The sequence below is a fragment of the Thamnophis sirtalis genome, unplaced genomic scaffold, assembly GCF_051295495.1.
Source record: "Thamnophis sirtalis isolate CommonGarterSnake01/CBP01778 unplaced genomic scaffold, rThaSir2_p1.2 scaffold_10, whole genome shotgun sequence".
Taxonomy (NCBI): Eukaryota; Metazoa; Chordata; class Lepidosauria; order Squamata; family Natricidae; genus Thamnophis; species Thamnophis sirtalis.
Genome location: NW_028261390.1, coordinates 69,124,752 through 69,268,930, shown reverse-complemented (window position 1 = coordinate 69,268,930; position 144,179 = coordinate 69,124,752). Strand labels below are relative to the sequence as shown.

At 43.1% G+C, this 144,179-nt stretch overlaps 5 protein-coding genes across 7 annotated transcripts in view; 1 reads left to right on the top strand and 4 right to left on the bottom strand.

Moving 5' to 3' along the window:
• Positions 1-6,988, bottom strand: part of WDR19 (WD repeat domain 19) — a 44,856-nt gene extending 37,868 nt beyond the window's left edge. The window contains exons 1-5 of the mRNA XM_087724814.1: positions 6,914-6,988; positions 3,514-3,605; positions 3,282-3,347; positions 2,906-3,031; positions 1,477-1,592 (exon numbers count right to left, since the gene is read on the bottom strand). Of these exons, the coding sequence (XP_087580940.1) occupies positions 1,477-1,592; positions 2,906-3,031; positions 3,282-3,347; positions 3,514-3,605; positions 6,914-6,919 (406 nt within the window). The 5' untranslated portion in view covers positions 6,920-6,988. The remainder of the gene's footprint in view (positions 1-1,476; positions 1,593-2,905; positions 3,032-3,281; positions 3,348-3,513; positions 3,606-6,913) is intronic.
• Positions 6,989-9,972: 2,984 nt separating this feature from the next.
• Positions 9,973-44,823, bottom strand: KLHL5 (kelch like family member 5). 3 transcript variants are annotated; one of them, XM_087724812.1, is made up of 12 exons: positions 44,726-44,823; positions 43,038-43,150; positions 33,090-33,272; positions 31,267-31,403; positions 29,565-29,761; positions 25,253-25,465; positions 19,986-20,172; positions 18,197-18,421; positions 16,568-16,730; positions 14,672-14,884; positions 13,401-13,572; positions 9,973-11,207 (listed from the first exon to the last, which is right to left on the bottom strand). In XM_087724812.1, the coding sequence occupies exons 3-12, from the start codon at positions 33,230-33,232 to the stop codon at positions 11,151-11,153; spliced, it is 1,707 nt and encodes a 568-aa protein (XP_087580938.1). In that variant the 5' UTR covers positions 33,233-33,272; positions 43,038-43,150; positions 44,726-44,823; the 3' UTR covers positions 9,973-11,150. The 3 variants fall into 3 exon arrangements, with proteins under 3 accessions (XP_087580938.1, XP_087580936.1, XP_087580937.1); XM_087724810.1 differs by lacking the exons at positions 43,038-43,150; positions 44,726-44,823 and adding an exon at positions 36,519-37,079; XM_087724811.1 differs by lacking the exons at positions 13,401-13,572; positions 43,038-43,150; positions 44,726-44,823 and adding an exon at positions 36,519-37,086.
• Positions 44,824-49,842: 5,019 nt separating this feature from the next.
• FAM114A1 (family with sequence similarity 114 member A1) lies at positions 49,843-70,285 on the bottom strand. Its single transcript, XM_087724809.1, has 13 exons — positions 69,958-70,285; positions 67,115-67,195; positions 64,959-65,070; positions 64,729-64,838; positions 62,636-62,770; positions 60,130-60,282; positions 58,564-58,687; positions 57,666-57,748; positions 55,883-56,068; positions 55,528-55,667; positions 53,618-53,690; positions 52,685-52,738; positions 49,843-50,936 (listed from the first exon to the last, which is right to left on the bottom strand). Exons 1-13 carry the CDS (start codon positions 70,276-70,278, stop codon positions 50,835-50,837), a joined length of 1,674 nt encoding a protein of 557 aa, XP_087580935.1. The 5' UTR covers positions 70,279-70,285; the 3' UTR covers positions 49,843-50,834.
• A 6,267-nt stretch (positions 70,286-76,552) lies between these two features.
• On the top strand, positions 76,553-82,259 carry LOC106549111 (toll-like receptor 6). Its single transcript, XM_087724808.1, has 2 exons — positions 76,553-76,762; positions 79,580-82,259. The coding sequence occupies exon 2, from the start codon at positions 79,622-79,624 to the stop codon at positions 81,977-81,979; it is 2,358 nt and encodes a 785-aa protein (XP_087580934.1). The 5' UTR covers positions 76,553-76,762; positions 79,580-79,621; the 3' UTR covers positions 81,980-82,259.
• A 14,659-nt stretch (positions 82,260-96,918) lies between these two features.
• Positions 96,919-132,677, bottom strand: KLF3 (KLF transcription factor 3). Its single transcript, XM_087724807.1, has 6 exons — positions 132,417-132,677; positions 106,559-106,642; positions 104,757-105,246; positions 103,367-103,511; positions 101,314-101,474; positions 96,919-98,709 (listed from the first exon to the last, which is right to left on the bottom strand). Exons 2-6 carry the CDS (start codon positions 106,613-106,615, stop codon positions 98,528-98,530), a joined length of 1,035 nt encoding a protein of 344 aa, XP_087580933.1. The 5' UTR covers positions 106,616-106,642; positions 132,417-132,677; the 3' UTR covers positions 96,919-98,527.
• Between the last annotated feature and the right edge of the window lie 11,502 nt (positions 132,678-144,179).

The window sequence follows — 144,179 nt, the reverse complement described above, 5'->3', positions numbered from 1 at the left end:
GTCAGGAAATTTTTCCTCAGTTCTAAGTTGCTTCTCTCCTTGATTAGTTTCCACCCATTGCTTCTTGTTCTGCCCTCAGGTGCTTTGGAGAATAGTTTGACTCCCTCTTCTTTGTGGCAGCCCCTGAGATATTGGAAGACTGCTATCATGTCTCACTTTTTGCTTCTTAATAACTCTTTAATATGGCCCAAGCTTTCAACAGCTTTAGAATGAGAAGACATGCAGAAAAGACGAATAAACCACAAGATCTCATTTACAACAGAAGCAGAAAAATCAGTAAAAATATCCCAACGGAGCCAGCAAACGCAAGGGCCAAATTGGGCTGTTTCTAAAGGTGAGAACAGAGTATTTATTCATGAAAGGAGAAAAACATAACTAGTATTTCAGATAATGCCCAGGAAGATGAGGCAATTTTTTAAAATATTATAAAATATTATATAAAATTATATAACAAGTATTTCAGATATTGCCCTGGGAGATGAATGAAATACATTATGAAATATAATGTAAAATTAATTATATAATTATTTAGATAGTAATTAACTTTGTGGGTAAAATTCTGCTTTTTTCCCCATGCTTAAAATTCTGTTCTCAAGGAAAATACTGGAGAAACCTGTCTTGTCTCCAAAATATGGACTGAGTATGTTCTTGACTTGTAAAAGCAAAAGACCTGTGATAAATGCCAAGTTGATTACAAAAACGAAGATCTGAACCAGCCTAAAAATGATTATCAAGATATTCGTCCTTTTAATTCAAAAGCTTGGAATAGCTTTCAACAGAATTAACTAATAAAACTTAAACAAAGGAATGAGAGAGAGATTCCAAAATGATTGGGGGGGAAACACTAAGCCAAAGACATAACCTGAAAAAGATAACTATCTTAATATTGCTAGCCTCTGCCAATTTGTTGTAGGATGGTAAAAATAAATTCCCAACTTGGCTTTAGAAAAGGAAATGCCCCCACTTTTATTGACTCCATCGAGATATTCCAGTGGCCAAATGCTGGAAGGGAAAAAATGCAATTTATATATCAGCCTGAACATTCCACAACATTCTGGGTGAAAGAAATGCTGAAATAACTTGGGAATAAATTATTTCTGTTTTTGTTTCTGAACCGATTGTGAACAGTTTTAAAGCACAACTTTTATGTGCAGCCGCCCTCTTGAGCTGTTTACCTATTGGATATAAATTACTTCTCCCTTGCACACATTTGTTTTTGTGCTGATTTTGGCTTTTTACTCACAGACGTTTCATTTCCAAAATAGGTAACCTCATCAGTGCGTCTGGTAGCAAACCCCACATTTGATATGAAATATCTGCAAAAAACTCACCCAGGTCAGAGAACACCAAGAACTCCACAGTTCAATCCTGAGCCTCTCCTATCGGTAACACATTTGCTTTTTTCTGACTTAAACTTGTTACATTTTAAATCCCCCTCTTCAGAAAATACCCCTCTACAGTTTTCAAACTACTGACCAAGGATAGGAATCTTGCGGGAAGTCTGGCGATTATATATTAGTACATTTCCTTTAGCTGTTCCAGCAACTAGTAAGGCTTCAGTTTTTGACCAACACAAGAAAGACATTGGCTCCCTGAAATATAAAAAGAAAAGAAAAATAAGCTCTGCTGAATTAAACAATATTTAGCTGATTACAACTTTATTTTTGAGGAATAAACAGTACAACAAGCAAAATCAGAGCGTGTAACTAGCATGATTCAATTATAAATAAAGTAATAGAAAATGCAGCATAAACTATGCGCACAATATTTATCCACAGTTCTTGGTATGAACTACTCATAAAATTAAGAGAAAATAGAACAATAAAAGACTCTCATGTCAAACCCCATACCTTTAAATTACCAAATTCAAACAACATTTGCATTTGGATAAATTCTTTAAAAATACAGTTATTACCCTTGCTTAAAATTGGTCTTCTAAGAGAGAAGGAAGAAGTGAAATAAGATGGAAGAAACGATAATAATCCCAGGAGACGACTTTGGAGAAATTATCCATAACCATGAAGACAACAAAAGACTAGGGTGAAGGGAAAGTATTTTAAAAACAGGCTGAACTCCAACTCCTTGAGGTACAAGAGGAAGTCTACGCAGGTAGACTTGCATGAATGTTATGTTGGGTTGTATTATAGCTATTTGCAGGATAAACTCTTTTGAAGCACTTCTTCGTTAGCAACATGGACCAAACAGCAAATCTTTAGGATTCAAGGAAGACATCTTTGTTGGAAGATCTCTTTGGTTAAGTTTTTTGTAATTCCTCATGCAAATTACATAACATAGTGGCACACAGAAGATGCCAACTTGCAGATAATCTACTCCGTATGGAGAATAATCAAATTCCCAAGATGGCAGTGAGATGGACACACACATCAAATGAGGACACCCTTGAAATACATGGCATTACATTACCTTTAAAAATAATGTTCTTAAAAATGTGTGATTAAGATATTATAGCTGTTAATCAGATTGATGTCACTTAAATACATAATTTACCTGATATATTTATATAATTCTAGCGCTGTGGTGGCACAGTGGTTAGAATGCAGTACTGCAGGCTACTTCTGCTGACTGCTGGCTGCCTGCAATTTGACAGTTCGAATCTCACCAGGTTCAAGGTTGACTCAGCCTTCCATCCTTCCGAGGTCGGTAAAATGAGGACCCAAATTGTTGGGGGCAAGAGGCTGACTCTGTAAACTGCTTAGAAAAGGCCGTAAAGCACTATGAAGCGGTATATAAGTCTAAGTGCTATTGCTAAGTTGTGGTGGCGCAATGGTTAGAATGCAGCATTTCAGACTAATTCTGCCAACTACCAGCAGTTCAATCCTGACTGTCTCAAGGTGCTATTGCTATTATATCACATTACATTACATTAATTTGATAAATAAATTACCTCATGCTAGTATCCATCAAACTGGTTTTATTTGTATTGGCATCCCACAGATAAATAGCACTGGATTTATCAGCAATAATTGCTAGAGTATCTCCATCTTGATCCCAATCCATAGCGATGCAGTTCCTATCAAAGGACAAAAATATCCAGATGCTCTTTAATAAACACTACTGCCTTACACTTATTTTATAACCTGTTCCCAAACTACACATGAAGATATTGGCACGCTAGCTGGAGAAAATCTATTTGGATAGATACCTTATTTTCAAAACCTGTTTTAGATCATCCACAAGTGAGATTTTTACATTTAGATCATCAACTGAATTTAGACCATCAATCATCATACTAAGGTCATCAACTGAGATTTAAAACTTACCCCGGTAAAATAATTTCATTCTTCTTTTGACCATGGCGATCAAAGACTTTGACAGTATGACTGTACCTTTAAACACATAAAGAAAAGTTCATAAAAATGACAGTAACCTTTTTTCACGCGCATCTAAAATCAGTGACAAATTTTTTGCAACTCTTGGGAAGCAACTTTCATTTCTGCAATGTCAAATCCGGACACCTGGGATCTTTAATCCATTTCTCTTTTTTTATCTTACCCTGTAACCGCAATGTAGTTTCCTAAGGTTTTTTGCCAGGCAAATTGCACAGGGGCACTGGGCGCATCCTTCTCTGACAGGGTGAATACACGCTGTGGAGGGAAATTGACAATTATACATTTGTAAGTCTACAGCAGTGTTTGGCAACTTGAAGATGTCCAGCAACTTGAAGATGTCCGGACTTCAACTCCCAGAATTCCCCAGCCAGCGAATGCTGGCTGGGGAATTCTGGGAGTTGAAGTCCGGACATCTTCAAGTTGTCAAGGTTGAGAAACACTGGTCTACAGAGGTTCTTGGTCCTCCAGGTCAAAAGGGGTGTTTTTTTCCCAGGAGGCTGCTGGACTTTCTGGTTTTTCCTTTTGAAGATGTTTCGTTTCTCATCCAAGAAGCCTCTTCAGCTCTGACTGGATGGTGGGGACTAGAAGGATTTTTATTCCATGGCCTGGATGACTAAGAATCTCTACCGACTTTGAGCTATACAATTTTGGATGAACAGCCTTTGAACGGTGTGCGAGTAGGAATGGATTTCCAGAGGAGGGGGAATTGCAGACTACAGGAACCAAGAGCACCACTCAGGCGGCCCTGAGGACACAGCTAAACCTCAAAGGGTTTCAACGACCTTCTAAAAAGACACAAATGACCAGCTGTCTGCAAGAAATAGAAATCCTTCCATTCCTCCTGTCAGAGCTGAAGAAGCTTCTGGGATGAGAAGTGAAGTGTCTTCAAAAGAAAATAAAAAAACAAGAAAGTCCAGTTGTTTCCTAAAAAAGAAACACCTTTGGGATATACTTGTGTAAGGTGTTTTTTTTAAAGGCTTTATTTCAATCTGCAGAACAGACCCCTCATATCCTGGACATAAATTGTTTCAACTTCTACCCTCAAAATGATGCTGTAGGGCCGGGATGGTGAACCTATGGCACGCGTGCCACACGTGGCACGCGGAGCCATTTGTCAGGGAACGCGAAGTGACTTCCGGTTTGCTCGTAGAGTCATTTTTTTGCCCTCTGGAGGCTCCAGGGAAGCTTCCTGAAGCTTCCGGAGGGCCTCCGAAAGGGCAGGGGAGGTTGTGTGCGACCTCCCCAAGCTCCTATAAAGCCTCTGGAGCCTGGGGAGGGCAAACAAAGCATGCAAAAAATGGGTGCCTCTCATGCGCGCATGCGCACTGGGGGGGCGTTGCATTTTGGGTGCAGCACGCCCACACATGATCCCCCTTTGCTCCCCCCACTTATGGCACGCGAGCCAAAAAAGGTTCACCATCACTGCTATAGGGCACACTGCACATTGCACACCAAGACAACTAGACACAAGGACAGTTTTTTTCCTGACCGCCCTCACTCTGCTAAACAAATAATTCCCTCACCACTGTCAAACTATTTACTAAGGCTGCATTACTATTCTTCTCTTCCTTCCTATTACCTATCTCCTCCCACTTATGACTATTGTATCTTTCAATTTATATTGTTTTTTGTTTCCTAGTACAATTTGATAGCTTATTAGTAACCTTGACGACCACTAAGGGTTGTTTCTTATGATTCTTGATCAATGTATTCTATTTTATTTTTATTTATGTACATCGAGAGCATATGTACCAAAGGCAAATTCCTTGTGTGTCCAATCACACTTGGCCAATAAAGAATTCTAATAAAGGCCAGTTCGCAGCAGTCTCTCCTGTTGGCAAGATGATGATGATGGTTGTTAGGAATATAATCTAACGGTTGGGTTGGCAATGTATAAATCATGTAACAATGCTATACCTGTTTCTTTAAACCATACTGTAAAATGTGATTGGTTGCTGTTTTCCTCAATCGGCCATAAGAGGGAGCCAGAGTGACTGTTAGCTCTCTGTTTGTTAGATGCTGGGCTGATCTGATCTGAGTGCCTTGAGCTACTGTAAGTTTTGCAACTGTTAGCAAACTTTGAATGCCAAACTGTTTGTATGATACTGGACTATGTTATTTGGATTATCCCTTAACTGAAAGGCATTGATGACTGACTGTCTTATCCGTGTATGACTTGGACTGTTTGATGGGCTCTGATGCCTCTATTTCCACAAAATCAAAAGCCTATTTAAACTGCGGTGTCTCTGTATGCTGGTTTGGGTGTTCTCCAACACAACTCTCCCAACGCTTCTCCCAACAGGGAGCTTACCTAACAATGGTTATTATTATTTACTTTATTCATTAAACCTGAAATTTAGTTAACTGAACATTCAAAAATGCATCACAAATACCATTGACTGGTGCTAATGGTTGACAGGGGTTGCTGCCAGCGTCCTAGGTATCAATCAAGTACCTTCTTAAAATGTATTATTGTTATTATTGTTATTGTTATTATTATTATTGTACAATTGTATCACAGCGGCCAGTTGTTTCGCCGGATTTGGCATTGGTTACTAGTCGGGCCCCACCCAGGGGCCTAGGACGTCGTAACGTGCAGATCCCAGCAGTGCGGCTTTTTGCATTTGACTGATGGTGATTTTGTCAATTTTTAACTGTTTTAAATGTAATTCCAGTGCTTTTGGAATAGCACCCAGTGTGCCGATTACCACTGGAATTACCACTGCTGGTTTGTGCCATAATCGTTGAATTTCGATTTTTAAGTCCTGGTATCTTGCGATTTTTCATATTCCTTCTCGTCGACCCTGCTATCACCTGGTATTGCAATGTCTATGATTGTAACCTTATTTTTCTCAACCAGTGTGATGTCTGGTGTATTATGCGCCAGTATTTTGTCCATTTGTATACGGAAATCCCACAAGATCTTGACCATCTGATTTTCAGTGACTTTTTCAGGCTGATGTTCCCCCCAGTTTGTTGCTGTTTTAATATTATTAAATAATTATTATTAATTATTATTATTATTACTGTTATTATTACTGTCATTATTATTATTACTATTATTATTACTATTATTATTACTATTATTATATCTAACGACTGAGGAGAGAGGACTCCTTGGAGGAATGTCTTGGGAAAGATGGAAGGCCAAAGGGAGAAAGAGGAATGGCCGAGATGGCTCGAATAGAATTAACAGAGCTGGAAGGGGTCTGCGAGGTCATCCAGCCCACCCCGATACATCGTTCCAGGCAAAGGGCCGTCCAGGCTTTTCAGCGACGGAGGCTCCTTCTCCCCCAGCTGCCTCTGAGCAGGCAGGCAAGCGTTCCACAGGTTTCTTTCCCCCCCCCCACCCTCCGTTCTTCCAGGAGGAAGCAAACCCCACCGGTTGAACAGCCGCCTGTCCTAACCAACTGGGAAAGCCACGGGCGCCCGAGAGGGGAAGGAAAAGCGCCGAGTCCGTTCCTGGCAGAGGAAACCGGGCCACGGCTGGCCGGAGGGAGCCCCTCAACCGCCCGCATCCCGCTTCAGAACAAAGCCGCCGCCGCCGCCGCCTCGGCCTTTACCTGCATCTTTTTTTCCCCTCAGAGGCCGAGCGGCGGTAAAAGGGGAGTGCGCATGCGCGTTCAGGCGCCTGGCCTGCACTCGCGTCGGCGTCACCCGGGAGACGGCGGCCCCTAGAGATAATCAAAAGGAGTAAAGGGAAGAGGCGACCGTCCTTCGGAGTGGTGTTTCTTCAAGAGTTATGAGAATGGAAAAGTCACATTAGCGCAGTGTTTCTCAACCTTGGCCACTTGAAGATGTCCGGACTTCAACTCCCAGAATTCCCCAGCCAGCATTCGCTGGCTGGGGAATTCTGGAAGTTGAAGTCCGGACATCTTCAAGTGGCCAAGATTGAGAAACACTGCATTAGCGTATGAGAAGTCAATGAATTCTCATCCCAGGGATAAAGTATAAATGCAACCATCTAGTAAATTACGCTATCAAGTGTACATGCAAAGCTCTAGCGTTCTTGGGAAATCTACAGGGCCCAGGCAGGCAGGGTGGAAGGAAGGAAAAAGGCAGCCAGCTGCAAGATGAATGGGCTCTCAAGGAACACCAGCCATGGAGAAAAGCTATGCCTCGAGTTATTTATTTAGAAAATAATAATAAAGGTGGGATGAGGAATAAATAAATAAACCAACCTGGAGAAAATCCAAACGTCAACGTGGACTTGACAGCCCACAATCAAAAGTCCTTTCTATTTTGTTTTTAAATGGCAAACTATTTAAAAAGATTGTCAGGGAGGAAAGTGATTCCTTAAATCCATAGAGAAATAATAAAGGGACAAATTGTAGGAAGCTAGCACCCACCCCCTTCTCCTAGAAAAATGAAATATCCTGGGAAATATTGAAAAGACAGATTATTCTATTTCCCTGGATCAGAAATGGAGAAACACGACTGAGAATCTGCATAGACATTTCAATTCTGCCTTCTCTGTTTCATTTTATGCTAATCGTGCCTGAAATCCCATCACAATAAAATCAAGGTTTAGTGAGTGGGATGGCATGGAGAATGTCTGGCGGCTGCAGGACGATTGAATTAGAAAGTTAGAAAACACATTCTTAGATAAAAGGCAAAGGTAACATATGCGCTAGTCATTCCCGATTCTAGGGGGCGGTGCTCATGTGTTTCAAAGCCGAAGAGCCAGCGCTGTCCGAAGACGTCTCCGTGGTCATGTGGCCACTGAGGTGTTGACAACACCTTACTTTGGCTGCTATGATTTTAAAATTCAAAGCTATTATTATTTTGATGCTGTCAGAGGTTGATGCAAGTAAAAAAAGCAGAAAGTCTCAATCATCCATTCCCTTTCCTTCGTTATTTGTTTTTCTGAACATAGGTAAAGGTTCACCTCGCACATATGTGCTAGTTGTTCCTGACTCTAGGGGGCAATGCTCTTCTCTGTTTCAAAGCTGAAGAGCCAGCGCTGTCCAAAGACGTCTCCGTGGTCATGTGGCCGCCAAAGATGTACAGAACGCTGTTAACTTCCCACCAAAGGTGGTTCCTATTTGTCTACTTGCATTTTTTACGTGCTTTCGAACTGCTAGGTTGGCAGAAGCTGGGACAAGTCACGGGAGCTCACTCCATTATGGGATTCGAACCACAGTACTGCCAACCTTTCTGATTGATAAGCTCAGCGTCTTAGCCACTGAGTCCCTATTTTTTTCTGAACGTACAGAGGCCTAAAATGGTTTCTGCAAATGCAAACTGAGATTTGATCCGTGTTATTATTCTCCACCAGTGAATCTGGACAGCTAATGAGTGCTGCTTTCTTTCATTTTTGTCTTACCTCTGACCAGATGCGTGGGAGGGGGTAGATATCCAAAGATAGTTGTGGAATTCTGGGAGTTGAAGCCCACAAGTCTTAAAAGTTGCCAAAGTTTTAACCCTCTGCTCTAGGCCAAATCCGGCACACCAAGAATATATTAACCGTGCTGCCATTCGTTTTGCTGACTGAGTAAAGCTCCATGACCACCATCCATTTCTTTTGTGCACGATCAAAGCCCCTGTATTCCTAGGCAGTTATTTTGGAGTTGACCTGGACGTGTTCTCGGAGCTCAACAATCTACTGTAAAATGATGTATCATTATCACGTTCCAATTTTTTTTTGCAGGATCTTCCTTGACTGTGTGCTTCAGGGCACCCAAACAACCAGCTGTTCTGACCCAGGTTTCTCCAGCAGCATGAAGTCGAGTCCTTGTCCTGATAAACCCCTTTTATTTAATTGACAGTGAATTCCTCTCCAGCAAAGAAAATATAAAAAGCGAAGGGCAGGTTGGAACATCCAAATATTTCATAATCATGTAACCTATCAACCTTAAGAAAATTCCACAGGGGAATCGCTAAACACTATGAAATAATTGAGCTACAGAAATTTGATCTTAAGGAAATCGATCAGTCTTTGATTTGGAATGTAACTGAACATCTGAAATGAACCAAACGCGATTATTATTATTTTGTTATTATAACACTCTGTCGATGCCTATATAAAACCAGTGGCAATGTCTCATTTAGGGCCAGCTGAAGTTAGCCACAATCATGGTATGTTTTGGAATAATAATAATAATCTGAGCCACTTTGAGTCAACCTCATCAACTCTTCTTTTACTGCAATGTCTTGGAAGTGGCGATCCATAAAGTGACAATACAATCCCAGTTCGGAAAGATATGCAGGATTATTTCTAGGCTATGTAAAACCTCCTAACAAGACCCGGGGGTACTCAGGGATGGAAAGCTCTTGAAAAATGTCCTCCGTACCTATTCCCAAGTGTAAGACAAGAATTAAAATAAGGCTTCAGTTTAAAGAGAAAATAGCAGTTAGCAGTTAGACTTATATACCGCTTCATAGGGCTTTCAGCTCTCTCTAAGCGGTTTACAGAGTCAGCATATTGCCCCCACAAACTGGGTCCTCATTTCACCCACCTCGGAAGGATGGAAGGCTGAGTCAACCCTGAGCCGGTGAGATTTGAACCGCTGAACTGATGATCTAGCAGTCAGCTGAAGTGGCCTGCAGTACTGCACTCTACCCACCCCGCCACCTCGGCTCAAGAGTGCAGCAGCTCTCTGAAAAAAACTACAGGCTGTCATTGACTTACAACAGTTCATTTAATGACCGCTGAGAGTTACAACGGCACTGAAAAATGGACTTACGGCCACTTTTCACACTTATGACTGTCCAGCATCGCCACGGTCATGTGATCAAAATTTAGACACCTGGAGATACTTCCGGTGACATCGCTGCCAGGTCGACGCAGGGGAACGGGGCTCCGCACCCCCGTGCCTCATCTTTGTCGTCAGAGGGCCCACCCAGGGGCTAAAGTCACACTGTAGGGGTGACTAATAAGAAGGGACTCCATGTGGGTCACGCGGCACTCCAGCTGAATCCAGGGTTTTTTACCTCTATACCGAAGACGAGGCAGCCATCATGGCACCGTGAAGCAGGGGCTGCCAACAAAATTTAGACACTTGGCAACTGGTTCATGTTTATGACGGTTGCAGGGTCCCCGGGGTCCTTTGGTTCCCTTTTGTGACCTTCTGACAAGGAAGGTCAATTCCCTTAACAACTGTGTTACCCACTTGACAACTGCAGATTCACTTCACAATTGCGGCAAAAAGAGTTGTCAAATGGAGCGTAACTCACTGAACAAATGCCCCACTTGGCAACAGAAATGTTGTGCTCAATGTCGTAAGTCAAGGGCTACCAACATAGGCAATCAGAGGTGCCGCATTTGTCAAATCAGAAGTACACTTGATATTTCCTTTGCTTGTGGTTTGTTGTAGCATGTCAAGGAGGAGGAGAAGGAGATGGAGAAGGAGGAGGAGGAGAATGAGAAGAAGCAAATAATAAAAGAAGCATTTGGAACAAAGGAAGATTACAAGCATCTTGCAAAAGGACATAAAATAAATTGTAAATCTGTGGCTACAGGACAAATAACAACAAAAGTTCCTTTCCTGCCTCCAGAACAATCAAAATGAGTGCCTTTTTCCCCCTTCTGATTTCTGTACTTCAAACATGCTATATTATCCGTAATGTATTTCCATTACCAAGACATATAGACGTGTACATAAACTGCATTACTGATGTGTGTGTGTGTTTTAAAAGTGCACAATATTGGTCCTTTAAAAAAAAGAAATCCTTTATACAAATAGATTTGAGATCAGTCTCTTTGCCTTGCGGAGATACACAGTACCTGGCGTGTTTTACGCTTTAATAATTTGATGTGAAATCACCAAAGAGTCTACAGAAGAGGCCATTGTTTTGCTACTAGAGTTTGACAGTCACCACACAAGCCCCAGCTCTTCCGAGGCACAACGGTGCGACCTGAAATAGGAAAAGAGTAAAAAGAAAAAGAAAAAAAAAGAATCAAGGACAACATTATCAATACGACTCACAAATACTTTGTAAAAGAGGAGAAGTCAGCTTTTCGGTGGAACAGAAATTGCCTCCCAAAATCATGGACACTCCATCGCTAGAGGCTCTTAAGAAGAATCTAGACAGTCACTTGCCTAAAATAGTATAGGTGCTCCTGCTTGAGTTAGGGGCTGGACTACAAGACCTCCAAGGTCCCTTCCAGCTTTATTCTATTCTATTCCTTATTCTATTCTATTCTATTCCTTATTCCATTCCTTATTCTATTCAACTCTACTCTAATTCTCTATTTTATTCTATTTTATTCTATTCCTTATTCTATTCAACTCTACTCTAATTCTCTATTTTATTCTATTCCTTATTCTATTCTATTCTATTTTATTCTATTCCTTATTCTATTCAACTCTACTCTAATTCTCTATTCTATTCTATTCTATTCCGTATTCTATTCAACTGTACTCTAATTCTCTATTTTATTCTATTTTATTCTATTCAACTACTCTAATTCTCTATTCTATTCTATTCTCCATCCTTGTTCAAATGAAAGTCCAATTACAATCAAGAACTCACATACTAGGCCAGTGATGGCGAACCTTTTTTGGCTCCCGGGCCAAAAGTGGGGGCAGGACAGAGGAGGGGGGCTGTGCAGGCATGCCACACCCATAATGCTATGCACATACACACACATGCACATGCATGGGCGTGCGACCAGTCCCCCCCTTTTTGGCGAGGTTTTTTCACCCTCCCCAGGCTCCAGCGGCTTTCTGAGAGACTGGGGAGGGCGAAAACAGCCCCCTGGAGGCCCTCCAGAGGCTTCAGGAGCTTCCATGAAGCCTCTGGAGGTTGAAAAATGGCCCTACGGACAAACCGGAAGTCTGTTCCTGAATTTCCAAGTTTCCCGTAGGGCCGGTTTTCCTTGAAGCCTCCGGAGGGCGAAAAACGGCTTCAAAAGAAGGCCGAAGTCAGCTGACCAGTGCGTGCATGCACGCTGGACCTGGCAGGGCAACGCCTCGCGTGCCCTAACAAATGGTTCCGCGTGCCATCAGGGTGCTAGGCTCAACCTTGGAATCTTTTACCTGGCATCAAAACCTCAACAGTTTCCAAAATTGTTAAATCGGATCATGACACGATCACCATCATCTACTGAATTTATACGCTTCTCAACCTTACAGCGACTCTCCAGAAATGTTTTTCTTAATACAGCATTTATCCTTCTGCTATGGGTTTCTCCCCCTTATTAAACCAATCCTGCGAGGCTAAATTAAAATCCTTGATGAGTTTTATTCGATTTCTGAGTCAGATTAACACAGTCCAGAATTTACACTGTTGGAATAATAAAAGGAAATATTTCAAATGTAAATTATGGTTGGATTTCTCACATGACTCTTGTGTGGACATTTTTTGCCTCTTATTAAATACCATGTCCTTTCTCATATATTTGAAAAAAATAAGTTTTCTGGAAACTTTCATTCCACAGTTAAAGAAAATATTTATGATCAAAGACCCCCCCCCCAAAAAAAACCAACCCACCTAGAACCAGGTACAATAACAGAATACAAGAAGTCCTCGACTTACAACAGTTCATTTAGTGACCGTTCAAAGTTACAACAGCACTGAAAAAGTGCTTTATGACTGTTTTTCACCCTTACGACCATTGCTTCGTCCCCATGGTCACATGATTCTCATTTGGATGCTTGGCAACTGACCCATATTAATGACGGTCACAGTGTCCTTGGGGGAGGGTGTCACGTGATCCTCTCTTGCGACCTTCTTCTAACACGCAAAGTCAAGAGGGAAGCCGGATTCGCTTAACAACTGCCACGACTTGCTTAACAAACGGGGCAAGAAAAGTCGTAAAATGGGGCAAAACTCACTTAACAACTTTCTCACTTAGAGACATACATTTTGGGCTCAATTGTGGTCGTAAGAGGAGGACTACTTATAGTACAAAATTTCAAAAGAAGCAAAAATAATTTAAAAAATAAGATTCTTAAATGAAAAGAAAAAAAATAGGCGAAGTTCGAACTCTACCCATTCCCTCCCAACACTGATGACGTTACCTAGTTTGGTAATGAAATGCCTGCAAGCTCGGACAGGACCCCAGACCCCACATGTGCTGGTCATCTTTCTTAACCTCCACATTACCTGTGTCCACTCATTTATCTGAGGGTCATATGATTCTACTGTATTAAGGTAGGCTTGTCCATCGTATCCTCCCACGGCATACAGCTTATCTCCAAGAAGGCAGACTCCCACCGCATCCCTGCTGATGCTCATTGATGCCACTGCGGTCCACACATCTGTTTTGGGATCGTATCTGGTTAAACAAACAAACAAAAAAAAACCCAACAGGTTTCCATTTCATTGGAGAACTGTCAGGAAAATATCTGCATGGGTTTGTACATTACTCCCCTGAAATCCGTTTCCATTTTTGGGATATAATGACCCAACGAAAGGTGAGGCCTTGAAACCCCCTCTGGTTTCCCCAGGAATTGTTTACAGGTAGTCCTCAACCTATGACCTCAATTGAGCCCCAAATTTAGGTTGCTAAGGGGAGAAATGTGTTAAGGGAGTTTTGCCCCGTTTTACGGCTTTTCCTGCCACGTCTCTTAAGTGAATCACTGCAGTAGTTAAACTAGCGACATGGTTGTTAAGTGAATCCGGCTTCCCTTTGACTTTGCTTGTCAGTGTTGTGGACCGCCAGCAGCCAGCGGAGCTGGCAGCAGATTTGGACAGTGAGGAGGTTGGGGAGGAACCTGGGCCAGTCCTGGAGTCTGGGGAAGGCTCTAAAGAGGGCTCTGTGTTGGAGGCAGAGAGGGGGCCATAGCCGTATGCCAGTTATCAGCTGCCTTCGGAGTCAGAAATCAGTGAGGCAGACGAACAGCTGGAGCCTATTCCCAGTGTGCGCGTGCACAGAGTTGCCAGGCGAAGGGAACAGCTAAAGAACAGGGGTTGACTTGGGAGTAAGGCCACAGTGGGACAATGAATGGCCTCTCCCAGAGGAAATAAAGAAGAGCGAAAGGAGAGTGGAGTTTGCAGGAGACCATTAGTTATCTTAATTGGTTCATGACTCTTCGAGACTCCTTGCCAAGTTTTACAGATCTTGGCCTGGCAGCTCTCCAAGCCAGATGAGGTCTGTGACTGTAAATCCTCTCTTGAAAGACTTTGCTGGATGTGAATGAGCAGAATTCACGGCAAATTAATAAAAGGGTTTTTTGTTGGGACAAGGAATATGCTCTTGGGAAGCCTCGGTCAGAACACTGTTGTAAGTGGAAGACTGTCCTTACAAGTGGACAAGTAACCAGTGAGTGACACGACTCAATGGTTAAAACAACAACACCTGTTAAGTTCACCCACACCACGATTGTGTCAAGCCTTTGAGCTTAAGCGAAGTTAACCATTTATTGGGATCGTACCTTTCTACACAATCGGACAGCCTTGATGTCAAGTTAGAAGCTGGCGCATCGTGACCCCCGATAGCATACAGGAAGCCGTTCCAGGTCGTCACTCCCACGCCCCCTCTTCGTTTGGACATTTGCGCGCAGGGTGTCCACTTGTTCGTGTGCGGGTCAAAGCATTCGACGGACTTCAAGCAAGAACTTCCATCTCGGCCGCCTATCGCATAGAGCCTGTGAACGTACGCAGAAACATTAAGAGCGGTTAACATTAGCTACCCGTTTCCATTGCACAACAGAATGAGGCAAAGTCAGGGGTGGGATTCAGCCGGTTCGCACCAGTTCGGGTAAACCGGTAGTTTGAAGGATGCGTTGGCCCCGTCCACCCTGGCCCGCCCCTTCCAGGTGTCTCCACACGGCCCGTTTTGGATGCCAGGTAAGGGCAGGAGTTGGGGGGGGGGGGGGCAAAAACCAGGCCTTTCAGAAATCCGGAAACAGGCTTGTTTCCGGCTTCCAGAGGGGCCGTTTTTGCCCTCCTGGAGCTCGGGGAAGTACTAAATGCAAACACCTGGTGTCAGTCTCAACTGAGGCTTATTTTTGGGGTAGGGCTTATATTGCGAGCATCATGCTGCGGCTTATTTTCTGGCTGGATCTTATTTTCAGGGAAACAGGGTATATCTAGTGCAGTGTTTCTCAACCTTGGCAACTTGAAGATGTCCGGACTTCAACTCCCAGAACTCCCCAGCCAACGAATGCTGGCTGGGGAATTCTGGAAGTTGAAGTCCGGACATCTTCAAGTTGCCAAGGTTGAGAAACAGTGATCTAGTGTTTTAGTAAGAAGTTCTGACAACAGCAATAAGAATACAGGTAGTCCTCAATTTACAGCCATTCATTTAGTGACCATTCAAAGTTGCAACACTGAAAAGGTGACTTACGACAATTTTTCACACTTAAGACTGTTGCAGCAGCCCCCTGGTCATGTGATCAAAATTTGGAGGTTTGGCAACTGGTCCATATTTACGACGGTTGCAGTGTTCCAGGGGTCTTTTGTGAGCTTCTGACAAACAAAGTCAAAGGGGAAGCCAGATTCATTTAAAGACCGTGTTACTAATTTAACAACTGCCATGATTTACTTAACAACTGTGCCAAGAAATGTCACAAAATGGGGCAAAACTAGCTTAGCAACAGAAAATTTTGGGTTCAATTCCGGTCGTAAGTCAAGGATTACCTGTACCAGAAAGTCTTAACCTTTGGTTGTCTGTGTTCTTTTTTTTCCAATCATATTTTAATTTTTTATATTCTTTATACATAACAATACATTCTGACCGAGGCTTCCCAAGAGCATGAAGCAAATTCCTTGTGCCGGCAAAAAATCCTTTTATTAATTGACTGTGAATTCTGCTCATTCACATCCAGCAAAGTCTTTCGAGGGAGGATTTACAGTCACAGACCTTAACTGGCTTGGAGAGCTGCCAGGCCGATATCTGCAAAACTTGGCAAGGAGTCTCGAAGAGTCACGAACCAATTAAGCGAACTCATTGTCTCCTGCAAACTCCACTCCCCTTTCGCTCCTCTTTTATTTCCTCTGGGAGGGGCCATTCATCGTCCACCTGTGGCCTTACTCCCAAGTCAACCCTTGTTCTTTAGCTGTTCCCTTCCTCTGGCAACTCTGCGCATGCGCACACTGGGAACAGGCTCCAGCTCTTCTTCTGCCTCACTAATGTCCGACTCCGAAGGCAGCTGATAACTGGCATTCGGCTCTGCCCCCCTCTCTGCCTCCAACACAGAGCCCTCCTCAGAGCCTTCCCCAGACTCCAGGACTGGCCCATCTTCCTCCCCAACTTCCTCACTGTCCGAATCTGCTGCCAGATCTGCAGGCTGCTGGCGGGCCACAACATTTTGGTTGTCTGTACTTACTTTCCACTTAGTACTGCTACACCCACTGTACTCCTTGGAGTTGACATACTGGCCACAAAGTTCCACTGCCGGGCCTGTGGATCCCACCTTTCTACTGTGTTGAGGTAGCTCCAACCATCGTGTCCTCCCACAGCATACATCGGACCTTCCAATACTGCTACTCCTTCAAAGAAAGCAAACATCACAAATTGCTCACTACTAGATCAGAGGTATCTCCGACTCTTGAAGTGAAAACCAGACCTCTATATTTTCATAAACGTTTTCAGGGAACATAAAATCTCTCCAGGGAGATGCACATGCCTGCAAGGAATATCATGTCCACAACTTTAGTTCTCAGGTAAGATATAAATAACATGAGAAATCAAGTTAATATATATAATGTTGGTTATTACTTGAAATGCTTATTAGCAATAGCGCTTAGACTTATACCATCTTCTTTTAATGACTCCATAATCCTTTGCAGGGTGGAGTCTGGGCAACTGAATGGAGCTGAGTGTTTACTGGCCGGATGCCTTCTTGTCACCAATGAGGAGTTTTGTTCAGCAGGTATATTCTCATTGTGTCCGGAGAGAGAAATATTTAACTCTACCTAGGATTGAACTCACAGCCTCCTGATTGTGAGGCTCCACCCCTAGGCCACCGCACCACTCAGCACTTAGATTTATATACCGCTTCATAATGCTACACAGTACCCCAACAATCTGGTTCCTCATTTTACCGACTCAACCTTTGCACTCCGTCGGAATCAAACTCTAGTCTGTGGGCATAGTTAGCCTGCAATACTGCTTCCTGCGCCACCAGGGCTTCCATTAAAGTTAATAATGTAAGATATTTGAAAGAAAAGGAATTTAGCCAGAGATAGTTAAATGGGAGCAGATTCTTCCTTTGGGAAGCCAGACTCTGCCTGTCACAAGCCAGGGCAAAGGGTGAGTGGTGGAGGAGTAACACCTCCTTAAAAAACCTTGGTCCAGCTGGCCCAGCTGGGAGCACCTCGTAAGGGCCCCTTTCCAGGGTTACCGGAGAAGATGGTCAACCATTTTGAAGGCGGCAGAGAGCTTTACGCCCAACGGCAGATAAAGGGGCAGAACCATCTTCTAGGAGAAGGGAAACTCTTGATTACAAACCTCCACTACCTTGTGGCTACATCTGGAAAAGGCTTCGGGAGTCAACCTCGAGGCAAAATCCGGAGCCGGAGTCCCGGAAGCAGTTCGTGACTGGGTACAACCACATTCTGGTAACTCCTGCGACGCAGCTGGAACCAATTTTATCAGCTCTGCCTTTCCATTGGATTATTTCAGCGATCTGCTGCTTGGGTAACCATCTATCCTCCATATTAATCTACCCTGGAGAGGACACTCCAGCTTTACCTCTTTCCAGAGCATGATAACCGTAGTCTTTTGAGACTGATAGATGCCAAGGTAACTAGTACAAATTTATGGCTCTAAATTGAGAACCACTAATATAGCTAACATTATTTAACAGTTTTAAAGTTAATCCTCCCCCCCCCCTCAACAACAACGAACCCATAAATAAAACATTGGAATCGCTTATTTGAGTTAATCTGGTAACAGCTCAACTCATAACACTTTTTTTAAAAAAAGCAAAAAAATTGCAAATATGTATACGTACCAAGCCCGTGCCTGTGAGTTGACATGGGTGGCATCACACTCCAAGCTTTTGTCTTGGGGTTATAACACTCCACAGTATTCAGTGTTTTTAGTCCGTCTCTACCTCCGACGACGTACAATTTATCATCTAACACGGCCACTCCAAACTGTAACCTTCTCCCATTCATGTTTGCAACAGGAGTCCACATATTGGTACGGAGATCGTATTTCTCAATGCTGGTTGCTCCTTAAGTAATAGTATAACATATGGTTGTTGTTTTTTTTAAAAAAGAATACTTGGAACAATAATTGCAGTTCTATGAAAATGAAACAGATAGGACACCATGCAGAAGGTTAGGAATAGTCTTACTAATTAAATAGGCCACATCCAAACTGAGGGTACTATTTATACTTGAACTGTAGAGGTGATTAAACCAATTAGTTGTGCTGTGGCCTGCCAGCAGATTCAGACAGTGAGGAGGTTGGGGAGGAACATGGGCCAGTCCTGGAGTCTGGGGAAAGCTCAGATGAGGGCTCTGTGTCGGAGGCAGAGAGGGGGCCAGGACTGTCCAACAGTTATCAGCTGCCTTCAGAGTCAAACATCAGTGAGGCAGAAAAACAGCTGGAGCCTATTCCCAGTGTGTGCGTGCACAGAGTTGCCAGGCGAAGGGAACAGCTAAAGAACAGGGGTCGACTTGGGAGTAAGGCCACAGATGGACGGTGAATGGCCCCTCCCAGAGGAAATAGAAGAGGAGCAAAAGGGGAGTGGAGTTTGCAGGAGACCATTAGTTCGTTTAATTGGTTCGTGACCCTACGAGACTCCTTGCCAAGTTTTGCAGATCTCAGCCTGGCAGCTCTCCAAGCCAGATAAGGTCTGTGACCGTAAATCCTCCCTTGAAAGACTTGGCTGGCTGTGAATGAGCAGAATTCAAAGTGAATTAATAAAAGGGGTTTTTGTCGGGACAAGGAGTTTGTTTCATCCTCTTGGGAAGCCTCGGTCAGAACAAGATGCTCATGGAACTCTCAAGTGCAGGTAGCCTCAACGTACGGCCATAACTGAGCCCAAAATCCGTGTTGTTAAGTGAGACATTTTTAAAGTGAGTTTTACCCTTTTTTATGACCTTTATTGCCACATTTCATAAATGAATCCTTGGAGTTGTTACGTTAGTGCAAGGGTGTCCAATTACTGAGGGCCACATCAGGGTTGTGTTTTTGACCTCGGGGCCCCAGCTCAAGGTCACTGTTGGGGGCACCTGTGGGGACCTGAGCACCCTGCCACCAAATACGGGCTCCCAACAGTGACCTTGACCTTGTGTTTTCAGCTGTGACGGCCTCCTGCAACCCTCTGCCATCAAAAACGAAGCTCGGGAGGACCACACGCTCCATTTTCACTGGCAGAGGCACCACAGGCTGATTCTTCCCTGTTTCCAATATGGCTCCATGGGCCAGATCTAAACACCCCACGGGCCAGATTCGGCCCCCGGGGCCTTGAGTTGGACACCCCTACGTTAGTGACACGGTTGTTAAGTGAATATGGTTTACCCATTGAGTTTGCTCGTCGGAAGGTCACAAAAAGTGCGACTTCATGACCCCGAGGACACTACAACCGTCATAAATACGAGTTGCCAAGCATCCAAATTTTGATCACATGGCCATGAGGATGCTGCAATGGTCATGAAGTGTGAAAAATGGTCGCAAGCCATTTTTTTCAGTGCTGTTGTAACTTTGACCAGTCCCCAAAGGAACTGTTGTACGTTGAGGACTCCCCGTATGATGGATTACTTTTTAATCTTTATTATAAACCAATATACCTTTAGTGGCATCCATGCCCCCCACTGCAAACAGGACGCCCACAGTCGATTTTCTAGGCTTCGTGCGAGGGCTTTGCAACATGGGCCTTCTCTCTGGCAACAAATGGTACTTCATTGCTTCCATGATGAGTTTTTGACATTCGATGTCATCTCTGAAGAGTACGTTGTTCTCCATGTCGGCCAGAAACTAGGCAAAAGGAGAAATGGATCTGCTGAATTGTTAAACCATAACAGTGGATCAGGAATAAGCCAGCATGAAATGCAAATTAATTTGGCACTGTGGATGTCATCTATTCTAACCTATCCTCAGTATGTACGCTTAATAAATGATTTGCAATAATCTTCTTTCTACTATATAGATAAAAACATGGGTGGGTGTGGGTGGGTGGGTGGGTGAGTGTGTTCCAGCATAACTCTGGAACACCTCAAACAATTTCAACCAAACTTGGTACAGATGACTTACTCTCTGGAAACAAATACTGTGGGATTAAGACACCCCTAAGCCGAGGTGGTGCAGTGGTTAGGGTGCAGTACTGCAGGCCACTTCAGCTGACTGCTATCTGCAGTTCAGCAGTTCAAATCTCACCGGCTCAAGGTTGACTCAGCCTTCCATCCTTCCGAGGTGGGTAAAATGAGGAACTGGATTGTTGTTGGGGGCAATACGCTGACTCTGTAAACCGCTTAGAGAGGGCTGAAAGCCCTATGAAGCGGTATATAAGTCTAACTGCTATTGCTATTGCTAACACGCCTCGGGGAGGGGGATTGTTCTGTTAAGATACAGACTGTTGGACCTTAAAATGGCTTCTACTGTACAGCACAGTGGAGTGCCATGGTAACAGCTTCACAGTACTCTACAAGGGGGCTCTCTCTAGTAAGGGGGAAAACCCAACATTAGAAATTACGTTTCGTCTGGACATTTTCCCCCTATAAATAAATACCCGAGCAATGCCAGGTTATCGGCTAGTCAGTAAAGTGGTAAAAAGAACAAGCACTAGTGTTAAAGATTTCTGTAGATCAAAGCAGGCTTCAACTATCTTCTCTACAATAAATATCCATTTACCGGAAGTGGTAATTGCTCTGTTAAGATGAAACTTTCACACAAAGGATTTGTGCTGCAGCCGGGTTAACTAACACTGCAATAAACATGGAGAATATAGAAATTATATTACACACTATTGCTCTCTAGTTCTGCGCTTTATGTGCTTGCAACTGCTGCAAATTTCATTAGTATCGTAAGCTTCGGCGAATGTCAGCTTCAAGAGATTCTGTATAATTCCTAACAAACGGCGCAGCATAACACACATTCATAGGCATCAAAACCATGTTTTACCGTGTTAATCCTCACAATAGAGCAACATGCTTGCCCTAAATTAACTAGATTTGCTGCGTCCTATCCAAATCAACGTAGGTTACTCTTTAAAATGTTGCAACTCTAATAACTGGTTTAACTGATCTAGTAAAATAACGTCATCAACAAATATTGATCTACAATTTAGCAAAGCTTATATTAATATAATGTAAGAAATTAAAATTTCTGGCGTACTAATCCAAAGCACTGTGAAGCGGTATATAAGTCTAAATGCTATTGCTATTTTATTTAAGACAATGTTTATGGCGCTTTTCAGTCATCCAGGTCATGGTTGTCCCAAAAGTGTTTTTTCAGGAGGCAACTGGACTTCCTTGTTTTTCTTTGAAGACGTTTTGCTTCTCATCCAAGAAGCTTCTTCAGCTCTGACTGGATGGTGGGGAATGAAAGGATTGATACTCCTTGCAGACAGCTGGTCATTTGCATCCTTTTAGAGGACACGGATTAAACCTCTAAAAGGATGCAAATGACCAGCTGTCAGGACATTCTTTTACCCTATTTTATCATCATACTCGTTCTGCAAGGTATGTTAGATAAGAAACTGATTTATTAATTGATTTATTACATTTATATGTTGCCCTTTTCCCCGAAGGGGACTCAGAAACAGAACCGTCGTCAGCCGGTAAGGGTCATTGGAGGTTTGGAAGTTTTTCCTTCCTAATTCAAATTCTAACTGCATCACCATGCAGAACCTCTTCCGAATTTTAAAATTCAATTTTTGATTTCAGCTCAAAAGCACGAGCGTTACATTTGGTTCAAACCGAGCAAGACAAAAACCATTCAGTTAACCGGATCTGACAGATTAATAACGAATCCATAGGTCTTTTTGAGCTTTTCTGAGTGCCCCACGGTAAACCACTGTTTTGCAACTGATCGCCATGCGCACAAGATGGCAGTTGGCTTGTCATTAATTTTAAGGCTGACATAGAAAAGAGCCACTGATTTTAGTTACTTGGACTATCACGCTCTAGATCAGCAGTCACCAACTGGTGCTTCGCAGAAAAATAATTTGCATCTTTTATATTGCACTAAATCCAGGGTCCTCAAACTACGCCCGCTGGGATGGATACATGTAATGAACGCTTGTGTTGCTGCAGAGAGTCTCCCCCTTCGGGGTCATTTTGTGCGGGTCGGAGGGGGGCAGAAATTCCGACTTGGGGTCTGCTTTAGCCTCCTGGTGGGGGGCTTTGGGTGAAGGCTGGAGGGAAGAGCTGCTGGTGGCGAAGAGCCGGAGGGCCTCGTTCCACTGGGACTGCATCCTGGCCTGGAACTGGCTGAACATCTCAGGTCGCTGAGCCTCCAGGCGCCGGTACCTGGCCTTGCACTCCCGCAGGTCTTCCCTCTACTTGGAAAGCCTATGCTGGTAGTCCTCAGTGAGGTGCTTCAGCTGAGTCTCCTTCTCCGTCAGATCCAATTTGAACTGAGCTGTTTTGCCAACTCTTTCTCCCGGTGGCTGCTTAGCTCCAGCAACTGCTTCCTGTTGGGGCCCTAAAGAGCCCGGCGGGCAGGCAAGGAGTGGTTGACAGAGGAGAACCGAGTAGAGGCTGGCAAGGCACCCCTTGACGTGAGTGACATCGAGTTGCCCATGCCCACCCATGTGACCACCTAGCCACACCCAGCAGCCAGTCATTAGGCAGATCATATTAGTGGTCTGTGAGATTTAAAATTATGAATTTAGTGGTCCCTAGGGTCCAAAAGGTTAGGGACCCCTGCTCCAAAGTGAATACACATGATAGTGAAACAAACAATGGTGCAGACTTTGGAGTATGCGACTGTGTGAGGCAGGAAGAATTGGGGCGGCACATTAACTTCCAGCTAGGATGATCCATTGCTGAAGCTTATACAGAAGAATCTAATCAACTAACAGTCAGAATTAAATTGGTACTTGGTAAGAGTCAACAGAATTTAAGAGGTGTTGGGCTTGGATAGTTTGTGGGAACGTAATGATTCCAGGCTGGTTCCTCTCTTGACTCCACCCTAGGGTCTGCTTGCTCTCCTCTGGTAGTATACAGTAGTGGCCAAAATTGTGGAAACCTTTTGGGAAAAGTGAATTTTCTAAAACTAGCTAATAACACCACTTTTTTTTTTGGGGGGGGGGAGTAGTACCGTAACATTATATATCAATGGAAAGATCATTTAATCAAGAATGTAACACAATAACTTTTATGCAGGATTTGCTATTAGAATAGCAGTTATAAAGAAGAAAAGTGAAACGCGATAATACAATAATTATCACCATGTCAGTTAATACTTAGTTGGGTAAACTTTAGCATGAATTACGGCCATACAACGTCTTTTAATTCTGCAGCTTTTATAATGTGAAACCAAGATTGAATGATTGCTTCTATGAACTGGGTTTTATTGCTGGGTCGCTTGTGACTAACAAGTTTCTTTTGTCGGCTCCACAGATTTTCAATTGGGTTAAGGTCTGGGCTATTCCCAGGCCATTCCAGCAGTGGATTATGATTATCTTGAAACTCCCCCCCCCAAAAAAAAGTGGTGTTATGAGCCATCAAATCTCAAAAATACCAAAAGGTTTCCACAATTTTGACCACTACTGTTATACAAAACCTTCATGTCGGTAGGATTTGATAATATTTCCCATTAATCACAGTCACTGCCATAGTTTGGCATTTTAAGATTCTACAGCCTGGAACAATTTATATAAAAATTATAAATATCAGTAACTGGCTCTTTGGAAGTCTGTTTCAATCTACGGGGCCACAGAATAAATCTGCATGATGATGGCTTACTTGAAACCAATTCAGCTCTCATCTCCCCAGGTGACTAAACGCAGCCATATTTATGCATAATTGGAACAGACTACAAAATACTCATTTCCATATCGCCTGATGTTTTAGTGCTTTGAAGCTTCCGTTAACCAAGGGTATACCCACCCTTCACTGAGATCCATTTGCAAGTGTTTAATTAAGGCATCATGAATTTACGTTCCCGTTGAACACCGGACAGATTCTCCCTGAGGAATTTGCATCGCTGATGGAATTCCCAATAAACCTTTAACTGGTTTTGCACGCTTCCCACAACTACGATAAAACAATTTGTTTCAGTCCAAGAAATCAGTTCCATGCAGCGACCAAGATAAAACCTTGCCCTGATAGAATTTTTAGAATGGATCAGCAAAGCTGTCTCTCTTTTAATGGGTTTACATTTCTGGGATCTTAGTCTCTGTTTCATCCAGCAATCTAATTTTTAATCTTTGTAATGATGCTAAAAATTTAATCACGCCCTCATGTGAACTGGCCTTCTCTCTGTTAATCATTCAAAACACATGTTTCTAAATTCAGAAAAGACATGCATGGTTAGAAGATCTTAGAACAATTTGTTTCTTTTTTTTAAAAAAAGTAAATTCTCCATGTAACAGACCATATTAAGTGGCAATACCTTAAGTCAGTGCTGGCGAACCTTTTCAGCGCGCACATGCGCAAGCCGTCGCCCATTGCTATTCCGGGTCCCAGCATGCCGGCCAGTTGGTCTTCACACACGCGGGAGTGCCGGAAACCAGAAGAGCACATGTGCACATCAGGTGGCTGGTCTTCCGGTTTCGCCACCTGGTCTTCTGGCGCATGTATTCGCACCAGCCACCTGGTCTTCGCACACATGCGCACCAAAAAACAAAAGACCAGGTGGCCAGCGCATTGGAAACAGAAGACCAGCCGCCCGGCATGCATGTGCACACCAGGTAGCTGCTCTTCCAATTTCCAGTGCTCCCGCGCATGTGAATACCAGCTGCCTGGCGCACCGGAACCTGGAAGAGCAACGGGCAACAGTTCGCGTGCCTGCTGAGATGGTTCTTTGTGCCATTTCTGTTCGTCAGCACGACCTTAAGTTACTGAGAGATCTGAAGACAGATGATTGGCTGTAGGGAATGTCATTTACTCACCTGTGGTGCCAGTAAAGGGAGTCTGATGTATGCTAAGAGTTTGCTGAGATCTTTCTTTCGTTGTTCCAAATCGTGTTGCACCCAAGTTAGCAATGCATTAAGGATAGTCTCTTCGCTAGGAATGTTCATATCATCACTAGCTAAAAGCTTTGCAATTTCAGTGGCCGGTAGCAGGAGGAATTCTTGGTTTCTAATTACTTCCATGAAGTGCTCCTAAAAATGATAAGAAGTATAAATAAAACCACGTCTATATGAAACAAAGGGAAAACCAAGATACAAATCCGTATCTTATCCATTTGATTTTTCAGTCTTCTTTCTCGCTCACTGGTATGACACAGGAAATTCCAATCAGCACTCAGTTGCCCAGTGGGAGGGGGGGGAAATTCACAGGGGAAAAAAAATTGATCTGCAAAAAGTTTTACCAAGCCTAAATAATTCATCCAGAAAAGATCATACGAACCGTACAGCCTTCAAAATATTTATATACATTTACATTTGTATTTAAAGTGATCTGCAAAAAGTTTTGCCAAGCCTAAATATTTCATCCGGAAAAGATTGTAGCAACTGTACAGCCTTCAAAATTTATCGGCAGGAGAGAATGCAACTATATAGAGCCGAGGTGGCGCAGTGGTTAGAGTGCAGCACTGCAGGCTACTTCAACTGACTGCAGTTCTGCACTTCGGCTGTTCAAATCTCACCGGCTCAGGGTTGACTCAGCCTTCCATCCTTCCAAGGTGGGTAAAATGAGGACCCGGATTGTTGTTGGGGGCAATATGCTGACTCTGTAAACCGCTTAGAGCAGTGTTTCTCAACCTTGGCAACTTGAAGATGTCTGGACTTCAACTCCCAGAATTCCCCAGCCAGCATTCGCTGGCTGGGGAATTCTGAGAGTTGAAGTCCGGACATCTTCAAGTTGCCAAGGTTGAGAAACACTGGCTTAGAGAGGGCTGAAAGCCCTATGAAGCAGTATATAAGTCTAACTGCTATTGCAATTGCAATTGCAATGCAATGCATTCTCTCCTGTAAATAAATATTTTGATGGCTGCACGGATGGTGCGATCTTTTCCGGATAAAATATTTAGGCTCGGTTTAAAAAAAAAATCAACTTAAGGAAGAAATCTAGAAGGCCAGAAGTTCTGGCGACAGCAATAAGAAGACAGTCCTCGACTTACAACCTGAATTGACCCCAAAATTTCTGTTGCTAAGCGAGACAGTTGCTAAGTGAATTTTGCCCCATTTGATGACCTTTCTTGCCAAGTTGCCAAGAGAAACACTGCAGTTGTTTATTAACACGGTTGTTAACTCTTCCCCATTGAGTTTGCTTATCAGAAGGTCCCAAAAGGTGAATCACATGACTTCAGGGACTTTGTAACTGTTATAAATATGTACCAGTTGCCAAGCACCGGAATTTTTATTATGTTTCATTATTATTTTATTGTATTGATCCTGTAAGGAGGGGTTCTACCTGTATTCATTCATTTCCATTTTGGACCATAAATGTTAAGTATTTTGAAATTTCAATAGATTCAAATGCTCCCCACCCATACCTTTTCTGCAATTAACTTCCGTTTGAAGTGCAATCCATAATTCCTGGTGCTTAATAAGCAGTGGCATTAAATTCAGGTAGTCCTTGACTTACAACAGTTCACTTAGTGACCATTCCGCAAGCCTCCGCAACACTCCAGCTGCTCGGCGGAACGTCACACAGGCGCCGTATGCGCCATGCGTGTTCGTGGAAGCGCCAAAGGCTTAAAGGACAGGTAAGGAGCTAGGGTGGGAGGGAGGGTGGGCCCTCCGGAGCACTGTACCTGAATGGTATCCGGTGCTCCGGGCAGGCTCCGGTACACCCATACCGGGGCATACCGCCTGCAACCCACCACTGGGCTGTCCCCACTTTGTCGCGGTCATCTTTAGGCTGCCTCTTCGTTCCTGCCACGGCTGAGAGGGGAAGTAATCTCCGGGTCTGAAGGGAGAGCTGTGACTCTCGACCTCTCAGGGTGCCCCTCTTTGCTTCGCCGCTTCTACAAAGCGGCTTAGGCTCCTCTTGGAGCCTCCAGACAAGAGAAGTCAGCGCAGGGGACGAGAGGAACAAGGAGACCCCGTTCCCTGCGTCTGTCTCATGGCGACGTCAAAACTGGAACAAATCTTGAGCTCAGTTGTGGTCATAAGTGAAGGACTTCCCATTGTGTAGTTACCCACATTACAAAAACAAGGGCAAAATGGCTGCTCCTTTAACATTTTTGGTTCCATGGAGCTTTTAAAGCAAATGAAATTAGTAGAGATTTACTCTAATTGAAGATTCAATTGGCCTCCACATTTCTGTACCGTTTCCATGGCAACGTATATTTCCAGCCAAAGGAAGTGCTTCTATGGTGCTCCTTATTACTAAAATTCAATTTCATGTCTCTGTTGGAATTAAACCATTATTTTATTTTATTTTATTTTTTTAAAAAGGGCCTGGGAAGAATTGATGTAGCACAACCAATTACTCTGGAAAATCACTTTTTAAAAACCATCTTAATTTAAATTTTATTCAAGTCAAACTGTTAAACGCTAGAAGAATGTCTTTGGCTTTGTGCTTTTTTTTCCCAATGCCAATAGCCTTGAAAGAGTAATTTGCATGGCTTTAGCCTTAGGGAAAATATTATAAAATATCTCAATAAGTTTAATAAGGGAAAAATTAAAGTATCAGTGATACAAAGGAATAGCAAAATAAGATATCAGAAATCACTGGGAAGTAGTTCAGGTGTCAAAATTCTTAAGGTATATATTTTTAATAATATACATGCAGTCCTTTACTTAAAATCATTAAATCATTATAATAGAGCTCTTAATTTGTCCCAAATACTATTGAATATGTCATCATGTTTAATTTTTTTGGAATTTGTATAGATGTAAGTGTTTCAGAGCTCAAAGTATCTCAGACACATAACCTTAGTCACCATTGTTACAGCTATGAAGAAGAACAGATTATACAGGTTGTCCTCGACTTATGACTGCAATTCAGCCCAGAGTTTATGTTGCTAAGAGAGAAATTTGTTAAGTGAGTTTAGTCCCATTTTATGACTTTTCTTGCCACATTTGTTAAGCGAATCACTGCAGTTGATAAATTTGTAACATGGCTGTTAAGTGAATCTGGCTTCCCCATTGACTTTCCTTGTCGGAAGGTCGCAAAATGGGTTACGTCTCTCTCTCTCTCTCTCTCACACACACACACGGGACAGTGCAGCTGTCATAAAAGTGAGAGAGTTGTCAAGCATCCAAATATAAATCAGATGACAAAAAATGCTGCAATGGTCGTAAGTGTGAAAAACAGTCATGAGTCATTGTTCAGTGCCGTTGTAATTTTGAACGGTTACTTAATGAACTGTTGTAAGTCAAGGACTACCATATTTTTGGAGTATAAGATGCACCTTTCCCCCGCCTAAAAGAGGGTGAAAATTTGGGTGCATCTTATACACCGAATGTGGCCCCACCCTTTGGCCTCTGCCTTCCAGCAATTTGCCTCCTTGCAGCAAACGGGGAAAATGGGGCTTGCAGAGGTTGCAATAGGCTATAACAATCCCTGCAGCCTGAAACAGCTGATGATCGGAATGCGCTTAAACTGAAAGTGAAGCAAAAAAAAAATTATTGTGCTAATCAGGCTGTTTGCTGCAAGGAGGTAAGTCAATAACTATAAATGCCTATAGAATATTCAAATTATTAGACTTATTTTTTAAAGACTGCTTTATTATTGTTCTAGACAGCTTGACAAAAGGTAGCTTTTTAAAATAAATGCTTGATCTGAAGAGGCCCAGTGCTATTGTCTCTTCTTTTAAATAGCAGAGAATAAGGTATAGTTCCAGAAAGCCACATCAATTTTAACAGCATATGTACAAATATAGTCTGAAAAGTAAAACTACAAACAGTGTATATTATCTGTACTGTTCACTGTTTGTTGCAAGGAGGCAAATTGCTGGGAGGCAGAAGCAGATTTCTTCCCTTTGTTAGGTGTGTCTTATATTTCGGAGCGTCTTATACTCTGAAAAATACGGTGCCTGTATCTGGGGGGGAAATGAGCTGAAGTAAAAAACAGTTGCTTGGCCAATGTAAGTCAAAGGGGGAAAAAAACGGATCTAATTATTATCTGAACTATTTAGAACTAGTGGAAATAAAGGTTTTACGACATACGAAGGAGGGAGGGGGATTCTGTGCTCTCTTCTACATTCTTCGGAAATAAAATAGAAATCTGAATAAACGCATCACGACGGCGACGAGAATGATATTATGGAATGCTTTTTCCATAAATAAAAGGTTTTCAAGAACTGCATACCATGGTGTAATTGTGAGCCACTTTGTGCAAATCCGTACACCCCTGCGCATCGGCGAAAGAACGGATTCCAAGGCAATTTGAAGGATGAAGCTGCTTCATTAAAAATTTGCAGCAGGCTTCTACGACCTGAGACAGCTGAAGAATACAAGCTGTAGACAGCAGGCACTCAATGTTATCTTCTTTTAATTCGAGACGACCTGGGATGGTTCAAAACAGAGTTACGACCGCATGCCATTGGTATCCACTCAAACAGCTACCATGTTTTTCCCCAAAATAAGACCCTCCTGGGATAATAAGCCCAATTGGGCTTTTGAGCGCATGCGCTAAAATAAGTCATCCCCTGAAAATAAGCCCTCCCCCAAAATATTGCAATACAGCAGCAGCCATGAGGTGACCACGCTCGCCACCTCCTGTGCCTCAAAAATTATAAGACCTCCCTGAAAATAAGGCCAAGACTTATTTGGGGGGGGGGGGGTCAAAAGAAAATTAAGACCCTCTCTTATTTTCGGGGAAACATGGTAGTTATGATTTAGACAAGAATAAAAATAAGAAAAAGCCACAGACTCTTTGAACTTATTTCCGTATTTTGGAAATCTGCCATCAGAGGTTTTTATGGAAAACCCAGGATGTGGGAATGAGGGCCTTAACTACAGTTTCTAATTAGATTAGATTTAATAAATTTATAGGCCGCCCAATCCCGAAGGACTCCGGGCGGCTTACAACAAATACATTTTAAAAGTAAAAAGTTAAAAAACGAGGAAACACAGATTAAAAGACCATATCATACACCCAGTCTAATCGGGGCTGGACCTCAGTCATGAGGCCTGCCGGAATAGCCAGGTTTTAATAGCTTTTCGGAAGGCCATGAGATACTATACTATGCTATGCTATGCTATGCTGTGCTGTGCTGTGCTATGCTATGCTATACTATACTATAAAGTTGGTTCTTGAGACACTTCTATCAAAAAGCTGATGGAACTGAAATAAGCATTTGGATAGAGATCCCCAAGAAATGCCAGAGATGTAAGACAGATAGGAAAGATCAAGAAGCTTCTGGAAAATTCTGGCAGATTGAGTGAAACTTGACTCAATGTATGCTCCAGCATAACTCTGGAACGCAATTTCAACCAAACTTGGTACACAGGTGACTTACTCTCTGGAAACAAATACTGTGGGCGAAAAATAAAAGTTGAAGTCAGCTGGCCAGCGCATGCACGCGGGAGCTGACAGGCCAACGCCTCACGTGCCCTAACAAATGGCGCCACCTGCCATAGGTTTGCCATCACAGGTATAAGGTCTCCTGCCTGAGCAGGGAAGGTTGGACTAGAAGACCTCCAAGGTCCCTTTCAACTCTGTTCTTCTATTGTGTCTTGAAACTTTTAAGAACTGCTTGCTCTGCTTTATAAAAAATATAAAATAAGATTTGAACATCCCAATGTTGGGAGATGATTTAAGGGAAATGAATAAAACAATATAATTGGTGCATTTTAATATTCTCATTTCTTTGGTAAGAACACTTTCGAGTAGTTTGAGTAAAAGCATCCTATTATCCTTCTGAAATTAGTTTTTAAAAACACAAACACCATGCCTTGCTCACTCTAGATCAGTATTTATGGCTATTACTACAATTTACACGCTGTATACAAAGTGGGGGAACCATAGAGTTTAGCATTTCCTTGGCTTTAAAAGTAACTGCTTTTACCTGTATATGCGTACTGCACCAGCGCCCATAACGCATTGGGTTCCACACCTTCCATTTTGATTTCTTCTTGCCTGGCCTCTCGGACATCGTTAGTAAACATGGCGGCAAAATAATCTGAGACAGAGGACAGCACCAATCTAGGCCCGCGGGAAACAGGAGGGAGACAAGGGAGAAGGCAATCGGGGCCTGCGTTAATTTGGCAGCCTGGTTTATAAAAGCATTTGAAGTAACAATCCACAATAAATGAAGCCGTCAGTACAATTAAAATTGTGTGGTTCTTTGAATGCAATTTTTCTATAAGACACTGTGTGTGAGTATGTGTATGTGTGTGTGTGTACGCCAATATATTTTTGTGTGTTCACAGCAAAAAGTGAGAGCAAAGGTTCTCCTCCTCCTCTTCTTCTTTCTCCTCCTTCTCAATTTCATTCTTCCTCCTCTTCTCCTTCCTCGTCTCATTCTTCTTCTTCTTCTTCTTCTTCTTCTTCTTCTTCTTCCTCTTCCTCTCCTTCTCCTCCATCTCATTCTCCCTCCTCCCCTTCCTCCTCTTCTGGTTTCACCCAGAGATTAGATGAAGGTATGTTTGCATGGATTGGCACTAGGTTTTTGTTTTTCCCCCCGTTTTTAATGCTGTATGTTTTAACTGAGTGTGTTTTGCAATTTTCAAAATGATTTTATAGGGAGCCACCCTGAGTTGCATGAAAAATGAGCCACCATGTTTGAAGGAATGGTTCAAAGAGGCCATCTATGTCAAATTGACCAGCCCTCCCATAACCGAGGGGAAGGGATGTGACATCATCTATCTCGAGTCTACAATCTAGTCCTTTCAGCAGTTCCAAGAAGGCTCAACACTCATTTGCACCACTCAGGTGATCCTGAGGACACAGACAAACCTCCAAGTGGCCTCAACGACTTCTTAAAAAGGATGCAAATGACCAGCCGTGTGCAAGGAATATAAACCCTTCCATTTCCCACTATCCTGTCAGAGCTGAAGAAGCTTCTTGGATGAGAAGCGAAACATCTTCAAAGAAAAACAAGGAAGTCCAGTTGCCTCTTGAAAAAGCACCTTTGGGACAACCATGACCTGGACGATTGGGAAGCTCCATAGACATTGTCTTAAATGAAATAGCAATAGCACTTAGGCTTATATCCCGCTTTACAGCCCTCTCTAAGCGGTTTACAGAGTCAGCCTCTTGCCCCCAACAATCCGGCTCCTCATTTGACCCACCACGGAAGGACGGAAGGCTGAGTCAACCCTGAGCCTGGTGAGATTCGAACTGCCAAACTGCAGGAAATCAGCAATCAGCAGAAGTAGCCTGCAGTACTTCGCTCCAACCACTGCGCCCACCGTGGCTCAAATATAAAATAAGTTAATAGTAATAAATGTGCAAAAAACGTCTTTTAAAAGGATAAAAGAGGGAGGGGAGGTTTAATAAAAAGATTTCTGAAATGGGTAACAGTAGTTGCCATTAGGTAAAGAGCATTAGCATTAACGATTTTGTTCTGGTTTCAGAAAAATCAATAAGCCTCTCGGCTTTTCTGTTGACAGCTACCGATAACAAACAAGCAGACAAACAACACTCCCTCCTTGGAATCACTGAATGAGCGTGCTCAGAATGAATTATTCATACATTCAAATGTTTCCAAAGAGATGGCAGCTTAAGGCAGTGGTTCCCAAACGTGGCAACTTTAAGACTTGTGGATTTCAACTCCCAGAATTCTCCAGCCAGCAGAGCTGGCTGGAGAATTCTGGGAGTTGAAGTCCGCAAGTCTTAAAGTTGCCACGTTTGGGAACCACTGCCTTAAGGGATTAAACCCGCACGTACCTGTGTGCCGGAATCCGTCGGTCCCCTGCCACTAACACCACATCGCACAGTTGCTTGTGCCTCAAATAATTTTCCATTTTTTTAAACGTTTGCTCTGCATGGTTGAGCGCTTGGAAAAATTCATCCGACGGACAAGGCTCCATTGGACGAGACGGCAGGCGAGTCTCTCCGCTGTGGGGCGTTCTGGAAACGCAAGGCACACACAAGAATGGATTAGAAAAGGAATTTGTAGGTTTTAATTGTGGGTTTTAAGACAAAAGAGAAAAAAGGCACTTCCTTCCCCTCGTCGGCAAAATGCGGGGCTCTCAAAAAGCTACTGACACTTTGTCAAAAGACTGCAGCCGAACTGATGGGGAAAGCTTTCAAGACTCGAGGTCCTTGTGACATGGATTTTTGCATTCCCGCTCATCCATGCGCTCTGCGTGGAGGGGAAGAACTGAAGATAGCAGGATGGCATCTAAAGAGACTGAAAATTATTATGGCGCAAGATGAAGTGCAACGTTGTTCTTTTGCACCGAAATACGTTTTAGAGACTCGCTGAACAAAACACCAGCGGTTCGACAGCACGCAATCCCCAAAGGACGAGAAACATTTTTTTCTGAGCCCCAAACCTCTCAACTGGAGAACCATTGAAAGGGACAATTTGTGCCAGGGAAAGGGGTTCATCGTTCAGCAAAGTTGCAATTCATGGCGCTCACGTTTATAGCATCATAATTACGTTTTGAAATTAGCAGGCTATAAAGAAGATGAATAGGCGGTTAGAAGGGAAAAGGCCGCAGCAATTTCGCGTTTTATGTTCTCACATCAGCAAGGAGGAAAGTGGAAAATGGTTCAGTTGTTACCGCGTTTCCCTGAAAATGACAGGCTCTTATTTTGTTTTGACCCCCACGAAATAAGTGCTCGGCCTTATTTTCGGGGAGGACTTATTATTTTTGAGGTGCAAGAGGCAGCAAAAGCGTGGTCACCTCATGGCTACTGCTGTGTTGCAATATTTTCGGGGAGGGCTTATTATAGTGCATGCGCTCAAAAGCCCGATTGGGCTTATTATCCGGGGAGGTCTTATTTTCGGGGAAAACAGAGTAGCAATGACCCAGCCAGGATGACTGTGAAGCTAAGGCTTCTGTACCTAAAAAATAATAATTTACTGATTGGAATTCATTAGATAAAGATTTTATTAAGGTTGAAGAAGCCTTTTTTCAATACACATTCTAAATTATCTTATTTATTTCATGAGTATGTCTTGAACTGATGCATTAATCATTCGGGAAGACTGCAGTTTGCATCACCGTACACGAAGTATCTAAACACTGCGGGGTCCTTGGTTCTCTGAGCTTGCTTGTTTTCTTGCAGACATTTAATTACCCAACTAGGTAACATCATCACTGCTGGAAGGTGGGGAGGCTTGCTCTCATTTTATATGTACACTAGCTTGTCAATGTTGGTGGTCGTGATCTTGATGGGGCTGTTATAAATACAACTTTAAGAAGTTTTAAAAATGGAATAAACAGCCAAAGAATAATAAAAACTTTGATTTTACTGTGTTACAAATGAGCTAAATTTAATCTCCAGTTAAATTTGTAATAAGGTTTTGGAAATGATTATGAAGAATCTCACCCTTTAATTTATCTTCTATTTTTTAAAAATTCATATTTTTTAAATTGTAATTATAATCTTTAATAAAAATACTACCACAAATATTAAAAAAAAATGACAGATGTAGTAAAAAAAAAATCAAACCAAAGCAAACATATGTTATAATCTAAAACTAAGCTACTATTAAAAGTAATTTAAGTTTAAACTAAAGAGCATAACTGTTCTCAAAATTAGTATGCAATTAACCAGGATGAGCCTCTGTGGCGCAGTGGTTAGAATGCAGTATTGCAGGCAAACTCTGCCCACAGCTAGGAGTGCAAGTCTCACCAGCTCAAGGTTGACTCAGCCTTCCATCCTTCCGAAGCTGGTAAAATGAGGACCCAGATTGTTGGGGGGCAAGAGGCTGACTCTGTAAACTGGTTAGAGAGGGCTCGAAAGCACTGTGAAGCATCATATAAGTCTAAGTGCTACTGCTAGTGCCCTTCCTTCCATCGATCCATACATTGTGGACCAGGGGTTAGATAGTATTGCAGGCTAATTATGCCACTGTCGGCAGTTCGATCCTGACCGGCCCAAGGTCGACTCATCCTTCCATCTTTCCGAGGTGGTTAAAATGAGGACCCAGATTGTTGGGGGCAAGAGGCTGACTCTGTAAACTGCTTCAACAGAGCTGTAAAGCACTGGGAAGCGGTATATATAAATCTAAGTGCTATTGCTATTCACCATTTGATGTACAAGTCTAAATGGAAATTTGCAAGGAGTGGCAATACTTGTGATTATAGCAATAGCACTGCTTCACAGTGCTTTTACAGCCCTCTCTAAGCGGTTTACTGAGTCAGCATAATACTAATTTTTACACAATTAAGAAGATAAGATAAGAATTAATCTCTTCAGTGTTCAAACTGCATTCTAATGATAGTAAATACTGTCTGTTTGTTAGCTAAGTTTTAAAGGCAAATCAAAATATAAAACATACTGGCTCTCATATATACCTGTACAATCATATACAATGAGCAAGCATCAAATAAAAAATGTACATTTTCTCTATAAACATAGAATCAAAATAAATAAAGTATGGTACTACCAAGCAAATATACCAGGATAACGGACTTCAAATGCAGTTCTTTTGTACATGTGTTCAGAAGGAAAGCTATTTAGCCCAATGAGACTTACTCCCAGGTAAATGCCCATACTACAGCCACCTAAAGTTACATCTTTTTAATTTAAAAAAAAGAGTGACAAAGAGAACTCCAGCTATATATTCTCTACAATGTGATGATGTCTAATCTGGATTCCTCTAACCTGCTTCAGCAGGAGTCTGAAATAAATCCTGTATTACGCTCCTATTCTTAAACACAGCAAGGACACAAAAATACGACCGTCATAAATACAGATCCAGATTACAATTAAACAACGAAATAGACCTACAGGGGAAAATATTTTAGCCCGCTTTCTTTCTAAAACCCTACACCATTCATTTTAAGTCCCTTTTTTCAAGACATTTTGAATACAGATTAGCCATTTCTCATCTGTATTTACTCAGGCAGATTACTGATGAGAATGTGTATATAGATAGATAGATAGATAGATAGATAGATAGATAGATAGATAGATAGATAGATAGATAGATAGATAGATAGATAGATATAGATGTAGATATAGACACACACACACACACACACACACACACACATTTTTAAAATGCTGGTGAGCCCAGATTTTTTGCAGCTTTTCAATGGCTGAATACATACATATACACACATATATATATATTTATTTATTTATTGCAAACAGCTACCAGGCACGGCTCATTCTGAACAATGAGAAAGCAACGACCTGCATGCAGAGGGGGTTGGTACTTTTTCTTCTTCTTCGACGGCTCCATCCTCAGCATCTGGAACCTCAAGCAGATGTGGATTCTGGATGGTCTCCCTGGTGAACTCCAAGGTGGGCACTTCCGATGTGGCTGCCATTGGCCGAGGAAAGGAATCCGGCAAACCCTGTGGCTTGGACCTCTGGGAACCGCGTGATGCCAAAGACGGCGGCAAGCTGCTGGCATTTAGAAACTTTCTGCCACCGGCGGCCGCGGGGTATCTCCTGTCCCAGAAGTCTCCTTCGCGACCGACGTTAGGATGAGGAGGGAGCTGCTGCTGCTGCTGACCAAACCACCTCCATCTGAGCTTTAAAAGCTGCTTCACGTCAAATTCTCTACGCGAGCCAGACATCCTCGGCGAGAGCAAGCAATCGTCTAGGCAACGGGCACAACCAGCGGCACACAAAAGGGCTGGTGCGACCAACCAGAAGAAGAGAAACGCATGGTCTGCCTGTACACAGCTTTCTTTCTTTTTCTTTTCTTATCCTTTCCTTTCTTTCTCCCTCCCTCCCTCCCTTTTTTCCTTCCTTCCTTCATTGCTTCCCAAAACTCCTCCCTCCCTCCTTTCCTTCCTTCCACAACCAGCACTCAGCATAAAGATTGGTGCAACCAAACAGGAGGAGAGAAACGCATGGTCTGACTGTACACAGCTTTCTTTCTTTCTTTTTCTTTCTTTCCTTCTTTTCTTTCCTTCTCCCCCTCCCTCTTCCTTTCGTTTTTTTCTCTTTTTTTTCCTTTCCTTCCTTCCTTCCTTCACTAGCAGTCGTGCAACTAACCAACATGGTCTGCCTTTATACAGCTTTCTTTTTCTCTCTTTTCCTTTTCTTTCTTTCTCTCTTTCTTTCCTTTCCTTCTCCCCCTCCCTCTTCCTTTCCTTTTTTTCTCTTTTTCTTCCTTTCCTTCCTTCCTTCACTAGCAGTCGTGCAACCAACCAACATGGTCTGCCTTTATACAGCTTTCTTTTTCTCTCTTTTCCTTTTTTCTTTCTTTCTCTCTTTCTTTCCTTTCCTTCTCCCCCTCCCTCCCTCTTTCTTTCCTTCCTTTCTCTATTTCTTCTTTTCCTTCCTTTCCTTCCTCTCCTCTCCTCTCCTTCCTTCCTTCACCAGCAGTCGTACAACCAAACAACATGGTCTGCCTGTATACAGCTTTCTTTCTCTCTCTCTTTCCTTCCTTCGTTCTTTTTTTCTTTTCTTTTCCTCCCTCCCTCCCTAGATAAATGGCATCAAATTTAGGAAACCCTATTATCTTAACAGATAATTGAAAGAAAATAATGAAATGGGGAAAAGCTACTTGCTACTTTTATCAAGCGTCAAAGCTACACAAAGGCAGGCACCGTGGTTAGGTTCTCGACAGTGGTTCCATCCTCTTAACATTAGCTTTCAGGAGCCCTAATTTGAATTTAATTTAATTACACAATGCTAGGGAGGCAGGGAGCTACGATTTTAAAAGCCAGCCAAACATTTTGCTTTTGTAAAGACCTCGCCTATAAAAACATAATTTGAAATGAATTGATTGTAAGACGAGGACTACCTGCGTAATAATCTTTTACAGCTTTTGAGGAACAGCTGACAAAAGAAACAACAGACCAAAAGGCCCCACGGGAAGAAGATGGAAGCAAATGCAGTACCTTATACAGGACTCAGAATAACGGAAGGGGCCTTGGAGGTCTTCTAGTCCACCCTCTGCTCAAGCAGGAAAACCCTCTACCATTTCAGACAAGATCTCTTCTTTAAAACTTCCAGTGTTGGAGCATCCACAACTTCTGGAGGCAAGTTGTTCCATTGATTAATTGTTCTCACCGTCAGGAAATTTCTTTTTTTAGTTCTAGGTTGCTTCTCTTCTTGATGAGTTGCAATCTGTTGCTTCTCGTCAGGTTGTCCGACTCCTTGCCAACAAATCTAATTACTAACCTCTCTGGTGGGCCTGTGGTATTCTCCTGGGGCAAGGGTCATCAACCTGTGGCTCTGGAGCCGCATGTGGCTCTTTCATCCTTCTGCTGCAGCTCCCTGTCGCCGGTCAGCTCCACAATTGATAGGATTTTCAGTTAGGACAGGTACAGGATACAGGATGCCACGCTAGGAGGAGACTCTGTGGTGGGGGAACCGGACTTCCGGTCGGCTCAAGAATTGAACAGGGGGGAGGGGCTTCTGGTTAGGACCTTTGCGGCTCTTTGAGTGTTTGAAGTTGCCGAACCCCTTAGTTTTCTCCTGAAGTTTTCTCCAGAGAAGACTCCTGTCAATCTTCTCCCGGTGGCCCAAGCTCTGAAGGAATCGGCTGAGAGGGTTTTGGAGAAAACTGAAGTGAGGCACTTTGGACAACTGGCTTTGATTTCACATTGCAAACCGGCTTCAAAAGAATCCAAAGTTTTCTTGATGCAAAGCAGACCTTCACGGCTTCATAGTACCCAAATGTTGTATGTCCAACCCAGCAAACATCCAAACTGTATCGCTGCTACTTTAAACCAAGGGGTCAAAAATCTTTTGGGAGCAAACCCACTTTGCCAAAAACGGATAGAACTGAGACGTAAGCTCACCTTTTATCCATAGAAGAGAATACACATAACTCAGGATCGAACTGAGAAGTCCTTGCCCCTCTCAGAGCCTGGTGTTTTGCTTGCAAACATCTGGCTTGCAAGCAAACAACTAATAAAATATAAACTAAGGTTATATTTGAGCTGCGTAAAATATAAGCTAAGTAAAATTTAAAACCTAAACTAAATGAAAGCTGTTTATTTTAACTCAAATTACAAATAGAACAGAAAATAGAACTGAACAGAACAGAGAATAGAACTGAACAGAGAATAAAATAGAACAGAACAGAAAAAGAATGGAATGGAATGGAGAATAGAATAGAATAAAGGAGGAATAAAGAATAGAATAGAACAGAACAGAAAAAAAATGGAATGGAATGGAGAATAGAACAGAATAAAGGAGGAATAAAGAATAGAATAGAACAGAACAGAAAAAAAATGGAATGGAATGGAGAATAGAATAGAATAAAGGAGGAATAAAGAATAGAATAGAACAGAACAAAAAAAGAATGGAATGGAATGGAGAATAGAACAGAATAAAGGAGGAATAAAGAATAGAATAGAACAGAACAGAAAAAGAATGGAATGGAATGGAGAATAGAATAGAATAAAGGAGGAATAAAGAATAGAATAGAACAGAACAGAAAAAGAATGGAATGGAATGGAGAATAGAATAGAATAAAGGAGGAATAAAGAATAGAATAGAACAGAACAGAAAAAGAATGGAATGGAGAATAGAATAAAGGAGGAATATAGAATAGAATAGAATAGAATAGAATTCTTTATTGGCCAAGTGTGATTGGAGACACAAGGGATTTCCAAAGAGGATACATTTATACTAGTATCTATTCACGTGAAAATATTATAGCTTATTTCCTTTGAGAATCCCTCACAAGTCCGAACTTTCAGATCAGCAATGCCCATTAAAAAGGAACATTCAAACAGCTAATTAAAATCTGCATTTTAGTCTAAACAACTTTCTACCCAAACATTGTCCATAGCTAATCGGTCCTTCATAAACACTCTTAAAAGTACTGAGGCGAATTTCAGACATATTAATACCTTCCATGTGTTTTCATTTTCATAAGCGCAGGTAGATTTTGGAGTAGTCATCATGTTTTACCAAGACTGCATCATCGCATGCAATCGTGGATTTTTTGGGATCAAGGCTTGGCCCGCACGTAGCTGCCATACACAATTTCCTCAGTTCACTCGAGGTAATTTATTTCAGACCCCATGATCAAAACCATATTTACTTGACTACAAAATTCCAAAACAAAAACAAAAAATCCCAACCCCGCAACTACAAGTTAGATGCAATTCAACGTATTTAAATCGAGCAATTAGATGTCCCATTTAAATCAATCATAAATCAAGCCAGCTGTGTTGTATATGGCTTCCTGTTGCTAAACAAATTAGGGTGTAACTACGAATTAGGATATATAACCAGAGGCCATAAAATGTTTTTCATCCTTAAATTTATGACAGGCTAGCTAGCAGAAATATGGGAAGACGTAACATGATCGCACATCTTTAAATGTTTTGTTTAGTTTACCGTCATGCATTGCAGCCCAGAATTTGGAACCGACATTAAAGATTCCTCCTTATGGAACCTTACTTATGGTTATTGAAAAGATAGGTTTGTGCTTCAAATCAACCTGGATCTAAATTCACACAGGGAGTTTGGTGAATTTTTAGTAGCATTTTTCTACGGCCTCCTTATAGCTGAGAGGAAATGACTGATCAGAATCCAACCCCAGCTTTGTTTCTAAGGTAGGACTAAAACTCACCACCTCCTGTTTTCTAGCTTGGTGGTTTTAACCACCATATTTCTATTCAACAGATGAAGGTACGATAAGAATTAACACCCAATCAAAAATTATACGCTGTTGCTACGTTCTAGATAAAAATGGATAAGCCTGAAAATAACCTATATAATCAAGAACAAAACCAAGAGTAAGGTAGCAGAATTCAAGTATTTGAGGGGCTGCCACAAAGGGGTCAATTTATTTTGCAAAGCACTAGAAGGCAGGACAAGAAACAATGGATGGAAACTAATCAAGGAGACAAGCAACCTGGAATTAAGGATAAACTTCCTTACAGTGAGGACAATTAACCAGTGGAACAGCTTGCCTCCAGAAGTTGTGGGTGCTTCATCCCTGGAGTTTTTTCAGAAGAGAGTGGACAGCCACTGGTCTGAAATGGTACAGAGTCTCTTGCTTAAGCAGGGGGTTGGACTAGAAGACCTCTAAGGTCCCTTGCAGCTCTATTCTGATTGATTGATTGTTAAAGAGTTGAGTCTTCTTAAAATATTAAATACTGGGACAAATGTGGAATACTCAACACAACACAAAAGCTGATTCTGTTCCACCTTACACAAGCATAAAGTAGAAGATCTCTGAATTTTAAAAGACTACAAGTTACCTTTTTTGAGGTTCCCATGATAAATCTGAGATGCAAAACATTTTTAGACTGCAACGTTCACTTGGGTGGGTGCGAGCTCCAATAAACTCCATAGGACTTACTGTTGAACAGACTTACTTCCATATTCAATCATTCTCTCGGCGCATGCTTAACTAAACCCTCTGTCTGGAAAAAAGACAGTTCCAATCTAAAAGCATAAAGGTCACACAGGCACACCTCTTCCTTGCCATTCCACCTCCTGCCATCTGAGCCCATCATTCCTGACTGAGTAAAATGAAATAAAGGCGCAGCAGCCAAAGGGATAGGATTCCCACTGAACTGTTTTGGCCAGATTCTGCATGAGGATTATGGCACATTAATGTTTAATTACTTTCATGCTGCAATTAAATTTCCTTCTCCAAATTACAATTGCAAAACTCAATCCATATGAGAACTGCTCTGGATGCAAACTTTCTTTCTTTCTTTCTTTCTTCTGTCTCTTTCTCTTTCTTTTCTCTTTCTTTCCTTCCCTCCTACCTTCTTTCTTTCTTCTCCCTTTCTTTCTTCTTCTTTATTCTCTCTCTCACTCTTTCCTTCCCGCCCCCGCCTCCCATTTATTGGCCATCTTACTACGAGGTGACTCTGGGTGGCTTACAGTACATGTAGTCCTCAACTTATGACAGTTCATTTAGTGACCATTCAAAGTTACAACAGCACTGAAAAAAGTGACTTGTGGCTGTTTTTCAGAGTTACGGCCTATGCAGCATCCGCATGGTGACGTGATCCAAATTCAGATGCTTCAGGTGTTTATGACTGTTGCTCTGTCCCAAGATCACGCGATCCCCTTTTGCAACCTTCTGACATGCAACGTCAAGCGGGGGGGGGAGCCAGTTTCACTTCACAACCGTCTTACTAACTCATCCACTCTGTCGATTCACTTAGCAACGGAGGCAAGAAAGGTAATAAAATGGGGCAAAGCTCACTTGACAAATGTCTCGCTTAACCACAGAAATTATGGGGCTGAACTGTGGTTGTAAGTCGAGGACTACCTGCATTATAATGCTTATAATGCTTTCAAATTCCCCGTTGATATAATCATCCACAATTCATAATCCAACCTTAACTTAGGCTCTGTGTGTGTTTGTGTGTGTGTGTGTACACACTAATGACTCCTATTATTTGCATATCTACCAAAGAGGGAGAAAAAAATACATTTAATGGTACAATAAGGAAATGGAGAACTACAAGCATAGTTAGGGAAGGCATACCTGCCTTCCCCAATGATTTATTTCCTCATTTTTTTATATTCATTTTGGAGAGTTTTCTAGAACAGAGGTGGGGTTCAGGGTTTAGTGACTGTTGGTCCAGAGCACAGGAAATTATCATCATTAAACCCTGAAGCCCAAACCGATACCAGCTGGGAAAGCCTAGCCCAGTCTGTTTTAGCTCTAATCCTGTATCCATGGATTTATTTTATTTTACTCCATTTTATTCTCTTATTCCATTAATTCCGCATCGGTTAAGCATATTATTATAAGTTAATACTCACCAGAAGCAGCTTGTAATGGTAATAACTGGTATCAAAATTCTGGAAAATCGGATGGCATCCTGCTCAAGCTTTCCTGGAGGATGGGCAGCTTCGGGATGGACAGGTGATTCAACCTGAGAATGTAAGGTTTATAATGTGAGGATTATCTCAGTTTGGAGAGACTTACCTCTTGCCCAGGACTCCTTTGTAGTAAACCACCCACTTTTGGTTGTATACTTTTTGTAGCATGTTATCTCTATAGCTTTATTTTTATTTATTTTTTACTGTTGTGAGCCACTCAAGAGTTACCCTGCGGTCAGACAGGTGGCCAATAAACTGAATAAGTAAACTATAAAATAAAAGCATAAAATATGAAATGAAATATAAAACAAAATATATAAAATATAACATATAAAATAAAATACAAAATAAACTATAAAATAAAATACAAACTATAAAATAAAAGGTAAAATATAATATAAAAGACAAAATATAATATAAAAGACGAAATATAAGATGCAAGATAAAATAAAAACTAAAATAAAACAAAACAAAATATAATATAAAAATATAAAAGAAAAAAAGAGATAAAATATAAAATATAAAGTTAAAATATACTATAAAATAAAAGAAAAAATATAATATAAAAGAAAAGATCAAATATAACATGCAATATAGGGAAGACAGGCAGCAACGGCTGTAAAGAGCTCTTCCAAAAGTAAATTAGGTTTTTCATATATATATATATATATATATATATGTATGTATGTATGTATGTATGTATGTATGTATGTATGTATGTATGCATGCATGCATGCATGCATAAAAGAAAAACCTAATTTATGTATGTATGTATTTTTATATTTGTAACTCATTTTTAATCTATATATATAAGTATTTTATATGTTTAACCCATTTTAATCTATTTTTAATTTATATTTTATATTTATATCTTTAACTCATTTTTAATCTATACCGGATTTTTACAAAAGCACATATAGTGTGGCTACTACCATTTGTTTTAGATACATTTTAACAACATACAAAATTAAAAAAAAGATAAAACAAAATAGAATTTGAAACATAAAATAAAATATAATAGAACGGATAGAAGATAAAATAAAATATAGACTGTAATATAAAATAAAAGACAAAAGATAAAAGACAAAAGGTAATATAAAATAAAAGACAAAAGGTAACATAAAATAAAAGATAATATAAAATAAAAGATAAAATATAGAATATAATATAAAATAAACGACAAAAGATAAAAGCTAATATAAAAAAGATAATATAAAATTAAACACAAAAGGTAACATAAAAGATAATATACAATATAAAATAAAAGATAAAGTAAACCCTCCTTTTTAGGATCCACAAACCTCAATGTACCCCAACAACCACTCTTTGCACCCCAGATCCTGAGGGGAGGCCGGGGGATGGTTGTTCCTGCAAAGGCACTCTGCACATGCTCAGGAGACCTCTGGTTCAGGAGGCTGCTGCTTCTCACCAAAACTTTCTCCTCAGCCCCCAGCCCAGGGATGCTCTTTGTGGTGGGGGGTAACCGATCCCCAAAGTGGGGTATCACCCTAAAGGAAGCCCCCCCTCCCCTCAGAGAACCCCCCACCCCGCCCCACACACACACTGAGGGGGAAAAGGCCGTCCCCCAACCCCGGGTGCCGACCGCCCACCCCAGCCCTGCTTCTCACCTGAACCCCGGGAGAGAGAGAGGAGCGGGAAGGACCCCAGGCCCGACCCCGAAACAAACCCCGATTCGAGCGGAAAAGCCACCCCCCTTCTCCCTCCCCGCTGCCCCGCCTCCTTCCCAACAGCTCGGCCACGCCCTCTTTCTCTTGGCCCGCCCACCGAGGCAGAGCAAGGAGGACGCCTTGGCCACGCCCCCTTCCGTCTCTTTCCCCGCCTTTTCTCTTGTCTGTATTTTCCCTCCCTGCCACATCGAACGTGGGCAGGCGGCGGGCTGCGCGCGCAGACGCCGCTGTTTCCGAACGGAAAGTGGAAGCTCCGGCAGGAGGGAGAGAAAAAAGTGGGCGGGGCGAGCGGGCGGCTGCTTTGGGTTTCCCCCCCCCCTTTCTCCTCGGTTCGCGGTTGGCGAGGGAGGCGGGGCTTAGGCTGTTCGAAAAAGCCGGCTGCTTTTGCGCATGGGCGTTTTTAAAGCCAGCGTGTCCGAACTTGGCCGCGGGGAAGACCTTTGGACTTCAACTCCCAGAATTCCGCCGGCAGCCATCCTGGCGGAGGAATTCTGGGAGTTGAGGTTCAGAAGTCTTCAACCTGCCCGAAGTTGGGCGCTCTTGCTTCCTAGTAAAATATTGATTCGCATAGGTGTTGCATCAAGAACAATGTGGGCTTTTTCTATTTCCCGTTCTATTTTCTTATTATTTTGCATCCCTTCGCCAACTCAGAAAGCTCAAACTGCTATTGTGTGTGTGTGTGTGTGTGTGTGTGTGTGTTCCAGCATACCTCTGGAACGCCCTGGCCACTGAAATGAAAAGGAATGAATTATATCTATAGTCTCAAATCACAGTACTGTTGACAGCGATAGTGTGCATTTTGGGTTCAAGTTCTGTTAAGATACAGCCTGTTGTGTCTTAAAATGGCATCTACTGTACAGCCCAGTGGGGTTGCCATGGTAACGGCTTCACAATGCTCCACAAGGTGGGGCTCACTCTGGTAAGGGGGATTGGTTCATTAAAAAAATGTGAATGAGAGGAACTCATATTCGTTTAATAAAAGGGGTTTTGTCGGGACGAGGAATCTGCTTCGTACTTTTGGGGGAAGCCTAGATCAAAACATCTGCTTTCTACTCAATTTCAAACATTTTGGGGGGACATAAATCTGAACTTTGAGTCCCTTGCCTATAGAAAATCACTGAGGTGAATTATCCTGCTCCTATATAGGAAGCCAGCCTCTCATCCGGAAAAGCATTCCACACACAGTTTGAAATAAATTGTCCCCTGTGGCCCCTGGAAGCTGCAATGGCTCAAAAGAAATGTCATAAAAGCAGTCAGGAGAACATTGATTTTTCATTGGAAAGTGCCAAGAAGACGGGTTAGAGTCTGTGAAGAGACAGGCGTCATCCCGATGAAGTATAATGCCGTATAAATCTGCCTCTTGGGCTGCTGTCTCTTCCTGATGCTCTTAATTCCTCATCCAGAGCCTTAAAACTTTAATTACATTTATCCTCAATGGACTGGAGCAGACTTTGCTGTAAGCTGAGTCATCTATGCTTAGTCTGTGTATTGCAAATAAACACAATTTAACAAAACACCGATGATATGTCCTTTTAAATGAAAATAAACATTGGGAAACCATACTATCCAGGGAAGTTCTATCTATCTATCTATCTATCTATCTATCTATCTATCTATCTATCTATCTATCTATCTATCTATCTATCATCTATCTCTATCGTCTATCTATCTATCTATCTATCTATCTATCATCTATCTATCTATCATCTATCTATATCATCTAGCTAGCTAGCTAGCTATTATCTAGCTATCATCTATCTCTATCATCCATCTCTATCATCTATCTATCATCTATCATCTATATCATCTAGCTAGCTAGCTATCATCTAGCTATCATCTATCTATCATCTATCTCTATCATCTATCTCTATCATCTATCTATCATCTATCTCTATCATCTATCTATCATCTATCTATATCATCTAGCTAGCTAGCTAGCTATTATCTATCTATCTATCTATCTATCTATCATCTAGGTATCTATCTATCACCTAGCTATCTATCATCTAGCTATCTAATCATCTATTATCTGTCATAATTTTCTATCCATCTTATTTATAATTATCTATCTACTAGAATACCGATTACCTATCTACTGATTATCTATCTATCCCTATCTATCTATTGATATCTACCTCCCTCCCTCCCTCCATACCCACCCACCCACCCCATCTATCAGCTATCCATTTATCCATCCATCCATCCATCCATTGATCTATCTATTTAGCTATCTAGCTATCATCTAAGGTTGGTTCTATGTTTCAGGTTGCATTTGATGAGAAACTGCCACCCCCGTGGCAAATACTGCTCCAAGTCTCTTAGCTCCCATTCAGTATTTTACAGTTCCTATTTGAAAAAAATTGGGGTCAACAGCATCATTGGACTCAGTCTCCTACAATATGTCTGGAGGGAACTGGAGACTAAAACATACGAAGAACGGTTGCAAGAACTGGGTAAGTCTAGTTTAATGAAGAGAAGGACCAGGGGAGACATGATAGCAGTCTTCCAAAATCTTTGTGGGTTGCCCCAAAGAAGAGGGAGTCAAACTATTCTCCAAGGCACCTGAGGGCAGAACAAGAAGCAATGGGTGGAAACCAATCGAGGAGAGAAGCAACTTAGAACTAAGGAGAAATTTCCTGACAGTTAATTAATCAGGGGAACAGCTTGCCTCCAGAAGTTGTGGATGCTCCAACACTGGAAGCTTTTAAGAAGAGACTGGACACCCATTTGACTGAAATGGCATAGGGTCTCCTGCCTAAGAAGGGGGTGGGGCTGCAACATCTTAGTGGCAGTGTGTTGACAGAGGCGGCTTGTCGGTGATGAGCTGATCACACCAAAATAGCAATAGCAATAGCAATAGCAGTTAGACTTCTATACCGCTTCATAGGGCTTTCAGCCCTCTCTAAGCAGTTTACAGAGTCAGCATATTGCCCCCACAGTCTGGGTCCTCATTTCACCCACCTCGGAAGGATGGAAGGCTGAGTCAACCTTGAGCTGGTGAGATTAGAACCACTGAACTGCAGATAACAGTCAGCTGAAGTGGCCTGCAGTACTGCACCCTAACCACTGCGCCAACTCGGCTCAAATGGCCATGCCGAGTTGTCCCATTCCAATTAAAGCATTCCCAATAGGAATATTAGGTGTCTTTGCCTCTTTGAATTATTTAAAATAATAATGAAGGCGGGATATATATAAATAAATAAGTTTGAACCGGCTATAATAGTAGCAGGGCAGTGTTGATTATTTAATTTTGCAATCTGTTTTATTAGAGATGATGGTTTTCCCCCTCAACCCCAAGCTGATCTGGTTCCTTTAAATGGGCCAGTTGGTTTTAATTCTTAAACTGCCAAGTGTATTGATCTTAAAGGGAAAACGTCCCATGAGATAGTCTGCTCCTTGTCTCGTTTAGTAGCTTCTTCCAGCAAAGCCTGCAGAAAGGATGCTTCAAATTTAAGCCATTTCCTGTATTAAATGCTTCTTTTCAAAAATTTCTCTTTAGACACACAACATATTCCTAGGCAACGTTTAGTTCAGTGGTTCCCAAACTTGGCAACTTTAAGACTTGTGGACTTCAACTCCCAGAATTCTCCAGCCAGCTGGCTGGAGAATTCTGGGAGTTGAAGTCCACAAGTCTTAAAGTTGCCAAGTTTGGGAACCACTGGTTTAGTTCAACGATGAATTAAGACAATCTATTTTCACGATGCGGTGAAAAGGACGAGGTGAAAGGGATGAGATGGCTCAGTGCCTAAGATGCTGAGCTTGTTGATCAGAAAGGTCGGCAGTTCCGCGGTTCGAATCCCTAGCGCCGCTTAACGGAGTGAGCTCCTGCTACTTGTCCCAGCTTCTGCCAACCTAGCAGTTCGAAAGCATGTAAAATATGCAAGTAGAAAAATAGGAGCCACCTTTGCTGGGAAGGTAACAGTGTTCCGTGCGCCTTCGGTGTTTATTCATGCCCGCCACATGACCACAGAGACATCTTCGGACAGCGCTGGCTCTTCGGCTTTGAACCTAGGTGAGCACCGCCCCCTAGAGTTGGTAACAACTAGCACATATGTGCGAGGGGAACCTTTACCTATTTTCACGATTCCTCTCTGTAGGACCAACTATTATATTCTCCAGTGTAAAATCTTAAGAAAACCAAAAAAGGCACACACTTATTGGGACCAATGGCTCACTTGCGATGCTTTGCTGCAACGTATTTTAAGAAACAGGAACTCAATATTCTGTTATATCAGGAGGGTCCAACCTTGGCAACTTTAAGACTTCAACACACTGGCTGGGGAATTCTGGGAGTTGAAGTCCAGAGGGCTTAAAGTTGCCAAGGTTGGACACCCCTGTGTTAAATTAACGAAAATCACAGTACTTGCTACAGAATCCCTACAGGTAAACTTAAAAGAGATGTGCAAAACTTGGAAATGGAACATGCTGGAAAATTCTAGAACATTCTCTTCCACGACTGCCATGTTCTATAGCAATAATAGCAATAGCAGTTAGACTTATATACCGCTTCTTAGTGCTTTCAGCTCTCTCTAAGCGGTTTACAGAGTCAGCATATTGCCCCCACAGTCTGGGTCCTCATTTCACCCACCTCGGAAGGATGGAAGGCTGAGTCAACCTTGAGCCGGTGAGATTAGAACCGCTGAACTGCAGATAACAGTCAGCTGAAGTGGCCTGCAGTACTGCACCCTAACCACTGCACCACCTCGGCTCTACATTCTGAGATGTAGGAGGAGGAGGGAAGGGAGAGGGGGTGGTGGTGGTGGAGGAGGAGGAGGAGAACTGGGGGTCCTTGTTGCTCTCCAACCTTCGGGATTTTCTTTCAGACCTTTCATGACCCAACTAGGAAACATCATCAGTGTTAGAATGGAGTGAGGTTTTTAGCACTGATGGTGTTGCCTAGTTTGGGTAACGAAACATCTGCAAAAAAAAACCCAAACACTCAGCTCAGGGAGCACCAAGGAATCCCTCTTAAACCCAAATATGGATCCCCTTCAGTGTAAAGTACCAACAGGAGCAAAAACAGATGATCTAATTGATTGGGAAGGAGCAAAGAAGTCATCATTTGTTGAAATAATTTACTGCTTTTTTTGCATAAGACTTTATGATGTAAGCCTACAAAAACTGTGCATGCGTGTATGTTCCGGCATAACTCTAGAGCGCCTCAAGCAATTTCAACCAAACTTGGTACACAGATGACTTACTCTCTGGAAACAAATACTGTGGTGGTAAGACATCCCTAAAATCCCCTGGGGGGGGGTGTTTTGTTAAGATACAGCCTGTTGTGCCTTAAAATGGATTTTACTGTACTGCTGTAAAATGGCTTCTACTGCGTAGCACAGTGGAGTTGCCATGGTAACAGCTTCACAGTACTCCACAAGGGGGCTCCCTCTGGTAAGGGGGAAAATCCAACATTAGAAATTACATTTGGTCTGGACATTTTCCCCCTATAAATAAATACCCAGGACAACGCCCAGTTATCGGCCATTAATTAATAATATTGCTAAGTCAAGTAAACATTTCTGCTACTGGGAGAAGTGAAGGCCCATAAATGGAAAATGGATTTAGTGTCAAAAGTAAGGTCTAATATTAGAAGCAGCATTAGAAATAGGGTCTATTCTTCTATTATATCTTTGATTCTCTTTCCTAAATGTTTCCATTTAATATTAGGATCACAGCAAAATCCATAAGTCTTCCTTTCTGTCTGTCTCAATTTACACAATAAAATCTTTAAGCAAAAGGGGTGGAGAGGGGAAAAGACAACTTTTTTTCCCCCTGAAACAAAATCTAAAATATTTAGTAATATATCCAAGGTGAATTTGCACCAATAATATCGGAATAAAACCTTAAATTACTACAAGAAACATGAAGCTGCTTTCCCCTTTGCTGATTTGAAAGAGTTCATTCAGATCGAAAATGTTTGTTTGATAACTTTCCGTGCCAATCCTGCATTTAGCCTCCTTCTAAAGACTCCAGAATGGCTTAAAAGGCATTTGGCTATTCATTCATTGTGACCCAACAGAAATTAAATTGATGGCTCGTTTGGAGGAAGTCAGTCTTGTGTTTTCAAACCATGGGTTTGGATATGTGAGATCTGAAGGACTGGAAGCAGCAACTGGAAGGCGTCTTGAATATATGCAGTGCTATTACAGCCCTAATGAGAAAAGAAAATATTATTATTATTATACAATTGTATCACAGCGGCCAGTTGTTTTGCCGGATTTGGCATTGGTTACTAGTCGGGCCCCACCCAGGGGCCTAGGACGTCGTAACGTATTTTCGTAATATGCGTGCAGATCCAAGCAGTGCGGCTTTTTGCATTTGACTGATGGTGATTTTGTCAATTTTTAACTGTTTTAAATGTAATTCCAGTGCTTTTGGAATAGCACCCAGTGTGCCAATTACCACTGGAATTACCACTGCTGGTTTGTGCCACAAGTGAAGTCAACAGGGAAGCCGGATTCAATGGAAGAGCTTGCCTTCAGAAGTTGTGGGTCTCCATCACTGGAGGCTTTCAAAAAGATATTGGACAGCCATTTATTGGAAATGGCACAGAGTCCCTTGCTTGGATTGACTGGAACACCCCCAAAGTCCCTTCCAACTTTATTATTCTATGTTCTGCTCTCTACAATTAAATGAAATCAAGTTGTCATAATAATAACAATAACAGCAACAACCGAGCTGGAAGGGACCAAGGAGGTCTTCTAGTCCAACATCCAGCTCTCACAGGAGACTTCCCCCCAAATAAGATCTCCCTGGATAATACGACCAATCGGACTTTTGAGCGCATGCGCTAAAATAAGCCCTCCCTCAAAATAAGCCCTAAAACATTTAACCATATGCGCAGCCAGTCCCCGATGTTTCATGGGGGGATAAGGGGGGGAATATGCCCCACACGCCCCACATACACCTGCCATACACGCGGAATGGCTGATGCCGCTTCTGCAAACTCTAGCTACTACGCCCCTTCTCTTAGTGGCAACCGCAGAAAAAGCTTCCGGCCCGCTCTAGATCAGCTGATCTGCGTGCTGCGGGCCGAGGGCACCTCAAAAATAATAAGACCTCCCCAAAAATAAGCCCAAGTGATTATTTCGGGGGCAAAAAGAAAATAAGACCCTGTCTTATTTTCGGGAAAACTATTTCTGATAAATGGCTACCCAGTCTCTTCTCAGTGATGGCGCACCAGGGTGGGTTCCTGCCAATTCTAACCTCTTCTATAGAAGAGGTTCCACAAATCTACAGTGCTGTTTAGAACCGGTTCCAGCTCCCGCCCGTCCGCACATCATCAAGATGAAGAGCGAGAGGAGGAATTCTGGGAGTTGAAGTCCACAAGTCTTAAAGCTGTCAAGTTTGAACACCCCTAGGGTTTTTTTTTCTAAAGGGTTAGGGGTTCAAGGGTCTCGTAACTTGATAGCTTTAAGACTATCGTGCTTCAAATGCCAGAGTTTCTGAGCCAACATTTTGGTTGCTAAGCAAGAGCGTTGTTAAGTCACCACATTTTACAAGTTGGCCACGCCTACCCAGTCACATGACTGCCAAGTCACTCCCACTCGGTTAGATGGCTGGCAAGCCACTCCCACCCGGTCACATGGCCGGCAAGCCGCTCCCACAAAGCAGGCTGCACCTACAGAAGAGGTTCTAAAAAAAATTGAAACCCATAACTGTAGGATCACCCACAACTTCCAAAAGCAATTTTTTCCACTGATTAATTGTCCTCAATGTTAGAAAGTTTCTCCTTAATTCCAGGTTGCTTCTGTCCTTCATTAGTCTCCATCCATTGTTTCTTGTCCTGCCTTCTGGTTCTACTATATTTTGGAGGGTTTTTTTCATAGGGCGTCAATGCCGATGAAAAAATGACAGCTAATTGGCTTCTTATGTAAAATAGATACGGGTGTTACTTACCTCTGATAGCACACTATTAACCATTGGATTGAGAATTTCAGCCTTTTTGTCACTCTGTTTAAAGGAAAACAGGGAGAAAGTCAGAATGCTCTTGCAGGGACCGAGAAAAAGTCACCAAATGAAATTCCGATAAAGGGAAAATATTGATTTACTCTTACAAGTAAAGCGATGTTTTCCCTTCATTGGAAACAGGCTGTCAGAGTTGAGAAAAATCAAATCCAGAAAGATAAACCACGGATAACTGATTCAGCAGGATCCGTTAACTTCTTTTCGCTTGTAACTCTGTGAGAAATATATTATGTGCATTGCAGAGGTGGGTTCCTACCAGTTCGCACCTATTCGGTAGAACCGGTTCGTCAAATCTACCGAACCGGTTAGAAGAGTTCCACAAGTGGACCCGGAAAGCAGGCCACACCTACAGAAGAGGTTCCAAACTTTTTTGAAACCCACCACTGGTCCTTGGATATGATTATTCTACACTATCATGCTCATATTTATAAAACTCAGTGCCTCTGTGAAAGGTAAGGATGACTACTGCGTTTGTGGTGCAATCAGAACATTGCGTGTGTTGAAGTTGTTTTAACGCAAACCAAAGATGCCTTTTAAAAAACAAGTTTACATCCTATTCTCATGCATGCCAGTGCTGTGTGGGAGGTAATTTAAGGTGGTTCTGACAAGTGTCGTCGGCATCTTCATATCCGGTCACATGGGCGGCAAGTCACTCCCATCCGGTCACATGGGCGGCAAGCCACTCCCACAAAGGAGGCCACACCCACAGAGTAGGTTCAAACAATTTTTGAATCTCACCACTGGTACATTGGATGCGGACTGGAGATACCATTAAACACCACTTGCTCACTCATTCCCTCACGTAGCCAAAGAGTAACACATGAAGTAATAAATCAGTAAATGAAATTGTGTAAAATAACTTACCCCAACCGAAGTCAAAACATCGGAGAATTGTTTTGAAAGGGATGACACTTCATTACACATCGTGTTTGTTAAACTGTTGAAAACATAATGGGAATATATTTGTTCATCCTAATCAGCATAGTCTCCAACAGTTCAGGCCAAACTTTACTACAATCTAGATCAGTGACAGCTAATTTTTTTGTCGTTGCGTGCTGAAAGCGTATGCGCGCCCACACCCATAATGCAATGAATGTGTGACCTCCCACACACACGTCCCACCCCCCCCTGAGCATGCACGTGTGACCCGTGCTTCCCCTTCCCTCCCCACAAGCATGCACAAACGACCACCCACACTCCCCCTTCCTCCCCGTGCATGGGTGTGTGACCCCCCCTATGCCCCACTTTGGGCCTAGCAGGCATCTCTGCAGAATCCTGGGAGCAAAAATGTGCCACGCGGGAGGGGGATGCCACACCTGTCCACACGCATGCGCATGAGACCGCCCCCCCATGCATGCACAGAGTCTCTTGCATGCCCCCCGCGCATGGAACGGCAGAGAGCCAAAAATAAGCTGGCTGGCGGGAGGTGCGGGCATTTGAGCAGTGGAGGTGAGCTGGGGCGACGGCTCGCATGCCCGCAGGAAGGGCTTGTGCCCTAAGTTTGCCATCATGGATCTTCTAGATGATTACCCATTCGTTATTAGTAATTTAGACAAATGTTGTGAGTATCTAAACTCGTTCAGTCCCTGGGACCAGAGGTTTAATCTTCTGAGTTTTCATACTCGTGCCAGAAAAGAATCCTCCGGGAATTTCTCTCTAGCAGTATGTGCGTTGTTCCGTGTGTGGTATTCATATGGTGCCTGTTGTGTGTGACTTTTATTGATTGGGAGTGTGTTGTTGGCTGGCTATTAAGTTGTCGGCTGTTGTTTCCTTGTGCTGCCAATCCAGAGGTGGGTTCCTACCAGTTCGCACCTATTCGGTAGAACCGGTTCGTCAAATCTACCGAACCGGTTAGAAGAGGTTCCACCAGTGGACCCGGAAAGCAGGCCACATCTACAGAAGAGGTTCCAAGATTTTTTGAAACCCACCACTAGCAAGGATCTTGTAACTTGACAGCTTTAAGACTTGCATGCTTCAATGCCAGAGTTTCTGAGTAGGTACTTGGATTGATCTAAGTACTAATCCATAATTTCATATCCGGTCACATGGGCGGCAAGCCACTCCCATCCGGTCACATGGGTGGCAAGCCACTCCCACAAAGGAGGCCACACCCACAGAGTAGGTTCCAACAATTTTTGAAACCCACCACTGTGCCAATCCCTAACCTTCTAAATACTTGATAAGCTAGTGATAAATTAGCATTCATCTCGACTGACGAAAGGGCCCGTTTCCCAGGCTTCAATTGTTTCCCTGGCTGTTTTTGTGCCTTCTCATCTGACAATCTTAAGTAGCTGCAAAATTGAATGTATGTCCTTATTCATTGCTGAAGCTACCAATAAGTTTGGTATCGTCATCCATTCGCCTGGGTTTTTTTGCAGTCTGGTGCAAAAATTGGATTGCCCCTGTGATGCTGTACTGTTATATTTGCTCATGAAAATAACATATTTAAATAATGATGTCCCTGCTTTAACATACCTGCAAAGGTTGTAGGCATGAGAATTGGTTGTAAAATTGCTTTACATCACGGTGGTGACTGCCAACGGTCACTGAACAAGGCAGTTGCTAAACCAGAATCACCTGTAATGTCACAGATGCCGCGACACCTGTGGAGGTTCCTTGCTGCCACACAATGTTATAAAGCCTCACCACCCAGCAAAACCTGTGTGACCATGTGAAAATGCAAAGCCCACCCCCCAAAATGAAAATATTATGACCGATGAATGAATGAGCAGTAACCCATGAACAGAAAGAACAGCAAATGAAAATATATTCACTTTGTTAGACCTCGAGCTTGGTCCAGGGCTGGCTTTTCAACTTCTTGTCCATGGAGAATTAACTCTGCTAATTTATGAAGCTGTTCAATGCAACGCGCAGTTACTTCGGCCAGGCTTTCAATGGACAACATGTAGAGTTCCTTGAAAGAAGGGAAATGTACTGATTAGCATAGATCATTCATGATGGCTAACCTTTTCTATCCCTGCCTCTTATTAGGCGGCAAAGACAAAATCAGAGAATCGGAGAGTTGGAAATGACCTAAAAGGTCCTTGGACTCAATGGCCTGCACACAGCAGGAATCCTTACACCGTCCTTGATTGACAGTCATCAAAGAAAGACCTGGCCATCCCTTACCTCTACAGTTTCGGTTCTTTTTGTTTCTGTCCTATCAGGTTCTCCCACCTGGGATTTTTCTTCGGTTACTTGCATTTCTACAATTTCATCATCCGCTTCTTTAGTTTGGCCCGGTGGGTTCTCTTCCAGGTCCCCAGATGTGGAGAGACTTGCTGCTTCCAAGGCAACATAAGCCTTCTTTCTGGCCTGCAACATAACCACCATCGAAAGTGGCAGAGAGTTATTATTGTAGTGGGGAAGGCACTGCTTCAGAATGGCACATCTGGATTCCAACATAAACTCTTAGTTTCCTGGCCGAAAATACTTCAGAGTCACATGTGAGATGGGTACTACATTAATTGATTCATTGGCTCATTGGTTCAACCGTCCAATCACCCAACTAACCTCTCAACTACCCAACCACTCCATCACCAAACAGCCAACCAGCAACCCAACCACCAACCAATAACCAAAACTCCCAAACACCTAAGCACCCTAACACTCAACCAACAACCCAACAACCCAAACCAACAACCCAAACACACAACACACAACCAACAATCTAACCACTGAACCACCAACCCAACTACCCACCCAAACACCCAACCAACAACCCAAACACCCAACCACACTATAACCTAACCAACAATCCAAACACACAACCACTCAAACCAGCAACCCAAACACCCAACCAACAATCCAACCACCCAACCAACAACCCTACCAAACACCCAACCAACAACCCAAACACCCAATCCTTCCACAACCCAACCAACAACCCAACCACTCAACCAATAACCAAAACACCCAGTTAACCACCCTAACACTCAACCAACAATCCAAACACCCAAAACAACAACCCAAACACACAGCACACAACCAACAATCCAACCACTGAACCACCAACCCAACTACCCACCCAAACACCCAACCAACAATCCAAACACACAACCACCCAAACAACAACCCGAATACCCAACCAACAATCCAACCACCCAACCAACTACCCAACCAACCACCCAAACACCCAATCCTTCAACAACCCAACCAACAACCCAACCACTCAACCAATAATCAATCAAATCACTGTGTTTCCAAGCCATTATACCACTGCATTTGCAGAATTTCTACTGAACTTCTTCCTCATGAATTTCCATTCCTAATTTTGCCAGTTTTCATCACTCCTTTGGCTCTGCATAATTTGGAACATAAAATTCCAGATTTTATATTGCAGATTATAGACCAAATTATTCCACGGACTTTTGGGTGCATCAGGACTGGCATCTGACAACATAGTGAAGAACTGCTCTGTGAATAAGTCCCTGTCTTATTCTGCCAAACGAGACTTCCTGACTCTGAGCTGTTTACAAACACATTCACCAATTTCCCTCCTTCTCGGTCTCCCGAGCCAAGGTGGCGCAGTGGTTAAATGCAGCACTGCAGGCTACTGCTAGATCAGCAGGTCAGCGGTTCAAATCTCACCGGCTCAGGGTTGACTCAGCCTTCCATCCTTCCGAGGTGGGTAAAATGAGGACCCAGATTGTTGGGGGCAATATGCTGACTCTCTGTAAACCGCTTAGAGAGGCCTGAAAGGCCTATGAAGCGGTATATAAGTCTACTGCTATTGCTATTGCTATTGCTTCGATGTGTCCAGAGTTACCAACGTAGTAATGATATCAATGCTGCCTGCTTTTGCCCCATTTCTTGTTTTTTTTTTTTTTAAATAACACGCTACCAAGGATCATTGCCCTGAGCTATCAAATAAGCAATATCTTCAAAGATACCAATAAACAACATTCCTCACCTTGTTAAGTTTATCTGGTGTAGCAGCAACGTGTAGTTCAAATAGCAATTCCGTCAGTGTTGTAATAAACTCATCTCTTGCATCTGCGGTGATTATTAAGGGAAAAGAGTTAAGAGAAAAACATTCTTTCTGTTCCTAAACAAAAGGATTCTAATTAAGTATATATTTTTTCTCCTTCTTCCTTGGTCATATTTTAGGAAACAAATAGCATTTCTCCCCTGTATCCAGTGGTGAAATTCAATTTTTTTTACTACCGGTTATGTGGGTATGGCTTGGAGGGCAGGGCAGGGCAGGAAAAATATAATGCAAAATCTCCATCTTCCCCCCACTCCAGGGTAAGGATACTGCAAAATCCCCATTCCCACCCCACTCCAGGGGAAGGATACTGCAAAATCTCCATTCCCTCCTCCACTCATCTAGGGTGTGTGTTTTCTAAAGGGTTAGGGGTGCAAGGGTCTTGTAACTTGACAGCTTTAAGACTTGCACACTTTAATGCCAGAGTTCCTGAGCCAACATGACTGGAGGAGGAATTCTGGGAGTTGAAGTCCACAAGTCTTAAAGCTGTCAAGTTTGAACACCCCTGGGTTTTTTTTTCTAAAAGGTTAGGGGTGCGAGTGTCTTGTAACTTGACAGCTTTCAGACTTGCACACTTCAATGCCAGAGTTCCTGAGCCAGCATTTTGGTTGCTAAGCAAGAGCGTTGTTAAGTGAGTTTCACCACATTTTACAAGTTGGCCACGCCCACACAGTCACATGACTGCCAAGCCACTCCCACCGGGTCATGTGGCCGGCAAGCCACTCTCACAAAGCAGGCTACACCTACAGAAGAGGTTCTAAAAAAATTTGAAACCCACCACTGTTCCCCACCCTTGCTTTAATAATTGTCATTCAGCAACTACCTTTTGTTATTTCTTTGTCTTGGGTTTCTGAGCCTTGCGAAAGGAAGACTGCCTTAATAGCAATCAACACCTTTTTTACGGCTTCTAGCTCCTCTCCTTCAAGAGATGCCAAATACGATCGTACCTAGGGGGGAAAAATAAACATTACAATACCAGATAGATATATTTTGGGCAGATTGTTTCATCACAGCTGTGGTATAGCATGTTTGAGGAAAAACAGAGGAGGCCTGTATGCATTATTTATAATAAACACTAGTGATATTACCGAGTTTGGTGGAGAAACATTTGCAAGAAAATAATCAAGCTCACAAAACAGCAAAGGACCTCTCATTACTAGTCTGTCCTTCCTTCCTTCCCTCCCTCCCTCCTTCTTTCCCTTGGTGGCACAGTATCGTATTTTTCAGAGTATAAGACGCACCTTTCCCCCCTAAAAGAGGGTGAAAATTTGGGTGAGTCTTATACACTGAATGTAGCCCCACCCACCCACCATCCCCCACCCTTTGGCCTCTGCCTCCCAGCAATTTACCTCCTTGCAGCAAATGGGGAAAATGGGGCTTGCAGAAGCTGCAATAGGCTATAACAATCCCTGAAGCCTGAAACAGCTGATGATCGGGAGGCCCACGCTGAAAAATGAAAGTGAAACTTGCCAGGCAAATTGTTGGGAGGCAGAAGCAGATTATTATTATTTTCTTGTGCTAATCAGGCTAAACTGAAACAGGCTGTTTGCTGTTTGCTGCAAGGAGGAAAGTCAATAACTATAAATGCCTATAGAATGTTCAAATTATTAGACTTATTTTTGAAAGACTGCTTTATTATTGTTCTACACAACAAAATGAAGAAGCTTTTTAAAATAAATGCTTGATCTGAAGAGGCCCAGTGCTAGTGTATCTTCTTTTAAACAACAGAGAATAACTATACTTCCAGAAAGCTCATCAATTTTAATAGCATCAGTACACGTATAGTCTGAAATGTAACGCTACAAACAGTGTATATTGTCTGTACTGCTTGCTGTTTGCTGCAAGGAGGCAAATTGCTGGGAGGCAGAAGCAGATTTTTTCCCCCTTGTTTTCCTCCCCAAAAGCTAGGTGCATCTTATACTTCAGAGTGTCTTATACGCCAAAAAATACAGTAGGTAAAATGCAATATTGCAGGCTAACTGCCTACTTCCAGAAGTTCAATCCTGACTCTGTAAACCGCTTAGAGAGGGCTGTAGAGCACTGTGAAGCGGTATATAAGTCTAAGGGCTATTGCTATCCTGCTGGAAACCTTTAAAAAAAAAAAAGCTCCTCGTTCTCTTGATTTAGCCGAGGTGGCGCAGTGGTTAGGGTGCAGTACTGCAGGCCACGTCAGCTGACTGTTATCTGCAGTTCAGCGGTTCTAATCTCACCGGCTCAAGGTTGACTCAGCCTTCCATCCTTCTGAGGTGGGTGAAATGAGGACCCGGATTGTTGTTGGGGGCAATATGCTGACTCTGTAAACCGCTTAGAGAGGGCTGAAAGCCCTATGAAGCGGTATATAAGTCTAACTGCTATTGCTATTGCTATATATGCACCTCATTGACCCTACCTTGGCTTCACTTTCGTTGGACAGAATTTCCAAAGCTTCCAGATGTGACAAACCCTGAAATTCATCAAAGAGCACTCCATAATGCGCTGTCGGCTCCATCGTGGCTTGTTGGGCGAGTCTTTGCTTTTCTTTCTCTTTGGCTTCCCGCAGCATCTACGAAAATACAGAAGGAAAGATTCTGATTTATGGGCTGCGATACAGATTTGAAAGATGTCCTCACCTCTAGACCCTGGGCCAATTATTCCTAATTTTGCGAAGCTTCTTCTCCAGCAACATTGTATTGCTAACTAGGGCATACAAAACCTTTGCCAGACCAATCCTCGAATACAGCTCGTCTGCCTGGAATCCACACTGTATATCGGACATTGATACAATTGAGCGGGTCCAGAGGTATTTCACGAGAGGAGTCCTCCACTCCTCTGCTCACAACAGAATCCCTTACACCACCAGGCTCAAAATTTTGAGCTTGGGCAAACTGGAACTGCACCGCCTGCGGTCGGACCTAGTATATAAAATTGTCTGCTACAACAACCTACGTGTCAGCGACTACTTCGGCTTCAACCGCAATAATACATGGGCAAACAATGGATGCAAACTCAAGGTAAACTGCTCCAGATTCGATTGCAGAAAATACGATTTCAGCAACAGAGTGGTCAACGCCTGGAATGCTCTATCCGACTCTGTTGTTACAGCCTCAAACCCCACACAGCTTCAATCTCAAACTGTCTACCGTGGACCTCACCCCATTCCTAAGAGGTCCGTAAAGAGGGCATGCATAAGCGCACCAGCGGGCCTACCGTCCCTGTCTTACTGTCCCCACTTATCTGAATTTATTTCCTTTGTTTCATGTTTCTGTTCATACCTATACTTGTTATCTTCTACATGTTTGACAAACAAACAAACAAACACACACACACACAAGCAAACAAACAAAGCGATATTGGGTGTACCGAGGTACACCCACGTTACACCTGTCCTCCGCGAGCTGCACTGGCTACCAATTGGTCTCCAGACGCAATTCAATGTGTTGGTTATTACCTTTAAAGCCCTACATGGCTCAGGGCCAGCGTACCTGCGAGACCCCCTACTGCCACATACCTCCCTGTGGCGGTGAGATCCCATAGATTGGGCCTCCTTCGGATGCCGTCAATCAGACAATGTTGGCTGGCGGCTCCCCGGAGGAGAGCCTTCTCTGTGGCTGCTCCGACCCTTTGGAATGAGGTACCCCCAGAGATCCGGACCTTACCCACTCTCATGGCCTTCAGAAAAGCTGTTAAAACCTGGCTATTCCGGCAGGCCTGGGGCTGTTGACCTCATTGTTGAGGTCCAGCCCCGATCAGAACGGATGCATGTTGTGATTTTTAAATCTGTCGTTTTTTTTAATTTTTTATTATTTCTTTTCTTCTTCTTTTTGTAAGCCGCCCGGAGTCCTTCGGGATTGGGCGGCCTATAAATTTTATTAATAAATAAATAAACAAATAGAGACCAATAGGAAAAATAAGAAAGGTTAAAAAAAGAAAATGAATTTTAACACACATTTTACATAACTCACATCATAACTAGTGCTCGTATATTGTTACTCATTCAATGGTTACAAGGCTTCTGCTGAAAAGACTTTCCCCAAAACCCCAAAAAATCATCTGCAATTACTGATGTTTTATGTTGAACCTACAATGATTAGAATCGCAAAAGGAATGGAAAGGAGTGGAGGGTGGAAGAGAGAGAAAGAGAAGGAGAGATAGTAGGAGAGGAAGAAGAAGTGTGGAGGAGAGGTAAGGGAAGAAGAAAGAGGTAAGGAGAGGTGGGTGGAAGGGAGAGGAAAAGAAGAAGAGGAGGGAGGAAGAGAGAGAAAGAGAAGGAGAGAGGGTAGGAAGGAGAAGAAAGAGGGTAGGAGTAGGGGAGAGGTAAGGGAAGGAAGAAGGGGATGGAGAGGAGGAAGGAAGGAAGTAGAGAAGGAAGGGAGGGAGAAAAGAAAGAGAAAACAAGGTGGTGTCATAGCAGGTGTGAAGGATGGTAAACAAAGCATTCCAAACTATACCTTATAATCTCTTAAATGGAATAATAATAATATAAGAATGGCAAAGAAAAAGAATAACTATGTGAATGTATATCTATAACTTGTATGTAAGAGAATAAATGACAGTGAAAATATAAAGCATAATATAGGTAAATAATATTTGGTCATAAGTAGCTAAGTATAAATAAATAAAGAATTGTACATAGAAATGGATAACGAACAAGGAGATTATGAATGCAAGATAGAAATGTACAGTAGGGAAAACACTAACTGCAAAGAAACCAATTCGGAACTGCGGTATGATATACGATGGGACTTATTGTTCCTATGTTGTTTTTAAGTTATGTGTTTGTTTCTGTTGATGTGCTTATGTGTATAAAAAAAATATTTAAAAAAAAAGAATCGCAAAATCAGGTTGAAGTGTCACCAACTTAGAAAAATCTAGCTAAATCCCTGTTTCTGAGGTTAATCGCTATGCGCCCGTTTCACCTGAGACAGAGAAGCGGTCCGTTCCATCAGAATTTTGGTTTTCTTGAATCCAGGATCACTTTCTGCTAGGACATTCATGGTTTTCTTGCCGATAAATTCCAAAGCGTCAAGTCCGCCAGTTAAGACACTTTTACCCTGTGTAAAATAGAGCAGAACCTTTTATTGTTCATCTGCAACTTCGATATATTTACTTGTGAATATGTAAACCCCATTAATTTGAATGAGATAGGAGGGGAGGGGAGGGAAAGGAAGGGAAGACAAATAGAAAATCAAAAATAATAGAAAATAGAAAATAATGGAAAATCAAAAACAATAGAAAATCAAAAATATTAGAAAATAAAAATTATAGAAAATAAAAAAATAGAAAATAGAAAATTAAAGAAAATTGAAAATCGAAAATAGTAGAAAATCTAAAACAGAAAATAGAGAAAATTGAAAATAATAAAAAATCAAAAATAATAGAAAATCAAAAATAATAGAAAATAGAAAATAATAGAAAATTAAAAATTGAAAATCAAATATAGTAGAAAATCTAAAATAGAAAATACAGAAAATTGAAAATAATAGAAAATTGAAATAATAGAAAATTGAAAATCAAAACTAGTAGAAAATCGAAAATCAAAAATAGAAAGTCAAAAATAATAGAAAATAAAAAATAATAGAAAATTGAAAATGATAGAAAATTGAAAATTGAAAATCAAAAACAGTAGAAAATCAAAAATCAAAAATAGAAAATCAAAAACTAGAAAATCAAAAATAATAGAAAATCAAAAATAATAGAAAATCAAAAATAATAGAAAATCGAAAATAATAGAAAATAGAAAATAATAGAAAATTGAAAATCAAAAACAGTAGAAAATCAAAAATCAAAAATAGAAAATAAAAAATAATAGAAAATAAAAAATAATAGAAAATCAAAAAATAATAGAAAATCGAAAATAGTAGAAAATTGAAAATAATAGAAAATTGAAAATAAGAAAATAGAAAACAGAAAATAATAGAAGATAACAGAAAATAGACATTAGAAAATAACAGAAAGTAGAAAATGGAATGGAATGGAACAGAACGGAAGAGAAGAGAATTAGAAGAGAAGAGAACAGAAGAGAAATAATAGAAAATAGAAAATGGAATGGAATGGAATGGAACAGAACAGAACAGAATAGAATCTTGATTGTCATTGTAAATGTACATGGCAAAAATTAAAATGAAATTTTGCTGCGTTCTGTTCTCAAGATAACCATTATGCATATACCCACATACATACCCACACACACACATATATGACAATGCGTGTACGACACCATCCCTGCATGCCCTCCCTCCCTTCAGTCCCCTAATCCTCATTGCTGGTCCTGTCTGCATTTTTTTTCCTAGAGTCTCCACATCTTTTCTACATCGTGGCGACCAAAACTGGATGCAGTATTCCAAGTGTGGCCTTACCAAGGCTTTATAAAGTGGTATTAACCCTTCACGTGATCTTGATTCTCTCCCTCTGTTGATGCAGCCTAGAACTGCGTTGGCCTTTTTGGCAGCTGCTGCACACGGCTGGCTCCTATTTAAATGGTCGTCCACTAGGACTCCAAGATCCCTCTCCCAGTTACTATCATTTGACCGTCCTTCCTCTTATTTTATCACTTGGAAATCCTTACACTTAAAAAATGTGTGTGAAACCTTAAAGGGCAAGAAAAAATAAGAAAAATAGATGGAAAACTCAGACCAGGGAGCAAAGAGAGTAACAGAGGGTTTAATTGAAGAATACCGAGGGGAAAGGAATGGAAAATGGAAAAGAGCTAGAGGTTTTCATTGGAGTAAAATAGACTGATAGAAGAAACAGGGAAGGATAACTTGGATTAACTTCGAAGGGGCAATTAATGACACTGCAGATATACTAAAAAGGAAATAAGGGTAAAGTGGAAAATACGGAAAGAGAACAATGGAGCTGAAATCGGAGCAGAATTATGCTGTGAAATGGATTATGCACATGGGAAGATGTCAAAAGGAAAAACGCCGGACAAAACTTTGTTCATAAATATGTATGCGTAACAAAAAATAAAATACAAACTTGATTTTAAAAAAAGAAACGAAATCCTTACGGTATTCTGCACAGCGCTAGTGATGGTTGACAGCACTCCCCGCGATCCGGAAGGAGACGAGGATAAGGCCACGTTCTCTTCGAAACTCTGCTGTCGATCGTCTTCCACATCTTAAAGGGAGAAACCCATTTTTTTGGGGGGAGGGAGGGAAATATCCAGTAAGAACACGCTCACCAATTTCGCGAGGAAAACAAAGAGTTTTCGGACAGGTTGCGTGAGAAATACAGAACCTGTGACGATGTTTTCCGTTGTCTCTGGAGGTCCACCATCTGAAGATGCCGAGGAAGGGGCGCGGGTTCGGAGAATGCCTGCTTTTTCTTTCACTGCTGTTAATCCTTGACCTGAAGTGGGACACATATAAGGTTGACTTACGACCGTTCATTTAGTGAACATTCGACGATACAATGGCACCGAAAAAAGTGACTTATGACCATTTTACACATTTACGACTTTTGCGTCAGCCCCGTGATCATGGGATCAAAATTCAGATGCTGGGCAACTGATTCACATTTATGACCGTTATAGTGTCCATGGATCAAGTGATCCCCTTTTGGGGACTTTCTGAGAAGCAAAGTCAATGGGGGAAATTAGACTTCCCTGATCCTCCGTGTTACTAACATAATGATGGCAGAGATTCACTTAACGCGGTGGCAAGAAAGGTCGTAAAACAGGGGCAAAACTCACTGAAACAAATGTCTCACGTAACCATGGGAATTTTGGACTCCCTTGAGGTCGTAAGTCGAGGACTACCTGTATATTTGATATGTGTTCTGACCAGTGGTGGGTTGGAAATATTTTTACTACTGGTTTTGGCGTGCACGCAACGCTTCTGCGCATGTGCAGAAGCGTCCGGGCGGGTGGGCGGGGCCTCCTGCTACCACTACTAAGGTTCGGCTGAACCAGGATCAACCCACCACTGGTTCTGACCTAGGCGTCCTTAGCACCACGAAGCCGAGTCCTCATCCTGATAAACCCCTTTTATTTAATTTACAGTGAATTCCTCTCCAGCAAAGTTTTTTCCTCTCCCACAGTCTTTCAAGATAGGTCACAATTACAACCTTTATCAGGCTTGGAGAGTGGCCAGGTCGAGATCTTTCAGATGCAAGAATGCAGGAATGAACTAATGGTCTCCTGCAAACTCCATTCCGCTTTCGCTCCTCTTTTATCTCCGCTGGGAGGGGCCATTCATCGTCCACCTGTGGCCTTACTCCTGAGACGGCCCTTGTTCCTTAGCTGCTCCCTTCTCCTGGCAGCTCTGCGCATGCACATACACAGGAACAGGCTCCAGCTGTTCTTCTGCCTCACTGATGTCCAACTCCGAAGGCAGCTGACAACTGTCGGATGGCCCTGGCCCCCTCTCTGCCTCCGACACAGAGCCCTCATCCGAGCCTTCCTCAGACTCCAGGACTGGCCCATCTTCCTCCCCAACCTCCTCACTGTCCGAATCTTCTGCCAGCTCCACTGGATGCTGACAATATGCAACCGTTCTATACTTACTTGATCTTGAATCCCTACAAAAAATTCAATCAGTAAGAGAGCCACTACAGGGCCAGTGTTATCAATGAAAGCTGCTGAGACCAATTTTGGGGAGGGTTTTTGGCCTCTGCCACCTCCAGCCCATCTGCCATTGGCTTAGATTTACAGGATTTTGCGGAATTACACCCTGGCGAAACACATTGAGCATTCTAATAGTTCATGCATTTGGAGTATTCCAATATGCAACCTTTTACCGAGCGATTTGATTTAAACCTGGCTCTTCAGCTCTCCCATCAGCTGATGAAACATTAAATCGTATTAAGTTCCCCTCAAATGGATTTCAATCGAATCACAGTTTATTTTTCCACTCTCAGCCCATTTGGGCTTAATTTAATTTGGAGCCAACTCTTCTCTCCCGCTTTGCATTGTCGCTCCTACTATGAAGAAAACCTCATTTTCATCCTCTCGAGCTGACTTTGTACAATCTAGAAATAGAGCCACGTCACCGGAGATTTTCGATTCCTCCAGATCGATGACAGCTATCCATCACGCTCTGTTAATTGCCCCGATCTGCTTTTTGGACTTTGTTAAAACGGCCAAATGAGAATGTTAGATTCCTGATGGATTTTTCGCATTTTACTGCAGCAACACAAGCGTCCATTGCACGTATCCGTCCCAGGCGTCGTAGTTTGAGGACCCCGGATTTAGTACAATATAAAAAATGCAAATAATTTTTCTGCTGATCACCAAAATTTTCTCGCGGGCCACCAGTGGTCCACCAGTTGGACCACCAGTCCTTGGTTTAGACCACCACTGGTTTTCATCATAGAGGAAGTAATATTTTTGTGCTTAACTATGTTTAGACAATGTTTACATAAACCGTAACGTAATATGGGTTTGGATACTTAACAACTGTAGCAGAAGCCGTTGAAAGAAGGGACTTGCTCCAGGATCCCCAAGTGGTCCATCCTTTTCCTTTGGATACTGAATCCTACGAGAGAGAAAAAGTTACATTTGTTAAATATTGCTATTTAACAAATGGAAATGGAAGGAACAAATAATTAAAGTATATGCGGCATGAGGCAGGGATCCTATAAAATAAAATTGTGGCGTTCTTCAGCCAAGCTCTCAGAGTGCACCAAGGAGACCACAGTTCAGCCTTGAGCTACATATATGCTACTCAAATAGTAATAACTATTTTAAATTAGAAACATGCAGTTCACATTTTAAGCAAACCATCTTTCAAATCCCACAGAGTGCTCAATTGTAATGGCAACAGGTGAGACCTTTGGAAGACCTGAAAGTCAAGAAAATCAAGTTAGGAATAGATCATCATGGAGAAGAGCTATCTATGTGGACATTAGGAATCATCATCCCTCCATCCCTCCAACTAACCACTCACACACCCATCTATTCATCCATTGATCCACCCATCCATCCAACTGTCCATCCATCCAACTGTCCATCCATCCATCCAACTGTCCGTCCATCTGTCCATCCATCCATCCATCTATCCATCCATCCATCCATCCATCCAACTGTCCATCCATCCAACTGTCCGTCCATCCAACTGTCCGTCCATCCAACTGTCCGTCCATCCATCCAACTGTCTGTCCGTCTGTCCATCTATCCATCCATCCATCCATTCACCCACCCACCAACCATTAATCCATTCATCAATCCAACCATCCACCCATCCACCTACCTGTCCATCCATTCACCCACCTACCCACCCACCCATCCATTCACCCACCCTCCATCCATCCATCCATCCATCCACTCACCCACCCATTCATCCACCCACCCAACCAACCAACCAACCATTCATCCATTCACCCATTCATCCACCCAGCAACAATCCATCCAGTCATCCACCCACCCACCCAACCATCCATTTATCAAGTCATCCACCTACCTATCCATTCATTCACCCATTCACCATCCATCCATCCATCCTTCCTTCCATTCACCCACCCATTTATTTATCCACCCAACTGTCCAGTCATCAATCCATCCATCCATTCACCCACTCACTCACTCACCCATCCATCCATCCCACACAATATTTCCAACAATGTCATTTGTTGAGGACCCAGAATGATCAAAACCTTAAGACTTTACTCTTTTTTGTGTGTCTTTGCTTGTTTACTAGTTAGTCAATATCCTTACTCCCAGTATTGACTGGCCTAACATGAGCAGATGACTTCAGTGCTAGGTGAAAGAGGTTTTGATGAGAAAAGCTGCATTTTTTTGTGATTTCCTGCAGGAAGATTTGGAGTGGGGGAGTTGACCAAGCTAAGCAAATCCTGAAACTAAAATTGGCAACTTTACGTGAAGTCTTTTTCCCTCTCTACCATTATAAAGGGTTGAACTGGTGCTGTGGAGAAAAATGGAGGAGGGATATTATATCTAGTGACTTGACTTTTAAAGAAAAAGGAGGATAAAGATCCAGTCAATGAGTAAACAAATCTTATCTATCAACAGACCAAAGAATTCTACAGGCTACTTTTGAAAGGGAGATAGAGTTGTGGGCAGAAATTTTGGAAACTAGGCAGTGGAAGAAAGGAGAAATGAGAGAAATACCTAGATTGAATAGCCAAGAAGTAGATGCAGACAGAGGTAAAGATTAAGGGAGGAATATGGGAGGCAAGCCCCCCCAAAAAGAAGCATAGCAATTAAAGTACTAAAACAGGCAAGAGACAATGGATAGATGATTTTTTCTTCTTGTTGTTGTTTTGATTTGCTTTTCTTTTTCCCTCTCGTGTCTTTCTTTTTTAGGCAGGTGACATGATCAAAAGTTTGGTAGAATAGAAAGAAAAGGTCTTTTAATCAAAGGGTGACATGATTAAAAGTAAGAATAAGAGATAGAAATAAGAGAAAGGGGGAATATTAGCGTATACACTTTTACATAATAAAATAAAAGCAACAGCAAGAGAAAACATGGAGTAATTAAATAACGATAGACAATAATTTAATATAAATGTGTATTACTATTAGAAATATATAAGTTGGCTGCATGTAATAACTATGATGGATTCTACTAGTTCTATTTGTATTAGAATGTATGACACCCAGGTGTCACATTCTTCACACAATGATAGGTAAAAGTAAAGGTTCCCCTCACACATATCCCCTAGTCGTTCCCGACTCTAGGGGGCAGTGCTCATCTCCGTTTCAAAGCCAAAGAGCCAGCGCTGTCTGAAGACGTCTCCGTGATCATGTGGCCGGCATGACTCAACGCCAAAGGAGCATGGAACGCTGTTCCCTTCCCACCAAAGGTGGTTCCTATTTTTCTACTTGCATTTTTATGTGCTTTCGAACTGCTAGGTTGGCAGAAGCTGGGACAAGTCACGGGAGCTCACTCCGTTACGCAACGCTAGGGATTTTAACCACCGAACTGCCGACTTTTCTGATCAACAAGCTCAGTCTTAGGCACTAAACACCGAAGGCGCACAGAACGCTGTTACCTTCCCACCAAAGGTGGTTCCTATTTTTCTACTTGCATTTTTATGTGCTTTCGAATTGCTAGGTTGGCAGAAGCTGGGACAAGTCACGGGAGCTCACTCTGTTACGCGGCGCTAGGGATTCGAACCACCAAACTTCCGACCTTTCTGATTGATAAACTCAGCCTCTTAGCCACTGAGCCACCCACCACATCCCTCTTTCACACATTGATACATACATATAAAATAAAATAAAAACTTGGGGGGGGGGGGGAAACGCATAAAGGATTATGGCCAGATTATTTCTTACCAGATCATTTTCTTCATTCGGCCTTTCAGGTCCAACTTCTGGTTCAAGGCTTATAGAGTCACTGCACTCAGTCATACCGTCCTTAGCTGTTTCTCCACTGGACTCTTGTTCATTTGAAGGACTTTCCAAATTGAACGCCTGTTGCTCTTCGAAGTCCTTGTTGGCGCTTCCCGAAGCTTCCTTTTTATCAACTTGCGGTGATATCTGCATATCTGTCTTTTCCTCACGCACTACTTCCTTGGATGTCGAGATGCTTTGCTCAGATGGCAGCGCCTGTTCATTTCCCTCTTGGGTTAACGTCTCACCTCTGCTCTCTGACATTTTTTTGGGGTCCTACGAGAGGAGAAGAGTAGAGATAAGTTTCAAATCGGTTGGAGTAGGATTTCAAAGCAAAGGAAACTAGAAGATTTCGACATTTCTCTGTAAAATCCTAGAGCAGTGTTTCTCAACCTTGGCGACTTTAAGTCCTGTGGACTTCAACTCCCAGAATTCCCCAGCCAGCATAGCTGGCTGGGGAATTCTGGGAGTTGAAGTCCACAGGACTTAAAGTCGCCAAGGTTGAGAAACACTGTCCTAGAGAGAGAGAGAGAGAGAGCTTCAGCAATAATTTTGGCTCACGGCACAGATTTCAGAGCAGGACCTTCTCAGTGGTAGCACCCCCTTCATCTTCTCCCCAGGTTTAATAGCAATAAGTGTGAGAGGGAGCTTGGAGTCTGACAGGACAACCAGCTAAATATGCAGTATGCAGCGGCGCCAAAAAAGCCAATGTAATCCTAAATTGCATTAACAGAGGGATATAATCAAGATCAAGAGAGGTACTGATACCACTCTATAAAGCCTTAGTAAGAGCACACCTGGAATCCTGCATCTGGATTTGGTCACCACACTATAAAACAGATGTGGAGACTCTAGAAAGAGTGCAGAGAAGAGCAACCAGGATGATGAGGGGACTGGAGGCTAAAACATATGATGAACGGTTGCAGGAACTGGGCATGGCTGGTCTAGTGAAGAGAAGGACCAGGGGAGACAGGAGAGCATCTTCCAATATTTGAGGGGCAGCCACAGAGAGGAGGGGGTCAAGCTATTTTCCAAAGCACCCAATGGCCAGAGAAGGAACAATGGACGGAAACTGACCAAGGAGAGATTCAACCTAGAAATAAGGAGGAACTTTGTGACAGTGAGAACAATCAAGCCATGGAACAGAAGTTGCCTTCGGAAGTTGTGGGAGTTTCATCCCTGGAAGCTTTCAAGAAGGGACTGAATCACCATCTGTCAGACGTGGTATAGGGTCTCCTGCTTGGGTGAGGGGTTGGACTACATGGTCCCTTCCAAGTTTTCAACTCTGTTCATCTGAATCTGTAAGTGAGATTGGCCAACTGTCTTCTTGGAGAAAATACTTGCTAAATTGCCTGATGCTAACCGAGGTAAAGATACTTTAGGGCAAGATTATCCTTAAAATAATTCTATTTTTTTTTAATTATTCAAACTACATACACTGCTAACAAGAGACAAGAAACCTCAGCTCTATCTATTATATTTTCTACAAGGAAGAAGTCATCTCAATGCAATATATAATTAAATGTTGATATGTAAAGAAGGAGCCACCTCAACTTTGAGGAAAAACTCTTCCAGAGTGAGAAGAGACAGATTAATGGAAGGAAAGAGGAAGGGAAGGGAAGGAAGAAAAGAGGAAAGGAAAGGAAGGGAAGGGAAGAGGAAAGGAAGGGAAGGGAAGAGGAAAGGAAGGGAAGAGGAAGGGAAGGAAGAAAAGAGGAAAGGAAAGAGGAAGGGAAAGGAAAGGAAGGGAGGGAAAGAGGAAAGGAAAGGAAGGGAAGAGAAAGGGAAGGAAGAAAACCGGAAAGGAAAGAAAGGAAAGAGGAAAGGAAGGGAAAGGAAGGGAAGGAAGAAAACCGGAAAGGAAAGAAAGGAAAGAGGAAAGGAAGGGAAAGGAAGGGAAGGAAAAAAAGAGGAAGGGAAGGAAGAAAAGAGGAAAGAAAAGGAAAGGAAAAACCGGGGGAAGCTGCAGGTAGTCATTTTGCCCTCTTACCACCGCTGAGCTGCTGCCTGCCGGCGCGCCCTGCCTGCCTCCTGGACTCCCCTCCCGGCCACGTCGGCAGAAGCGAGCGAGCGAGGCTCGGGGCGGGCCGAGCGAAGGGCCGAGCTTGGGCTGTGCGGGGGCGGGCGGGCTGCCTTCTCGACGAGCGCCCGGAGGGAGAGGCAAAGCAGAAGAGGATCGCAGACCGGAGGGCGAGAGATGATTGGGAAGGAGGGGAAGGAGGGGAAACCCAATAATAGGAGGAAGAAGAAGAAGAAGAAGAAGAAGAAGAAGAAGAAGAAGAAGAAGAAGAAGAAGAAGAAGAAGAAGAAGAAGAAGAAGAAGAAGAAGAAGAAGAAGAAGAAGAAGAAGAAGAAGAAGAAAAAGAAGAAGAAGAAGAAGAAGAAGAAGAAGAAGAAGAAGAAGAAGAATATTCCCGCAGCAACTTTTCCAATTAGGCGGGGGAGCTAAGCAGGGCTGGATTCGGCTGGTAACTGGATGGGGTCCCAGCAGCAAAAGGCAGAGAGCTAGGCTAGAAGATGGAAGGCCAACTCTGGAAGAAGAAAGCAGCTCCATGTTGGGGCTGCCAAGAAAGCCCCTTTTGATCCGTGTTTCCCAACCTTGGCAGCTTGAAGAGGTCTGGACTTCAACTCCCAGAATTCCCCAGCCAGCAAATGCTGGCTGAATCCATCCCAATAGTTTTAGGACCCCTGATTTAGGGAAATATATAAAAAAAATCCAAATAATTTTTCTGCGGACTACCAATATTTTCTCACGGCCCACCAGTTGGTGACTGTTTGATGGTCATTCTGTCACCCAGCCAGTTGCTCAATCAATACAATACAATACAATAGCAGAGTTGGAAGGGACCTTGGAGGTCTTCTAGTCCAACCCCCTGCCTAGGCAGGAAACCTTGTACCGTTTCAGACAAATGGCTATCCAACATCTTCCTAAAGACTTCCAGTGTTGGGGCATTCACAACTTCTGGAGGCAACTTCTGTTCCACTGATTCATTGTTCTCACTGTCAGGAAATTTCTCCTCAGTTCTAAGTTGCTTCTCTTCTTGATTAGTTTCCACCCGTTGCTTCTTGTCCTGCCCTCAGGTGCTTTGGAGAATAGCTTGAATCCCTCTTCTTTGTGGCAACCCCTGAGATATTGGAAGACTGCGATCATGTCTCTCCTGGTCCTTCTTTTCATTAAACTAGACATCACCAGTTCCTGCAACCGTTCTTCATATGTTTTAGCTTCCAGTCCCCTAATCATCTTTGTTGCTCTTCTCTGCACTCTTTCTAGAGTCTCCACATCTGTTTTACATCGTGGTGACCAAAACTGAATCCAGTATTCCAAGTGTGGCCTTACTAAGGCCTTATAAAGTGGTATTAACCCTTCACGTGATCTTGATTCTCTCCTTCTGTTGATGCAGCCTAGAACTGTGTTGGCTTTTTTGGCAGCTGCTGCACACGGCTGGCTCCTATTTAAATGGTTGTCCACTAGGACTCCAAGATCCCTCTCACAGTTACTGCTATTGAGCCAGGTACCACTGTGCATTTGGTTTTTCTTGCCTAAATGTAGAACTTTACTCTTTTCACCATTGAATTTCATTTTATTAGCTAGTGCCCAATGTTCAAGTCTGTCCAGATCCTTTTGTATCTTGAGCCTCTCTTCTGGAGCGTTGGCTATTCCTGCCAGCTTGGTGTCATCTGCAAATTTGATGAGTTCCCCATTTATCCCCTTATTGAAGCTCACGCCGGCTGCTTCGGTGACTCCATCCAGCCACCTCCTTCTCTGCCATCCCCTTCTTCTTCTTTTGCCCTCCATTCTTCCCAGCATGAGGCTCTTCTCCAGGGAGTCCTTCCTTCTCATCAGGTGGCCAAAGTCTTTGAGTTTCCTCTTCAGGATCTGGCCTTCTAAAGAGCAGCCAAGGTTGATCTCCTCTAGGACTGACCGGTTGGATGGCGTTACAGTCCAAGGGACTCTCAGGAGTCTTCTCCAGCGCCAGAGTTCAAAGGCCTCCATTCTTTGGCGCTCAGCCTTCCTTATGGTCCAACTTTCACAGCCATCCATTGCAACTGGGAAAACCACAGCCTTGACTAGATGCACTTGTGTTGGCAGGGTGATGTCTCTGCTTTTTAGTCTGCTGTCTAGATTTGCCATCGCTTTCCTCCCCAGGAGCAAGCGTCTTTTAATCTCTTGGCTGCAGTCCCCATCTGCGGTGATCTTGGAGCCCAGGAAAATAAAATCTGTCACTACCTCCATTTCCCCCCCCATCAATTTGCCAGGAATTGAGAGGGCCGGATGCCAGGAACTTAGTTTTCTTAATGTTGAGTTTCAAGCCAACTTTTTCACTCTCTTCTTCACCCACATCAGGAGGCTCTTTAGTTCCTCTTCACTTTCTGCCATTAGAGTGGTCTCATCTGCAGATCTGAGGTTGTTGATATTTCTCCAGACAATATTTCTCTTTTTAATTTTTTTTTATTAAGCACACATTAAAACATTGGACACAGTGTTAACATCCTTGCAACCTCTTTGCCATACATACTAGAATATAAAATTAAATATTGTAACCATCATGGTTATTTACAATTGGTCTATTCAGTATTTACAAATATAAGAATATCATATTTCAATCCATGTTGCTTTGTTCTCGTCTTATACATTTTCAAGGTTGACTCAGCCTTCCATCCTTCCGAGATGGGTGAAATGAGGACCCAGACTGTGGGGACGATATGCTGACTCTGTAAACCGCTTAGAGAGGGCTGAAAGCCCTATGAAGCGGTATATAAGTCTAACTGCTATTGCTATTGCTATTTCACTGTTATGATTTCATACGTAATTCTAATCTCCATTCTATAAATCTTAATCATTGCTTATTTTGGAATCTTTCCTTTTTTGCTCCTACCGATAACATTTATCCCAGATAAATGTTTGTTTTTCAATTCCCATGAAATTTATCCATTTCCCATGAAATTTATCCATTTCAACACCAATCAGAATTTTTTCCTAATTTTGTCCTCTTCTTGTGGAATTTCCCTATTTTCCCAGATTTGGGCAAAGACCGTTCTTGCTTCCATAATAATATGTATTATTAAGTATATTACTCCCTTGTTATGTTTATCATTTATAATTCCCAAAAGAAATAGTTCTGGTTTGAATTCTAATTCCTCTTCGGTTATCTCTATCAGCCACCTTTGAATATTTTGCCAATATTCTTTTCTTTTTTTTGGCACGACTACCACATGTGGTAGTACGTGCCTGATTTATAATCCCATTTCTAACAGTTTGGCGCTAAATTTCTAAACATTTTGGCAATTCTTGCTGGGAGGTGGGATGGAGTGGGGGGAGATGCCACCTATAAAACATTTTAAAGACGTTTTCTTTACAAGGTATTGCCAATGTTATTTTTCTATTCCTTTCTCATAGTTCTTGCCATTTTTTTCCAGATATATATTGTAGCCAAAGTTTATCGCCCATTCTACCATTGTCTCCTCTTCACTTTGTGCCATTCCGAGTGAGATTCTGCCATATCTCAGATATGTGATACCACTGCATAGCTGAGGTGGTTGATATTTCTCCTGGCCATCTAAATTCCAACTTTTGACTCTTTCATCCCTTTCATTTCTTTTTTTTTTTAATTGAAAATTTTGAAAAAAAAAACTTTTACAAATGTTTACCTCCCTCCCCCTACCCTCCCCCTAAATAGCAATAGCAATAGCAGTTAGACTTATATACCGCTTCATAGGGCTTTCAGCCCTCTCTAAGCGGTTTACAGAGAGTCAGCATATTGCCCCCAACAATCCGGGTCCTCATTTCACCCACCTGGGAAAGATGGAAGGCTGAGTCAACCCTGAGCCGGTGAGATTTGAACAGCCGAACTGCAGAACTGCAGTCAGCTGAAGTAGCCTGCAGTGCTGCATTTAACCACTGCGCCACCTCGGCTCTAAACCCCCCAACCTCCCCCCCCCGACTTCCCAGAACCAATACAGGGTATAAATCTTTAACAAAGATATTCTAAAATAAACTTTAAAAAAAGTTAGTATCATCTTTCATTTGAGCTTTAACTCCTCTTTTGTTAGGCTAGCTCTAAACAGATTATATCATTCCTTGTTTCTTCAGTCATAAACTATCTGGAATTTCTTAGTCCCGTATTTATTTTGAGTATAGTCAATCCATCTTCTCCACTCCAGTTTATATCTCTCATTTGAGTGGTCCTTCAGATATGCTGATATTTTAGCCATCTCTGCTAAAATTTCTCCTGGCCATCTAAATTCCAACTTTTGACTCTTTCATCCCTTTCCTTTCTATCCCTTGCTCCATCGCTCTCGTTTATCTGTCGGCTTCTCATCTTTGGCTCTTCTCTCAAGTTATCTCAGGCCAGGTTTTGGGGGTGGGGGAGAGAAGGGACTTGTTCAACGAGCATCAAACAATTTAAAGTTTTTGGGGGAGGGCAGGGGGCGGGCCCCCTTTTCTGCTCCACCTTCCCTGGACGGCGCCTTGCGCTAGCTAAAGTGAGAGTTTCCCGTTTCCACTTTCACTTTTAGTCCTTCGGACTTTCCCCGAATCTCTCGCCCTGGCTGGGCTGCTGAGAGACGGGAAGGGTGCGGAAGCGAATGGGAGGGGAGGGGGCTCTTCCCGGCAAGGGGAAGGAGAAACGGGCAAACCTTCTTTCTGGTTCAGACAGCAGGGAAGTTGTCAAGCCGAGCGACACGCGTGTCCGCGCGTCTTCAGGCGTGTATCCAAAGATCCGGGCAGGTCCGTCTCTAACCTTCCAAGGTAGGTGATGAACGTGTGAAGCAGCCGGGGAGGGCAAGGGCGCGAGGAGGAGGAGGAGGTCCCGCCGTTGTTTCGGGGGTTGAATCCGCCGAAGGCGAACCTGTCCCGGAGTTGCGCGCTTCTCAAGCAGCGCAGAGCCATCGGGAGCGCATCTCCTGCGCTGCGAAGCGCTTCAAAAGAAAGAATCGGAATAGGAATAATCAGAGGTTTGGCCATCAAAACGTTCCCTTTGCTTTTGCTGATTTTCAGAGCATTTCTAATCCCTGCCTGGATTGTTTCAAGATGACTTCCTCTTTTGAAGCAGATGAGTCTTAAACAGAGAGACAGAGAGAGACAAAGAGACACGCAGAGAGTCAGAGAGAGAGAGACACACACACAGAGAGAGAGAGAGAGACAGAGAAAGAGAGAGACAGAGAGAGAGAGAAAGAGAGACACACACAGCGAGAGAAACAGAGAAAGAGAGAGAGACACAGAGAGAAAGAGAGACAGAGAAAGACAGAGAAACAGAGAGAGAGACAAACAGAGAGGGAGGGAGAAACAGAGAGAGAGAGACAAAGACACACACGCAGAGACAGAGAGAGAGAGAAACAGAGAGAGAGAGAAACACACAGAGAGAGAAATAGAAAAAGAAAAAGAGAGAAAGACAGAAAGACAGAGATACAGAGAGAGAGAGAAACAGAGAGAAACAGAGAGAGAGAGACAAACAGAGAGGGAGGGAGAAACAGAGAGAGAGAGAGAGAGACAGAGAAAGACACACACACACAGACAAACAGAGAGAAACACAGAGAGAGAGAAAGAGAGAGAGAAATAGAAAAAGAAAAAGAGAGAAAGACAGAAAGACAGAGATACAGAGAGAGAGAAACAGAGAGAAACAGAGAGAAACAGAGAGAAACAGAGAGAGAAAAACAGAGACAGAGAGAGACAAAGAGAGGGAGGGAGAAAGAGAGAGAGACAGAGAAAGACAGAGAAACAGAGGGAGGGAGAAACAGAGAGAGAGACAGAGAAAGACACACACACACAGACAAACAGAGAGAGAAACAGAGAGAGAGAGAAAGAGAGAGAAACAGAAAAAGAAAGACAGAAAGACAGAGATACAGAGAGAGAGAAACAGAGAGAAACAGAGAGAGAAAAACAGAGACAGAGAGACAAACAGAGAGGGAGGGAGAAAGAGAGAGAGAGAGACAGAGAAAGACAGACACACACACACATACAGACAGAGAAACAGAGAGATAGAGAAACAGAGAAAGAAAGAGAGAAACAGAGAGAGGGAGAAACACACAGAGAGAAACAGAGAGAGGGAGAAACACACAGAGAGAAACAGAGAGAGAAAGACAAACAGAGAGGGAGGGAGGAAGAAATCAGACAAAACTCACTTAAACACTGTCTCGCTTAGCAATGGAAAATTTGGGCTGAGTTGTGGTTATAAGCTGAGGACTACCAGAGCTATTTTGGACAAAATGTGCTATTGTATTTCAGGATTTTATTTTATTTAAAAAGAGAACTAGAGAAGGTGAAAGCTTTTTTAAGAACCAAAGAGAATTAGATTCTCTCCGCCTGACCGAAAAAAATAAACAAAGGGAAAAAAAGGGGGAGGGAATCGATCAAATTCCTTGGCAGAGTTTTGGGAATGAAAAACCAACAAATGGCCTTTAACACAGTGGTCACCAAACCGTGGTCCATGGACCACTGGGGGTCTGCGAGAATATTTTGGTGGTCCGCAGGAAAATTATTTGCATTTTTTATATTGCAGTAAATACTATTTATCTTTTTTAAAAACTTCATATTAGTGGTCCGCGGAATTTAAAATTAGGAATTTAGTGGTCCCTGAGATCCGAAAGTTTGGTGACCCCTGTTTTAACAGAATTTGGATATGTAGCAAAACTTTAAATAGAAATCAAAGACTTCTACGGCATTATGTTCTTTAAATGTGACAAGAAGATCTAGACGTATGTGATAAATATATGTCTGAAGATCTAGACGTATGTGCTGTGGGAAACAGATTTAGTCACTGAGATGTAAGACTATAAATGAGGCACAATGTGGAGGAAGTAGCTGCTATTACAACATCTTGTACGACCTCCGAGTAAGAAAGAAACTAGGAGAGTGAACATGTAAATGATATTATAAAAAGCTCAAAACACGAAGGAAATATTCTGTGCTGCTTAATTCCTTCCTCAAATTACCCGAATGAAACTGTCTTGTAAAATCACAGAGAGCTTTCCCATTACTTTAGAGAAGTTTGCAACAAATCGCGTTTTGTTTCTAGTATCTTAGGAGACCAAGTTAATCAATATTAACTTTTGTGATCATATACTATTAACAGACATTCCTGTTATTCTGTTAAGATTTCATCTGTATATATAAAATGTCTGTGTGTGTGTGTGCGTGCGTGTGTGTGTGTGTGTGTTCCAGCATAAATCTGGAACGCCTCAAGCAATTTCAACCACACTTGGTACACAGATGACTTACTCTCTGGAGAAAAAAATACTGTGGGGGTAAGGCACCCCTAACATCCCTCGGGGTGTGTATTCTGTTAAGATGCAGCCTGTTGTGCCTTTAAATGGCTTCTACTGTACTGCTGCAAAATGGCTTCTACTGTACAGCACAGTGGAGCTGCCATGGTAATACTGCACGAGGGGTAGTCCACGAGGGGGCTCCCTCTGGTAAGGGGAGAAAATCTAACATTTGGTCCGAACATTTTCCCACTATAAATAAATACTCGGGCTATCGACTAGTTTATTATAAATGATATTGAGCAATGAAATATTAAAGGCTGACATAATATTGCATTGTGAATTTTTTATTTTATTTTAACAGAACGATGTCCAGTTGAGAAGAAGGCCTATATCCGACTGTCCTATGGCTGGGAGGAAAATGTCAGCTACGAATAATTTTCTCTCTCTTGGTATATTTGTGATAACCTTATGGAATTTCACCCGCTCAGCTGCAGAAAGTGGATTTATAGCAAACTACTCAAAGAGTTCCTTGTTTGCTGTTCCCAATGATTTATCAACAAAAACCACAGTTCTGGACCTGTCCGATAACAGTATATATAAATTGGAAATCTCTCATTTCCGTTCCCTTCCCAGCTTGCGAGTGCTAATTCTGTCTCACAATTCTATCAGAGAATTGGATTTTGGGGTTTTTCGGCACAACAATGTCTTAGAGCACCTTGACGTATCTCACAATGCACTAAGGGATGTTTCCGGTTTTCCTGTTAAAAGTCTCAAGCATCTAGATCTCGCTTACAATGACTTTGCCGCCATGCCACTCTTCCCCAAAACGACAAAGCTGAACTACTTTGGAATTAGCGCGAGAAACCTTTCGAAGGACAACGCTCTTGTGCCTTTACAACTGGACACGCTGTTTCTGGACTTAGAAAATCTTGATGAATACAGGCCAGGAAGTTTTCTAGCGTTCGACGCAAAGACCGTTCGGATTGTGCTCCCTCGAAACGCAAAGCTTCGCATCCTCCCGGATCTGCGGCTCAACGGTACAGAAAGTTTAGAACTTTGTAAGATCCCCTTGGCGCAAGCGGGAGACTTAAGAACATTTCTGGCGAGGCTGGATGAAAAAAGCACATTGGTAAATCTAACCATCGTCGATACGAAATTCAGTTGGAGAGATCTCGTTGGCGCCTTTAATGGAGTGGGGAAATCCAGCATTAATCATTTAACCGTTTTATACCCAACCATTACTACATTCGACGCGGGCCTTTTTAAAAATGCCGCTCCCGCATTGAAAAGTTTAACCATCCAATATGTACTTCTTGACACGGCAACATTCAACCAAAGCATTGCGTACTCAACTTTTGCAAACTTGAACATTGACAGCTTTACTATTTCTGATTCTGGCATATTATATGTATATTGTCCTGAAACACCCAGTAGGTTTAAGTATTTAAGTTTTAAAAACAACACGTTGACTGACACTATGTTAAAAGGTTGCAAAAACTTAACTCTGCTGCAAACGCTCATTTTACAAAAAAATAGGCTCGAGGACCTTACCAAAGTCAGCTTCATGACAACGAGCATGACGTCTCTGAGTTATTTGGACGTAAGTCAGAATCAGTTGTACTACAAAGACGGGGAAAGCAAATGCGACTGGGGGGAACGCATAACTAAGCTGAACCTGTCATCCAATAAGTTAACAGACGCCGTCTTTAGGTGTTTACCGAACAAGATCCAAATGTTGGATTTACACAGTAATCAGATTTCAGCCGTGCCGAAAGACATCGTGGCCCTGACGGCTTTAAAGGAGTTAAATTTGGCTTCGAACAGACTCGGTGCCTTTCCTGGATGCGGCCATTTTGGAAACCTTCAGGTGCTTAACGTCGAAAATAATTTCGTCCTTGACCAGTTTTCTGAATTCTTCCACACCTGTCGGAATATCCGAAGGTTAAAAGGGGGACGGAATCCCTTTGGGTGCCATTGCGAATTAAGGCAGCTCATCAACCTTCAGAAACAAGAATCGGTGGCCTTAGTTGGCTGGCCTGAGGCTTATTGGTGTGAATATCCCAGCGACTTAAGGGGGACTCTCTTAAAAGACTTCCGCATTTCTGAACTTGAGTGCAACGTGGCTCTCTTGATTACCGTCGTTTTAGCAGTTGCTCTGTTCGTAATCGCTGTCGTCGCCTTCCTCTGCATCCGCTTCGACCTTCCTTGGTATTTCAAGATGATGTTTCGTTGGAGCCGGGTGAAACACCGGATCTGGAAGAATAAATCGGAAGAGATCCCCGAGAGCATCCAGTACCACGCCTTTGTCTCCTACAGCGAGCATGACGCCAACTGGGTCAAAACGGAGCTGATCCCCAACCTGGAGAAGGAAGAAGGGTCCTTAAGGATCTGCCAACACGAGAGGAATTTCATTCCGGGGAAAAGCATCGTGGAGAACATCATCGACTGCATTGAGAAAAGTTACAAGTCCATCTTCGTGCTGTCTCCCAATTTCGTGCAGAGCGAATGGTGCCACTACGAGCTGTATTTCGCTCACCACAAGTTATTCAGCGAAAACGCCGACGGTTTAATTCTGATTTTGTTGGAGTCCATACCGGCTTACATCATCCCTGCCAGGTACTACAAACTCAAAGCTCTAATGGCCAAGAGGACCTACTTGGAATGGCCAGAAGACAGAAGGAAGCATGCATTTTTCTGGACTAATCTTAGGGCAGCTCTTCAGGTTAAGTTGGCCAACCCTGAAGAAATGAAAGAGCTCTAGGGAAGAATGCCAACGGTCGAACACTTCGGTGTTCATCGGGTTTTTTTAATTATAGAAAAAATAGCTTTGGGTAGCGTAGTTACAAAAACCAAGTTCTCCTTTGGGCTGTGACTTAAAGAGAGGTAAGGAAAGGTGAAGGCTCCCCTCGCACATACGTGCTAGTCGTTCCCGACTCTAGGGGGCAGTGCTCATCTCCGTTTCAAAGCCGAAGAGCCAGCGCTGTCTGAAGACGTGGAAAGCTGTCCCCTTTCCACCAAAGGTGGTTCCTATTTTTCTGCTTGCTTTTGAACTGCTAGGTTGACAGAAGTTGGGACAAGTAACGGGAACTCACTCCGTTACGCGACGCCAGGGATTCGAACCGCCGAACTGCCTTTTCTGATCGACAAGCTCAGCATCTTAGCCATTGAGCCACCACGTCCTGAAGGGAGGAAGGATGTCTAACTCAACTTTATCCATACCGGTTTTATATTTGTAAAATATTAAATTAATAATTTCCCCCTTTCTAGTTCTTGCATTTCTGACATGAGATGACACAAGATCCATATCAGTTATGAAAATATCTAAGCACCATGGTATAAAGGAGACTAATGTCACCTGAATCCTGATGTATTGCGGCGTTGTCGCCACACTGGTGGGCTGCTCATGTGTCCTTGCCTAATCAAAAGGAAAACACCAGACGAAATTCCTTGGGATGAGCAAAAGCTTCGAATCATCACCGAAGGGCTCTTTTATTAGAAAAAGTTAGTTACAGCGTCATCAAAAAGGAGCGTATCAAAAGGCATATATAATCACACATGGCACAAGTAAACTAATGAAAAGTTCACAGCATTCTACAAATAAACCAATAGAAAATCACATCATGGCAAAGGGAGGGCAAAGGGGGAACAGAAGATTACAAGCTGCATGGCATTGGGAGGGGGAGAGAGGGAATAGAAAGTTATAGCACAGCATAGGGGGGAGAAAGGGCATGTGTGGGAGTAGCTGGCTCACATAGTTCTTGTTACATGAGGCTGCATAGTTAGGCCAGAAAGATGTTTCTGATGCGATGTTTTTGCATCCCTGTGTATGTGTGTTTCAGACAGCAGAAGCTGCCCTGCACGCAAACACCAGGAATGAATTCCAACAATGTATACATTTGAAGACCCCAGAAATCATTTTTGCATGAGGGGTCCTTGACACTCTCTGGGCTTGGTGGTTTTCTTACAGATGTTTCATGACCCAACTAGGTAACATCATCAGTGCTAGAAGGAGTTGGAGGAGGAAGAGGAGGAGCAGCAGCAGCAGCAGGAGGAGGAAAACTCTGGGGTCCTTGATGTTCTCTGAGCTTGTTACCTTGCAGACATTTCATAACCTGTTGTAGCCCGGCAGGAGCCGTTGGAGCTGCCGCCAGACTCCGACAGCGAGGGGTCTTATGAGTCGGCCCTGGAGGAGGTGGAGGACTCTGGACATGGTGCCGACTCCGAGCAGGGCGAGGAGAGACTGGTTAGCCACCAGGTGGCACCGGAGCCTTGGATCAGAGGGAGTGATCAGGAAAACACTTGTGAGTTGTTTCGGGATGCCTGACGTTGAAGGGCTACTCGGCGGCAAGAACAACTGCGTAATTATAGGAGATGATTACGCTCAGCTGATGCTTATTAAGATCCTCTCCTGATTATAAAAGAGACTGCTTGTGCCACGCCCTTTTGCAGAAGCCAACGTTCACGATTAGGAGAAGCCAACTTGGAGAAGTGGTGTGCTGTGAGAGTTTGTTTGCATTTGCTGCCTAGGTTCGTAGGACTTGCTGCCAGAGTGCTTATCTCTTTGTTTATTTTGGGCTTGCAGCCAACGAGAGTCTGGACTGATTAAAAGTATTCTTATTTACGTTTGTTTTTGGCTGTCGTTCCTGAATGGAGAAGGGGGGGGGGGTGTCAGAGCATAATCCAACTAGATAACATCATCAGTGCTAGAAGGGAGTGGGCCTTTTAACTTGGTCTTGTAGCACTGATGATGTTACCTAGTTTGGCAATGAAACGTCTACAGTATAATCACCAAGGTCAGTTTGCACCAAGATTGAACAGTTCAACCCTCAGCTACAAATATTCTCTTCCATCGGTATTCCTTTTGCGTGTGAAGATAAACATGCACATATAAACCAGGCAACTAATATTACAACATATTACAGGATTTGTATGCCTTGAAATTTCTCTACCCATTTTCAGCAGGGGGTGGGTTGCAGCGTGGCACGACAAAACCGCGCTCGTCAAAATCGCGGTGATAAAATCATGGCGCTAAAGCCGCGACGTCATCACCGCACGTCATCACCGCCGCGACAACAGCGCGGCTACAGAAGGGTGCTTTAAAACGGCGCCGCGGCAGAAAGCCGATTTCAATTAAGGTAAGGGTTAGGATTAGGTTTAGAGGTTTGTTTTAGGGTTAGGTTTAGGGTTAGGTTTAGGTTTAGGTTTAGGTTTAGGGTTGGGTTTAGGGTTAGGTTTAGCGTTAGGGTTAGGGTTAGGGTTAGGGTTAGGGTTAGGGTTAGGTTTAGGATACTGAGTGCTTGGGAATTTGCCCTCCGCGATTATGTCATCGCGGTAGGGTTGCGTTTTTCCTTAGGGTTAGGGTTAGGGTTAGGGTTAGGCGCGAATTAGTCTTCGCGCTTATGTCTCCGCGGATAAGGGCTTCGCGGATTTGTGGTGCAACCGGGTTGCAGCTGCTGCTACTGTCAGTTCACTCAGGGATGAGCCGCGCACGCATGGGCAGTAGTAAAAAAAAAATATGCTTCTGCTCTTGTAGAGCCAACTCGCCTGTTTTGCACACCTAAGACATGGCGCCATGCCACCTTCTGCTTTCTAAATTTTGCTTGTTGTCCCCCAAGTGTGAATTCAGTCACCAGCCTTTCCGTGCCCCCTCAAAAAAACTGATTGCCATTTAAGTTTTGTCACAGCAACTGGACTTATCTAAATAAGTTAAAATTTAACTTGCAGTTGCCATGACTCGATTCCAGGCAAATCTACTCGGAGGGCTGAGAACCTTCATTGATTCGTTGCACTATAGATTTTGAATTGATTGGTGTTGCTTCTCTCTTTATACAAAGGACAACAACAGCCTGGTTCCAATTGTCAAACAGAAAAGCAACCCTCATATATTCAGTCCTGTATCGATTCGTGGTTTTAAAATGTCTCCAGTTTCTACAGAGTAACCTGTTGTCTTGCCCCCGGCATTTTCATTTTCATAAATTTTATTAAAGTAAAAGTAAAGGTTCCCCTCGCACATGTGTACTAGTTGTTCCTGACTCTAGGGGGTGGTGCACATCTCCGTTTCAAAGCCGAAGAGCTAGCGCTGTCCAAGGACGTCTCCGTGGTCATGTGGCCGGTATGACTCAACGCCAAAGGCTGTTCCCTTCCCACCAAAGGTGGTTCCATTTTTCTACTTGCATTTTTAGCTACTTTCGAACTGCTAGGTTGGCAGAAGCTGGGACGAGTCACGGGAGCTCACTCTGTTACGCGGCGCTAGGGATTCGAACTGCTGAACTGCTGACCTTTCTGATCGACAAGATCAGTGTCTTAGACACTGAGCCACCATGTCCCTTATAAATGTCAAATAAATGACATATAAATATCTTCCCTCAAAAAGAAAAAGGATGAACAAAAATCAAGTGGTGTCATCTCTTTAGTACACCTTACTAAAGGTTTAAGCTCACGCCGACTGCTTCAGTGATTCCATCCAGCCCCCTCATTCTTTGTCATCCCCTTCTTCTTTTGCCCTCAATCTTTCCCAGCATTAGGCTCTTCTCCAGGGAGTTGAGCTACTCTACTCTACTCTACTCTACTCTACTCTACTCTACTCTACTCTACTCTACTCTACTCTACTCTACTCTACTCTACTTACTCTACTCACTCTACTCTCTCTACTCTACTTACTCTACTCTACTCTACTCACTCTACTCTTACTCTACTCTATACTACTCTACTCACTCTACTCAACTCTACTCACTCTACTCTACTTACTCTACTCACTCTACTCTACTTACTCTACTCACTCTACTCACTCTACTCTACTTACTCTACACTACACTACTCTACTCACTCTACTCTACTTACTCTACTCACTCTACTCTACTCTACTCTACTTACTCTACTCACTCTACTCTCTCTACTCTACTTACTCTACTCTACTCACTCTACTCTTACTCTACTCTACACTACACTACTCTACTCTACTCACTCTACTCTACTCTACTCACTCTACTCTACTTACTCTACTCTACTCACTCTACTCTACTTACTCTACACTACACTACTCTACTCACTCTACTCTACTTACTCTACTCTACTCTACTCACTCTACTCTACTCACTCTACTCACTCTACTCTTACTCTACTCACTCTACTCTTACTCTACTCACTCTACTCTACTCTATTCTACTCACTCTACTCTACTCTACTCTACTCTACTCTATTCTTTTGCATTCTTTCTTTAACGATTCTATTCCATGATTTCTTTAATATTAGTGTAACTCTCATCCTGCAGAGAATTGGCCATGGCAAATTATCATAGACCCTACTATCGGTGCTGTCTTTGCTTCCTTTTGCCAGTTGTTCTGTTTCTATTTCAGGTCTTTGCATTTAGTGATCTTCTCCGGATCCATCTCTTCTATTTTGCTTTCTCCAGGGATTGCCACTAGATTAATTTTGGTCTTTCTTATTGACAATTGTTACGTTATGTGGGAGGTGCTGGTTTCTTTGAATTCTGAAGTCCCATATAAGAAATAAAGCTTCTTTATTTTCTGTGTCTTTCTCTATTTTATAACCCACCAGTTCTTGCTTGCAGGCAAATGATATTGGTTGCAGATCTTCCAGTGTGCCATTGTTGCTACTTAGTCATGCTGTTGCGTGTAGTCTGTGCAATCTTCTTGCAGCAGCTATTATTATTTGGATTATCATTGTGATTTCCATTTTATTGGAACTTTCCTGGAACCATAAATTGCAGCGGGGAGGCATATACGGTATATATCCATACATTTTTTTTTAGGTTTAAATAAATTGGAACGTTAAAAATAGCACACTGCAGGAAGCGAATAGTATTTTTTCTATCATAGACACAGCACTGTTCATGCCAAGGTGGCGCAGTGGTTAAAATGCAGCACTGCATGCTACTGCTAGATCAGCAGTTCAGCGGTTCAAATCCCACCGGCTCAGGGTTGACTCAGCCTTCCATCCTTCCGAGGTGGGTAAAATGAGGACCCAGATTGTTGGGGGCAATATGCTGACTCTCTGTAAATCGCTTAGAGAGGGTTGAAAGCCCTATGAAGCGGTATAGAAGTCTACTGCTATTGCTATGTAAGTGTAAAATCTTCATGGAACATTGGCGACATCTAGTGGTGGTGTTAGGTATTCCTGAAAAATGAGAAATTTATGTTGTCTCTAGGAAAATAAACTACTATTAGTGGAAGGAATAAGAAGAAACACATTGGATTTACTCATATGGGGCATTTTTATGACAAAAAGCTGTGACTACAAAATGGTCCTGTTTGCAGGAGAAATAAGTCATAATCGGTCTATTCTACTGAAAGCATCAGATAAGCCTAGCTTACTCCTTGGGTAAGTATCTAAAGTACAAAGGACCACAAAATAGTCTTATCAAAGGATTAGGATCACAGATTGAGCTTAATTCAGAAAGATTTAGTGCCCCAGCCGGTGGTGCGATCCTGCCAGTTTAATAACTGGTTTGGTGATCGCATGCGCGCAGAGTTTTAACAAAACGTACCTTCCACGTTACATCTGGGGAGTAACACAGCTGGGGTGCGACATTCCACTCTGCCGCGTGAATCAGCTGAGAGGATATAGGTAAGTAAAGTGTAGGGATGGGTGAGCAGGCCAAACTGATTTTTTTTGGAGCGAACCGATTCGCTCCCAGCTGATCATCGGAGCTAACGGTTCGCCTAAACCGGTCCGAACCGGCTGAATCCCGGTAAGGGCCAAAGGTGTCAAACTCACGTTGTCATGGCGGTGTCGCCTGACATATCACGACTTTCCCCTCCTTTCACTAAATGGGGTGTGGGCGTGGCCAGCATGTGACACATCTGGCCCACAGGGTGGGAGTTTGACAGCCCTGTCTTAGCTCTGCCGAGAATCTAGTCAACTAATGGTCAGCATTAAATTAGCACGGGGAATTCAAGGTGGCTAGATTTAAATTTCAGGACAACGCAGAGACTCTAAACTAATGATGCATTTAATACTACCAGCTCTGCTTGCCCCCAAGGAGTCCTTGGTGTTCTAGGAGCTTGTTTTCTTGAGTTTATTACCTTGTTTGCTAATGAAATGTTTACAAGAAAACAGTCGAAGAGCACTAAGGATCCCAGAGTATTCCTCCTTCACTCCACAAAACCCCACTCCCTTCTAGCACTGATGATGTTACCTAGCTTGGTAATGAAACATCTGAAACAACTCAGATTCGGACAGTGAGGAGGTTGGGGAGGGACAAGGGCCAGTCCTGGAGTCTGAGGAAGCTCTGATGAGGGCTCTGTGTCAGAGGCAGAGAGGGGGCCAGGGCTGTCTGACAGTTATCAGCTGCCTTTGGAGTCAGACATCAGTGAGGCAGATGAACAGCTGGAGCATGTTCCCATTGTGCGCATGCGCAGAGTTGCCAGATGAAGGGAAGAGCTAAAGAACAGGGGTTGACTTGGGAGTAAGGCCACAGGTGGATGGTGAATGGCCCCTCCCAGAGGAGCGAAAGGGGAGTGGAGTTTGCAGGAGACAATTAGTTCACTTAATTGGTTCGTGACACGCTGAGACTCCTTAGCAAGTTTTGCAGATATCAGGACTGGCAGCTCTCCAAGCCAGATAAGGTCTGTGATCATAAATCCTCCCTTTGCTGGATGTGAATGTGTAGAATTCACAGTCAATTATTAAAAAGAGTTTTTTGTCAGGACAAGGAGTTTGCCTTGTGGTTTGGAGAAGCCTAGGTCAGAATAGTCGCAGCCTTGACACCCAGCACTGATGATGTTACCTAGTGTGGTAACGAAACATCAGCAAGAAAACAGCCAAGCTCAGAGAACACCACGGAACCAGTTGGTAGTTTGATTTCTTGGGAGGGTTTGCTTGCTATTCATCTGGATCGTAGATTGAATTAAATAGCAGAGAATAATTATAAGAACAAGGAACAGTCGTTGTGTGGAGGCGGAAGTGTCTTCGGTCTCCCACACATCAAAACAAACAGGTACAGGTGTGCTTCGTGGCAACAATTAGCACCTTCCAGTCACAACTGCATTTGCCAAAATCATACAACGCCTTCTTCGCGCTGCCTTGCAAGATTCTTCTGCTGGATAATGGCCACATCTGACATTTCCTGATTCGGCCAATTAGTTGTCCCAATTAATTGGGCCACGGGAAGAAAGGAGCAACACAATTGTTCTACCAAGTCTGTCTTGTACGGCAGAAGAATGATTTGGTGAACTGAGCAGAATCTGGTCACAGATATTTGGGAAGTCTAGTTTTGACAGGTTAAGGGAGTTGGCAGGGACCTTGTAGGCCATCTAGTTCAACCCCCCCCCCCCAAGCAGGAGACCCTACACCATTTCTGACAGATTTGCAGTCCAGTCTCTTCTTGAAAGCCTCCAGTGATGAAACTCCCACCATCTTCTGAAGGCAACGTTTGTTCCGTGGGTTGATTGCTCTCACTGCTGGAAAATTTCTCCTTATTTCCAGGTTGAATCTCTCCTTGATCAGTTTCCATCCGTTATTCCTTGTCTGGCCTTTGGAAAATAGCTTCACCTGAATCCTTTCTGTGGCAGCCCCTCAAATATTGGAAGATTGCTATCCTGTCTCCCTGGTCCTTCTCTTCACTAGACTAGACATACCCAGTTCCTGTAATCGTTCCTCGTATATTTTATTTTCCAGTCCCCTCAACATCCTGGTTGCTCTTCTCTGTACCTCTCAGAACTCTTAGGAGAAACTCTTCGCCAGGTGGGCAAAAGGGATGTGCACCTTCGCATGAGGAATTGGAATCCGCGAGCTGCGCTGGCTACCTGTTGATCTCCGGGTGCGCTTCAAGGTGCTACTTACCACCTATAAAGCCCTTCATGGTAGTGGATCTGGGTACTTGAGAGACCGCCTCCTGCCAATCACCTCCTCACGACCAATTAGATCACACAGATTAGGCCTCCTCCGAATTCCATCTGCCAGTCAGTGTCGACTGGCGACTACGCAGAGGACAGCCTTCTCGGTAGTAGCTCCGACCCTTTGGAACGATCTCCCTGTGGAGATCCGTACCCTCACCACCCTCCAGACCTTCCGCACAGCCCTTAAGATCTGGCTATCCCGTCAGGCCTGGGGTTAGATTGTAATCCATCCCCACCCGAATGATGAATGTTGTGTTTTATTTTTAATTATGTATTGTTTTATGTCTCACTGTTTGTATTCCCTTCCCCATGAATTGTAAGCCGCCCTGAGTCCCCCCAGGGAAAAGGGTGGCCTATAAATAAACTTTTCAATTCAATTCAATTTCAATTCAATTCAATTGGTGGTGGCAATTTACCTCCTTGCAGCAAACAGAGAAAATGGGGTTTGCAGAGGCTGCAATAGGCTATGGAAATCCCTGCAGCCTGAAACAGCTGATGATCAGGAGGCGCTTAAACTGAAAGTGAAACTGGCTGTTTGGTCCATGAGGCAAATAGCTGGGAGGCAGAGGCAGGTTTTTTTTCCCCTTGTGCTAATCAGGCTGTTTACTGCAAGGAGGTAAATCAATAATAGTGGTGGGTTCCGGCCCAGCGTCCTCCACATGAACACACGAAGTGTGCGTGCACATGCGCGCAATGCACGCATTCATCATACCTGCCAGCGACGCCTCCGCAAGCCTCCGTGATGTTCCAGCTGCTCAGCGGAGCATCGCGCAGGTGCTGTATGCACCCTGCGCATACATGGAAGCGCCAAAGGCTTTAAAGGATAGGTAAGGAGCTCGGGCGGGTGGGTGATCCCTCCGGAGCACCGTACCGGAACGGTATCTGGTGCTCCGGGCAGGCTCCGGTACGCCTGTACTGGGGCGTACTGCCTGCAACCCGCCACTGATCAATAACTATAAATTCCTATAGAATGTTCAAATTATTAGACTTATTTTTTAAAGACTGCTTTATTATTGTTCTAGACAGCTCGACAAAACTTAGCTTTTTAAAATAAATGCTTGATCTGAAGAGGCCCAGTGCTATGGTATCTTCTTTTAAATAGCAGAGAATAACGTATACTTCCAGAAAGCCACATCAATTTTAACAGCATCTGTACAAATATAGTTTGAAATGTAACACTACAAAGAGTGTATATTGTCTGTACGGTTAGCTGTTTGTTGCAAGGAGGCAAATTGCTGGGAAGCAGAAGCAGATTCCCCCCCCCCCCTTGTTTTCCTCCCCAAAAGCTGGGTGTATCTTATAATTTGGAGTGTCTTATACTCTGAAAAATACGGTACTTTCATCATTTTTTTCTTTTTAAAAAATACAAATTTGCAGAGAGTGTTATTTACAATCTGACATTTACTATATGTCTTGTTCAATTAAGACATTTTATACATTTTTGTATACTATAACATATAAGGACTGTACAGTACAAATTTATATTCACAGTTTGAGATGACAAAACATCATTACTGAATCCCCATCAGATTACCAAAAAAGAAGAAATTGTAAAGGAACATTAAAACATTCACATCTTTAGTGCGAAAGATTAGCAAAATTTTCAGTATCCGCAAATGATAGGAAGACATGCTAAAAACCTTTTATTTACCCAATTATTATCAGCTTATAAAATATATTACATTTTATATTTTGCTTTTTTAAAAATCTGCATAGTTTTATACAGGAAGTAGAATAAATGTAATATCCCTGCTACATTTGCAGGCGAAATCTGAAAAGATGATAAAAGCAGGACGATTATTTTGTCTGTGTAACATTTTAAAATATATAAATAGTTAAGAAAGTGCTAATATTTGAAAACATAATGGGAATTAGTATAGCCCTTTAACATGTGTAAAATACTTTTCCTGCAGTTCTGTTGGAAAATATATATACTTTACTAAATCGGAAGTCAAAATACAAGCAGGATGTGACAAGAAAAGGCATCCTATACAGTGCAATTGTACTAGTGGGCCAGGAGGCTGAGAAACGGATGTTTTAATATTTATTTTGTACTGGAGTCTCTGGATTAGCAACAAATTTCCCCCAGTCAGCAATCTCTCTTTTTCTTCTTGAAAACTTTCTATGTTATAACTATGCCTTCTTGCCTTAGTCAAACGCTGGAGTCGGACATCTATGCTGCCACCCGATTGTATTGCATAATTTATGAATCATAACAATCTTAGGAAATTAGGGAAATACATTGTATCTTATCATTCATAATCTATGATTGAGCACGTTGTATGTACACTAAGAGTTTATGCACTGGAGACAAATTCCTTGGCCAATCAAGAATATTCCAGTTCCAATTCCAATATACCCTTCGTCATATCTCAAAGATGCTTTTATTTGAAAGCCAACAAATGTCTCGCTTCTCATCCAAGAATCTTCTTCACTTCCGTCCCACGATAGTTAGAATTGAAGAAGCTTCTTGGATATGAAGCAAGACATCTTAAAAAGAAAAATCAGAAAGTCCACTTGCCTTTAAAATAAAGAGACCACTGGGATAACCATGACCTGGATGAATGAGACCCTCCTTAGAGATCGTTTGTTATAACTAATATGACATAAACGCGCAAGCGATTTTCTAGAATATTTCTTCTATTTGCCCATTGTAGTCTTCGGCTCTAATCTAAGAGTTTACAGCAGATGGATTTAGAAGGACTAGGGGTGACATGATAGCAGTCTTCCGATATCTCAGAGGTTGCCACAAAGAAGAGAGGGTCAAGCTATTCTCCAAAGCACGAAGGCAGGAACAAGAAGCAATGGGTGGAACCTAGAACTATGGAGAAATTTACTGACAGTGAGAATAATTAACCAGTGGAACAGCTTGCCTTCAGAAGTTGTGGAAGTTTTAAAGAAGAGATTGGACAACACTTTGTCTGAATTGGTACAGGGCAGAGGTGGTATTCAGTTGCTTCTGACCAATTGTAGAAATTTTGAGTAGTTCAGAGAACTGTCAATGGAAATTTTGAATAGTTTAGAGAACCGGTAGCAGAAATTTTAAGTCATTCAGAGAACCTGTAGCAGAAATTTTGAGTAGTTCAGAGAACTGTCAATGGAAATTTTGAATAGCTTAGAGAACCGGTAGCAGAAATTTTAAGTCATTCAGAGAACCTGTAGCAGAAATTTTGAGTAGTTTAGAGAACCGGTAGCAGAAATTTTGAGTAGTTCAGAGAACCGGTAGTGGAAATTTTGAGTAGTTTAGAGAACCAGTAGCAGAAACTTTGAGTAGTTCAGAGAACCGGTAGTGGAAATTTTGAGTAGCCCAGAGAACCTGTAGCAGAAATTTTGAGTAGTTTGGAGAACTGGCAGTGGAATTTTTGAGTAGTTCAGAGAACCGGTAGCGGAAATTTTGAGTAGTCTAGAGAACTGGCAATAGGAATTTTGAGTAGTTTAGAAAACTGGTAGCGGAAATTTTGAGAAGTTTAGAGAACTGGTAGCGGAAATTTTGAGAAGTTTAGAGAACAAATACCACCTCTGACTGCCCCTCCCCATCTATTCTTTGCCTCTCGAGTCCCAGCTGATCTGGAGGAAATGGGGATTTTGCAGTATCCTTCCCCTGCCACGCCCAACAAGCCAAGCCAAGTCATGGCACGCCCACCAAGCCACGCCCACAGAACCAGTAGTAAAAAAAATTGAATCCCAGCACTGGTATAGGGTTTCCTGCCTGAGCAGGGAGTTGGACCAGAACAGGGGTCCCCATTACTGTGGCCTATTCAGAATTGGGCATACGTCCCCCTCTCCGCCCCCAGCCAGGTCACCAAGCCACAAAGATTAGGGGGCGCTGAACTAGAAGCCCTCAAAGGTCCCTTCCGACTCTGTTATTCTGGGTCCAAATCTGATCAGCAGTCAAAATCTTGGGAATTACAGGTAGCCCTCAATTTATGATCACAACTGAGCCCCAAACGTACATTGCCAAGTGAAAAATTAGTTGTGAGTTTTGTCCCGTTTTACAACTTTCCTCGCCACATTTTGCAAAGTGAATCGCGGGAGTTGTTAAAATTAGTAACCCCGTCGTTAAGTGAATCCGGATTCCCCGTTGGACTTAGCTTGTCAGGTCGCAAAATGGCTCCTGAACTCTGCAACCGTCATAAATATGAGTGTGTTGTCAAGCACCCCGTGACCATGGGGACGCTGCGTGTGAAAAATGAAAAATGGTCATAATTGCTGTGGTTCAGTGCCATTGTAACTTCAAGTGGTCACTAAATGAACTATTGTAAGTCGAGGAGTACCTACACAGTATTCAGTTGGTAGTCTTCAACTTACAACAGTTTGTTTAATGACCGTTTGAAATTACCCCGGCACTGAAAGAAGTGACTTATGACTGTTTCTCACACTTACGACCATAGCAGCCTCCCCGCTAGTCATTTGATTTGCATTCATATGCATGGCAGCCGACTCACACTTATGACGATTGCAGTGTCCCGGGGTCATGTGACCCTCCTTTGCCACCCTCTGCCTGGCAAAGTCAATGGGGGAAGCCAGATTCACTTAACAACCAGGTTACTAACTGGACCACTGTTGTGATTCACTTAACAACTGTGGCAAGAACGATTGTAAAATGAAGCCAAACTCAACAACTGTCTCATTTAGCCACCTACATTTTGGGCTCAATCGTGGTTGTAGGTTGATTACTACCTGTAGTAGTTTATTTTCCTGCAGCCTAGCCAAATGTCAAATGGTGTAAATCTGTTTTTTTTAAAAAAATAAAATAAAAATCCTGGCACATATTTGGCCACATCAATACCAAGAATCTTTAACAGCATCAGACTCAAATTAATTAGTTGGTTATACAGATTAAAATTAGCATAGCAATTTGTACCCTCTCCTCTGTTTTTGCTCAGAATTAAGCAAAAAGGGGGGGGAAAATACTCTGATGTATTTAAAATAGGAAATTAAGACATTTTGAAGCTTTATTAGGAATTTAGAATTAAAGGTAGAAGGAGCAAATTTTTTCCTCTTCCATTGTAGGGTAAATATGGGATAGCCTCAATCCATTGCAGGGAGGTGTTTGGGGGAGGAAAAATAAAATAAAACGCTCTGTAGGCAATAAGTTTATGAAAAACTTCATAAACTTGTTTTTTTTTAAAAAGATATTGGTGAGCATCTGTTTTATGCAAAGGCACAACTTGGTAAATTATATCCATTTCAGCCCTCGGTGTATGCTATCAAAAGTTTTAAAAATCTTGATTATTTTTAGGCGGGTTGGAAGGTTCCGTTTGTCGTTCCGATTCTCTCCGCTCCGATGTCCCAGGCTCCAGTTCCTGATGCTGAAAAACTAATTTAATTTTCTCCTGCTTTTCTTCCCCTTTTCTCTTCTCAAAGGTAGTTTTATAAATGTCCGAAGGATCAATTGGGTTTGACAATACAGCGGGGAAAAAACACAAGAGATCTTTGCTCCATTTGGAACGACCGTTTCTAGATAGCCGTTAAACAGAGTGTGGCGATGGCCTAGAGGTGGCGCTCTTGCCTCACAATCAGGAGTCTGTGAGTTTGATCCTAGGTAGAGGAAGATATTTCTCTCTCTGGGTACAATGAGAATTTTACCTGCTGAACAAAACTCCGCATTGGCAACAGGAATGGCATCTGGCCAGTAAAATACTCTGCTAGCTCCATTCAGTTGCCCAGACTCCACCCCACAAGGGACTGTGGGATTATTAAAAGATAAGGATTTCTGGATAGCCACTAAACCAGAGTGCCAAATTAATAATTCTCTGTTCTCGATGAACGATCATCTGGATTTATGCAGTGCAGATATGGTAAGTCTTACTTTATATTCCAATAAACGTGCAATTCCCCCTCATAGAAACTGATATTAGAAAAGCGGCAATGAATGTGCCTTATTCAATGAACCTCAAAGAGACTAGTCCTCATGTACCCGTAGAGCACGGTTACCTTAAAGTTCGACACCGAATTGGAAACAGGCTACAAGCAGTCCTTGTCTTGCAACCGTTCGTTTTGTGACCGTTGGAAGTTACGATGGCACTGGGGGGGGGGAGTGTCTTCTGACCATTTTTCACCCCAAAAGGGAGGTTGTTAAGTGAATTTTGCCCCGTTTTATGACTTTTCTTGCCACATTTGTTAAGTGAATGACTGCAGTTCTTAAATTAGTGGCATAGTTGTTAAGTGAATCTGGCTTCCTTGTTGACTTTGCTTGTCAGAAGGGGATCATGTGACCCTGAGACGCTGCAACCATCATAAGTGTGAGTCGGTTGTCATGCATATGAATGCAAATCACATGACCCTGGGGAATGCTGCAACGGTCATAAGTGTGAAAAAATGGTCCTAAGTCAAGGCCATAGTAGCTTTGAATGGTCGTTAAGTGAGCTGTTGTAAGTTGAGGACTACTAGTACTGGCTACATTTGGGGCGTACATGTACATGCCCCCCCCCCGCCGGTGCCCCGTTTTGGGTCTGCACCAACTTGGAAGCCAGAAATGGGCGCGGGGGTGGGGCGCATACACGTTGCATTTGGGGGTTTCATGCGCGCACGCTTTGGGCACTTGGTACCCCAAAGGTTAGCCATCACTGACCTATAATCTATTTTTGTGAGCATCTTATTTCAGAAATATCAGAAATATAGGGATGGGGAAGAGGAGGTTAGGCCAGCTAATTTGGAATTTAAATAACCGTTGTTGTTTTTTTAAGGAACTGAAAGAGACTTAACTAAGGCGTGAGAGCAGCTCTGTACCAGAAACAATGGACATGGTCCAATCAATGTGTTCTATATTACACACCGGTTTAATGAGAGTTCGGTAATACAACTTTTAAAAAGTAAGAGAGGGAACAGGAGGAGGATGAAAAGTGCTAGAAAAAGTTTATACCAGAACAACTGATGCTAAATACAATTTATGGAACAAATACAACAAGCAATTTTGAGTAAGCCAAGTTGCCCCTGAGCCATTATGTACTCGAAATGTATGTGATTTTAGTTTATAAAGTGTTTAGTTTATATTCTGCAATCCCTTCCTCTCCTGCTCGTTCCTCTGGCTATTGTTGTTGTCTTCCTTTTTCCTTTTTCTCTTCTTCTACCTACGAGAGTCATAGTTCCCACGAATTTAACCATTGGCTGCAAAATGCTGGTGGATGATGGGGATTTTCCTTAATATAAATATACAAATCGCATCTCTGAAAATACGGAAGATTTATAGGATGAAACTCTCTCATCTTTCAATATATTTGTTTTTTTTTGGGGGGTGTAGAAAATTATCGATACTGAGAAGGTATTACAAAAATACTTGGCGAGGGCTTGTCTGCTGAAGTTTTCATACGAGCTGGTTGGAGGGAGTTCCAAGTTTTTCCTTTTTGTGATCATTGCGAGCCGAATCTACTGTATGCTCTCCGGAAGTGCTTCAATGACGCAAATCTTTTTCTCTGGGATCTTAGGAATCTGTAAAGGTCTCGGAAGGAAATCCGTTTCTAACAAAGGAAGAGCTGAAATTTATGTTGCTAGAACAGCGGCTTTTCTCAGCTAAGGCAGGTCGAGGTGTTTGCACAGGGGCAGGAGATGCCGAGGAGTGGAGAAAATTTCCATGCCTGCCACACTTCCCCAGCGAGGTAGATTTTTTTAAATCAATTTTATCAATGAGGGTCACACCACAAGAGAAGTACCACGGGTGTCCCATTCACACAGTTGCATGACAAAAACGGATCACTGCGCCCCACCGGAAGGTTTTGCTCAGTGAATCCACCAAGACACTTGATCCCAAGCAAAACAAAAGGACAACTTACACAACCCCCATGCACAAAAAAAAGGCAAATTCAACCAGGGTGTACGACATCTTCGTGGACGCCTGTTTTCTGCCGATCCCTGGAGATTTATTTATTTATTTTTCATTCATTCCCAAAGGTTGAGGATTTCATTTTCTGCATCCCAAATATATATATATATGTGCGTGTGTCTTCTGGAACATGCTTCTCTAACCAACCATATTCAAAAAAATAAATCCATTCATTGCATTGCTGGGCATAAAAAGGAGACATGCCTCCTTTTACGACAGGCACACAAAGTCTCTGGCAAGGATTAGCAAAACTGGATTTGGGGGTGGGGGAACCAGCAACTGTATCATCGATATATACTGGCTGATTAAATGGCAAAACTAATCAGCTTGATTATAAGATGTCTTAAGTCTGACGGAAAGATAATCTATCCGCTGGCAAACGAGGGGGGCGCTTAGCATCCCCAGGAAACGAACAAAACATAAAAATGTTCACATTCTTTCGGTCTGTCCGAATGGCAAGAATCGAGAAGGGCCAAGCAAACTTTTTTTTTTTTAACTGACCATCAAGAAAAGGAGATAAAAATCCAAAGATCCAGTCCAGCTGAATCGGAATTAAAATGCTGAGGTGAAGAAAAAAAAAAGGGTGGGGGGGAGAAAGAACCGGAAAAGGGCAGAAATAGTGAGACGTTCAGACGAGCATATGGCGTTTCCGGTGGAGGGCAAGATGGTCAGAACGAGAGAAACTGCGATCACAGTCCGGACACTGGAACGGTTTGACTCCGGTATGTTTCCGGAAGTGCCGCGTTAGTTCGTCCGATCGAGCAAATTTCCATGTGCAACCTTCCCAAGTGCATTTGTAAGGCTTTTCACCTATGGATATATATATTTTTTGTTTAAAAAAAAAAAGGAAAATGTTTTTTTAAGAAACACAAGCGAGATTATTTTTAAAGATACACAAAAAAAGCAATATTTTTTTCAGCGCCAGTAATTTCACTAAACGTCTCCCCCTATGGTCAGGCGCTACATCCATACACCTATGTACAAGAAACTTCTCAACCAGCTTAGCAGCTGCTAACAATACATTAAAGGACAGTGGAATTCAAGAAAGGTTGATTTAGCTCGCTTGTGACTACTTTGGGATTCTAGGTTGATACCTCTTTTAACTCCGCCCTCAACTTCTGCCACTTCTTCCCCTACATCAGTGGTGAAATGTAAAAGTTTTTGCCACCGGTTCTCTGGGCGTGGCATGGTGGTGGTGGTGGATCATGTGACTGGGTGGGCATGGCCAAAACTTTTGTTAATTTTTAAAGCATTTTTTTTACTACCTATTCGCCAAACCAGTAGTAAAAAATGCTTTAAGAACTGGGGAAAAAAGGTCCAGCTGATCCGCACCATCATGGGAAGCTTTTAAAATAAAAATTTTTAAAGCATTTTTTTCCTGCCAGTTTGGGCGAATAGGCAGGAAAAAATTGCTTTAAAAAGGGCGTTTGATGATTGCGTGGCTCACAGCTGATCCGCGCAATAGTCGGAAGCTTTTTCCCCCACTTTTTAAAGCATTTTTTCCCTGCCAGTTCAGGCAAATAGGCAGGAAAAAAATGCTTCAAAAAGCGGAAAAAAACTTCTGACGATCGTGCGGCTCACAGCTGAGCCGTGAGATACTCAAAAGCTTCTTTTTTTTTTTTTTTTTACTACCGGTTCGTAGAACCACCAACAATCGTCCTTACCGCTTCGGCCAAACCAGGCCGAACTGGGAGGATTTCACCCCTGCCCTACATCTTATTTTTTCAACAGATATTTTGATTCTGGGTGGAAACATTAGTAAAATAGGTCCTTTTCCATTCAAAATGTGCCACAAAAAGAGTACATTTTTGCTCTCTTGCCAGCTATGGGTATTTTCCACAGCCAATTCCGGATGAACTTGCTGTAACAGATTAAAAAGAAACAAAAAACACCCCTGTACTGCAAAGAATTTCAATGCGATTTCTCAAATTTAACTCCTGGATTGGTTCCAACAGGTTTTGAGAGCATTAATGATGCTTAGTACAAGAGTTTTAATTTTAATGAAGAGTTTAATTTGATTTCTGCCCAAATTTGGGAATCTTATGAGGAATAATATGCATATAATTCTGTGGAAGTTTTACCATACAGGTAGTCCTTGAGTTATCACCACAATTGAGCCCCAAATTTTTGTTGCTAAGTAAGACATTTGTCAAGTGAATTGTTGCCTCATTTTGCGAGGGGAAGCCAGATTTACTTAACAACCAGGTTACTAATGTACCAACTGCAATGTTTCACTTAACAACTGTGGCAAGAAAGGTGGTAAAATGGGGGGAAAACTCACTTAACAAATGTCTCACTTAGCAACATAAATTTTACTACCGGTATCACCAGTGGTGATGAGTCCTTGGGCCAATGATTATAGCCGAAGTTTGGGCCCAAATCCCAATATCCAAACTTTCTAAATTTGAGAAATGTCACAGAGACATTTCAAGTGGCTTTCAATGCTAATATTAAATGGAAAAAACTGGAAAGATGGAAAGGAGAAGAAAAATAATCCATAATTCTCTCCCCAAGAATCTTTTATTTGCTTTAAAAAGCACATCATAAAACTTTTAAATGCAATTCAGTGCTTTGGGGAAGGCGTTTACTGCCAATATAGTAGGGCGTGTTGGTGAATATTCCAATGAGTCACAGTTAGAAGGCCAAAAAAATAAGTTTAGCTGTCAGACAGAGAATCAAAATGTACAAAGGAGAAAATAAATATCAGCCTCTTGAATCTACTTGTGAGGGAATAAATCACGACCCGTGTTTTCCTGAAAACAAGATAGGGTCTTATTTTCTTTTGACCCACGAAATAAGCGCTTGGCCTTATTTTCAGGGAGGTCTTATTATTTTTGAGTTGCAGGAGGTGGCAAGCGTGGTCACCTCACGACTACTGCTGTGTTGCAATATTTCCAGGGAGGGCTTATTTCAGCGCATGCGCTCAAAAGCCTGATTGGGCTTATTATCCAGGGAGGTCTTATTTTTGGGGGAAACAGGGTAAACACAGTAAAAACCTGTTTCCAAACAAGCTTGCATAGGATACACAAGAAGTCCTCGACTTACGACTTCAAGTTACAACCGCAACAACAGCCCAACATTTCTGTTGCTAAGTGAGGCAGTTGCTAAGTGAATCATTGCATTTTGTTAAGTTAGTAGCACATTCGCTAAGTGAATCTAGATCCTGGGCACACGGCAACCGTCATAAAGGCGAGTCAGTTGCCAAGCATCTGAATTGTGGGGATACTGCAACGGTCGTCAGGTGTGAAAAAATGGTCCTGAGCCGCTTTTTGTCAGTGCCGTTCTAACTTCGAACGGTCGCTAAGCAAACCGTTGTACGTCGAGGTCTACCAGTATTAGGAGCAGGTTTTTTTTTAACCTTCATTAAGCTTTCCAGCCCACCCCGCCAGAAGAAAATTAACACTTTCTTCCTACCTGTGTGTGTCCTTCTATGGGCTTTTAAATGAGAGCTTTTAGTGTACACCTTGTTGCAGCCGTCGTAATCACACCTGTGTATCCGTCTCTTCCTTTGCGTGTCTGGCGATTCCACAGGTAGAGGCCTCTTCCCAGGCTGGACTATAACTGAAGGATGATTCCTGCGTTAAGTTGAATCATATGTTAAAACTACAACCTTTTTCAACTAAAATCGCCTTCTTCTTTTTAAATGGCCCACCCCAGAGTTCGCTTCTTCAATCCCCGTTTTTGTCTTCTGCCGGCGTCAATAACATTACACCCATGTGGAAAAAATTCAAGCCAAGCTTACTAAATGTCATGGACTTCTGCGGTAATAATTTTGGCCGACTTTCCTAATAAAGATTTGGTTTCTCTGGAATGAACAAGACATCTGCCCCTTTCCCTATTTCTCTCCCCCTCTCTTATTATCTATCTATCTATCTATCTATCTATCTATCTATCTATCTATCTATCTATCTATCTATCTATCTATCTATCTATCTATCTATCTATTTTCTTTAAAACAGTAGGATTTTGACTGAGTATTTTAAGCTGCAATCTTGTTTCCCAGGAAAGCAGAATTCAGAAATCATGGTCCTTCTATTTGGTTGACACATTTTTCTAAATATCTTAGCAAAGATTTTTTTTTTTAAAAAATTGATACGGATTCTCTCCCCTCTCCGATGCTATGAATGCTATCAACTTCCTTTGCTCCACCAACATAAACTCAACAGGTTTTATTCTTCATCTATTTCTTTTAGAGCCCAAATAAGAATTTCTGGTTTGGTGCAACCACAAAGATGCAAAGGACTTTCCTAAAAGTAGAACTAAGATTTATATTTACACAGAAATGCATTCTTTGTATTTCTAAAACAGTGCCCCAGAAATGACTTTTGGAACATTTCTTCTGAATACTACAATTCAGGTGAGATGCACAGTGTGATATATTTGAAGTTCACACAGACCACAGTTCTAGATATATACGTATGAAATTGGACCCTGCTAGGAAAGATAAGACGACGGCAAATGGATGAAAACCTGATTGCACTACTACAATTAACACAGAAGAGATTATATTTTATTCTGGCCAATGGTAAAAGAATAATCTCAGTTGAACAAATCAAATGACATTCCCCCTGAGTTTTAACAGTTGGAAGGGACCTTAGAGGTCTTCTAGTCCAACCCCCTGCACAAGCAGGAAACCCTATACCATTTCAGACACATGGGTGTCCAATCTCTTCTTAAAAACCTCCAGTGATGAAGCACCTATAACTTCAGGAGGCAAGTCGTTCCACTGATTAATTGTTCTGTCGGGAAATTTCTCTTTAGTTCCAGGTTGCTTCCCTTTTTGATTAGTTTCCATCCAGTTTCTTGTCCTGCCTTCAGGTGCTTTGAAGAATAGTTTGATTCCCTCTTCATTGTGGCAACCCCTGAGATATCAGAACACTGCTATCATGTCACCTCTAAGTCCTTCTCTTTATTATACTAGACATAGCCAATTCCTGCAACTGTTCTTCATATGTTTTAGCCTCCAGTCCCCTAATCATCTTTATTGCTGTTTGCTCAACATTTGAATCGCCTCATACCTATGCAAACGAGATTTGTGAATTAGGTTAAGTGTGCAGGGAGTCCAAAGTTGCTATAAAGGTAAGGGTTCCCCTTGCACATATGTGCTCATCGTTCCTGACTCTAGGGGACGATGCTCATCTCCATTTCGAAGGTGAAGAGCCAGCGCTGTCAAAGACGTCTCCGTGGTCATGTGGCCAGCATGACTAAATGCCGAAGGCACACGGAATGCTGTTGCCTTCCCCCCAAAGGTGGTTCCTGTTTTTCTACTTGCATTTTTTACATGATTTCAAAATGCCAGGTTGGCAGAAGCTGGGACAAGTCACGGGAGCTCACTCTGTTACGCGGCGCTAGGGATTCGAACTGCTGAACTGCGTCTTAGCCACTGAGCCTCAAAGGCTTTCATCTAGCTTTCAACCACAATTTACTCTTCCATTGGAGAGATTCAAAAACTTCTAAAACTACTTACTCTTGTAGCATGGGAGGGGACAATGAGGTCATCACAGGAGGAGACATTTGCTCCGGGTAGTAGTCGTTTCTTGGTGATTCCAAGCCTGGTTCTACCTTGATAGATTTCGTTAGTGCTGGCTTTTCGTAAGATTCGATGACGGATACTGTACGGGGGAAGAAGAGTCAGTGAATGGTAAATGAAGAGGAAAAAACTTGCATTTGGGGGGGGGGGAAGTTTCTGTCACTGCAATCTTGCTCTTAAAAATTTAAACTGCAAATACAAACATTTGAATTAATCTACATAACTGAATGACAATGCCGTTTTATAATATACCTTATAACCCAGCCCTTCGTTCTGGTTACTATAGAGAAATCTATAGTGGCTTCCATTCTATTGCTTTACTTTCTATAGGAACACCTATAGTGCTTAATAGAAAAATATCAATTATTCTATTAAGAATAATTGAATTAATCTACATAACTTCCATTCTATTGCTTTGCTTTGTGCTGACTGTCAGCAGCTCGATTCTCGCTTGGTTCAAGGTGGATTCAGCCTTCTGAAGTTGGTAAAATGAGGACCCAGATTGTTGGGGGCAATAGCTGACTCTGTAAACTGCTTAGCGGGTTTTAAAGCACTGTGACAAGGCATATAAATCTTTGCTATTTCTAGTGCTATAGCCTTTCCTTCCTTCCTTCCTTCCTTCCTTCCTTCCTTCCTTCCATCCATCCATCCATCCATCCATCCATCCATCCATCCATCCATCCATCCATGGTGTGCAGTGGTTAGAATGCAGCTTTGCAGGCTAATTCTGCTGTCAGCAGTTCGATTCTCATCAAGGTGAATTCAGCCTTCCATCCTTCTGAAGATGGTAAAATGAGGACCCAGATTTTTGGGGGCAAGAGGCTGACTCTGTAAAATGCTTAGAGAGGGCTTTAAAGCACTGTGAAGTGGTATATAAATCTAAGTGCTCTAGCTCTTCCTTCCTTCCCTTCCCCTTCCTTCCTTCCTTCCTTCCTTCCTTCCTTCCTTCCTTCCTTCCTTCCTTCCTTCCTTCCTTCCTCCCTCCCTCCCTTCTTTCCTTCCATCCATGGTGTGCAGTGGTTAGAATGCAGCATTGCAGGCTAATTCTGCTGACAGTCAGCCGTTCGATTCTCATCGGTTCAAGGTAAATTCAGCCTTTCGCCCTTCAAAGGTCCGTAAAATGAGGACCCAGATTGTTGGGGGTGATAGGCTGACTGTTAGAGAGATCTGTGAAACACGGTGAAGCGGTATGTAAGTCTAAGCCCTAGCGGTGTTGCCAAAATTTAAAGTAGAAGATGAACAGATTCCCAAAATAAAATTAAGAGAAGACAGTCCACAAAAGACCAAAACAAACCCAGAGGGGGGGATCCCGAGGACAGATGTTTACCTGGGACGCTGCTTGGGTTTTCCAACTCTTCGGAAAGAACGGTGGACACCATGATAGGCTGCTGAAGGTGCGGGGCGTACATGAAAGGGACGGGTTGAACGACAAGGGGCTGAATAACTGGAAGTATCCCAGGGCTCCTTAATCCGTGACGGGAAAGCGCCGCCATGACTGGGGGAATCGTCAAGGGCATCGTGAAGGGCTGCATTCCAGGCAGACCCAGTTTCTTCACGGGAGGGCTGGATGATGGAAGATTTAATAACCCAGGGGAAGCTCTCTGGGGCAGAGTCTGGAATTTGAAAGAGGAAGGAGAATGTCCAGCTGAAGGCGGCGAACTCCGCTTATTCATGGTCAGGTCCACGGGCTCCACCTGAACCCCACTGCACAGTCCCTCTGGAATCTGGTAGAACTTATTGGGCATCATGTCTGGGGTGGAATAGATGACGCTGTACTTGTTGGACTTCATGTGGTCCATGTACGTGGAGTTGAAGGACTACGGAAGAGAAGGAGGAGGAAAGGAATGAATGGAAACCAGTGGCGGAAAAGAGGAAGGAAAAAAAATGCATTGGAGAAGAGGAACTCCTTGCCACTTGTTTCTGTCATGCTCTAACTCGAGTTCCATTGGACTTAAAATTAAAGGAAATCCACTGTATATACAGAAACATTTTTGAAAACCAAATGACAAGTGACAATACTGCACAGACACAACACTTATTTCCACTCTAGTAAACGATTTCCTTATTTATTAGATTTTTATCCTGCCTTTCTTATTTTATTAGTAACTCAAGGCAATGGACATATCTAATACTCCTTCCTTCTCCTATTTTCCCCCTAAACAACAGCCTTGTGAGGTGAGTTGGACTGAGAGGCAGTGATTGGCTGAAAAATCACGCAGCTGGCTTTCATGCCTAAGGCAGGACTAGAACTCCCAGTTTCTTGGTGATTGGCCCAAAATCAAGCTTTGACGATTGGCCCAAAGTCACCACTTTGGGATTGGCCCAAAATCACCACTTTGGTGATTGGCCCAAAGTCAACTAGCCAGCTTTCATGTCTAAGGGAGGACTAGAACTCATACTCTCCTGGTGATTGGTCCCAATATTACCTAGCTGGCTTTCATTCGTAAAGTGGGACTAGAACTCCCAGTTTCCTCTTGATTGACCCAGTCGATAAGCCAGCCTTCCTGCCTAAGGCAGGACTAGAATTCCCAGTCTCCTGTTTCTAGGCTTGCAGCATCTTAATCTCTACACCAAATTGTAGCCGAGGTGGCGCAGTGGGTAGAGTGCAGTACTGCAGGCTACTTCAGCTGACTGTTATCTGCGGTTCGGCGGGTTCAAATCTCACCAGGCTCAAGGTTGACTCAGCCTTCCATCCTTCCGAGGTGGGTGAAATGAGGACCCAGACTGTTGGGGGCGATATGCTGACTCTGTAAACTGCTTAGAGAGGGCTGAAAGCCCTATGAAGCGGTATATAAGTCTAACTGCTATTGAAATTGGCTTCTATTCTTTCTCCTACCTATAGATGTTTTCCTTTTGTGGATGTCCCTTAATCCAAATATTATATTTCAAATCTACATCTCTGCAGAAGCAAATGTGTCTGAAAACAGGCAACACTTTTTGATACCTGCAGGAAGTTTTGATGTAAATGCAGTTCATTTATTATAAATGCTCAGAATGTGTATTTGGTCACCTCTGCCTTATTTTTAATCTTTCAGAACTGGAAAAAAAAAGTGGATAGCATTGCATACAGCCTTATTGCAATGTAATGAGAATAAATATTAATACTTATACTCTTTTTTAAATACTGACCACTGGAATTGGCTCCATTGCTTCTTGTTTGATAGGGACGGGGTCAAACATTAACATTTTCTTTCGAGATAAATACCTTGGATTCTAAAAAAAAAAAAGGGGGGGGGGAGAAAAGTACGACAGTTGTAATTTTTATTTTACATCATTTCAATATGGCATTAACAAAAGGCATTTCAATTGTGGATTACAGCAATCATCAAACCACTAAACATCAGACTTAAAGACATTTTCAAACACTCAAAAAAAGTTTTCTTCGGGGTTTCTGTATTTATGATGCTAAGATGTTAACATTTTAAACCCAAGATCCTTTAAAAAGCAGGATTACAACCAGGGGTGGGATTCAGCCAGTTTGGACCAGTATAGGCGAACCCGATGTTAATTTTAATCTGGTTCTCTGAACCAGTAGGTGGAAGGCCTGGTTGACCCCGCCCATCCCATCCCTCCCCCTCCCAGGAGTCTCCACGCAGCCCAATTTGGATGCGAGTTAAGCCCAGGGCCTGCGCAGAGGTTCTAGGAGGGCGAAAAATGGGCCTACCGGAAGTCTGAAAACGGGCCTGTTTCTGGCCTCTGGAGCCTGGGGAGGGCGAAAACACCACCCCTGCCATGGTGCAGGAGGCTGACTAGGCCACACCCCATATAACTGATCTCTTCCTTCCTCCCTCCCTCCGTGTGTGTGTGTTTGTGTGTGTCTGTCTGTCTGTCTCTGTGTGTCTCTTTCTCTCTCTCTCTCTCTTTCTGTCTCTCTGTCTCTGTCTCCGTCTCTCTGTCTCTCTTTGTCTCTGTCTGTCTGTCTGTCTGTCTGTCTCTCTCTCTCTCTCTCTCTCTCTCACACACACACACACTATCGTGAACTCTTTTGTGACCTGCTGCAATGCTAACTGGAAAGCAAAGCTTGGCCCCGTTTTTTTCCTGGTGGAGGCCTAACCCCAAGATCAAAGAGTTTTAAACAAATGGAAATAACCTCAGTCCCGTCATCTTGAAACCGACTTCCTGAATTATGAAAGGTGAAACCAAAGGTGGTTGTGATTTTGTTTGCAAAAAAGTCACAATTAGCTCTTCCAAAATGAGTGTAGCACGCACATTATCCAACGCCTCTCCAGCAGCCTTAATTTTTGCAGAACTTCAAATTATACAACTGTTGTCCATTACGTTGCACGGGGGAGTGCGCCCCGTACGACCTCAACTGAGCCCAAAACTTATGTTGTTTTTTTCTTCTAGTTTTTCGTTTTTTTGTATTTTAATAAATGTTTCAAATCAATGCTTAAACAATGTGGCACCTGGGTGTCATGCATTCTAATACAAAGAACACTAATAAAGTTAATCATAATTATTACATTCAATCAACCTATGCATTAATAATAATAATAATAATACACATTTATATTAAGTTGCAGTCTTTTATTGTTCAATCATTCCACATCTTCTCTCGTTATTACTTTCATTTTGTTATATAAAAACGTATACACTAATATTCCCTCTTCTCTTATTTCTATCACTTATTCCAGCTTTTAATCATGTCACCTTTTATTGAACAACTTTTTCTGATTTCTAATCATGACCCCTACCTTAAAAAAAAGTTTAGGTTGTTAAGTGAGGCATTTGTTAAGTGAGTGTTGCCCTGTTTGATGACCTTTCTGGCCTCAGGTGTCAGGAAGTCGCAAAGGGAGAATCATGTGACCCTTGGGTTCATAAGTATGCACCCTTTTCCAAGCATCCAAATTTTGAACATGTGATCGTAGGGATGCTGCAATGGTCGCAACTGCGAAAAACAGTGGAACGGTCACTAAATGAACTGTTGTTGCGAAGAACCAGTAATTTAAGCTCCAAACAAAAAAGATTTTTCCTGATTAGAAAAACCTAGTCAGAGTAAAATACTTTAAAATTCATATTTGCTGATTTAATAGCCAGTCACCGGTATGAGTTTTTGCCAAATTTTTAAGGCAAAAGAAGAGCCAATTTTATGCCCCCCCTCTTAGGGTGGAACAACATCAGGCTAGAAACTGGGAGGTTGTGGGTTCTAGTCCTGCTTCGGGCACGAAACATAATCACATTTCTCTCAACACCTTTTGAAGGAGGCGATGGAAAAAACTTTCTGAGTCAATCCAGAAAGTCTTTTGAGAATCAAGAGTTTTTTTTTTTTTAAAGGCAAAAGACTGAAGCTTTACCCCTCCTGCGTTTCCAAAACGCTCTTTCCCTCAATGGGTTTAAAAAAAAAAAAAAAAAAAAACATTTTTGTTTTATTTTATTTTATTTTTTGCAATCAGGAGCTATTGTCTTTTCAACCCCCCCAAAAAACAAACTGAGCGACAGTACGGACTCTGCAATGTTCTTTAAAGTCAAATCAGTAGGCCAAGTTCAAAGAGAACCCCCTCCCCCCCCACATCATGCCCAACATTTTAGACATGTAGAATTGTAGATAGCATTAATAAGAAATCAGATAACGAACTCTGCTCCCTTAAGAAAACAATCTTGCCTTGCCTTGTGTTAAAAAGAAAAAAAGAAAACTCCACCGGGTAGTTTTCCCCATCCCTTCCCTGCTGCTCCACCCTGTGGATCGAGGCCAAGGCTAATGCAACTTGTCCAAACAGGACACCGGTTGTGATAAGATTTCGCTCACGCCCTGCGCTAAGCGAAGAAACGAGGTTTTTGTATGCAAATAAGGCCAGGTATAAAAGGCAAGAAACAAGCACAATCTAAGGCGCAGGTCTGATAATCAGGAGAGAGCAAGTCGGGGATGGCAAAAATCAAATCTCTTTTTTTTCTGCTCTACACTTTCTCCTGCTGAAAGCGGGAGGATCACCAGATCCGGGGAAAGCAAGGCGAGAAAAGAGATTTTGTTTTATTTATTTGTATCGTATTTATAGGAGTCCTCAACTTACGACCACTGCTAAGCAGGACAATTGTTAAGTGAGTTGCACGCCCTGTTTTTACACAGTAAAATGCCTGAATTCCGATTACTTGACAGTGGGGATGCTGCAGTGGTCGTGAGAGTGAGGACCGGATACAAGTCCAGTCACTTTCGGTGAGATTGGGAGCTAATCAACTTGATAAATAAGTCACTTTCAATAGGAATAGAGCTGTAAGAGACCTTGGAGGTCTTCTAGTCAAGCCCCTGTTCAACGAGAAGACCCCATACCCGTGATGGCAAACCTATGGCACGAGGAGGCACACAAGCCATCGCCCAGCTCAGCTGCACCACGCATGCGCGTGCACCTCCCAACGGCCAGCTGATTTCTGGGTCTCTGCCATTCATGCAGGAGACATTTGTGCATATGTGGGGGCTGGGCACACACGCGCAGGGGGCAGGGGGAGTAGAGGGGGGGTACGACGTTCCCCCTGTGCTCCATTTTTGGTGCCAGGAGGCTTCATGGAGGGCCTCTGGAGCCCAGGGGAGGCAATTTTTGCCCTCCCGGAGGCTCGAAGAAAGACTCTGGAGCCTGGGGAGGGCAAACAACAAGATGCCCGGAAGTTCCGGAAGTCCGTAAACAGGCTCTGGAGGACCCTTCCCCTTCTGCTGTGATGTAGGAGGTTGAGTAGGCCATGCGGGTGTGTGTGTGTGTTGTGGGTGGATGCGTGGTGTGTGCGGGCGCATTGCATTGTAGGTGTGGGCATGCACGCACACACTATTGTGTGCACAGGGACAATTTTGGAGAAAAAGGTTAGCCGTACCTGTGCATTTGTTTTTTCTTGCCTAAATGTAGAACCTTAACTTTTTCCATTTTGTTAGATAGGGACCAGTGATCAGTCTTGCCAGGGTTCAGTCAAAGCCTGTTGTTAACCATCCAGACTGAAATCTTGATCACTCTTACTTGCTTCCCTCTACAGATCCCATATGTTTCTGTAAACACATTTTCCTTAATTCCCACTTCCTTGTGAGAAAGGAAGGAAGAAGGAACTCATTCCAAAGGCGCTGTGAAATTCTCATATTTATTCCTCTCAAACTTCCTAAAGTTTGGAAGACAGGCTGCCATCAAAAGAAAAAAATTTACATTTCCTTCAGTAGTCCAGCAAAAATAATAATAATAATAATTCTAACCAAGTTCCCTCAGTTAATCGAAGTATTTTTTAAGTGCTTTGGCACTAATATTTAAATAGAGCCGAAAACAGAAGCAAAGGACACGTTTGTGCAACTTAAAAGAAAATAGTTTTGAAAACATGCTACTAAAATTAAAACAAAATCAGTTGCTTTTTGCCAACAAGTCAAATATCAAAAATATAACTATGCCTTTTCTAAAAGTCTAAGATAATTCTATTGTTCGCCCATTAAAAAATCCAATCATATTTATCTGGAGAGAGAGAAAATTGCTAGAGAAATACAATAGAAATACAATAATGATTTAAGTGAAGGAACTGAATACACCTTCAGATAAAGCTTTGATCACACTGTTCATTTTACAGTATTTATATAGCTTGTTATCTTGTAGTGGTACACTTATTTTCCCACAATTTGTTCTGTTTTTGCTTTGTTTTAAGGGGGGAAAACCCCCCTAGTTTTGAAAGGAAAAAAGTATGTCCAAGCTGAAAAACGCATTTTTATTCATTGCTGAAGTTCAAGACCCTGGTTTCTCTTTAACCTTTTTCTAGGATGCAATTGCAGCTTAAAATTCTGAAAATTCTGCCTAAAAATTCAAACTTTTTGAGATTCTGTGTCAAACCTAATGGAATCATTGCAACAACAAACTGTATTAAAAACCATAGATTGACTTATTTTAAACTATTACCACCCTGAGCAAACAATACAAGCTAACTAAAAAAATAATTAGTCCAAACACTAAGCTTTCTACTCTATTCATGTTTTATTTCGAAAGAACGAAAACATTCTTTAACCTGAGAAATTACAGAGTTAGGATTTGAGTCAAAATTCCTCAACAGATCTTGAACGCAGCCAAACAGATGAAACAAAGAATGCACTTGTTTGTGCATGCTATGCTTCCATTGTGTCTTTGTGATCTAATTAGATCCTTCCCATTTGCAGTACTAGTTTTTTTGAGAAGAAAAGATCTATTATCACAGAGCTCCCCAACCCCTCCCCGGGGCTGCAGCCCATGTCTCGGCCATGAGCTTGCGTGGAACCATCCCCTCTCCCACCCCTTCGCCGGTCCGCAAAGCCGAAAACATTGGGAAACTTTGCAGAAATTGATGAACAACACAATGCAGTTGACATTCGTATGTCAATCTCCCTTGCCTCATTCGAATGAAAACTGTTGTTGGAAGAAATGTCCATCTGGGTTCAGTTCCAAGCGGGAAGAAAGACACTGGGAAACATGGAGGCCGCTTGAAAAGATGGCTTAATGGTGGACAGGATCACATGGTTTGAGACACATGGGTGTATGGGAGAGAAAGAGATTTATACCCTCTGTTGGGCTTTGAATTTGAGTTTGTATTCTGCTTGGTTGTCAGACTCCCGTGGGGCCGTGCAGGGGCAACTCTGTAGACTGTCCTGAGTCTCAAGCTTGGTTGACTCTTGCTGGGTGATAATGTAATGGACGGGCTTTGGGATTCCTATTATGGTTCTGCCTGAAGGAGGTAGATCTTTGTTATGTAGATCTACCATACTACATAACTGGCTCAGGCCTTAATGGCTCATTGACAAAGGTTGAGTGGGTGTGAGTTTCTGCCTCCCTTTTAGGGGAAATATTCTGCCCTTTTAATATTTCCTAAAATGTTTCATTTTTCTAGGAGAGGGGTGGGTGCTAACTTCCTACACTGTTACAAATCATATAATTTCTGATTTAATGGACATTAAGAATTAACAGTGATTTCTTAATTGCAGAACCCGGGAGGCAGAGTTAAAAGGGGGATCAGCCCAGAATTCTTACGTAGCCACAAGCAGAGAAAATCCAACCGCTCTCAAACTCTACTGACCCTTCTCTAATTCTAATCAGATGTTGGCCATTAGTTGAGAAGATTCCTGGGCATAGCAATGTTTAGCAATAAATCAGTTTATTTGGACTTTCACATCTGGACCTGATCTTTGGTGCCAGATTTTGAACAAGATTCTTTTTTGGGGTTAGTTCTGCCACCTGTGATTTAGACCTCTGTCCTTCCTGACAGGTGAATATCTTGAGGGAGGTAAAGGAAACTGGTTCAGGAGCTGAACACATATGTGAGAGAGGAGGTGGCCTTGTCTGTTTTGAAGACAAAGCTGGGATGGTTTCTTCTCAAGAAGCCATTGCTCAGCTCAACAACAGTAGGTAAATATTTTCCTGTCTGCAATCTCCCCTTTTTAAGGGAAATTGTTGAAAAGGTGATAGATCTGCAAATGCAGAAGAATTTTAGTTACAACTGTTAGAAATTCTGCATATAGCCCAACAGAACAGACAGTGCACAATCCACATGTGGTTTTCTCCTTAACTGCCAGAAGGAAGCAGGAAATCTTATTCAGAGGGAACACTAGCTTATACCATAGATGCAACTGCAAACTTATAAACACTGCCATCTACTGATTGAAGAATATCTCTCTCTCTACTGAATATCACTAGTTGTATAAAATCCATGAAATTCCAACAGTAACTCTTAATGATTATGTGGTTAATACTGTCCCCCCGTTTTTCTCTTTTAACTTTCCTACTGAAAGATGGGGAAATAAGTCTCTTGGAGTCATTTTAGCCTAGCACAGTTTATAAATCAAGTTAGTAAGTAAGCAAACAAAAATCTTCCAAGTTAAAATGGCTAAGAGCTCCGGCCAGTTCTGAGAGACAAAGAATTCCTTATCAGAACAGAAAGTTATCTGACTTCCTGTCTTAAGCTTCAGCTTTCAGAGAGAAAAACAGCCAGGAAAGAGAACAAGATTTAAAAAGCAGACATTTAAAAGCAAATGAAGTACAGATAGTTCTCAACTTTCAACCGTTCCTTTAGTGGCCTAGTTCGGAGTTACGATGGCACTAAAAAAAAGTGACTTATGACCATTTTTCACACTTACAGCCTTTGCAGCAGCCGCGGGGTGGTGTGATCAAAATTCAGATGCATGGCAACGGGTTCTTACTTATGACTGCTGCTGTGTCCCAAGGTCATGTGATCCCCTTTTGACAAGCAGAACCAGATTCACTTAACGATTGTATTACTAACTTCAGTGGTTCACTTAACAACTCTGGCAAGAAAGGTCATAAAATGGGTCAAAATTCACTTAAATGTCTCACTGAACCACAGAAATTTTGGGCTCAATTGTGGTTTTAAGTTGAGGACTACCTGTTTATGGAATGGTATAGGGGTTCCCCCCCCCTTCAAAGCAGAGAAGAAAGAACTGCTTTAATCAATTAATTAAAAGATTTTGATTCAAAACAGATATTCAAACAAACAGAGGTGACGTATATTAGTAGTCGGGATTTATAGGCAAGGTGCATGGAGGGGTTTCGTTGCTGGAACATATGGAGAAATTTTCATGGGAATATGACAGTCTAGATCAGTGAAGGTGAACTTTTTCATCACCGAGTGCCCAAAGCTGAACACGTGTGCATGCGCCTGTGTGGAAGCACCAAGAGATCCGAAGACCAGCTGGCTGGTACATGCATGCCAGAAGGTTTTCCTTTGCTTTCATCCATAAGCAAGATAGGAAACCTCACACATCATGTATTTGTAAACAATAAAATTCATTCCAATTTCAAGCGGGGCTACTGGTGTTTTAGGAATACAGCAATCCTGGAGATATTGCTAACATTTAGCATTATGTTTGAGATGAGATATTTTGTCTATGGGGAGGAAAGCTATGGCAAATCTAGACAGCATACTATAAAGCAGAGACATCACCCTGCCAACTAAAGTGCATATAGTCAAGGCTATGGTTTTCCCAGTTGCAAGGCTGAGCCGCAAAGAATGGAGGCCTTTGGACTCTGGTGCTGGAGAAGACTCCTGCATTGAGTCCCTTGGACTGCAAGGCCATCCAACCGGTCAGTCGTAGAGGAGATCAACCCTAACTGCTCTTTAGAAGGTCAGATCCTGAAGAGGAAACTCAAATACTTTTGATGAGAAGGAAGGACTCCCTGGAGAAGAGCCTCATGCTGGGAACAATGGAGGACTGGATGGAGTCACCGAAACAATCAGTGTGAGTTTAACTCGACTCCGGAGGATGGTAGAGGACAGGAAGGCCTGGAGGAACGTTGTCCATGGGGTCACAATGGGTCGGACACCAATTCGCAACTAACAACAACATTTCATCTCTGGAATTCATATGAAATAGCTAGAAGGCTGAAGACAGACATGGTAGCCAATACTTTTGTTAAAATGAAAAATGGAAGAGAAATACCTCTGTATATAGTTAAGGTAAAAATAAACACTTTAGAGAAAGAAAGAAAAATGTTCCCAGCAGGTACTAATTCTCTTCTGCCTTCCCCTTTGGGAATGAAATCAAGCAAATGGAATATATTGGACTACACTGCAAAAAAATTTAAAAGCAAAAACTGGCTTATGCCCCCCCTCCCCCCCCACCACACAGATAAGTCTCTTTCCTGTTGTTAAAGCAATTTTTAGATGTGAAAATCTATGTTTTATGCAAGGTGGTTCTTGAACTGAAAAGAGCCGTCTCCATTAAACAAACGGGTATCCATGCCCTGCATGGCATACAAGTCTCTTAAACCCTTTGCATTGGGATATATAAACAGTCCTCGACTTATGACCACAACCGAGCCCAAAATTTATGTTGTGAAGTGAGACATTTGTTGAGTTTTGCCCCATTTTACGGCCTCCGTTAACCACAGTTGCTACATCTTTTGCACTTCTTCAGTTAGTAACCTGGTCGTTAAGAGAATCTTGATCCCCCCCTCATCGACTTTGTTTGTCAGAAGGTCACAATAGGGGACCACGTGACCCCAGGACGCTGCAACCGTCATAAATAGGAACCCAGTTGCCAAGTATCCCAATTTCGATCATTTGACCATGGAGATGCTGCCAAGAAGTGTGAAAAGCCATCATAAGTCAATTTTTTCGGTGCTGCGCTAACTTGAAACAGTCACTAAATATATATGTATGTAGTATTTGTGCTGATAAATAAATAAAGGGAGACTAGTATAGATCTATTTCAAGCTATTTAGCTCTCATCAGCTAGCCATACCCTTACTGGGATTTGAACCGATGAGAGCTAAATAGCTTGAAATAGATCTATACTAGTCTCCCTTTATTTATTTATCAGCACAAATACTACACAAATGTAACAAAGGCAACAGTAAAATATTGGGCTTTCTGTCTGGATGGTCTCTTGTGACGAGCCGATGGACAGAGAATGGAAGCAGTTAGCTTCCTCCCATAATTGGGGCATATCAGGGGTTGTGACACTATATATATATATATATCTTTTGTGTCTTTTCCTCTAAAGAATCAATAGTCTGAGTATTTAACCAGAGTACCTCAACCTTTCCACATTAGTGATTTTCTTGTTCAAAGTCTTACCAGCTCTTATCTTCCTAAGGCAAAGGTAAAGGTTCCCCATATGTACTAGTCATTCCTCACTCTAGGGGACGCTGCTCATCTCCGTTTCAAAGCCGAAGAGCCAGTGCTGTCCGTGGTTATGTGACCGGCATGACTCAACACCGAAGGCGCATGGAACGCTGTTACCTTCCCACCAAAAGTGGTCCCTATTTTTCTACTTGCATTTTTTACGTGCTTTCGAATTGCTAGGTTGGCAGAAGCTAGGATAAGTAACGGGAGCTCACTCTGTTATGTGGCACTAGGGATTCGAACCACGAACTGCCAACCTTTCTGATCAACAAGCTCAGCGTCTTCACCACTGAGCACTGTGCCCCTTCTTCCTCTTTTTTCTTCCTACTACAACACATTTATCTTTCCACCTGGGCTGAATGCACTGATTGGAGAGATTTTCACCCAAACATAATTTCTCTTCTCTCAGTCCCTAAGTATAAAACTGCAAGTCAGGTCAGATTAAGATCCATGGAAGTGAGCTTCCAAATGCCATTTTTCCTGTAGCAATGCAAAATAGAGTAAAGTGGCTGTCTTTCAACATCACAATCAATTATTAGTTTTGATAAGCATGATATAAGGCCTTGGTAAGGCCACACTTGGAAGACGGCATCCAGTTTTGGTTGCCACAATGTAAAAAAAGATGTGGAGACTCTAGAAAGAGCGCAGAGAAGAGCAACGAAGAGGATTAGGGGACTGGAGGATAAAACATATGAAGAACTGTTGCAGGAACTGGGTATGTCTAGTTTAATGAAAAGAAGGACTAGGGGAGACATGATAGCAGTGTTCCAATATCTCAGGGGTTGCCACAAAGAAGAGGGAGTCAAGCTATTCTCCAAGGCACCTGAGGGTAGGATAAGAAGCAATGGGTGGAAACTAATCAAGGAGAGAAGCAACTTAGAACTAAGGACACATTTCCTGAGAATTAGAACAATTAATCAGTGGAACAACTTGCCTCCAGAAGTTGTGAATGCTACAACACTGGAAGTTTTTAAGACAAGACTGGACAACCATTTATCTGAAATGGTACAGTATAGGGCTGTGATGGTGAACCTATGGTACACATGCCACAGGCGGCACACGGAACCATTTGTTCATGCGAGGCTCAAGCCTCCAAAGTGTGAAAAACCGGCCCTACGGGCAAACTGGAAATTCAAGAATGGTGGCTTCTGGTTTGTCCGTAGGGCTAATTTTCGCTGTCCGGAGCCTTCAGGGGCCTTCAGGAGGCTTCACTGAAGTCTCTGGAGGTCGAAAATCAGCCCTAAGGACAAATCGGAAATCACCATTCCTGAACTTCCGGCTTCCCTGTAGGTCCATTTTTTGCCCTCTGGAGGCTTCAGGGAAGCTCCGGGGGGGGCGGGGGGGCAGGGAAGCTGCTTTTGCCCTCCCCAGGCTCTTAAAAAGCTTTTGGAGCATGGGGAAGGTGAAAAAACAGCGGCAAACGCCGGTGTGTGTGTGTCTCTGATTGCACACACGCATGCTTGGGCATGCGCATGCATATCATTATGGGTGTGGCACGCCAGAGCACGACCCCCCCTGTGCTCCCCCCACTTTTGGCATGGCAGCCAAAAAAGGTTTGCCATCACTGGTATAGGGTTTCCTATGCCTGAGCAGTGGTTGGACTAGAAGACCTCTAAGGTCCCTTCCCAACTCTGTTATTCTGTTCTGTTCTAGCATTCAATAGCAATATAGCAATAGCAGTAGACTTATATACCGCTTCATAGGCCTTTCAGGCCTCTCTAAGCGGTTTACAGAGAGTCAGCATATTGCCCCCAACAATCTGGGTCCTCATTTTACCCACCTCGGAAGGATGGAAGGCTGAGTCAACCCTGAGCCGGTGAGATTTGAACCGCTGACCTGCTGATCTAGCAGTAGCCTGCAGTGCTGCATTTAACCACTGCGCCACCTTGGCTCTTTTTAGAGGAAATAATGTCCCAAGTCTGGGCTAATTAAATAGTAACTCCTCAAATGTAGGGACCTGAGAAGACCCAGCTATCTGTTGTGAGGTCAGTGGGATCATGTACATTATTATCATCGTAATTGTCCCAATGCAACCGATGGAAATCACAAAATTTGCATCATTTATGTGAGGATGTCATGGTAGACACGACATCATCATGCCTTCTAATGACCTTCCATGTATGGAGATCCATGGAAGACACATGAGAGATTTTACAACACGCCAAGCTGAGGTTCCCCTAACAAAATTCTCCAATGTTGGAACAGGATCCGGAAACATTAATATCCAATGTGGAAGTAGTCCTCAACTTATGACCACAATTGAGCCCAAAGGTTCTGCTGCCAAGTGAGACATTTGAATGAATCTTGCCCCATTTTACGGCCTCTCTTGCCACAGTTGTTAAGCGAATCACTGCAGTTGTTAAGTTAGTAACCCAGTTGTTAAGTGAATCTGGATTTCCTCGTTGAGTTGGCTGTTCAGAAGGTCGCAAAAGGGGTAATCACATGACCCTGGGACACTGCAACAGTCATAAGTACGAGTCAGCTGCCGAGCGTCTGAATTTTGATTGTGTGATCGTGGGGATTTTGCAAGAGTCGTAAGTGTGAAACAGCTACATCAACGGTCACTCAACGAACGGTTGTAAGTTGAGGATTATCTAGATTCACATTTTAGGATAATACAACTTTAGCACAACTGAATATTAGACAGCGATCGTTCAATAAGTAATACAAAATTACAGATTTGTGTTTCCTAGAATGATAAAGGTAAAAGTTCCCCTCGTAAATATGTTCCCGTCTCTAGGGGGCAGTGCTCATCTCTGTTTTGAAGCCAAAGAGCCAGCGCTGTCCAAAGACGTCTCCGTGGTCATGTGGCTGGTATGACTAAATGCTGAAGGCGCACAGAACACTGTTACCTTCCCACCAAAGGTGGTTCCTATTTTTCTACTTGCATTTTTACGTGCTTTCGAACTGCTAGGTTGGCAGAAGCTGGGACAAGTCACAGGAGCTCACTCCGTTACACGGCACTAGGGATTCAAACCACAGAACTGCCGACCTTTCTGATCGACAAGCTCAGCGTCTTAGCCACTGAGCCACTGCGTCCCACCTAGAACAATAATCGTTCATATTAACCCATCCCTTTAATTTAGAGATACACATTTCAAGCTAATGAAAATAGACCACGGCAGAAAATGCCAGGAGCAGAGGCCTCCAAGGGAGCAGGGGGAGGTCAAAACAACAACAACAACGACACAAGATGACAGCTGCAACAACTGTGCCACCGAAGCCCGGCCTTCTTTTACGTGGGTTGTATGCATGCATCACACTTACAAAAGAAGGTTTAATTACAAAGGACAGGACTCCGATCCCTCCTCCTAGCTTCCTTGTAGCCAATTTCATCCTTCCACCACAATTTCATTTTATAACCAGACACAATCAAAGTTCATCAGATAACTCTGGCTGAAAAGACAGCTTCCAATCCTAGCAACTTCATGAATTCCCTATTTATGTCAACGGTGGATATCGCAAAGCTCGATACAGAAGAAGGGTTTCGAGTGGCAGTGTTCTGGTCTGCCAGCAGCCTGCGGAGCTGGTCGCAGAGTCCAACAGTGAGGAGGTTGGGGAGCAACATGGGCCAATCCTGGGGTCTGGGGAAGGCTTGGACGAGGGCTCTGCGTCGGAGGCAGAGATGGGACCAAGGCCATCTGGTAGTTATGTGCTGCCTTTGGAGTCTGACATCAGCAAGGCAGAAGAACAGCGGGAGCCTGTTCCCAGTGTGTGCATGTGCAGAGCTGCCAGAAGGCAAGAACAACTAAGAAAACAGGGTCGACTTGGGAGTAAGGCTTGGAGATGATTGGCCCCTCCCATAAGACATAAAAGAGGAGCGAACGGGAAGTGAACTTTTGCAGGAAGCAATTAGTTCATCTGGTCAGTTGACGCTTTGACAAGTTCTGTTTGACTCTGTGCTAAGTTTGGCCTTGCTCTGCATATGGCAACTTATTCTCTGGAGCATTCCCTGGGAGATAAGGTTGGTTTTTATCAGCATTCCCCTGAAAGACGGTGGCAACTCGAGCAGACATCTGTCGGAATCTTCACAGACTCTTTGTGAAGCCTTGAGGGCTGTGGATGACCATCATTCACAGCTGTATAAATAAAAGAGCGGTTTTTGCACCTAAGATTGTGATTTATCCTCTCTCAGGAAGCCTAGGTCAGAACAAGCAGGTGCTTCACATTCATTCACGCCGACAGAGTCTCCTAAAGTCAGAAACTGAACAAAATTTCCTGCTCTTGATATGAGTAAGATGGGAAAATCCGAAAAGAGGCAATGTACCGATAATGAAAAAAACAAAGACGAAACAAGAGACAAGAAAGAAGATGATGAATTTTTTAAAAAAACGATGCACTGAACTCAGAATATTCCCCCCCCAAAGAGACTAGAATGCTTAAGCTATGAAGCCGCTTGTAATAAACATCCCTTTTTACAAGCCTTACTTATGACTAATCTTTGAATTTAAAATCCCCAGCAGTAGCTGTGTGTTTTGTTCCTATAACTGTTATGTTGGCTCTTCTTGGATCCTATAAACAATGGCTATTATAAACCCTATATAAGGGAAGTCTGGTCACGGATGAAAACTTCGCATAGAGAAGATTTATATTGATTCCTCCGAGAGTCCCTGCCAAATATCAAATTATGGACTCGAACCAACTACATCTTTGGAATGAAAACACTTCCGTGTTGGCTGCAGAGAATCTCTCTCTTCATAAAGCACTTCCTCTGACTAAGAGCATTAACGTTACAATAAAACACTGATTTACAGCTTAAATCCAACCAAGATGGTTAGCAGAAATACACCATCTTTTTATGATTCACCGGAACATAGCAGTGGAAAACACAGTCTGGCCACAATCGGAAGGCAAACGAGTATCGCAGAGATACCCAAATCTCTCGTTAAATTCAAATGTACTTAACTTTCATAAAATTCGCCTGCTTTACATACCTTTATGTAGTATCCATAATTTATCCCTTTGACAAAAGTTTATACAATACAGGTGACTCTCAGCTTATGACAGTTCACTTAGTGACCATTCAAAGAACCAACGGCACTGAAAAAGTGATTTATGACCTTTCCTCACCCTTACGGCCACGGCAGCATTCCCATGGTCACATGATTAAAATTCAAATGCTTGGCAATTGACAGCTGCAGGGTCCCGGGGCATGTGATCACCTTTTGCGACCAGATTCACTTAACAACCGTGTTGCTAATTTTTAACAACTGCAGTGATTCACTTAACAACTGTGTCAAGAAAGGTTGTAAACTGGGATAAAACTCACTTAACAAACCTCTCTCTCAGCAACAGAAATGTCGTAAGTTGAGGACTATCTGTATTTATGAAAATTGCCAGATATTTTTTTTCAAAGCAATTTTATTTGAAGGCGAAACCTAAATAGGATTTTGCCCTTTATGCTTGAATGGGATTCGTAATATAATCATTATCAATATTAATGGGAAGAATACATTCAATATCTTTTGGGCCAGTCTCTCCGCAACACGCATTCATTTGAATCACAGAAATGATAAATCTTTTTTTAAAATTAGCAACAGTTAATGAAAAACAAGAAATCTTCACATTCAGGTCCCCCTAAATGACAGAATCAACATTATCTCAAAAGAGAAGTGTCAGTGCAAAAGTGACAAGACAAATTTCAGAGTCATGAAAGAAATACATTTTATACTGGCACATGGAAAGTCCTCAACCTATAACCAGCCGCTTAGAGACCAAAATTACAACAGACGTCTGCGAAGGTATTTATCACCTGATTCTGAAATCTGATGGACAGTTGCTTATGTGATCACACTTATGACTATTTGCAGAGTCCCATGGTTTACAACAGCTTTGCTGATAACGGATACAAGTAGTCCTCATCTTATGACCATAATGGACCCTAAAATGTATGTCGCTAAGTGAGAAATTTGTTAAGCGAGCCTTGACCCATTGTACGATTTCTCTTGCCACATTTGTTAAGTTACTCACTGCAATTAAGTTAAGAATAGAATAGAATAGAATAGAATTCTTCATTGGCCAAGTGTGATTGGACACAAAGAAGTTGTCTTTGGTGCACATAAAAAGACAAGATACATTCGTCAAGAATCATAAGGTACAATACTTAATGATAGTCATAGGGTACAAATAAGCAATTAAGATCATACTAGGAAACAATCAAATCATAAGGGTACAAGCAACAAAGTTACAGTCCTGCAGTTATAAGTGGGAGGAGATGGGTGATAGGAACGATGAGAAGACTAATAGTAATAGTAATGTAGCCTTAGTGAATAGTTGGACAATACTGAGGGAATTATTTGTTTAGCAGAGTGATGGCATTCAGGGAAAAACTGTCCTTGTGTCTAGTTGTTCTGGTGTGCCCTATAGCGTCATTTTGAGGGTAGGAGTTGAAACAATTTATGTCCACGAGGTGAGGGGTCCGTATATATTTTCACAGCCCTCTTTTTGACCCGTGCAGTGTCCAGGTCCTCTATGGAAGGCAGATTGGCAGTAATTGTTTTTTATGCAGTTCTGATTATCCGTTGAAATCTGCCTCTGTCTTGTTGGGTTGCAGAGCCAAACCAGACAGTTATAGAGGTGCAGATGACAGACTCAATAATTCCTCTGTAGAAGAGAATCAGCAGCTCCGTGGGCACTTTGAGTTGGCACAGAAAGAACATCCTTTGTTGTGCTTTTATGATGACGTTTTTGATGTTAGGTGTCCATTTTAGGTCTTGAGATAACCATATAATAACATGGTTATTAAGTGGATCCGGCTTCTCCAATGACTTGGCTCGTCAGAAGGTCGCAGAAGAGGATCCCATTAAGACAGGAGACTGACGCAACCGTCATAAATACGAAGTCGGTGGCTAAGCATCTGAATTTGGATCACGTGACCCTGGGGATGTCATAACGATCGTGAGTGTGTGGGAAACGTTCGTAAATCACTTTTTTTCATGGGCATTGTAACTTGATCGGTCAGTAGACGTAAAAATCCAGGACGACCTGTCGTGAAATGTTATGAGAAAAAGGCTTTTTGCAACTTACTGCAGTCGTGCAAAAACAGCTGCCCCAATATTTTCAAGATCCTGTTTGTGTAAGAGGCAAAGTCCAACTAGGCTGGTCAACTGGACTTTCGATCTCACACGAAAGAGACCGAACAAATATGGTTTTCTACTCGTGTTTCAGGTGAGCTGGAATTGGCAAGCATTCCAAGTTTGGGAGAAGAAGACGCGATCTTGGTCAAGTCTACCTTCCTAGTCATCTGCTTGTCTTCAGTAGGCCAGGTTGAGAAAGATTGAGGAAAAGATTGTAGGGACTCCAGAAACGCTAGTTTATTGTTGAAAGGTAAATTAGCGCAATATTGACAGCAAGGATATGTTTCTGTCTGTCTCATCTTATACTAAAAATAAAATAAAAAATCAAGTAGGTATTATTTTCAGGAGTTGTTTTTTTTTTAAACTTTCTTTTTAAGTTGGCAATGTTATCTCCTTTTCCAATCACTCCTTAATTCCCTCCCTTGTTCCTTCTTTTCTCCATTATGCCTTTTTCCTTCCTTGCATCACTCCCTCCCTGCCTCCCTTGTTCCTTCTTTTCCTCATGTCTTCCTTCTTTCCATCCATCCCACCCTCTCATCCCTCCCTTCCTATTATTCCTTCCTTCCTTCTCTCCCTCCCACATTGTTTCTTCTTTTCCCCATTATGCCTTCCTTCCTCCCTCCCTCCCATCCCCCTCTCACCCTCTTGTCCCTCCCTTCCTATTCTTTCCATACCTCCCTTCCTCTTCCTTCCTTCCTCCCTCCCATCCCTCCCACCCTCTTGTCCCTCCCTTCCTATTTCTTCCCTCCCTCCCACCAGTTTCTTCTTTTTCCCATGCCTGCCTTCCTTCCTTCTTTCCTTCCTTCCATCCATCCCACCCATCCTCTTCCTTCCTCCCATTCCTCGCTCCCACCCTCGTCTCTCTCTCTCTCCCTTCCTATTCCTTCCTTCCTTCCTACCATTGTTTCTTCTTTTCCCCATTATGCCTGCCTGCCTGCCTGCCTGCCTGCCTGCCTGCCTGCCTGCCTTCCTTCCTCCCTCCCTCCCTTCCATCCCTCCCTCCCTTCCATCCATCCCTCCCTCCCTTTCCCCAAGATCAGCTATAGATACCTTGACTGCCTATCCCTTCTGCGAAACCCCGGCTTACAAACACAGATAGCAACAAGCTGCAACAAACCCCGTATGCTACCTAGTCTCTCTTGTACCATTCAGAAAAAGATATTTTGCTTCTTTTGAGGGTTACTTCCATGTTGTGTCATTCAGTTTTTGGACTACCATTATGTTTCACTGTGGTTCGATTAAACAAGTGAACTTAGGCTCAAAGTTCTCTTCGGCTAAACATTGCTTATTTACTTGCAATCTGCCAGTCAGGAGGACTCAAAATGCTGTTAAAAGTAACGTGAACTGCCCAAACTGTGGTTTAGCACAAGGTTTAGTCCAACCTTGGCAACTTTTAATACCTGTGGATTTCAACTCACAGAATTCCCCAGGCATTTTTTTTTTTAAGTATATCGTATAAATGGCCAGAAAAAAAATCCAGCTAACTGCACCACAAAGTTTTAACGGGGAAGTACGGCAATCCCCAAGCTTCAAATTAATTAGGCTAACAAACATGAGAAGTTGTGGGAGCTTCATCCCTGTAAGCTTTCAAGAAGAGCCTGGACTGCCATCGGTCAGATATGGTGTAGGGTAGGTCTCTTGCTTGGGCAGGGGGTTGGACTTGATGACCTTACAGGGTCCCTTACAACTCTTGTTAAATCTGAGGTCAATTTTGTACCCAGCTCTGATCACAGCTTCATGTGACTGAATGCAGCAAGCCGGAGACCTTGGCACGTGTGTGAATCAGTCCCTATTAGACTACACCCATAATCTGATCTGCCTTCAATTACATCCTTTAGCTATGATTCCCCAGGGATGTCATGGAAGTTTTACTTCTTTGTGGGTCAAAGAAACAACACAGCAGTGTGATCCAGTGGCCACACCTGCCATCTGGACTTTTCTCTTGCACATGTACACACCTTACAACCCGCTCAAATTCCTGTCAATATTAGACACCTGCTACTCCACGTAAACCTCTTACTCTGGACCGGGACAACACGATGTATAAAAGATATTACAGGTAGTTCTGAACTCACCACTGTCATTGAGCCCAAAATTTTGGTTACTAAGTGAGACCTTTGTTAAGTGAATTTTGTCCCATTTTGCGACCTTTCTGTCCATCATTGTTAATCGCGGCAGTTGTTAAGTTAGTAACATGGTCGTTAAATGAAACTGGTTTCCCCAGTGACTTGGCTTGTTGGAAAGTCGCAAAACGGGATCATGTGACCTCAGGATATTGCGACCGTCATAAAGGTGAGTCCACGGCTAAGCATCTGAATTTGGATCAAGTGACCACGGGGATGGTGTATGAAAAACGTTCCTAAATCACTTTTTTCAGTGATGTTGTAACATTGGATGGCCACTAAACTTAAAAATCCAGGACGATGTAATAGTAAAATATTATTACATCAAAGAAAAAAGTCAAAATAATGTAAGCCATTTATTTATCAAAAAGCTTTCGGCTGTTACTTGTCCAATAATGGAACAACGTCGTTTCCTTTTGAATGAGTTATTTTTTGATGTGGGGGGGAAAAAAAATCACAGAGAATTGCAACCTTTCCTTCAGTGCACAAATGCAGCAGCGTGGGCCTGTTCAATTTCCGCATGTTTTACTTTTTTTTGGAATTCGTACAAAACTAGGTGAGGAAATTAATATTTCAGTAGCAGGGGTTTACAGCTGACTGGGGATGTTGCCTCAGCCTGAAAATGTCTTCCTTGGTGTCGCTTGTTTATAAATAGTCATAGAGTCCGAGGAAGAAGTGGTGCCTGCAAAATGCATCTTCAGCTCATTTACTAGCAGCACCGAAAATAATAATGGAGATACTTCCAAGTTCTCACTCGGAACTTCCTCATCAGCACATTCTGCCCTCTTGCTCTCGTTGTGAATGTGTGGTGTTTCTCATCTGACCAGCCACGCTGTTTCAACAAGGAATGTGTTACTAAGCCCAGTACAATATTCTGTTATTAGGAAAAACGAGCTTTTTAAACCATCTCATCGGGCTGATGAACAGACAGGGCCCAGGGCAGAATCTGAACTGATCGAAATATTCCCTTCCTCATTCTGACACACCTTTGATTCCTCCCCCCACCCCAAATCCTGAATTCCAAAATCCAGTTTTCTTGTGTCATGAATATAGGGGCTGAAAGGAGGTGCCCCGATCCCTCTGAATTCTCTGTCAACGTTGATGACACTGGGAAACTTGCAAAGTGGAGGCCGACTGGACAGACAGACGGGCAGACAGAATAAACTTCCGTCTGTCTAGTCGGTCTCGTTGACCGATAAAAATACGAGCGATAACACAAAGAACAACCTCGAAGCCATTGCCTAAAGAACAAAAGCCATTAGCAGCTATTTGTGGGAGAAAGCTTACCCTAAAACTTTGTCAAACTTTTAGAGAAGTAGGTTTATCTTTTATTGTGGAACCGGTGGCTCGGTTAAAAGAAAATTTGAATAAAATTTTGGTGGTCGATGGCATCATCGACTCACGGGGAATGTTCCTGTAGAAATTACGCAGGCATGTCAACGAGAGAATGGTTTTCCTTTGGTTTCCCAAAATATATCACCACCTCTCCGCATTTTATATATATATATATATATATATATATATATATATATATATATATATATATATATATATATATATATATATATATATATATATATATATATATATATATATATATATATATATATATATATATATATATATACACATACATACATACATACATACATACATACATACATACATACATACATATATATATATATATATATATATGCACCACATCTACCCCTTTTCTCCCCCTCCTCTCAAACAAAAACAATCCAACCCAGAAAATAATCTCTACTCTAAATAAACAAGGTGGCAGCCTGTGCGCGAATGAAAAGGTTAAGACTGGCTCTTGGGTGGTGACATAACACAGGCGTTTTTTTTTAAGCAATCTGGAGTGTGCGGAGACATGATAATTCGCTGGGTGGAGCCTGAACTGTTGTTGGGGCAGTGACAAGAGGACAGGTCTGGGCTACTGATCTACCACAAAACAGCCTGAAACAGGAAAGAACACACATATGCTACTTGGAATGTGTGACGCAAAGCCCAGCCTTGAAACAAAGAACAGGAAACAGTGCTAGTGGCTCTCCCTCTCTCTCTGTCTCTGTCTCTGTTGGCTGGAAAGAAACAAAGAAAGAAAGAAAGAAAGAAAGGAAGGAAGGAAGGAAGGAAGGAAGGAAGGAAGGAAGGAAGGAAGGAAGGAAGGGCCAGAGAAACATCTAGGTGACCTTTCCTGACTCTCCCGCTCATGTCCTACAGAGAAGGGGGCAGGTGGCTTCCACCATGAACAAACCCACCACAAACACAGCCGTTGGGTCAATGAAGCTGAATCCAAACCACAGTCTCTATCTGGAGGGGACCGGGTGGACTATCTACAGGAGGCAACGCCACCCCAATAGATGGGCTTCTCCATTCCTGTACCGAGCTGCTCAAATATTTAAGAGACTCTTAATTTAAAAAAAAAAATCTAAAATAATGAACAAAGCCTTGATGATGCTGTCGGAATGCAGAGTTTGATTCCGGTTATGTTTACAAATGAAATAAACTAAAAAAAAAAAAAAAAATAGAGCATTATTTTAGGGCTAGCAGAGTTGGAAGGTACCTTGGAGGTCTTCTAGTCTAACCCCCGGCTCAAGCGGGGGACCCTATATCGTTTCAGAAAATGGCTGTCCTGTCTCTGCTTATCTTTATTACATCTATATGCAAATCTGTTCAATTCAAGAATCTCTGTTCACTGTGGATAATGCCACAATCAAAGTATATGGTATTATGGAATCAATAGGCAATGCCACCATCAGATCTTAGCTGCAAGATAACCACAGATTAGCACTGTCCACTTCTGGATATTTTCTGACTTCTCATCTGGTTTATAGATCTGGGATCTTATGGTGTATTCACCAGATATGATGATGCTTGTGGGGGAAATCAGCCAAAGGCAACTGAGTGCTGAAAATTTACATTTATATCTATATCCAAGGGATATGGATAGGTGGGGGAACACCAGAAACAAATCTTGAAACATTAAACTAAGCTTTCGCTCATCATGTAAATGAACTACAGGATTTAGTGATAGCTACACCCACAGTGATATGACGTATTCAACCATCTTCTCTCCCGTGTTCTAAGCTGGGTTTGAGAAATTCGTAAGCTTTGTTGGATTTTAATTCACTGAGGTTTGTGACTGAACAATAAACAACATTTCCTCCCAGTTTGTTTGCTGGAAACAAGCCACGACTCAAAATACAGGTAGTCATGGACTGCACAATTGAGGCCAAACTTTTCATTGTTAAGTGAAATATCCACTAAGGGAATTTGGCTCCATTTTACAGCCTTTCTCATCACTATTGTTAAGCAAACGACTGCAGTGGAGAAGTCTGGCTTCCCCCATTGTCAGAAGGTCGCCAAAGGGGATCATGTGACCCCAGAGATACAACCACAGTCGTAATTATGAACCAGTTGCCAAGCGTCTAAATTTTGATTCACTGGAAAAGTTCCAAGTGTGGAAAACGGTCATAAATCATTATTCCCCCCCTAATGCCGTCGTAACTTTGAATGGTCACTAAACAAAGAGTCGTAATCAAAGACTACACATCCTAGTTATGAATCCAGCTCTGTTCAAACAAAGCATAATAAGGGATTAACCACCGTTTAGGAACAAATACCATTTCTATATTCACTTGACGTTCCATACACTTCTGTCACAATAAACCATAGATCACCATGTCCAGGGTGGACACCGGAGCCCTTTTTAAAAAGTGGTCTCTCCACTCTGCATTGTTTCTACAAGGCTGATGTTTAACCATCACACACCCTTAAGCAGAACTGCACACAACTTTTCTTCGCTTTGTGTTAGCTTAACGTGACACCCGACGACTGGAGCAAAGTTTTCAATCCCCCAGTCTCCACCGCCATTGACTACCGATGGAGCCCACACTTTCTCAGCTACTTAGAAGTGGAAAACACCTTAGATTATGTGGCTGCAACTCTTAAAATTAATAATAATGACAAATGTTGGGCCCGAAGCAATCAAATACACAGTACACGTTTATTTGGAACACAGACAAAACGGGCTAAATGCAGCTTACCCCAAAGTAAATATATGCACAGCACTGTAACCTTTGATTAATGCGTTTGTCTCTTTTTTTTCCCAACGAAATATTCCAGTTTTTCCCCCTAACCCGTTGCCTTGTAGATTACACTACCCTTAAACTGAGCAACAGTGGCCCTAGTTATTATAACTTAGAAGGGAGGGAGGATCTGGGGCAGAATATCTAGACAGGAAAAGAAAATAGACTTTTCTTCACATAACAGGTCAGAGTGTAAGTTCTGACTACTTGTAAAAAAAGAAAGGCGTAAGATTTGAAGAATAAGCTTTCTTTCTTTATTAATCGCTCTTACTCTCCGAGTTTATTTCCATGTCAAGTTTCTTTATCAGTATAGCATTCAGGAAAAGCCAAAGTCAGAAGTCTGAACTTGCCACTTCACTTCGGCAAGCGCTTGGATGATTGTATATTTTGTGTATTGTGTGCTGCTTGTGGCACTAATGCTGTCAGGTGAAGCATCGGTGCCACACAAGCACACACAAAATATATAATTTCCTTGAGCCTAAATACAATAGTAACATTAGATTGATAGAACCTAGTTTTGATCAAGTGGTTAAGGATTGGTCAAGCATTTCAACAAGTTTTGAAAACTATCTTTATGATGACAGCAGATATTTACAAGTTAAAAAACGTGACTCAAGGTGCTAATGACTCCAATACAAGTTTCCATTTTCCCCAAAACTGGAGAAAAATGCACCTGGGCCCGGTGTAAACTATGACATTTACAGCTATGCAAAAAGAACTTAAATGACAACGAATGGCCAAATGATAACAATAATTTAAAAGAGTGAATTCTCTCTACCCCCCCCCCCCCCCCCCGCCAGCTTGACACAAATGCCTGTATCAAAAAGGGAGCACATTCGAAGTTTTGTCACCTGGAAGTGTTTAATTTATTCAAGAAGTGGCATTCTAAGTTCGGTTCAAATGATAGCTATAAAGTCTGCATCTCACAAGCCTTCCAAATAAGCAGTATTACATTTTTCTTAAAACAGCCAGAAAGCAATATTTGGAGAGAGAAACAGAAGTCGAATATTGATGTCTATTCCAATTAGGTTTAAAAGTTGTACTATTTGCACATTGTTCTGATATTTCTAGGGGTGTTATGTAAATAGTAACACCATTTTAATACAAATCAATGCAGGTGCCATAAATAAAGGTGTATGTGTACACACAGTGTGTGTGTGTGTGCGCGCTTTAAAATCTGGGAAGAAGTAAAATCGCAACACAGTATCTCCATGTCAAGACATATCATTTTTGAAGTGAGGGAGCTAAAACTAGGCCCAACGGTACTGTTATGAAAACACATATTCTACAGAAATCTTTAAGGGTGTTTTGAACAAGCGGGTGGCAAAGACATTTTCTAAGTAAATAAAAGAAGAAGAAATGTTTCACATCCGACACCTTCCCTATCAGATGCCCTCTTTATTTAGCAGTATAAGGAGGACTCTGCAAATTCAAAATAATCACAACCCTCATCTTAGTGGGTGTACAGAGAGGAACAAAAGCAGGAACTGCACAGGATTTAAATGGATTTCTCTCCAGTTGCTTCGGTCTGGGAATTGAAAGGGTCATCGGGTGTCAAGAAAGCAGGTCACCCATTGGGGGGGGGGGGGAGGAAGCTCATAAAGCCTCTCTCCTCCCCCATCCCAAGAATGGGGAGGGGATCAAACAATCCAGCATTGCTGTCCTCTTTTCTTTTCTTTTTTTGCAAAAAGCTCTGCGTTTTGTTCCAATGCCTTTCCTTTCCTTTCCCCTCGGCTCTCCACGAGGAAGGGAGAAACAAGCGCATACAAAGGAGATTTCCCGAACCCTAAAAAGATCTTTCTCTCCCACACCACCCCCAGTTCCACCCAGCCAATCGCAGATGAGGAGATCCCTGGGAATTGGCAAGGCGTTGTGTCCCCTCCGGCCAGAGATCCGAAGGGGGCAAGGCTGCTGGGTCCCCCAGCCCTCCTCTAAGCCTCCTTCCTCTGGAGTTTCCACCAGCTCTGGGGGGTGGCTGGCTATCTATCTATCTATCTATCTATCTATCTATCTATCTATCTATCTATCTATCTATCTATCTATCTATCTATCTATCTATCTATCTATCTATCTATCTATCTATCTACCTATCTATCCATCCATCCATCCTGAGACCCCCCCCCTCCCCATGTCCCGCACTCCCTCTCTTGCAGCTGCCAAGGTTTTCACCCAAGTGGCACTTTTGTCCCGGCCCGCCACGTCGATAAAGAGCTGCGCTCGCCTTCTCTCCCATCGCGAGGACCCTCTCGGACCGCTCCTCTTGCTCCGCTGCCGCCCGAGCGCTCCAAGACCCCCCTCGCTCCTTTCAACAGACGCCTTGAGCCTTCCTCGCAGCCCCCCTTCTCCCTCCTCCTCCTCTTCCCAAGCGCTCCAAGACTCTTTTCTCCGGGTAACAGACACGTTGCGCCTTCTTGGCACCCCCTCCCCCATTTCTTCTTCTTCTTCCTCCCGAGCGCTCCACGTCCCCTTTCTCCTGGTAACAGACACGTTGCGCCTTCCTCACAACCCCCTTCTTCCTCCTCCTCCCCCCGAGCCCTTCAAGACCCCCCTTCTTTTTTTTAACAGACACGTTGAGACTTCCTCTCAACCCCCCATCTTCCTCTTCCTCCAGAGCCCTCCAAGACCCCCTTCTCCTTGCAATAGACACGTTGAGCCTTCTTCGCAATCCCTTCTTCATCCTCTTCCTCCCAAGCGCTTCAAGACCCCTTTTAACAGACGCGTGGAGCCTTCTTCGCAATCCCCCTCTTCTTCTTCTTCCTCCTCCTCCTCCCAAGGTCTCCAAGACCCCTTGCTCCAGGTAACAGCCCCGTTGAGCCTTTTTGCCCCCCCATTTCCTCTTCCTCTTCCTCCCGAGGCCTCCAAGACCCCTTTCTCTTAGTAACAGACCCGTAGAGCCTTCCTCTCAACCCCCCTTTCTTCCTCTTCCTCCCTCTCCCCCCCCCCGAGCCCCCTAAGACCCCTTTTAACAGACGCGTTGCGCCTTTCTTCGCAATCCCCCTCTTTTTCCTCCCCCTCCTCCCGAGCGCTCCAAGACCCCTTGCTGCCGGTAACAGACCCGTTGAGCCTTCTTGGCACCCACTCACTTCTTTCTTCTTCTTCCTCCTCCTCCTCCTCCCACCCCGGCAGGACTTACTTTGACTTGTCAAAGCATCCAACCTGCGAAGTTGGCGCTGTTGGGGCTGGCTTGGGCGCGGGGAGCTCCGTCAGCCTTTTCCCTTCGGGTTCTCTCTCTCTCTCTCTCTCTCTCTCTTTCTCCAGCGGGCGGGCCACCTCGGTGGGGCCGGACGCCTCTGGCTGGCCTCCTCCTGCACTGCCTTCTTTTCCCCCACCCGGGCTCCTGGCACTAGGCAGCGCTGTCACATGATCGCCGGCGCGGCTGGCTGGCTGTGCCAGGCTCCCTGGGCCGGCGGGGTAACTTAGAGGGCGGGGAGGGCAGCGGGGGAGAGGCGGGCGGGCAGGGTCCGGGAGGGGCGCGCCGATCACTCAGCCGGCTGAGCAGGCAGGGCGTCTCCCCGGCTGGCTGGGGCGAGGCTTTCCGCGCACCGCCAGCCCAGCCAGGGGCCGGGGCGCGGCTGGAGTCCCTGCTGGGCTGGGCGCCTCCTTCGCACACAAACAAGTCGGGCACGCAGCGGCTCTGCCCTGCTCGGCCCCGGGAGGCAGAGCGAGGCCGGCTGCTGGCTCGGCCGCTCCTCCTCCTCCTCCTCCTGCCCCAGCCGGCGGCTTAATTACCCCCCTGCAGCCGCCGCCGAGCAGCAGAGGGGGAGCCGCCCCGCTGCCAAACTCGCCCTTCCAGCTGCCGCTGGCCGCCCTCCTCCCCTCCTTCCCTCCCGGCCTGCCTGCCCGCCTCCCCCGCCCGCTGCTTGTCAGCCTGGGAGGCGGCCGCACCTGGCACCCGCTTCGGAATGAGAGAGAGAGAGAGAGACTCACACAAGCACACACACACAAGCACACACAAGCACACACAAGCACATGCACATAAGCACACACACAAGCATACACAAGGACACACACAAGCACAAGCACATAAACACACACAAGCACACAAACACACACCTAAGCACACACACAAGCACACAAACACAAACACACACCTAAGCACACACCTAAGCACACACAAGCATATGCACATAAACACACACAAGCACATACAAACACACACAAACACAAGCACACAAACACACACACAAGCATACACAAGGACACACATAAGCACAAGCACATAAACACACACAAACACACACCTAAGCACACACACAAGCACACACAAGCACATGCACATAAACACACACAAGCACACACAAACACAAGCACACACGAACACAAGCACACACACACACACACACACACACACACACACACACACACACACACACGGCTGCTGAGAGGAGTCTCTAGTGCTGGAACACAACTAATAGGGAGCCCCCTTACCTACACCTGGACACATCCCCTTTCTGGTTCTCCTTGTGTTTTTTGAGCTCCAGATTTTCCAGGTGATTTTCCAGATTCCTAAATGGAAATGAAATACAAAATATATATTCCTAAAGGAAATGAAACTAAGCTTGCCAACTTAACTAAATGAAATCAAAATCCAATAAATGGCATCATCCTGGTTGACAGAGTTTCAGGTTCAGGAAGGAGGTTAGGTCAAGGAAGGCCGCGCGAGGTGCTTTTGCCGTGCACACAAAGCATAGAGCGTATTGAAGCATATCTGCAAATGTTGTTTTCCTTTTTAAAAATTGGGTTTTGTTATTTTTTTAAAAAAGAAACCCTTTCATGGGCCCCCTTGGAGCTCCATGGGCCCCCAAACAATGTGCTGGCTGCACTCCCCTCTCCTCAGGCCTAAACACACGGGGGGGGGGGGGAGGGAGGGAGAGAGAGAGAGAAGGGAGAGGCAGACATACGCCCGCCCTGCAAGGCAAGCTGCAGCAGTGCAAAACAACAGCAGCAGCACAGCCGCCCTGCCAACCACGCCCCCCCCTCCCCAGAAAAAGCCCAGAGGGCAGGAAGGGAGGGGTTGGCCTGATAGGAGGAAACGCCTGCTGCCGCCAAGCCTTGGCCATGAAGGGACCCCAAACCACGTTGCTGATCAGATAGGATGCGGAGAGAAGAGGGAGGAGAGAGAGAGTCCCCGCTTGCACCCAGGACCAAGGGGTGGTTTTTTGGGGGGGGGGGTTGGCAATGAGCATAGTCCATAGGGAAGAGGGTTGAGGCTTGTCTGCACACAGGATCAAGTCCAAGGGTCTTTTGGGTGTACAGCAATGAGTGTACTCCACAGCGAAGAAGGGCTCTTGAACCCAGGGCCAAGGACAAGGGTCTTTTGGGGGGGTTCGGCAATGAGCACAGTCTGCAGGGAAGAGGGTGGAGGGCAGGAGTGAAGCCCAGTAGGTTCTGGAGAACCGGTAGTGGAAATTTGGAGTAGTTCAGAGAACCGGCAAATGCCACCTCTGGCTGGCCCCAGAGTGGGGAGGGAATGGGGATTGTGCAGTATCTTTCCTCTGCCACGCCCAACAAGCCACGCCCAACAAGCCACGCCCACACCCAACAAGCAGGGGTGGGTTCCGGATCCCGTTCCAATTAAGTGAACTAATTGTTTCCTGCAAACTCCACTCTCCTTTTGCTCCTCTTTTATTTTCTCTGGGAGGGGCCATTCACCGTCCACCTGTGACTTTACTCCCAAGTCGACCCCTGTTCTTTAGCTCTTCCCTTTGTCTGGCAGCTCTGTGCATGCGCACACTGGGAACAGGCTCCAGCTGTTCTTCTGCCTCACTGATGTCTGACTCTGAAGGCAGCTGATAACTGGCATAGGGCTCTGGCCCCCTCTCTGCCTCCGACACAGAGCCCTCCTCCGAGCCTTCCCCAGACTCCAGGACTGGCCCATCTTCCTCCCCAACCTCCTCACTGTCCGAATCTGCTGCCAACTCTGCTGGCGGGCCACAACAATGATCCCCTTTTGCGCCCTCCTGATAAACAAAATCAACAGGGAAGCCAGATTCACTTAACAACCATGTTACTAACTTAACAGGTGCGGCGATTCCCTTAACCACTATAGCAAGGACAGTCTTAACAATGGGGCAAAACTCACTTAACGTCTACGGTATCTAACTTAGCAACTGACATTTAGGACTCTGTGGTGGGTCATAAGTTGAGGACAGCCTATAATGTCAAAAACATGCCAGATTTCTAAGTTTAGACTGGTTTTCATTAAAGATGTAGCAATCAGGCTGAAATCCCAAAGGTTCCTCAGCTCATTGAGTATAAGAATTTCTCTTATTGCCACACTGCCCATGCGGACGTAAGAGAATGATCAGGGGAAGGGATCTGTGGCTCAATGATGTGGTGTATTTTGGTGCTGCAGCCAACCCAGCGTATAATGAATTGGTTCAACTGATACAGCTATTATATGTCATAAGTAAGAGGTGTGGTAAGGAGTCTGTTTTTCCAGTTTCTCAGCATGTGACAAGTCCTGTTCAGGAGCCACAATGCATACAGATGTCAGCTGTACCTACTGCTTTTGCTCAATTCCTATATCTCTACCCCCCTACATCAGGTTTCCGTACTCCTAATCACTGAAAAGATGGCAATTACGTGGACAAGAAATCTTTAGCCATAAACCCTGATGTTTAAGTTCAAGTTTCTTTCCATGTTTTTTCTTCCCTATGTGTTACATATTGTTGGCAACTAATTGGGAGCTTTGCTAAAGAAAATCAACCCTGGCTGTTCTTTGGAACGACAGATAGGGAAGATTTTGTCCACCTAATGAGAAGATTGGCTGAACACTGAAATGGCTGAATGGAGGCCTTTGAACTCTGGTGCTGGAGAAGACTCCTGCATTGAGTCCCTTGGACTGCAAGGCCATCCATCCTGACTGCTCTTTAGAAGGCCAGATCCTGAAGAGGAAACTCAAATACTTTGGCCACCTAATGAGAAGGAAGGACTCCCTGGAGAAGAGCCTCATGATGGGAATGATCGAGGGCAAAAGAAGAAGAGGACGACAGAGAATGAGGTGGCTGGATGGAGTCACTGAAGCAGTCGGCGTAAGCTTAAATGGAGCTCATTAAATGGAGGTGATGGTAGAGGACAGGAAGGCCTGGAGGAACATTGTCCATGGGATCATGATGGGTTAGATATGACTTTACAACTAACAACAACAACAACGAGAAGAGAGGACACTTGGAGAAGACCCCAAGGTTGGGGAAGACAGAAGGCGAAAGGAGAAGGGGACAGCAGTGGAGGAGATGGTTAGAATTGAATAACAGAGTTGGAAGGGGCCTTGGAGGTCCTCTAGTCCAACCCGCTGCTTAGGTGGGAAACCTTATACCACTTCAGGCAAATGTTGTCCAATCTCTTCTTTAAAACCTCCAATGACAGAGCACCCACAACTTCTGGAGGCAAGCATTTCCACTGGTTAATTGTTCTCACTCTCAGGAAATTTCTCCTCATTTCTAGGTTGCATCTCTCCTTGATTAGTTTCCACCCATTGTTTCTTGTCTTGTCTTGTCAGGACATGCCCTCTCTTTGGAGACTAGGGTGATCAAGCGCTTGGCCTTGTTTTCGGGGAGGTCTTATTATTTTTGAGGTGCAGGAGGCGGCCAGCGTGGTCACCTTGTGGCTGCTTCTGTGTTACAATCTTTTCAGGGAGGGCTTATTTTAGCGCATGTGCTCAAAAGCCCGATTGGGCTTATTATCTGGGGAGGTCTTATTTTGGGGGAAACAGGGTAGTTGCACAAAATAGTTACAATACAGAATGTCCTACTAAGCAATTAAAGGGAAGACAATTTATTTAAATGTGGTATTTCTCTGTGTGTCTGCATGTATGTGCATATGTGCACACATCCCCTTCACTGCCTATAGAAAGCTCACAATTGGTGTGTTGGATTGGCAGTTCTTTGCTGTTGCTACAGGTACATATATATACCCTGAGAAATAAGGTGCCATAAATGTAGCACCAGTAATTATAACTCTGATTCTCCTTCCCTTCTGCTGGTAACTCCCAATGGTTGGGACCGATAGTTAAACCAATGAAACTGAGGACAGGATCATCAAGTCAGGCGAACCGACCAAAATACATGTCCCATTTTCCTCTGGAAGGTAATAACAGTTTCTCTATTTAAGGGCTGATTTTGATTTCGTATATAACATACCTGATGTGTGAGAAATGAGGAGGATGAGGATTGTGGGGTCCTTGGTGCTCTCTGAGCTGGATGGTTTTCTTGCAGACATTTCATGACCAAACTAGGTAACATCATCAGTGCTAGAAGGGAATGGGTGTTTGCAGAGGGATGGAAGAGGAGGACAGGGGGGAGGTGGAAGGGAAAGAAAGGGAGAGAACTGGAAACTAGGAGAGGAAGTTGGAGGGGACGAGAAGAAGGAAGATGAGGAGGATGAGAAGAAGAAGAAGAAGAAGAAGAAGAGGTGGAAGTGGAGGAGGAGGAGAAGGAGAGGAAGAGGAAGAAGAGGAGGAAGAAGAAGATGGAGGAGCAGAAGGAGCAAAAAAAGTGGAGGAGGAGGGAGGAGAAGAAGAAAAGGAGGAGGGAGGAGGAAGAGGAAGAGAAGGAGAAGAAAGAGAAGCAAGAAGAAGCAGCAGAAGAAAAGGTAGTAGTAGTAGAAGCCAGATTCGCTTAACCACCGCGCAAGTCACTTAACCAGTGCAGTGCCTCACTTAGCAACTGCGGCAAAAGGTTTGTTAAATGGGGCACAACTCACTTGCCATGTGCCTCACTTAGCAATGGAAATTTTGGGCTCGATTGTGATCGTGAATCGAGGACTACCGCTGTTATAGGGCGTTTTGATAACATCGCCTTGTTTAAGTGTGGGATTTTGCAATTTTCATTAATGCCAACGCCTTCTCCACTGAGTGCAATGCCACACACCTGCAACCTGGTCTGATGATTGACAGTTTTCCTTGGCAATATCCACAGACGGCACATCATTCTTTTACCAACTGTTTAACAGAGCAACGTTCAACTTCCTCTGGAAGCGTCATATACTTCAAGTGCTTCGAACTTACGTCAAACTTAAAAATTATTCTAGGCAAAAACAGTAAAACCCTGAATATATTTCCTACTTGATGTTTGTTTTTTTCTTGGTTCCAGCAAGATTCTAATGTGACCCGATTGTATGGCGGTTTAGTGGCAGAGATTAATGATCATCACCTGAGTCAGATGCAAAATAACTTTTGGAAGCTAAGGTAAGCCAAGCAAAGTACTAGTCCAGTAATGGCTAACCTTTTTGTTCTCACGTGCTGAAAGCATACCACACCCATAATGCAATGTGTGCGTGACACCCCCCCGCCCCCATGCGCATGCACACGTGACCCTCCTACGCTCCCCCCGCCCCTCTGCACATGCACACAAACCCCCCTGCACCGTGCTCCATTTTTTGGCCTCCCAGTGACGACTCGCATGCTCAATATGCCTAGTCTAAGGAAGAGAAGGACTAGGAGCGACATGATAGCAGTGTTCCAATATTTGAGGGGCTGCCCCAAAGAAGTATGTATGTGTGTGGGGGGTGTCAACCTATTGTCCAAAGCACCTGAAGGCAGGACAAGAAGCAATGGATGGAAGCTCATCAAGGAGAGAAGCAACCTAGAACTAAGGAGAACTTTCCTAACAGTGAGAACAATTCGTCAGAGGAATGAGTTGCTTCCAGAAGTTGCAAATGCTCGATCACTGGAGGCTTTTAAGAAACAGATTGGATAACCATTGATCTGACATGGTGTAGGGTTTCCTGCCTTGAGCAGGGGGTTGGACTAGAGGACCTCTGAAGTCCCTTCCAGTCCTGTGACTCTGTTCTTTGTTCTAAAGGTACGTGGCTAATCAGCACTGGGCAATTTTTAAGGCTGCTTTCCAGTAGAATTTTTGTTTGTTCTATAGCGTGAATATTTAGGCAAATTAAGGAAACACGGTTTCAAATACAAATTTAACCCACATAAATGATGATCCATGGGGAGGTGGATAATCAGCAATCAGACCATATCAGAAGGTACATATCTACATCCTCTATCAGATGCCAGCCCGAAAACCTGAGAAGATTCTTTCAAGCAAACGGTTTGCTGCCTTTTCAGTGGTTATTTAAGCGAAAGAAATGATTCTCATTCAGCCTTCTTGGGTTTGACCTATTTTGGGGAGGATCATGCATGCTTCCGCTAATATTTTGAGAGCTATGGCGAAGTCGAAACAACTTCAGGGACTGAGCAATTAAAAATATGCATTCTGATTACGATCTGATCGCTTTGTGTTGTAGATTTGTTCCAAGGGGATGGCACGATTGTGTTTTGGTGGCAACGTTTAGTAGCAATTAATTGCAATAAAACTGTTAAGAGCGTGACGGCTACAGGGGCCAAATTCCAGGGTTAGAGACAGGGATGCAAACTGAGGCTAAGCTCATCCCTATCTTAACCATCTTCACAACTAGATGTTCTCGTTCCGCGTGCAGAAAAATATTTGCCTTTTTTTTAATATAAAAAAAATGTGGCTTCGTTAAGCTGCCCTAATTTTTGCAAAACAGGTACGGAAGGGATTGCTTCACAGAGGGAATTAGCGTATGTGAAACTGTAATCAAGCTAATAATAGTTTAGTAACAAAGTCACTAATATATCCATTGCCCTTCCGTTCTCTCTGCAGAGTCCTAAAGAGAATTTCCTCCTAGCAGAATTTATGCTCAGAGGATAATGGCAGAGGTGGTATTCAGCCAGTTCTGACAGGTTCTGGAGAACCGGTAGCGGAAATTTTGAGTAGTTCGGAGAACCGGCAACTACCACCTCTGGCTGGCCCCGCCCTCATCTATTCACTGCCTCCTGAGGCCCAGCTGATCAGCTGGCTCCTCTTTTGTTGCCTTGCACAGGAGAACAGAGCTGGAAAGCAGGTTAGTGGGGTGGGGAAGGAATGGAGCTTTTACAGTATCCTTCCCCTGGAGAGGGGAGGAAATGGAGATTTTACAGTATCCTTCCCCTGGAGTGGGGGGGGGAATGGAGATTTTGCAGTATCCTTCCCCTGCCACGCCCACTAAGCCATGTCCACCAAGCCATGCCACGCCCACAGAACCAGTAGTAAAAAAATTTTGAATCCCATAACTGGTTAATGGCATTCACAACACAATCACTTATTGCATATGGACGTCACTGTGGAGAGCCACCTGTCATTTTCTATAAGATGAGTGGCTAAATACAGGTAATTCTGGACCACAATGGAGTCCAACATTTCTGCTGCTAAGTGAAAAACATTTGTTAAGTAAGTTTTGCTCCATTTTACTGCTTTTCTTGCTACCGTTGTTAAGTGAATCGCTTGCAGTTATTAAGTTAGTAAGATAGTTAAGCGAATCTGGCTTCCCCATTAGACTTGGCTGGTCAGAAGATCGCAAAAGGGGTTGACGTGACCGTCATAAATAGGAACCAGTGTGCCAAGCATCTGAATTTTGATTACGTGATCGTGGGGAATGCTGCCATGGTCGTAAGTTTTGAAAAAGAGTCATAGGTCACTTTTTTTACGGCCGCTGTAAGTTCGAACGGTCACTAAATGAACTGTTGTTAGTTGAGGACTGTAAAATGGTGAACAGTGAGTGATAACAATTAAAAAGACATTTGGAACCCTTTTTGAAACTGAATTTGGAAACAGAATAACTTATAATTTACTAAACCTATTAAATACAAGTAGTCCTCAATTTACAACAGTTCATTTAGTAATCGTTTGAAGTTGCAACAAAGTTACAACAGTTACAAAGTGACTTATTATGACACGGTTTTTCACATTGCAGCAACCTCATGGATATGTGATTTACCTTCAGACGCTTGGCAACTGACTCACATTTATGACGGTTGCGGCGTCTTGGGGTCATGTGATCCTCTTTTGCGACCTTCTCACAAGCAGTGGGGAAACTAGATTCCGAGAACAACTTATGTTACTAATTTGGTAACTGCACCAATTCACTTAACAAATGTGGCAAGAAAAGTTATAAAACAAAGTAAAACTCACTTAATGAATCTCTTGCCCAGCAAATGTCCATTCTGGGCTCCCCTATGGTCGTACTGCGAGGACTTACCTGTAACTACTCTTAGGCTGAGAGGGATGTGGTGGCTCAGTGGCTAAGATGCCAAGCTTGTCAATCAGAAAAGTTGGCAGTTCAGCGGTTTGAATCCCTCACGCCGCGTAATGGAGTGCGCTCCCGTTACTTGTCCCAACTTCTGCCAACCTAGCAGTTTGAAAGCAAGTAAAAAATGTGAATGTATAATGTGAATGTATGGTCACTTCAATTCTGCGGTACTGCATTGTTTTAATTGTAAAAATAATAAAAATATATTTACAAAAAATGCAAGTAAAAAAATAGGAACCACCTTTGGTGGGAAGGGAACAGTGCTCCGTGGGCCTTCGGCATTGAGCCATGCCAGCCACATGACCATGGAGACGTCTTCGGACAGCAGCGCTGGCTCTTCGGCTTTGAAACAGAGATGAGCACCGCCCCCTAGAGTCGGGAACAAGTAGCACACATGTGCGAGGGGAACCTTCACCTTCACCTTACTGTTAGGCCAGGCCCTCCCTTTGCATGGATCATAGTGAAGCTGTGGTAACTAACAACGTACAAAAAAATGCATGAAGCTCCCTAGACATTCCCATAACACCTGTCCACTAATAGCTGTGGGGTGAGGCTATTCTGTGAGCACATTTAAATCAGGTTCATTCAAGGGGAGGGTGGGCCAGGATTAGCCTCTCCTTCCTCAGTGAACCCGATTAAGGCGGCTGTTTCAGTGGGGCCGGGACACATAATCTCTGTATCAAGGTTATTGTTCCTTTGCTGTTAAAAACATCAACGGCATCTAAGGGATGTGTGTGTGTGTGTGTGTGTGTCCTTGACTCACAAGAGTTTATTTAGTGACCGTTAAGTTACAGTGGCATTGAAAAAAGGGCCAGGACCATTTCTCTTACACTTACATGGGTCGGCAACCTTAAACACTCAAAGAGCCACAAAGGTAAAGGATGCCGCACTAAGAGGAGACTCTATGGTGGGGAAACCGGACTTCCAGTCAGCTCCAGAATTGAATGGCGGAAGTCCGGTTTCCCCACCATAGAGCCTCCTCTTAGCGCGGCATGCTTTATCCTGTACCTGTCTTAATCAAAACCCCTATCAATTGTGGAGCCAACCGGTGACAAGGAGCCGCAGCAGAGGGATGAAAGAGCCACATGCGGCTCCAGAGCCATGGGTTGCTGCCCCCTGCCCTAAGGTCACGTGATCAAAATCCCATGGCTGGGCCACTGACTCATACTTAACGATGGTCACAGGCACATCCTGGGATCACACGATCCTCTTTTTGTGACCTTCTGACCTGCCAAGTTAGATTCGTTTAACAAGCGTGTTACTCACTTAATGACCGCAGGGATCCACTTCACACCTGGGGCCAAGAAGTTCATTAAATGGGGCAAAACCTAACCAGTGCCTCCCTTAGCAACAGAAACATAGGGCTCAGTTGTGGTCGAGGACTACCTGTAGTAAACCTAGGGGTGTGAGCAGATGTGTTAACTAAAGGGAGGTTTCTCTATAGGAGAGGTTAAAGCTTTTCTCCCACATACGTCCGTGCTGGTGAAAAGAAGAGAAGGATTAGAATAATGGTTATGATCAGGGTGTATAATACTATGTATATTTAAAAAGGATTTGATACAGCCAGTACACTGTTGTTGCAAAACTGGAAATGTGATATAGAATAAAGGAAAATGCATAATAAAAAATATTTAAAAAAAGAAGAAGGAGAAGAGAAGGACTAGGGGTTGACATGATAGAAGTCTCCCAGTACTTGAGAGGCTGCCCCAAAGAAGAAGAGGGGGTCAAGTTATTCTCCAAAGCACCTGAAGGCAGGACAAGAAGCAACGGATGGAAATTCATCAAGGAGAGAACCAACCTACAACTTGTTTTCAGAAGTTGTGGGTTCTCCATCACTGGAAACTTTCAAGAAGAGACTGGACAGCCGTTTGGCTCAAATAGCTTGAGCAGGGGTTGGTCTAAAAGACCTCCAAGGTCCCTGCCAACCCTATCATTCTATGAAATGGTGAAGGTAAAGGTAAAGGTTCCCCTTGCATATATGTGCTAGTTGTTCCCAACTCTAGGGGGCAGTGCTCAACTCCGTTTCAAAGCCGAAGAACAAGCGCTGTCTGAAGACGTCTCTGTGTCATGTGGCCGGCATGACTAAATGCCGAAGGCGCATGGAGCGCTCTTACCTTCCCACCAAAGTGGTCCCTATTTTCCTACTACCATTTTTTTACGTGCTTTCAAACTGCTAGGTTGGCAGGAGCTGGGACAAGTAACAGGAGCTCACTCGGTTAAGGGAGTGAGGGATTCGAATCGCCGAACTGCCAACCTTTTTGATCAACACGCTCAGCGTCTTAGCCACCGAGTCACCGCGTCCCTGTGAATGGTGAAGGATGTTTGTCCAATTCTCTCCTCTGGGCATCCTCAGGAACGGATGCCCAGGTGATCTTCATTCATACAGACTTTGCACCCGACTTCAAAACTTTTGCTTGCCTTTGCCTTATATATTTGCAAAGCTGTTAGAAGATTTTTTTTAAAAAAAAAAAAAGGTAAACAGGACCCTTTGCTTAATTAGTCAGCAACAGAGAAAAACAAACAATGTCTTTAGCCATTTGGATATAAAATGTATACAAACCAAGGTCCAAACATTTATCTTTTCAACTTTCCGTGCAAGACAATGGCTTAATAATTGTGTTTTTCCCCCTCCCTTGGTTAAAAACTATCCTTTTCTTAGCTTTAAATGTGGCTAGCTCCGCTACCACACCCCCAGTCCCAAAGCAGGGAAAAACAGAGATTTATTTTATCCAAAGAGACGGAAGAGGTTAAAAGTCTTTCTCTGCCCTTGCAAACTAGGCCTCTGTTTGTCTTTTGTGTGGATGGGCTG

Bases quoted from the DNA above. Each gene is read 5' to 3' on its own strand.
- LOC106549111 (XM_087724808.1), top strand. From the start codon at position 79,622: ATGGCTGGGAGGAAAATGTCAGCTACGAATAATTTTCTCTCTCTTGGT.
- KLF3 (XM_087724807.1), bottom strand. From the start codon at position 106,615: ATGTTAATGTTTGACCCCGTCCCTATCAAACAAGAAGCAATGGAGCCA. The intron at 103,512-104,756 runs GTAAACATCTGT...TCCCCCGTACAG, and splicing joins AAACCCAAGCAGCGTCCCAG to TATCCGTCATCGAATCTTAC. The intron at 98,710-101,313 runs GTAGGAAGAAAG...ATATATCCATAG, and splicing joins CCATAGAAGGACACACACAG to GTGAAAAGCCTTACAAATGC.
- FAM114A1 (XM_087724809.1), bottom strand. From the start codon at position 70,278: ATGTCAGAGAGCAGAGGTGAGACGTTAACCCAAGAGGGAAATGAACAG. The intron at 62,771-64,728 runs GTAAGGATTTCG...TATTTTACACAG, and splicing joins CTAGCGCTGTGCAGAATACC to GGTAAAAGTGTCTTAACTGG. The intron at 60,283-62,635 runs GTGAAACGGGCG...GTATTTTCGTAG, and splicing joins GGACCGCTTCTCTGTCTCAG to ATGCTGCGGGAAGCCAAAGA.
- KLHL5 (XM_087724810.1), bottom strand. From the start codon at position 36,907: ATGTCTGGCTCGCGTAGAGAATTTGACGTGAAGCAGCTTTTAAAGCTC. The intron at 31,404-33,089 runs GTACGTGCGGGT...CCGCGGGCCTAG, and splicing joins CGACGGATTCCGGCACACAG to ATTGGTGCTGTCCTCTGTCT. The intron at 11,208-13,400 runs GTAATGTGGAGG...TTCCTATTTCAG, and splicing joins AGATAAATGAGTGGACACAG to GTCGCACCGTTGTGCCTCGG.